The sequence below is a fragment of the Sinohyriopsis cumingii genome, chromosome 1 (genome assembly GCF_028554795.1).
Source record: "Sinohyriopsis cumingii isolate HCF-2022 chromosome 1, ASM2855479v2, whole genome shotgun sequence".
NCBI lineage: Eukaryota > Metazoa > Mollusca > Bivalvia > Unionida > Unionidae > Sinohyriopsis > Sinohyriopsis cumingii.
The window spans coordinates 131,436,460-131,580,638 of record NC_142961.1 but is presented as its reverse complement, the minus strand read 5'-3'; the positions used below and the strand labels follow the sequence as shown (position 1 = coordinate 131,580,638).

At 36.3% G+C, this 144,179-nt stretch overlaps 1 protein-coding gene across 4 annotated transcripts; it reads right to left on the bottom strand.

Moving 5' to 3' along the window:
* Positions 1–68,445: 68,445 nt before the first annotated feature.
* LOC149807873 (choline transporter-like protein 1) lies at positions 68,446–130,713 on the bottom strand. 4 transcript variants are annotated; one of them, XM_089971440.1, is made up of 19 exons: positions 130,431–130,713; positions 118,963–119,105; positions 117,181–117,426; positions 115,539–115,647; positions 114,703–114,766; positions 113,726–113,834; positions 111,858–111,978; positions 110,795–110,842; positions 107,737–107,808; positions 107,007–107,073; positions 105,826–105,887; positions 104,381–104,487; positions 101,560–101,613; positions 98,720–98,806; positions 98,248–98,363; positions 97,630–97,796; positions 97,110–97,202; positions 88,755–88,847; positions 68,446–69,224 (listed from the first exon to the last, which is right to left on the bottom strand). In XM_089971440.1, the coding sequence occupies exons 1-19, from the start codon at positions 130,560–130,562 to the stop codon at positions 69,147–69,149; spliced, it is 1,968 nt and encodes a 655-aa protein (XP_089827566.1). In that variant the 5' UTR covers positions 130,563–130,713; the 3' UTR covers positions 68,446–69,146. The 4 variants fall into 4 exon arrangements, with proteins under 4 accessions (XP_089827566.1, XP_089827576.1, XP_089827571.1 ...); XM_089971450.1 differs by lacking the exon at positions 97,110–97,202; XM_089971445.1 differs by lacking the exon at positions 101,560–101,613.
* Positions 130,714–144,179: the final 13,466 nt, after the last annotated feature.

The following is a 144,179-nucleotide window of genomic DNA, read 5'->3' as shown; positions in this document are numbered from 1 at the left end:
CACGTTATACTTATATACAAGAATACTATCACACGGAGGTAGTAGTATCAATACTTACATCCATACAAACATACTATCACACAAAGGTTGGAGTGTTACAGACTTATTACACTTCCACTCACATGGTGGGGACATTATAGAAGTCTATGGAAAATGTAATGTTAAAATGTTTAGACATACAGTCCAACACACACCGTAATATCAAGCGCCCACTTTCTGATTACAATCAATCACGCATCCCTACTATCCAGCATCCGTTTTTTGTTTTATACAATCTAACATATACCCCTACTATCCCCCAAAAGGGAGGAGTTTTTATACACAAGCTAGATTTACAGACCTACAAACATTATCACACAAAGGCAGGAGTAATTATAAGCAAATAATACCCACACAAACATAATGGGGACTTTATAAGAATCTACAGAAAATGTAAGGTTAAATATTTTTTTTAATGTCAATTAAACACGCATCCCTACTATCTAACTAGAAAGGTAGGACTGTTTGTACATACATTATAGTCATTAACACACAAAGATAATATCACACAATGTGGGTAAGATTTAAAAGAAGGGGTCATTATTATTTTTGGGATCACTATCCAACATCTCGCATCATATTGTCACCACGCCATGCGTAGTGACCAATACCCCACATATACTATAGAACACGCCGTGTGTAGTGATCAATAACCAAAGCATACTATACTGGTCTTGAATGAAATAAAATCTCCACAAACAATATCCTAATGCATAGTCGGCAGAAATAATGGTGTTTTTGATGTTGGTACATAACTGTAATGTGCTTTCAAACAGTTCCAAGCAAGAGATCACGTAATTGTTCTGGGCAAAGCTAAATTTAAAATGTCTGGTGCACAATCTCTGGCAATCTCGAATGACTTTTATCTTGGACACATTGAGGTGTTGGTCCTAGAAAGGAAGTTAATCGATGGCTCAATGGAGGGCTCCATTGCTGACAATGCTAGCGAGCAATTATGTGGGTAGCTGGATGTGGAAATATGACCCTCGATCTTCGGTTAGAATCCAGAGGCAATGGCGGAAGTTTCAACTTCCACTCATCTTAGTGGATACTTAGCTGCCATTCTGTTTATTCTTTTATGTCGTTTCCCACTTTAGGTAAGAGTTCTACAGTGCATGCCTAAATGGTTGTGTACTCGTCAGCATTAATAAATCAAACGGTACACGATACTACTTCGACTTAGACTCAGGCGTACATTCTTGTCTTGCAACCACATTTCCAAATGTTCAAATGCAACCAATCCATTATTTCTATACTGTGCCTTTCTTTTTATTTTCTTTCTACGGTCGCTAAATCGAACATTGTGAGAATCGTCACCTTCTGCCAAATCTGTGTTGTTGAAGACATCAAGTGTGTCTGGTGTTCATGCCATGAAAACATCCAGATGTGCGTTCTTGGCTTCTTTTTCGTAAGTCAGCATATTTTCCAGATATATTCGGTAAGGATAAATACCCATTGTTCTGGTTTCCAGTTTGTAATTCAAGTACAAGTTCACTTCGTTGAACAACCTACGGATGCAATTGTTTACGGGAGCTTACTCTGTCATTTTTCTCTGGATTGCCATTGTCCACATTTGAGAACTTTGACTTTCAGGTACAAGTGAATATTAATCAGATAGATCTAACCTTCGGTTTGTCCTTTGTGATTTTAAATTCAAAATGGGCAGAAATTGTCAAAGACAACACAAGATGAAATTCTTCCCATCAGGATTAGTCATGAAAAACAGATCGATTTATGACCGAAAACATTTTAAAAAATCTCAGTGCATCCATTTATTTCTACTTTTTAGCTATTAATCAAACGCGTGCAATTCTCCGACAGATGTTCTATTTTGTTATTCTTTTTCTGAACGTTTCTATGTGTTCTGAAGGAGTTTTGATGTTTCTTCCTGTCTTGTCCTTTCTGTGGCATAGAAGCGGAATTAAAGGCTTCGCCAGAGGCGGATTTATATGGGTGTCTTGGTGACCCGAAAGGGCTTTTTCTGTTTGAAGCAAGACATTTATTTCCTACGTTTATGAAGGCTTCTTTAGAATTTTGGTGATTAATGAGTAGGTTTTGGAGAATTCATTTTTCTTGCGTCAAAGCTACATTTTTTACAGCATGCAATCCTCGATTGACCATAGGTTTCAACGTGAATTTTACCGTAAGAAAGTGAAAAACGTGTAAAATATAGTGTGGTTGGTAACGTCTTTTGAATGCAACGCTATATTTGTGTGTTTCCACCCAGAACAGCAAAACAGGCTGGAAGAAAATGATATCATTTTGCCGTCGAGAAACTATATTTTGAGTCGTTGAGCAATTTTATGGTATTCTAGACTTAGTCGAGTTTTCTCCAGTTCTTTGCCAAAATAACTGCAATCGTTTCGACGAGACATTGAGCATTAAAATAAAATCCTGCTTGAATAAATCATGGAATACAATATTCAGTTGGGATCTGATGATTATAGTGTTTTGGAATCTAAATAACCAGAATCATTTCGGCCAAGTGGCTTAGAATTTGTTCGTTGGATATTTCGACGAGGAAACTAGTTTGATCTCCAGCCACATTCTGAGTAGGATAACCGACTTCAATCAAAGCTACTTCACATTGAGCTAAATGATCTAGCTGAATGGCTTGAGTTGTTACTAGGTAATGTTATATAAAGCTGGTTATTGCGAGTCGATAGTTCCAATCTCCGAAGAGTCACTCGTTGTCATAGTAGTATGATTTTCAAAATGTTCCAAAAGAAGACTACTACTGTGATTGGAAGACTTATGTGATTGGCGTTTGCAACACGACTACCTATGTTGTTGCTATTACTGTCGGTATATTTCAACGAAGGACTGGGAAGAAGATGACAAATACAACCGCTGAGTAAAATAGGCCGCATTTGTTTATCTTCTTCTTGTAAACTCCTATATCTGCTCCAATGACAAAATACGCCACAAAGATTCAGTAGAACAAGACGATATTAGTTTTAGGGACAGTCTCCGCACCGCCGCTACAGGGTTTGTTTTGCTAGTTCTTGAAGAGATTAGCTCTGAGAAGACGCCGGTATTGTGTTTACTACTTCGTTTTATCGTCGATGATTTGTGAAGTTGCAATGCAAAGATCGAAGCTAGGTGGAAATATTTTCTAACGAACTTTCACTTATTGAAGTTGTGGTTTTCCAACTTTACGTGTTTTTTGATTGAAAATGATTTCAATAACGTACACGTCGTTCTCTTTCTTAGTCACTCATTGTAACTGAGGCAAGGAAAATGCTCTTTTTACACTTTGCCATTCATATCTTCCAATTTAAAGTTATATTTTACCAATGTAAGCGAAATATACTATTTTTTCTTCGATGATGCCGCTAACATTTAAACAATCGCGTTGCTAACACACACTACACCCACAAAATATGTTTATACACTACCAAACAAGATAAGTAGTAATAATGAAGGGATATTTTTTTCTGTTTCATTTAGCAATCTTTTCACTCTTATCTCTTCTCCAAGTGATCTAAGCGGCTGTGCATATGACTATATATGTCTATGTCTTTCATACAATACTTAATTGTAAAACATAAGTATGGTTGTAGGTATTGTATTTGTAGACGCTTAGACACTTCGTATTTGTATGGATATATATAAACGTATTTCTTGATAAGTATAAACACTCCATGTACTATGCATTACATCATCTTTCTTGTCTACAGAAGACTAATATACTTAATTGTTACCGTCATCAACAGAAACATTTACTTTCTCTCTGTCAGAAGAAATTTCTGTAAATTGACAATTCTTTTTGAGAAGCACATTTAGAAACGTCCTCAACATTGGTGAGAACGTATTTACAATGACTTTCTACACATACAAATTGAAATGACGCGTACAATTTGCAATTCAAACGGCATACACTTATTAATCATTCGAATAAGAAGACTGATTATTTTGAAAATTGTTAAATGTTCAGATATTGATCGACTGCGAAGACATTATAAGGCTTTGCATACCAGGACTTCTGTTTGTAATCTTACACCAAAGTCCACGGACGAAAGTCAATGACACTGTAAAGGACTTATGGGATTTTCAAGTACTTTTATAAGAACTGATTCCACAAGATGAGAAGATTCCTTTAAATTTTGAGTACCATGTTGTGTGTGTTAGTTTTCGTTTATCAACGGGTTCATTGAAGGAAATTTATGAACACTACATGCAAAAATATACCAACCCCCGGGACTTGGACTGTTTAAATTTAACAACGTAAATGTAAACCATCGTTCCAAATGTCCTGGAATGTATGATTGTTTGGGTAGCTACAACGTAAATATAAATTTCCAGTAACTAACAAATTTCTTTATTGGTCCCTTTCTCTCTCTCTCTCTCTCTCTCTCTCAGTACGTAGATGGCTCTCTCTCTCGGTACGTAGATGGTGCTGGATATGGGCCTATCATGTCTTCTTCAAAATCACTGGCGTGAACTCCTGTCGACACTTCTTGGAGAGTGATGGGTGACACACAGAACGTTGTCGTCGCCTTGCATCTAGAAATGTGTTTTAGTTTCTTGACAACAGATGGTTCAAATATATTGTGACTAGGCTGCGTCGTTCTCCCTATATAATGAGCACATCGAGACCTAAGATAATACAGTCCTTCAGTGAAGAGGAAAGAGTCAAAACATATAACAATTCTGGTTAGATATTTTCAGAGAATCATTCAAATGTATACTTCCAGCAAAACTTCGACTACTCCTCTCAAGATAAATGTCAGGATACCTGCTATAGATGCCTCATCCTCAAAGACAGGAGAAAAGAGAGACAAAAGTAAAGATAACTATTAGCAATGATAGGTTGATAAACACTAACCTACAGAGTGCCCCAAGAAGAAGAAAACAAAATGAAGTACTAAGAAGAAGCAGAAAAACAATACCAACACAAAGAAGAACCTGTTACGACTCTACGGTCATAAACTAAGTACCAGAAAAGAGCGAATACCAACATGTTGTGTAATATTCAACAAATAATTTATTTCCTTGGACTGCAATCTGAAAATTTATAAAGAACATACATTATTGTGAATTAAACCTCAAATAGTCCTACCCGTTCTATCACAAGTCCAACAAATAGAGTTATAAATGAATTCCTGTGGTGACCCAAATTAATTATAATATTAAATGTGTTGTAGCCTCGAATGTATTTATGTGCCCATGGCCTGGAATATGATGATGTGCTGACAGTCTTGTAGTAACTTAATAATATAATCCAAAAGATCTTTCAATGATTTCAATATAATTGCAAACTAATGATATAGTCCGAAAATATTATTGAGCACTTTGTAATTCTAAGGATTAATACTTTGAACAATTAAATCCACCCAACTTAGGAACTCAGCATAGTAATAAGGCTGACTCAGATTCGGATATTAAGGTAGTAATTAGTATGTATATTAATGTTTACTTGTTTACTTGAAGAATTCAAATAAACAAGTAAACACTAATATAAATATCTAAGACACAATAATAGAGCCAGGATGTATGTTAATTTCTTTCATGATACATTCAAATTAAGTAAAAACCTAATGTTCTAATCTCAGATACAACCAAACATGTTCACCTCCAATAATACTTGTCTGAATATTTGATTTGTTGTAATCATTGATAAATATTAACTGTGTATTTTCTTGTTTACATAATTAATGTCACTAGCAAAGTAGACCCTTAACGTTACTTTAGGCAAAGGTCAATTAGAAAATACAGATATATATAACATATAATGATGGCGAAAAGCCAACAAACAAATACAAGTTAAGTATACCTAACAATTTATACAATAAAGTTTTCATTTGCATGTCAGTCAAAATACACATTTATAATTAAAATTACATACATTACAAATATCCGCTAAGCAATATCGTTACGCCTCTATGGTCATAAACTAAGTAGCAGAAAGGAGGAAAACAACAGGTTTGTAAAACTTAAATAGTTTAATTATTATAAAATTGACATTTAAGAGTAACTTAAAATATTATGAATGGAAATAACAGAAAAAGGATGTATTCATGTCAAAAAGAATCAAATGTTTTTAATAAGATTGAAATTTTCGCATGTGCAGATCTGCCAACAATCCTGATGTATCAAAATGGCGTTCTCCAGCGCTCCTTTAAATAATTCGCAATATTCCCAAAATACTATTTTATTCCAATGAGCACTTTATAGTTTCAGTAAATAATATAAATGTAATCTAGATAATGCTGATCAAAATTGTTCAACTCCACGTACTTATATACAGCCAAAAGAGCTAGAAACGCAATTAGCTTCTATGTCTGCGTGATAAACTAAATATCTCACATCATAAAAGTACCAAACTGGCCAGACACATTCATCAGGAAGTAACTTACCTCTTCTAAGAATCCCATTGATTACTCCAGCCAACGAGAAATTCAATCAAATTTGTCAACACGTTTATTGCTAATATTAGTATCAGCAATTTGATCATGTATTTATAGAACCTACGCAATCTTGTCACTCTTAATATCTTAAAATAGAACCTTTACATGCATGCATAGTTTTGCCATGGATAATCTCTACAACTTACAGTCAGGAATAAAATGTGCAAGGAATATTGATATACAGAACACCTCCGCTCATAAGGAAAGGAAATTATTTATGCAATAAAGATTTCATTTTCCATATCAAACATATATGATAATAGCGATATAATTACACAGGAAAGGAGTGATACAAAAACATATACAAAGAAATATAGAGACCACTGCGGTGGCCTAGTGGTTAGAACGTCCGCCTCGGAAGCGGGAGGTCGCGGGTTAGAACCCCGTCCGAGTCGTACGAACGACTAATAAAGATTGTACTAAAGCAACGCGTTCAGCATTAAGAGGTTAATGTTATTACTGGTCATCCTGTTGTCAAGATAATGTGACCGGGTGGGACAGTGAGAGACATCACTATAAACTGCCACACTGCAAACATCGTAGTGTTATGACCGAAAAATTGTTAAAACGACTTTAAAAATTCAAATCACACACACACACACAGATGCACGCTACCTATCAAATAGTTGTTATTTAAACATAGCAAAGTCGACATGGGTTTAGCTATTTTCTTTTTGGTAAATCTGAAACGTCTGTCGATATTCCTCAGGTACCGACTCATGACCCTGGATGATATATTTCTTGACTAAATCACAACTAGCACACGTTTCTACTGACAGTGAAGTATAAACTTCACAAGCTTTGCCAATAATTACACTCTCTAGTAAGAAGTCCATCGTTCTTTAATAGGGATTATTAACTTAAAATTGTGTTAACATTTTTACAACTTTATGTTATTAGACTAACAATAGAAAAGAGCAAAAATCAGCAAATTTTGATAATATCCAACGACTAATTTATTTCCCTAAAATACAAAAGTAAAAATTTAAAAGGTACAGTATTGCTAATTAAATCCCAAAGAGTCCAAAACATTCTATCAGAGTCCTAAAGAATTAAGCTCTAATTAAATTCCATTGATGATCAAATACAAATCAAAAGCTGAAGGTTGTGATGTGCCTGTATGCATTGACTGTATTAATATACCAGTAGCCTGAAGTGCGATGATGTACTAACAGTCTTCCAATTAATCCCAATTATGTAATCCAAGATCTACTTCTCTATACACTATATTCACTGAATTCACAATAATTCCAAGCTAACGTTTCTGTCCAAAATATTGTTTAAGAGCACTTTGTATTTCTAGAGAATAATAATTTGAATAAATAATTTCACCCAACTCAAAATCTAAACAAAACAAAAGTTCTGCCTAAAGATGGCAAAGCAAGAATAAGTAATTTTTCAAGTCCACAAGATGATAAACTCCTTGGTTACAGTCAGCATTTTCTGAAACTACTGTTTCTTTAGTGGAAGTTTCCATTATAGAACAACCTGTGTTGTTTACAAGCTAGAATCTGCTACTAAAACTATAATTAAAAACATGGTAAGCATAGTTTCATTGATTTAGGCCAAGACAATGATCCTAATATTTATCTCACACTCCAAGAGAAATATTTACTATGTATTAATTGTTTACAAAATAAAAACAACGTCAGTGCCTCTAGTCAGGAACAACATGAACTTGATTTTGGACACGGTCACGTGAAAAAAAGTTATACATAATCAATGTAAAAAAACCTAACAAATACAAATTAAATATACATAACACCTCCCCTCATAAAAATGAAAGATTTAGACAGCAAAGCTTTCTTCTTTCTTTCTTCAAATATACATGTAATCAAAATTTACGATGAGCAATACCATGCTTCTATGCACATAAAAGTGCATCTGCAATTAGATTATCTTTTCCCGTGATGTGCCCGATGTCAATACTGTATTCCTGAAACACCAAACTCTACCTTAATAGTATCTTATTTTGTTTTTCATGTTGCCAATGAACTTCCGATGGTTGTGATCATTGAATACAATAATCAGAGTAGGAGCTGAAATTATACACACTTCAAAGTATTGCAAAGCCAGTATCAAATCCAAACTTTCCTTCTCGAATGTGGACTAGTTTCTGTGATGCTTATTTAATGTTTTAAGAACATTAACATTCTGGATGATCTACACCATTTTTGTAAAAAGAAAACGTTAACAAAGCTTTTACTATGGTTTTAGTTTCAATATTCCCTGAATGAATTTCCTCTGGGAATCTTGAGGACGCACACATTATGGTCAACAAGTATTGTTTGCATGAATTGGTCTTAGATAAAAGACCGACACAGTCTTCCATTATTATGCTAAATGGTTCGTCAAATGCAGGAATAGGCTGCAGATGCCTTAGAGACAAGAAATTGATAGCTCACTAACCACTCGTCATCAGCAGGTACCTCTGGTGGTCTCCATTTTCTCTTAAGGACCCATTTCTAAACAAAATAACAATATTTTACTTCTGTGGCTTCAGTTTAACTAATAGCCCTCTAAAATCTCGTGGTCTTGTTCCTGTTCGGCAACGAGTGATTGTATTTTTCACATGATTAGAATTAATATAATAAAAAGAAAAAGACGATAGTTGTGATCAATACTTCTTTATTGATCAATTGTATGAGCGAAATGACATCTTCAAAATGCCTGATCAACAAATGTGTAAGCTAAGTTACTATTTTCCGGATCAGCATCATTCTCAAAGGTTTTATATGTTCTAGTAACTGCCCATGCTGTTTATGAATCAGAGGTCTCTTTTTCAATCCAATCAAGTCTTGTCCGTTAGAAGTGGTTTAACCACAATCTTATTGCCCGCTAAGTCATTGCCTTGTAATAAATGGATACTCTCGATGGGTAAAGACTACCGTTCCTACTATCACGGACCCTAGAGACTAAATCTGAATTTACACAAGGGAGTGGACTGTTAAAAAAGTTGCACTCTTCTCCATGAATAAGAACACCCTCATTTGAAGAAGACTTCACAATTAAGAAAAAGAAGAAAAAACAAAGTACCTGATATTAAAATACTGTGATAGGCTCCAGTGTCCCGTAACATTTTAATAACGATAGGGTTGGCAGGATCATTAATAAATGATACGGAATATTTTGACATTAAAAGTTCCTAATTCTCCATAACAGAGTTGGGATATGGGGTTTCTTTTGGACCCAACAAATGTATTGTTTTCAATATATGACCGTGATTTTGACCTTTTAGAAATAAGAACAATTGGAATAGGTCTGTCTTGATTCTGTTGCCTTTTTTGAATCTGTATCAATCAGAATTAATGTTCCCATTCTTCTTGCAATAGGTCACGTGGGAGATAAGGACTACTGATCAGTATTATCAGAATCTTGATTCCCTAAATGTTGTTCAAGTTTGAGATTTGGAAGTGTTCGTATGCAACTGAAAAGACATTGTACCAATAAGCTGCTGTTGAAGACTTACTGAAAAAGGAAACTTTGTGAGTCAAGGAATAATCAACAACTGTTCACGCAGCTTCTTCCAAAGCTTCAACCTTTATCTCATCAAGATAGGTCTTAACATCATTGTAGACGCAGTTCTTGAACTCTCCAATTCATATGAGGTGTCTATGATCAACCCTCTTGGCTGATCAACACCTATGAAATAATCACTCTTTTTCCCTTGCAAATTCGACATGGATTTGTCCATTTTCTTTCAGAATTCATAAACTTTTGTCGATATGCCTCAGGCACGAACTAATGACCCTTCAAGATAGATTCCTTAACCATATCATAGTCAGCACTTTGTTGTACTAACAGTGAAGTATCAACTTTTGAACATTGCAAATAACACTCCAGTGCTTCCTTGGCCATTTCAAATTTTCAGCAATTGTTCTCAAAACGAGGAAAGTGCTTATCTACTTCTTTCTGCTTAGAAGGGGTTACAAACCTAATAGTTTTGATAACATCAAGAACTAAATGGGGGGGGGGGCTGCTTGCCGTTCTAATTATTTTAATATAAATTGAAATTACCTTTGTTCCTATCTCTCTGCATTTGCATTAGTCAATCTTCTCTTTCGCTTTCTTTTTTTTCTCTCTCTCCTTTTTTGCAACTGTATGTCCCTTTTCTCTTTCTCCAATTGCATTTATCTTTCTCTTTCTTTTCTCATTCTACAACTGCTTTGTTTTTCATCTTTTCAAAGTACAAGCCTTCCTAAATATATTTCCGTCTTGTGTTTTAATTTGAATTGCATTATTTTTGTCAGAGAAATGTACAGACTTACTTATCAAACCTAAAGCAATTTTATCACAAAAAATCTTTTCTGCCAAATATTTGACCAAATTCTTTTTTATAGAAGTGTTTGCCTCATGCAAATCATATTATCTGGCAACCTTGAGCAATTCGTCTTTTAGCAAGGAATCCAGCCTTTCCTGGGTAGGATTGAAAATAAAGATTTCACCTTAGATGACATTGTGAAAGCTTTCTGTTTTCAGTATTGATTTCACAAACATGTCAATTAATACCAGGGACTTAAAAATTCCGGAGTAAACTGAATTTAAATTTCAAAAACAAAACTTTCAGAAATATGCTAAAGAAATTCGTATCCCAGAAGGGCCCCATTGTTACGATTTTATGGTCTTAAACTAAGTAAAAGAAAACGGCGAAAAGCCAACCAGTTGTTTAAAATTCAACAAATAATTGATTTCCCTAGAATACAAAGTTAACATTTTAAAACAATGCCAGTTTATAAAACATTCAAAGTTCTCAGCAAGATCAGGTATGTACAAGTAAACTTTAAACTAATATCCTAAGCTGAGATACAAGTAAACACGTTTACCTCCAATAATAATAATAATAATAATAATTATTATTATTATTATTATTATTATTATTATTATTATTATTATTATTTGAATATCTAATATATAATCATAGAAAAATATCAGCTATGTATTATGTTCTTTAAAAAATGTTAGCAGAACTAAATCACACGTTATTTAAATTTGTATGGGGTGGAAAAGTAGAGAGAATAAAACATGATATACTAGTTTCCCCAGAAAACGTGGAAGGACTAAATATGATACATATATTTTCATTCATTAGATATATTAAGATAAGATGGGTTAAAAGATTGCTGGAAAAGGAAAATGGAACGTGGCAGAACTTAGTCAATACAACTATACTCAGAAATAAAAAGGATATTTGGAATTTAGGGAGAAAGAAATTAGAAGAATTTAGTAAGTTCATTAAAAACAGTTTTTGGAGAGATGTAATTTTGGCAGTATCTAATTGGAAAGAGGAACCACAAAGTCCTAACGAGTACCTATCCATGAGTATTTTAAATTTTGTCCACCCTAAAATGTTCTATTAATACAAATCCTGGACAGAAGCTAGGTTTGAAATTCTGAATGATCTAGTAGATGATCATGGTAATTTAATACCTTTTGAAATAATAAAACAAAAAACTAGAAGCGATGATTTCTTGAAATACTTCTCCTTAATATCCAAAATTCCAAAAGCATGGAAAGATGCCATAAAAAAACATTTAGTACATAATAATTTTGATAAGCAGGAGGATAAAAAGAACTTGCGAAAACAAGATTCACTCAAGTTTGTTTACAAAGGTCTTTTACAGGAAGCTAAAAGGCAACACACTGAGAAGCAAGGAACTTGGATGCAAGTATTTAATAAAAATTTAAGTAGTGAGGACAGGTCTGAGATTTATAGCCGGGCGAAATGCTGTACCAAGGATACCAAGTTGATCTCTTTTAACTTTAAATTAATTCATAGAATAATCGCAACTAATTATTTTCTAAAAAGAATTAACATATTAGATGACAACAAATGTACTTTATGTAAGAGTGAAAATGAAAGTATTGAGCATCTTTTTTATGACTGCAGTATTACTTCCCAGTTTTGGTACCGTTTAATTGAAGGTTTTGCACCTTTTTGCCCAAATATTGTACATCTGTCCAAAAAAGAAACATTCTTAGGAAGTGAACAACTGGACAGTTTGGGTAATTTCCTGCTTATTTTGGCAAAATGTTATATTTATACTTGCAGATTCAATATGAAAAATCCTTCTATTTTTGCTTTTAAGCAAATAGTTGCAATGCAAAGAACATTGAAAAATACACTGCCAAGGTAAATAAAAAAGAGGACCAATTTCTTCAAAAATGAATCTCAGTAATGAACATGTAACTTGTCTCTGACTTGATGGTAAACAGGAACAAAATACTGTAATATCACAAAGTCTATGTCACCTAGATTGTGTGCCATATGCATGTGTGTATGCGTGGATGTGTTTTTTCTTTCTCTGTAGATTATATTTATTATCCCTAGATTATCTGATAACCAGAAATGTTTGATTGTAAGGTGACCTTGGGATGGTTCCCCGACCCATTGGTCAACCTATTACGGGGTTAATAAAAAAAAATATATTGGTCAGTAATAAATTTTAAAATTTATATATATATATATATATATATATATATATATATATATATATATATATATATATATATATATATATATATATCGGTCAGGTAGACCCTAAACTTGATTTTGGACAAAGGTCAATTACAAAATACAAATATACAAATATCACATTATCATGCAGAAAGCCAAACAAACAATACAAATCAAGTAACTCAGCAAAACCATATCCATCAAGTCAACTAGACGAATCTGAGGAGGAAGAACTCACGCCAGTACGGAAATTCAAATGAGGAAGAATAACTCGCGCCAGTAAGGAAATTCAAAAGAGGAGGAACTCACGCCGGTAAGGAAATAAATCAAAAGAGGAGAAAGAACTCACGCCAGTAAGAATATTCAAAAGAGCAGGAAGAACTCAAGCCAGTATGGAAATTCAAAAGAGGAGGAAGAACTCACGCCAGTAAGGCAATTCAAAAAAGGAAGAAGAACTCACGCCAGTAAGGAAGTTCAAAAGAAGTGGAAGAACTCACGCCAGTATGGAAATTCAAAAGAGGTGGAATAACTCACGCCAGTAAGGAAATTCAAAAGAGGAGTAAGAACTGACGCCAGTAAGGAAATTCAAAAGAGGAGTAAGAACTGACGCCAGTAAGGAAATTCAAAAGAGGAGGAAGAACTCACGCCAGTATGGAAATTCAAAAGAGGAGAAAGAACTCGCGCCGGTAAGGAAATTCAAAAGAGGTGGAATAACTCACGCCAGTAAGGAAATTCAAAAGAAGAGGATTAACTCACGCCAGTAAGGAAGTTCAAAAGAGCATAAAGAACTCACGCCAGTAAGGAAATTCAAAAGAGGAGGAAGAACTTACGCCAGTAAGGAAATTCAAAAGAGGAGGAAGAACTAAGGCAGTCATGAAATTCAAAAGAGGAGGAAGAACTAAGGCAGTGAGGAAATTCAAAAGAGGGAGAAGAACTCACGCCAGTAAAGATAATCAAAAGAGGAAAAGAGTTCAAAGATAAACTTTTTTAAAAAAGAATTCATTGCCAATCTGATTTTACAGGAATATTGAATAAAAATGTAAATGTATGTTTATCCTGATATTTTTTCATTTAGCATGGATAAGATAATCGAACAATTTTGCCAACAAAATATGACTTGTTGGATGGTAAATGCGGTGTGTTGAATAGTGAATATAAGCTGTTCGATCGGTTTTATTCACTGCAAACAGCAAGAAATTTTAAATTTTTAAAAATTATTGTTATTTTTACAATATGTAAACAAAAATGCAATTTTAAATTTGTTGGATGTTTTTATTCTTCTCTAAATTATTTGTAGTTTTATTTATAAGAAATTGTAAATATGTCAATTCTAACTTTGACTGTTTTGACAATTTTGCCCCAGTTCTCCATACAATTGCATCTGCCTCATCTTTGTCATCATCATCATCATCATCATCATCATCATCATCATCATCATCAATAATAGTGTTCGTCTTCCCTTGCAGGCAACACATCTTGATTTCTGTACTTGGATGGAACCTAGCTGAAACATAATCAGAGTATAAATCAATACAATTTTATTTTCAACGGCATATCGTGCTTCTCTTTGTAAAGCTCTTGCACTTTCGTATTATACTTATTTCACATAAACTCTTGCATATAATTTCAAATAAGATGAAAAATATTTTCATTATTAAATTCATGACCCATGTGTGGCTTCCTCTATACCATATTATATTTATGTTAAACAGATTCATCTAAACAAAAGTGTGCATGTCAGATAAGCTAATGCGCAATAAGCACCAGAGCTGGTGCCACCGCCACTATCCACCCGTTGAGACGTGTAATGCTGTTATCGATTTTATAACTGTACTCCCTTCCACTGACCATTGTCAATATATTTGTGTTATTTATTTTGAACATATTCAAACTATTCAAATAGTGAATATATGACATACATTTTCCTTAATAAATAAAGTATTCACATTTATTTTCATGCTGCTCTCATATAAATGAGTTTACTAAAGTATGTGTAGAACGTGCGTGGCTTTCGCACACTTTTATACGTTTTTCGACGTGAACCCTCTGGCTGAAAGGCTGGTGTTTTTCTATGAAACAAATTTTGTCGTTAGAAAATAAAATTATATTCCGATTTAAAAAGAGACATGGCCGCCATTTGTTCATCTTAGCTGTACCAGAATCCAAATTTATGAAGCAGCGTGAATACAAGATCCAGGCAGAATCGATCATATAATAATCGTTGAGATAATCAATACATCACTTCAAGACTTTCACGTCAATTTAAAGATAGGTGTGTCAAATATGGTTTAAATATTGTTCTCGTACATCATAAAGTTAAAGACTCTAAGAAATTTAATTGTCAAAAGTGCCGAATTCCAAATAATTTAAGAATGAATATAGAATCAATTAATTTCCTTTTAGAACATTACAGTGAACAAAATGATTGAATTTTTGGAATTTCGTTTCTCGTTAAGTTGTGATATATTATTATGTGAAAGTCATTTTACCTTCGTTTCGTCTTCTTCTTATCAGTGTAATAAAAACACAGGTGTGCCACGTTATTTCCAATGGCAATAAAACGGCATTTGCCAACAAAAATCTCACACAGAGATTAGCCGTTTCAATGCCAATCCTTTTGATTCTGAGATTAAAATCTCATCTTTCAATTCAGTACACATCAACAGCAACAATATTCTAAAGAGAGTAGAATCATTTGAGATTTGTTTCCAAAACAGTTTCTGTAAATGATGATAATGAAAACGGCCATTACCTAGACGAGACAGTAGATCTCGCTTATTAAATTTTAATGATTTGGTCCAATTAATTAAGCAAAGAGGAAAAGCCTGTTTGCTATTTAAGAGTGATTTTACAAGAAAATCCTTATTTAACCAAGGGATTATAACTTAGTTTAAAGTAAGACAGTTGTGTTTTGACACGTAATGGTAAATGGGTCTGAGATATGCAGATCAAATTAGTGAAAGTTACAACTATCTTTCTTTTTTCCTTTTCGTCAGTTTGGAAAAGCACTTGTTTCCTATTGAGATGCTTTTTTGGCGTGAAAGTAAGGGATCAACCTATGATAGCAAACGAAGTTATTGGTAATATGTTTGAAGAATGTGGATTGAAGAAGTGACAGATAAAGGCCATCTACCTCCCTCTAGAAAGTCGTTTAAAGGGTTCTTATCTGATGCAATAAGTGTGACTTTTAGAAAATTCTCAAAGGTCTGGTATAATATTTGTTCAGAAAACAAAATGCAGCATAGAAAAAAAAGTGTAATCCATGCATGGAAAACAATCTTTTTTCGTCTTGTGTCAGACCAGAGCGAATTGTTATAGCTCGCATAACTTGGCGCCGACAATTTATTATTCCAATAATTAAAAATTTTACATTGATGATTGTGCCCGTAAAAATGACCCTAAAGGGTCTAATACATAACTTTCTGTCTAATACGGATTGTCAATAATAAACATTGACAGATGTATACATAATTAGTTTCACGGCACATCAGCACGATAGTGGGTAAATGGTATTAACTAAAAGAAAAGTTATAAAATATGTAAAACTGAAGAATCACACAAAACATTAGGAAAAAGAACACTTCCACATAAATGATAACATTAAGTCCTACAGAGAGCAAATAAAAGATAAAGATATTAAATTTAGGTAACGTGTAATAAAATAAATATAAAATGTTAATAAATCAATGATGTGATTGCGATGCAGTTTTTTTGCTCTGATGCTTGCTTGTATCTTTGTGGGGAGATTCTTTTACGCGGAATTTCCTGCATAGTTTTCCTAATCCAAGATTACACATCAATGCCTCAGAAACGTTAAACATTGCTGTTTGCCAAAAGCGATGGTCCCTCTTTTAAAGAGTCGATGAATTGTTGTTTCTTATGACAGCCAAGCATCATGGAGTGTAATCAACTCGGGAGTAACAAAGTACAGTTTTTTACAAACTTGTCTGAGAGAAATATGTTTTTACAGTGCCCCGTTTCAGTGTCATGTAAGATTAAGAATACTAGAGGCGTGCAGAACAAATTATTTCAATATGTTCTCTGGTTATATTGCCGATCCTGTTCACAGACAGGAATTTTCGAAATTATCATCTAAAATAGTCATTACAGAATGAGTCCAACTAATGGCTGCTAATTCTAATTTACTGTTGCCATTTTTTAACTATTGGAAAGGCGATATAAAACATTTCATTAAATAGATTTTGCAGCTGGTGCCAATAAATATTTACAAAATGCAAAATTGCAGTTTTGTTTTGTTCCTAAACTAGATTCAGTAAAAATATAATTTAGCAGGTTTTCAGACTTTGCACTAATGTTTAGATTTGGAATATTTCGATGTAAATCAATAAGAATTCAATTTATGTTAGAAAAGCAAGATTATATTTTCATTTTCCCACACATGCAGAACATATGAATAATTATTGCTCGAAATTACAAATGTTATTAAAATTAACCAAACAGGTTGATGCTACTTGTTGTCGACTGTTAATATTCGCTGCTTTCTTCTTGCCATAAAATCAAATTTGGTCCTAAACATCATTAACACTACTGATCTGAGTAAGATTTTATTGAGATAAAATATATTGCTATACGAGGACTACATGCCTATTCGGTCCAAACTGGCGAAAACAATACAGTTTGGAGACGTAAGCATTTTTAAGGAATTTTGTTATAAGTACATGGATAGACAATGCAAAATGTTCACCATATAACCTTAAAAAGAAGAGCAGCTGCTTTTTGGTCAACGTTCTGTCGGAATTAACAGAGGGTTCGTAAGACTAGAAAAACCATGATTACAACAAATATTTTTATTTGTCTTGGATGAAAGATGAAAATTGAAATTTCTCGCAAAGTATCTGAGTTGGTTTCTAAATTGCAACTTTGTCGTGCAAGAAGGATGTACACAATCATCTCTGAGTCGACAACCAAGCATGTCCATAATATAAGGAATAACACAACTCAAGCCTTTCCAGAGATTACAGTTGGAAGGGGGGCCCCGAGTGGCCGAGTGGTCTAAAGCGCTCTTCGTTACGGATCACTGCCATCTCACCTCTGTCTGCGGCGGTTCGAGTCTAGGATTCAGCTAATGTGGGTATGTGAGAAAGCTTGCTAGAAGCTTCTCGTGGGTCGGTGGTTCTTTCCGGGGTTTTCCCGGGTTCTTCCTCCACCATTAATACTGGCCGCCATGTATAGCCTATCGTGTACTGAAAAATGGCGTTAAAACCCCACCACCACCACAACAACAACAACAGTCGGAAGGTTTCTCACTAAATTGACTTCAAGCAACAGGGCAAGTGTTAGCTCATTTGGTAGAGCATACGACTTATAATCCGAGTGTCACGCGTTCGAAACCAACACAGGCTTTTATGCTTTTATGACAAATACAGATCTAAATACAAAACTCAAGACTCTTTTAGGATTTAACTGAGCACAAAATGTAAAGCAAACTGTTACCCTTGCTCGGCATCATATAACCAGCCATGTGCCATACATGCCGTTCAAACCAATCGAATACAGCATGTTTTTGTTTTTTTTGATTACGACACTGTCATTTTCAGGTAGGCACCAACAATTTACCAAATTTAATCAACTGGAGTGATAAAATCATAGGATGCAAATTTGGTAGCGATGTAAAGATCATTATCTCCATCAAGCGAAGAAATTGTAACATCCAGACTTTATCAAGACCCGTGCATGCTCATGTTATTGAATCTTGTTATTTTTTTTACATAGATAAATATATTCCTGCTGTCAATGCTATGTCCTTATCGCTATTCATTATCTCGTGTGAATCATTTTCCTATAAAGGTAAAATAAGTTCTTCACACTATAACATGTCGAACTTTATTTCAAATAGGAATTTGTATCAAGCTTAACATTTTTATGTTGGATTTTAAACTGTCTGCAGTATTGTACCAGGTGGCATCTTCAATTGAAACAGTAGGTAGTATTGTACCGAGTGGGATACGATACTTCCATCCTCACTTTTACAATTACTGATCATAGTACATTCAGATCTTTCTTTATATATAAATCTTAGTCAAACATACCCGTGCGGACCTTATTCTAGTACATTGCTTCTGACATTTAATTAATCTGGTGTCAGTAATAATGTGAGACTTTTGTTTCAAACCACTTCGTTCATTGAACTCAATGGACACAGCAAAGGAAACTGTAACTAGTTATTACATAATACGTTACTCTTTCCACGGACTTTCGGTCCACGTACTTTTGGTGTTCAGAGTTCATGTTATGTATACTCATGTGGTTTGTTTTGCATGTTTCTGTCATCTGCAAATCTGTTTATACTTTTCATCTCATCTATTATTATTATTATTTATCTATATAGGTATTGGATAAATGTGACATAATAGAAAATCTTGTAAAGGACTTTTGTATTTGTGCATTTTACCTATAAATGAATTCTCGTAAATGGAACACAATCTTGATTAACTAGGTACAATAAATGATTACTACAAAATACCTACCCATATGGATTCTTTTGTTTTGCATGTATTCTAATTTTATCATTCCAATATTTATGCTAGGATTTGTTCCCATTCATTTGAATAATTTCTTTAGTAACCTAGAGCTATATAATTCTCTGTACCTAATAATATAATAACATAATGTACAAATACAATGTACATCTGGCATAATTTATCGGGTTTATATGTCGGGATGGGTGGGAATAATGGAAAGAAAGACTACTCAGGAACACATTAGATCAAAGTCTCCGAATCAACTTTGTGTTATTCCTATCCATGATTTTAATGGTACAGATAAGACCCTGATCTGACAGATTATTATGCCTCGGCAAATTGGGGTCTATGCCTCTTGTATTTGGGTTCGCATAAAAAATGATACAGAGGATTGTGTTCAAGAGTTTTATAAACGAAGGCTTTTTATGTTTGGCGGGTTTTTCATGGACATAATAACTTAATGACCCTATTATAGGATACATAAGCACACTGTGTCTGAATCCTGGCTGACAATCTGTAATTTATTCCGCCAAATATAGATGCCAACCAATGTTTGTCCTGATATCTATGTAATCGGTCGCATGCTGTATAGAACTAAAATATTTTTTTTTAATGTTCTGATGAGAACATGTGGCATGTGTACAGAAATCAGACTCAAGAAAAAATTAAAGGAAAAAGTAATTAGCCCGTGTTAGCTATTACATTTCAGAGTATCATCACCAATTAAGAAAAACAAATGGTAATGAAAAGTAATTAGTAATATTTTGTAAATTTAGAAGATGTGGACGTTGAGTCCAAGTCTCATACAAACTAGATCTCACTGTATTCAACATCAAAAAACGTTTGCAAATAAAAAGAAAGAAAAAGATAAACGGTTAGAAGGAGCAAAGACAGTTGAACATGCGTAATCCGGCCATGAATTGAATCAGCCATTGAGATGATATTGAACGTTGATGTTAAATCCATCATTAGAAGGCCAGAGAATATTTCATTCTTTGGCAGACACTCTGATTAGCCAGGGGCCGTTTTAGATACCGTCTTCTGGTTTTGGTCATAGTTCGATGACAAACCTTTTTGTACATCGTTCGTACCGTCCCTGTCTATAATTCCGTATTTACTGATGATAATGGTGATGGTGATGGTAATTTATTTTTTTCTCCGTCGTCTTCTTTCTACATCTTCTTTTCTTTCTTTTTCCATATCTCTTTTTTAAATGTTTCTTTTTCTGTCTTTTGTCTTCTTCTTCCTCTATTTCTTCTTCTAAATGTGATTCCTGCATCATAGTACATGCACAAGTACTCAGGAATGTTGACACTGATTGTGCTCAGTGTCACCCTCAGATTTAGAAGTCTATAGAGTTTGGAGAAAAAAGTATTGCCACCTTGTCCTCAACACTCGTGTCTGCAAGATTAGAAAGGTGTTACACAGGTAAAAGTTACTATTAAGGACTGATGATTATGTGCCATAATAATATACTAAAAACAGAAAATAAACGGTGAAGTTCAACATGCAAAAATGCATGTTACGTGATATAGTCAGGCCGACAATACAGATGTACAAACAAAATTTATTCATGTATCCTCAATTACGAAATGATAATATGTATTTAGAACGGATCAGCAGGGAAACAGAAGACGTATCGAGGTCTCTGTCATTTTAAAGTATGTATCTGCAATGTATTTCTACAGCTTGAATCTTTCTCTGGAGACATTTTGGACAAGATAAATAAACAAATAGATACATGAATTGATTTGATCATGTGGTCCTCAATGTTTGAAATTGGTTATGTTAAAAGTAAAAACTGTCAACAAAAAATAGAAAAAAATCATACATATACTAATGTATCATTGCACGATCATTCACATATATTTAATATGAATGAATATGTGTGACTATACTGGGAAACAGATACAATAATGTTGTCAAAATGGATAGATAGTGTGAGTTTTTCATAAAGAAATCGTGACAGAAGTTTACGCTTTGAAAGAAATGGAACCGGATGTATTGGGTGCGTACCGTTAAAGATTTGTTTAATTTTCTACATGAGTATTTCGATCTTAATAGCTATTTATCAGTATATATATATATATATATATATATATATATATATATATATATATATATATATATATATATATATATATATATATATATATATATATATATATATATATATATATATATTGTATATATATGTGTGTGTGTGCACGCGTGTGTGTGTGTGTGTGTGTACGTGTGTGTGTGTTTGTGTTTTAGATATTATCGCATTAAGCTGTAGCTGTCACGGTGAAGACCATGTTGATCCTATCCCCATAAACAGCGACTTCATCCAATTTATTGCTATGGGAGAATGTACTTTAGTTGTGTGTGTGTGTGTGTGTGTGTGTGTGCCTGCGTACGTGCGCGCGTGTGTGTGTTTGAGTATCAATAAGGCTCAAACTTACAAATGTGGGTACTAGTGTTAGCACATGAGGATCCGAGCCCTTTATCTCCCTGTTCGAACGTGCATTTTTTCATCACACTAAAAGCTCAATTTCTAATTGCAGTTGAGTATTGTTGTATCAAAGTAAAATAAAATGTATACTGTATAATGTATCCAAATAACATACAATGTATACTGTATAATGTATCCAAATAACATACAATGTATACTGTATAATGTATCCAAATAACATACAATGTATACTGTATAATGTATTTAAAAAAGCATACAATATATACTGTATAATGTATCCAAATGACATACAATGTATACTGCATAATGTATCCAAGTGACATACAATGTATACTGTTTAATCTATCATAAGGTAGTGGCATGGCATTTGTAAAACTAAAACAATGGCGCTAAGTTTCTTTCTTAGATTGTTTTAATAATGTGAAAGAAAAGCTGAAGTTTAAACAAACTTGCGATTAAACACTTACACTTTTTTATCGCAGGCGAACATATATTTAGGGTATTGCCTTTTTGTTTCCCGATTTTTGTAGAAAAATGGAAATTATTAAATTGAGCATTTCCCTTCTACTTCCTTCGGTTTTCCCAGACTCCCTAAGTAGTAAAGAAGAACAGTATTATGTGTTGATTGGACACGTTCAGGAAGCTGGGTTCCTTTTCTGGATCACGTGATCTGCATAGTGACCTCAGAAGGGCGCATGATTAAATTCAAGTCGGAAGAAAGAAGGTCGAAAAAATGGGGGCTAATTTACTATGGGGACACGAGTTGGGCCACAAGGGGAAATTATTTGTGAAGTACTATGTGACTTAAGGATATTTTGCGTTATGGTTGTCATTATGGAGGTCTTATGGAAATTTAACATTACTTTTGGGTCACTATAGCCTCTAGCAGTATAGAGATAGTGAATTCTAGGATACCCCCCTCCCTTGTATTTTGATTAAGTCATTTAAATTTCAAAAGGTGGCCTAGTAAAAACAGAATGAATTCAAAACTTTTGAAAGATACTGGAAAGGATTCGCTCCACCGCAAGCAGCAAGTAAATTGACAAAATTCTCATTGCCCTTCTAGATTTTAAACGAAAAGTGATTGAAAATAAATGAGGTAGCTTTTAATCTACCATCTCTATAGTACAAAAATTCTCATTCCATATGTTTGACATGGTAAATTATAGAACACATGTATTAGTCGATCACATTCCAAATAAAAGGTGTGGTGTTATGATTAAGTGGTCTACAATACCAATGACATTTATTTTGTCAACATCATAATACACAGATAAGTATTTCTCTATGATTGTAAATTAAATATTAAGATCATTATTACTATAAGTAAACATATTTGTTTAAGTCTGAGTCTAGGACATCAGTTTTGCAATTGGAAATTCCTAAACCTTCTGACAACTTTGAATGTTTTATAGAGGAGACTAGCGTACATCTTGGTTCTATTACATCGTATTAGCTTTTTATATCAATGCTGTCTACTTGAAAAATTACCAGTTCTTACCTTAACATCCAAAGTTCAATAAGTCTTATTGTTGTGTTAAGTTTGTAATTTGGGTAGATTTATTTATTCAAATTATTTTTCACTAGAATTGCAAAGCGCTCAATAATATTCTCGGACTATAACATTAATTTGGAATTTTAGTGAATTCAGCCAATTAAATTATGGTGATACAGGAAAAAAAAACTATTAGTACATCGCCACATTATTCCAGGCCATTTGCACATTAGCACATTCGAGACAAAAGACACATCAGCACAGTCAATATTGAAATTTATCTGGAACACCGCTGGATTTAAATTGGAACTTCATACCTTTGGACTTATTATAGAACTTTTGATACTGTTTGGGATTTAATTCACAAATTATGTAAGTTATTTTCTTAAATTTTCACTTTGTATTCAAGGGAAATAAATTATTTGTTGAATTTTACAAAACGTGTTGGTTTTCGTACTTTTCTGTTACATAGTTTAAAGACAATAGAGCCGTAACAAGATATTCGATTCTTGAAATACAAAAATGTGAAAGCTAAAAATGAAGGTACAAAAACTAGAAGAAAATATTTCCCTACGATTTGTTATTAGAAAATGTAGTGCGAACAACGCTTTATGTAACTCGCTTTAACAAGATATTAATCTTTTTCGATTCTTCTGACTAATAACCGAACCATGTAAAAAAAATCATCCATCAAGATAGAATAATTTCAGATATTAACTATTCTATTTTGTTATAATTACGTACACACATTGCTTGGTGTATGACAAGATCCTTTTTCATTGTATTATTAGTCCTTTCCGTAGCTTTTTCTGTTGGTTTAAAAGTTTCTCCTGCTTTCTGAACAATATTTGGAAATGCAAAAGTGTATCATCATTGTTTCCTTAATACAAGAATTAACTGTTTGAACGCGTCACCTGACAATCCTATCCTGCGTGCAGAACTCATCATCATGTGTTAGATCATAGCATGTCCTACACTGAATGTTGTGAATTTCACTTTATGAATTTTCTTCTGTATCATTAAACCGCCCCGGTGGCCTAGTGGTTAGAGCGTCCGCCTCGGATGCGGGAGGTCGCTGGTTCGGGGCCTCGGCCGAGTCATGCCAAAGGCTTATAAAAATGGTGATGACAGCTGACTCGCTAGGCGCTCAACATTAAGAAGTTGATTAGTGTTAGGACTGGTCGGTCTGATGTCAAGATAATGTAACTGGGTGGGACATCATGCTACATGTCTACGGCATGATGCACCAGTGCTAGACATCACTATAAACTGCCACTCTGCAGACATCGTAGCAATATGACTGAAATTTTTTAAAGCTACGTTAAAAATCCAAAACGCACACACGTCCACATACACACACACTTTTGTATCAAAAGCATATGTCTGCTGAAGGACGTCCTTCATTGACTTCCCTGATAACATTGGGAGAGAAATACAAAACGGTATTATTATAGTTTCTTTGATATAATAATGGATACTTCACAACATCCTTTTTCATACTGAATTATGCATTTATTATGCTAGAAGTTCGAAAAATAATAATTGTTCCGATAATTTAATCTCTAATGACCTTAAATTTTAGATCGAAAAGATATAGTATTCTACAAAAATTTGATTGCATCATCGGAACCTTGAATCAATTAGTTTATTTAGATGAGATAAGAGATATTGAGTTTGTAGACGAGCTAGATGATGTTAAAGAGTTAGAAATATACCTAAAGTGAACAGGACATAAGAACATTTTAAATCGATTTCATGATCAACATATATCTACATAATCATAAGGATTTTCCTTGTCAATAAGACTGTTGCATCTAATGCTAAATCTTGTAATCGCTAAATATCTGAGATGTCGTGAGATGTTAAACAATTTAATGAGAAAAGTAAGTCAAATAAAGGACACCCTTAGCGACTTATATAAATCAGCAATCAATGTAGATTACATGGTGTCATGCTGCTAAACTAGTTGTGGTATTTGAAGACAGGACCATTCTGACAACTTACTTTGTTTATTAAGAGTTCATTAAGCCAACTGTACATGTATGTTTTGTTGAGTTAACCAAGAGTAAACTAATTAGTTCAAGTATGTTGCCAGACAAATTATTCCATAGTCTCATTCTGCGAAGCAGCATTCTTGTTGTAGAGACGATACGCAGTTTTATAATAATGCGGACAACGCTTACATGTCTACTTAAACTACAGTCTCTCCAGCTCCCCACACGATTTCTTCGGTTCGCCCGACAGTCTCTCCAGCTCCCCACACGATTTCTACGGTTCGCCCAACAGTCTATCCAGCTCCCCACACGATTTCTTCGATTCGCTCTACAGTCTCTCTAGCTCCCCACACGATTTCTTTGATTCGCTCTACGGTCTCTCCAGCTCACCACACGACCTCTTCGGTTCGTCCTACAGTCTCTCCAGCTCACCACACGACCTCTTCGGTTCTCCCTACAGTCTCTCCAGCTCACCACACGATTTCTTCGGTTCGCTCTACAATCTCTTCAGTTCACCACACGACCTCTTCAGCTCACCCTACAATCTCTCCATCTCACCCAAGAATCTCTCCAGCTCATTTATTTTGAACTATTTGGAGTGCCATAGATAAGTGATACTGTTTCGGTTGACACAAGAGTCTTTACGGTAGATTCGTACTCATTTATTGCAAGACTTCTTAGCGCGCTTTATACAGTACCGTCTGTAAAATAGTTAATCCTTGTTCAGAGAGCTAAAATAACAGTGGGGAAAAATTCAAACATTGACCTATTAGAATGTGTATTGGAAAGCGAGGAAGACAGAAAGTGAGCGATAGAAGAGATTTGGACAATTTTTGTTGATACTCTTTGTCGAACATTAGAAGAAAATATGACTATCAATTGAAAGAGTAAACAAGATGACGTAACTGAATAATTAAAAAAAACAACATTTGTATCTGTGAAGATTTAAAAGATGTACCATCGTGAAAAAATGAAATCCCATTTTCTGAAGTCATAGACTCTTAGGTTAAATTCCAGTGTAACATGCAAATAAAGTTATTACCACTCTCTGTCTTAAACCTCAGTAAAAGAAAAGAGGGAAAAGCAAAGAAGTTTTGAAAAATTCAACAAATACTTTATTTCCCTGGAATACAAAGTGACAATTTAGAAAGAATTTACAGTATTGTGAATAAAATCTAAATAGTCCCAAAAGTTCTATCACAAGTCCACATTTATGAAGTCCCAACTGAATTCTAGTGGTATTCAAATGAATTCCATCAATGAAGGTATTGATGTGCCTATATTCTCGAACGTGCGATGTGCCAATAGCCTGCAATGTGGTTATGTGTTAAGTATTTGCATTTATGACAATAATATAATCCAAAATGTTCTTGACTGAATTCACTATAATTCCACAATAATGTTTAAATCTAATTATATTGTTAGCACATTGTACTTGCAATGAATAATAATTTGAAAAGATAAATAAATAAATAATAAATAAATAAATAAATAAATAAATAAATAAGTCCAAATTAAAAACTAAACACAACAATAAAACTGTTTCTGCTTTGTATGTTAAGGCGAGAATGAATAATATTAATGTGAATAAGTTCATGTACCCCTCTACTTGACCTAGTTGCAATTATCATTTCCTGGAAATGCTCTGTCAACTGAATGGAAAATTTCCTTTCAGGAAGTTTCTAAGATCAGAATCAAGACTGTATATTTTGTATATTTAACTCGAACAGAAGTTAATATGTCTACATGAATAATGATAATGATCTAAATATTTAATCTATACTCATAGAGGAATGTTACCTTTGTAGTATGTTGTTTACTAAATAAATGTTAGTGGTCAGGTACACGATTAACTCGATTTTGGACAAAGGTCAAGTACAAAATACATATATTCATAACATATAATCGTGTAGAAAAGACAGCAAAAAATAGAAATGAAATATACATAAAGTAAACACGGTTTCCATGCAAACGTTTTAATGTTATATCGCTGTTTGCTTCTTCCGTTAACACCATTCCCAGATGGAAAAAACAAAACAGTTTCGAAGTACGAATATATTTTCTGCTTTGAAAACCTCAGAAGAAACCTTTTTTTTTTCTCAACCATTTGCTTGTTCTTTCCTTTGAAGGATTTTCTAAAGAGATTAGGGAATATGATACTGGACCCATTGTTCAGACTGACTTGGCAAAAGCAATATTGTTAAAATAAAGCATTATATTCCATCGGCAGCATGCACCTGTGCTCGGATTAGGTTAACGTCATAAATATGTAATCTTTTGAATGGAACCCACAGCACAGGCTGAATTGTTCATCTTTTTCTTGTCACGACGAGCTAGCATTTGTGTAGTCTAATGTTCTTTTCATTTCTGTTTTCTTTTGGCAGCTGTTAAAATATTGCTCAGTATTTGCTCAGATAATTGCTCATTACTCAAACAATATCAACGATTATATACATTTTATGTCCTAAAGTGTAGCAGAAAATGTAGGTTTCTTTGTTTGGCATCTTTGAAGAGCGTTTTCATTCTTGGGCAACCTGTGTAAAAATCAATCGTTCTCCAAAGAATCCCTTGGTGGAGATTTGCTTAAATTCTGTCACAAAGTGTTAAAATAACAACATTGAATAAAAAAAATATCCCCCTTTCAGTATTTATAAAAGAACGAGCAAGTGAGTCAATCATAGTAACCAGGAGAAAGACAAAAAAATAAGAGCTGCCATTTCATTGAAAAGCATTTATTTCAAGATTTACGATAAATTTCTACTGAAAATTCTCTTTTTTAAATAATATTTTCTTTGTGTCTCATTTGATGCCACAAATTCATCCTGGGTAGCACAGGCCTATGTTTATAATAATCGCATTCTGTTGTGTATTGCTTTTATAACTTTTCACTAATCATATCCTATAAACCTGCGACTTTGCATTCATCATATCCTATAAACCTGTGACTTTGCATTCATCATATCCTATAAACCTGTGACTTTGCATTCAGCATATCCTATAAACCTATAACTTTGCATTTAGCATATCCTATAAATCTATAACTTTGCACTCATCATATCCTATAAACCTGTAACATTGCTCTCATCATATCCTATAAACCTGTAACATTCTCTCATCATATCCTATAAACCTGTAACATTGCTCTCATCATATCCTATAAACCTGTAACATTGCTCTCATCATATTCGACAAACTTTAACTTTGCATTTAGCATATCCTATAAACCTATAATTTTACATTCATCATACCTATAAACCTGTAACATTGCTCTCATCATATTCGACAAACTTTAACTTTGCATTTAGCATATCCTATAAACCTATAATTTTGCATTCATTATATCCATTAAACCTGTAGTTTGTATTTAGAAAACATATAAACCTGTAACTTTGCATTCAGCATATCCTATAATCATGTCACGCTGTACACTAATTTAATACGTACTCATTATGTACGCATCTGCAAAGTCCTTCCGAATCCTTGTCTAAGTACATTTAAAATTTCCATGCATAAATTTGTATTTCCTAGTCGATAAATATGTATATGTTAACGCTCCATGTCATTTCGGACTAGAATCTATTTGTACAATTTGATTTATATGCACTGACTTTATAAATGTATTGGGGGGGGGGGGGTACGATTTATGTATCTTTAGCACAGAAACAATATTTTTTAAATAACTTGTTACATAATTAATATGCATTATGTGTGATTATTAAAGTTAATTATTATTATATTGCTTATGCTCAGTAAAATATATAAATGCAGACAGACTGTAAATAAAACATAATGCACCTTCAACCCTGCTCGGACTTCCTTTGGAGGCAATGGGTGACCGAGTGGTCAAAGGCTCTCGCCTTAACAGATCACTCACAGCTTTGCCGCGTAGCTTCGAGTCTAGGCTCAACCAACGTGAGTATTTATAAAGCTTGGAAGTGGTTCCCGGTGGTCGTTGGCTCTTCCCGGTGTCTTCCTTCACCAAGTATACCGGCAGCCTGCATAGCCTATCACATCGTTATTAATGAGCCAAGTATGTATGTATGTATGTATGTATGTATGTATGTATGTATGTATGTATTTATGAATGTATTATACATGTATGTATGCATGTATGTATGTATGTATGTATGTATGTATGTATGTATGTATGTATGTATGTATGTATGTATGTATATATGTATGAATTACACAACAATTTGGAATATAGAGCCACCCAAACAAATGTTGTGATAAGCTCACCAAGAAAAAATATAAAAGGTAAATGTGTAAAAATTCTCTAAAATGTATATTGCATAACAGATAAAGGTAACATTTTTAAAGTCTTTAAAATGTGAAGTTTATCTGAAAGCAATACAGTCCATGATATACCGGGTTAAAGGCTCGTCAAAACAATCATGGTTGCATAATATCAGTAAATTTAGATATAAAAATGAATACATGTCTGTCTGTCTGTCTGTCTGTATGGATGTATGGATGCATGTATGATATATGTATGGAAAAAATAATAAAACCGTAAAATACAAAGTCAGTTTTTCATAATATTACCTGAACTCTTAAAAATTCAAAAAACTTTCTTCATCTGGACATCGTCACGGGATGAATCGCTAAGCAAAAGGGTTGCATCCATTAGTGACCTCTTAAAATATGCGGAAGGGAGCATAGGACTATTACACATCCCCAAACTCGCAGTGGAATAAATAAGATAAAAAAGATTTTTCAGAAATTCGCTTAAATTTATGAAATTCAGCAGATTTGTGATTTCAATTAACTAAGGTAACTTTAAAATTAGAGCTAAATCAATAAACTAGTGTATTTTATTTTTTGTTTTAATATTATTTCAGCTCAGTGTAACTATATATTTCATATGTTGTAGTCCTTTTTGTAGGAAAAATGCCCATCGCTTGCCCCATATTATATACCATGTAGCAACTCTCATCAGACCTGAGCTAACAGCTATATGTAACGAGACAAGGGGATGCTGGATAATATTGATTGACTTGTCTATTACTTTTCACAGAATCAAATACTGAACATGTATAATAATAGCTAAACCTGGAAATAATTGTCTGAAACCTGCAATATATGCATAATTGATTCGATGATATAGGGAATAGGTGTCTGCATGTGTAGAGGCAGTACGAATCGACGAGACTTCACTACACTGCAAAAAAAGTCCACCCTTATTCCTGACATTCCTTGCAACATTTGCAAATGTATTAATGTTTTGACAGAACCAGTAAGTGTAATTATATATCTCTGTGTGTGTGTGTGTGTGTGTGTGTGTGTGTGTGTGTGTGTGTGCTAATCTATATTACCCCAAATTTCTGACAAGGTGGATTTGTTGAACGCTTACGATATGGTACATCATTAGCGTCATGCATATTTTAAAGAACACGAAAAATAAGAGCAAGAAGAACGAGTAAAATAAATACACGTGATCATCGAAATAAATGTTACTCCTCACCACTCAAAGGGATCGCCGCCTTACGAGTTGTATCAGCGTTTCCATGACAACTTATCAGACATATTTTGGTTTTACTCTAGCTTCATGCACATTATCAAGTCAAGTCTGTGCTTATTGTTCAAACTTGGAACATCGAAAGAGAAATATAAATTACTGCTACTGAATTTGTTTCTAATCGTAAATTCTATTTAATACACGTCTTTTTTCCCCACATACCGTCTTTATAGACTTTCAAATAACTTTCTATTTATGATTTTTACCCTTGAATAATGTTTCAAGACTGCCATTATTGAACTGCTCGCCGTTTTATTAAGGTTCTTGAAAGTTACCCCCTTTGTTCAGATTTAACATTATTTTGTTTACAGAACTTCTGACAATAATGAGATTTTGCAAGAGCAGTAACAGAATGTATTTCTTACAAAATCGTAATATGTTTAAAACGACACAACTGGAATCTTTTCATTTTAATTTTAGGGGCCCCGAGTGGCCGAGTGGTCTAAAGCGCTCTTCGTTACGGATCACTGCCATCTCACCTCTATCTGCGTAGGTTCGAGTCTCGGATTCGGCCAATGTGGGTCAGTGGTTCTTTCTGGGGATTTCCTGGGTTCTTCCTCCACCATTAATACTGGCCGCCATGTATAGCCTATCTTGTGCTGAAAAATGGCGTTAAACCCTACAACATCAACTTCATTTTAATTTTAAAAGAGCATTTCTGGCAGCTTTATCATACATAGCATATGCATTCAAGAGCTCAAAATCATGTTACTGGCTTTTAATGCCTGCTGCATGCTAAAATTTTCAGAGAAAAATTCGTCGTTAATGACAAAGAGTTAACAAAGATATTTACAAGCATCAATTCATAATTTTTTGTTTTAATGAACGTTAATGTTTATTGAAAATGTGGCATCAATGAAATAAATATTAGTACTTTGCTCTGTGATATTTAAATGGGGAAAGTGTGAGAAATTCTCATCTAGAAAATATATGTATCGTGAAAGAAGGTCATTCCTATTTAATGGTAACAACTTCATTGATCGGTCTTTGTCGATATTGATTAACTTTCTTTAAATTAACCTTAATACACTGTTCTTCCAAAAGAAAACGATGTCTGACAGTTATAAAAGCCTTTTAAGTTGATGCTTTGTCTAAAAATTGTGCTCAGCTAATAAGTTCGCTCCATGTTAAGGAGAATGGTGCAATTAAGACTGAATGACGCTTAATTGGGTAATATAAACATAGTGGAGCTCATGTGCAGTGAAACATCTCAAGAACAAATCCTCGTACGAAACAGACATTTTAGATTTCAAGTAGATCTTGGTTTATTGATGTTCTCCATTTTCATCTAAGAATGAAATGTGTCAAATCAGTGTTTTCCTTTCTGTGTATTGTTTGTCTTGTTTGGAGCTTTTTGGAGTTTCCCTCTGACAAAGTCTCAATGAATGCCGAAAACCGTTAGGCTAGTGAAAAAACAAACTAGCTTGCCTTGATTGTTATCCGTAGTTTTTACCTATTTTTAAAATGATCTTAGTCAATCCCCGACACACACAATCCCTTGCTGGATCCAGTGCATCTGGACAGACTACTATTCGCAATATGATATATATATATATATATATATATATATATATATATATATATATATATATATATATATATATATATATATATATATATCCATCTTGATGTTGTAAGCTTGTTGTATCTTTCGGACATGTAATCATAATTTATATACAATATTTTCATCAGTAAAAACTATAATATATATCTACATTGGCAAGTAATTTGAGTGTGACACAAACCTTGTTGGGTGATCGATACAGAAATACGGTATAATATCCTTTTTACCTCCACATGAAAGAAGTCATCACGTACTGCATGATACTATAAGCATCGAGTTGTTTAGAGTATAAACATACGCTGGAAGTTCTAATCGTCATTTAGCATTTCATGCTAAATCAAGCAGAACATCTTTTGGGTGCTATATAAATTTGACTTGATACCTGACCTAATGTTTAAAATCTTATCATTCTGCAGCTTTAAACACACTTTTTACACTCACAAAATCTGAACAAAGATGTCTGGTCAGGATTTCTTGGATCTGATTATTCTATTTGACCTTTGTTTCCGGGTCATGTTTAAGTCCTTTGCACACTTGTGATGCACAGATGAGAACGACATCGTTGTAACCTAACTTTCGTCAATAAAGCGATCGTCATAAACAAAATTCATATCATGTCAAACATTCTCCTCGACGGTTCACATGAATGCATTAAACATTGAAATGACGTGAACGACAAGCATTTGACATACGTGCCTTCTAATGATACCAATACCATAACGACTATATTGTCGAGGAAATATCGCCCATAAGCACGATCTATGACGATAACTGTCTGCAAAGGCAAAGACTCTTTACCCATAATTATTAGTAATTGTCAATTAAGCTATGACATGAATCATTAGAGACTCATGAACCTGAGAAGCAAAAGCACAGAGTTATTCATTCTAATGACGAGAAGGCATTGGATTCAGCTGATTTATTCAGGACACCTTTGTCCTAATTGACCCTAAATTACAAAATTAGAACAGATATAAGGACATAGGCTAGGTTTTCGGTCACAAAACACGAGTGGGATTATAATAATTACGCAGTTTTATATCATGATAATGATGCACTGGTGAGGAGCTTTTCGTGTGCGTTCGAATAGGTAATCCGTTGTGCGCTTGCGACATTTGTGACTAACGAACGCCGAGAACCAACACCCAAACTTGATACGAGTGTAGGACATACATTTTTTGCTAACCCAAGAGTATGAATGTTTCCAAATGGAGATCGCTGGGAAAAGTATGTCCACTCCCCTGAATGCTCGATGGCGTAGAATCGGTCTGAAATGCTCCCCAGCAATTCTTAAGAGGAGACTAATTGAACCTGAGAAGGTATTAGACTTTTGAAAAGTGTGGTTTATGTACAGAATAAAATGACTTTGTAGTTTTGAGAATTTTGCTTCTCTTTAACCTTTATATTTATTTTGTTTGCCTTTTTTGAGATACACAATCTTATATATTTATGTGAGTGTGTGTGTGTGTGTGTGTGTGTTGCTGTGCCATACATACATGCATACATACATGCATACATACCTAAACACACACACACACACACACACACACACATACATGCATGCATACATACATACATACATACATACATACATACATACATACATACATACATACATACATGCATACATACATGCATACAATTGTAACATGAAGAATCTTTATCTGTTCCTGTTAAGGCATACATTAGATGATTCGCTTAGATCAGGACAGAGATGGAATCAAATACAGACACTTAACAAAAATAGTTTACCGTTTGTTTGGAATGTATTAAAGTGAATGTAGAAAACGAATGCCATTAATTGCAACAAAGAAGTTGCGATGCAATTCTGAGAAAAAAATATTTATAATAAAAAAATGGGAAACGAGTCTGATTTCTCGCCCAATAAAAACAGGAACGAAAACCCAGTGTCCAAGACTTTGTCCGACTTGAAGTGTATACATATACGAGACGCATGGGAAAAGGGTTATAACCACATCCGAAAATACTTTAGTTACAAGATTCATTCATGCGAAACACGTGAAAGAAGGCTTTCAGAATATGGTTTGCGAGGTGGGTCAAGTGTACAGTGAATAATCATGCCACACGTCAGTCGATAACCGAATTATTCTCTCTATTATAGCGTCACAATTTATGCTAGTCTGAGTTTCCTCAAACCCAACTACCTCTTTTTAGATATTTTGACATTTATATTGGGAGGGGGATCAGAGCCATATGCCTGTCCAAACCTTGGAATTCGTAGCCACCGTGTGGTAGACAAGTGATGCTGGATAAAAACCTCATCTGCTCTATGCTTGATTAATTTGGCTTTCTTCAGGTTGCCGTGACAGAGAACGGTTTTTGGCAGTTGTTCTCGAAATAAATATGTTGATAACTATGTGTCTCTGTTTAAAAACTTTACGTGGCTTTCATTTAATATTTTTCGACCGCTCCGACGGCATAGTGGTTAGAGCGTCCGCCTCGGATGCGGGAGGTCGTGGATTCGATCCCCGGCCGAGTCATACCAAAGATTTACAAAAATGGTACTAACAGCTGCCTCGCTTTGCGCTCAGCATTAAGAGGTTAGTGTTAGGACTGGTCGGCCTGGTGTCAGGACAAAGTGACTGGGTGGGACATCGTGCTACATGTCTGCGGCATGATGCCCCAGTGCTAGACATCACTATAAACTGCCACACTGCAGACATCCTTGTGATATGACTGAAAAATTGTTAAAGCTACGTTAAACATCCAAATCACACACAAATTTTTTCCAATATTTATACATCAACACTAGGAAGGGGTTTATTGTTGATATCATCTGACTCGTTGACCTCTGATGGCATGGGAATGTAGCTTGCGAGATCTGTGTGGTCATGTGACTAGCAATGCAAATGGCGAGTACCTCATTCAGTTTTCTTCAGTGCCCTAGTTTCGTCTCGTCTGTCAGCGGATTAAAGACAGAACGAATATTATGCTCAGAATGTCTTCGAAAATAAATAATCTTCCTATCGATTTCATGCAGGTATGACTCGATTAAGGTTGTTTAAGTCTGCTAAAGTCGCTAGTGAGCGATTACGCTATGCCGCCATCACACGGTATCGGCGAATTCCAATTTCTTGATAGCCAAATGACTCTGAACCCACAACCCAACATAAAAATGTCAAATTATCTAAAATGGCGTAGGATGGGCAGGGGAAACTAAGATTCTATTTGTACAAGTCTTACCGTTAAGATCAATAATGTATGCGGAATCAACGTACCTGTATACAATCTGCTTTTACTGAACGAGAACCTGACAAAGATGAAAAGGCCACAGTATAAGCTATTAACGAAAAATCGTTGCTTATGAAAGCCGCCATAATATATTCCCATTTATTCTCCTTTTGCCGTTTGATGTGATCGCTAAAATTCAAAATACTAGTCATGCTAATCGCTTCACACTACCGTCACGAGAGTTGCACTTATTAGTCATCCTGTCGGTCCAGAAATCTGACTACAGTGAAAATAAGTAAAAGTCTTAGATTCTGATTACTAGTCAAAGAAGGCTTTACTTTTGTAAAGTTACTCTAAATGGTTTATAATGTTATTCAGTCGCAATTATAAGTTCAGAAATATATATCTCCAGATCACTCACAAACACACTCAGGCACAGACAGACTTATATTTTCCATATATATATATATATATATATATATATATATATATATATATATATATATATATATATAAAGGGTTACCATCTCATAAATCCCAACACACGCTTTAGTTTAAGCAGATTTATTCCCTGCAACTTAACGATTAAGGTCGAGGCCAGATTCGATCATTTTCATGATGTGTATGACAATGTTCAAACAAGTAATTAAAAAAAAATATTACCTTCTGTCAGGTTTTTATTCTGTCAAACATTTATTTCAAAGAATGGAAGTATGTATATAGGCCTAGAGCCAAGGTTAGAACAATCGAGAGGGGAAATGAAAAGTACCGCCCGAAGAATTTAGTCTCGGCTTTGCTAGATGTAGCAATGTTAAAATGTACATGGGAGAATTTGGAATGTTTCGGCCAGCGACATTTTATTCATAGTTCGAAGCAATGTCAGAAAAAGTGATGTCAACCGGTGGGGCTAAATTACTACTTATTTTTCGGTTCATGCAAGCAAAAACAAAAGGCATTCAAAAGGGCCTGGCTCATCAGCTGTCTCAAAAATGTACCAGTTAACACCAACGTATATTTTTTATATATGATTTAGACATGTAACGAATCGAGTGTGCTGTAAGAATAGGCTTATTTTAGTCAATTTTTAAACTGAAATAACCAAATGTTATATATTTATGATTATATTATGTATTATTAATGACACATAACCTTGATTTATTTGATTCATAAAAATCGAGCTAAAGCTTAATTGACTTGTTTAAAGTTTTAGCTGCGTTTATAGTCTAATGAATAATATTTTAGATTCTGGATCAAAGATTCATTAGAAGTTATGTTCGGGACCCGTCTTTTTCGTACAAAAGTGTTCTTCTTTTAATTCGTCGCTCTTATTCTCTATCGGCTAGTCTTTGGACTTGAATTGTAACAGAATTAAATTAGGTGTGTATCTAACTTCTGATGCACTGCAGTACCGATTGGCATGATTCGATTCACTATAGGTTATTGTAGGCGTTGCTAACCATTGTCTTACTTGGGTCATCAAAGGGGCTATGTCAATTGCTTAATTTACTATATATATATATATATATATATATATATATATATATATATATATATATATATATATATATATATATATATATATATATATATATATATATATATATATATATATGTGTGTGTGTGTGTGTGTGTGTGTGTGTGTGTGTGTGTGTGTGTACCAATGTTTACGAATCAGCAAGCAAGGTTATGAATCTCTACAGAATGGCAGAAACGGACAGTCACAGAATAACCTAATTGAATTTTGAAAACTAACATTACAGCAGGATTAATGATTTATCAAACTTGGCATCATCTCAAGCAAGGAGAAGATAAAACGCAACAAGATAAACTACAAGAAAAAAGAAAGGAAAAAAAAATACTTTTTCAAGGATCACCTATAATATTTTTTTTTAAATTTCAAATTAGAAGAAAAAAAAATGATTATGCAATGCATTAGATTAAACAAGATAATGATCGACAAGTGTTCTGTCGTTAAATTTACAAACTACCATCATCAAACAAAAGTTTATTTTATTCTATGCTGTACACCTCAATGAATTATGGAACCAATAACCAACTGTAACCCAATACAACGTGAACAATAACAAGAAAACAGAACAACACCTAATAAGAGTTTTCTTTGACCTTGAATCAATACACACGGATTTCAAGCGAACCAACCAATTTAACCGCAATATTTACAGAGCGGAAGACTGATTAAGTCAATGCTATGTGAATTTGGAGAACATATTCATGAAGAATTCATGGAAGGAACGTCTGCCAAAGAAGCTTTATAATTCCATAAACATATGTCATATTGTGAAAAGGAAATCACCACCAACGAAATAAAGGATGAGAGGGAGCTACCATCAATTGCTGCAAGGAGCTTACGATCAATTAATTGGAACGCACTGAGTGTAAATTAAAATACAAATGTCCTAAATATATACCTATATTTACTCATAGTTTATCTAGCTACGATTCTTATTATATTATTATGTGCACAGTAAAAAGTACTCTTAATGAAAACGTAGCAATAATACCGAAAATAGGATGACAATACGTTTTGTATAGTAAGAATTTTATAGTAGAGAGAGAGAGAGCTGAAAAGTCCGTAAAGACGTTTTCATGAAATCAAATTTCCGTACAGTGATAATGTTATTGGTAAATCTCTTGAACGACTTCCGGAAATTTTAAGCATTGGCAAATTCATGGAAACGCATGGAAATTTGGAATAGCTTGAAATAGAATATTTGAGAAAAGATATTTCTGCATACGAATACTTATATGTTAAAGATAGCACCAATTACATCGAAATGAATTCTCTTTGTGACATAAATGCCTACTACGTAAAGAAAGATTATTTAATGTTATGCAACACATTTCAAGAATGAGCAAACATTGGCATGAATAAGTAAAAACTAGATCCATTTCATTATTCTAGTACTGATGCTGCTAGTTTCAAAATGCCTAAGGTAAGTTTAATTGCTAACATATTATGTTATGTTCCGAATGATTAAGTCTGAAATTAGAAGAAGAAGAAGCTTGATACCGAATAGATATGCTAAAACATATTATGAGTATTACTACGAAGAAAGAGAATGCGATCGTCGAAAGTCAAGATCATTCATGATACTCCTTTAGTTCAACAAAATACAGGGTTGGGTGGTGTTCCAATTGACGCCTGCTAACAAACTGGATAAGCAGCCAAGAAACAGTTAAAACGATCGAAGAAAATTTAATTTCTTGGAGTAATCAAAAATATGTGGGTGACATTCCGGAGTAGATACAAAAGTACTAACACATTTGCACCTATTTCAAAGACTAAAACATAACTCTAGAAAAACTCATTCAAACGAAGTTTTGATTTGTTTCCATTAAGAAAGAAAAACTTCAGTACGGAAATATGTTCGTGCGTTCAAAATGGATATGTAATCCAATATAGCAATTTTAATGTTTACTAAGGATTAAACATACAAAAATGCACAGGGTAATTTTGCTCGATCAGAATCCGTGGTTAAAATATTATATTTAATTTAATAATATCTTACACGAAAATAATCCAATGACTTTGAATGGAATGTTTTAAAACAATAATGAAATTCTAACAAATAGTCTGACGCATAATGATGTGCTCGGTAAACAAATGGAAAATTTAAGGAAAATGAATGTGAAATGATATACTAACGAAAGGAAATAGTTTAAACTTCAAAAGAATTTTTCAATATTAGGACGAATTAACGCAATAAAACAATATTATATAGTCAGTTTAGAGAACAAAATCAAAATTATTGAACATATTATGAAGGTTTTACAGCGCTAATGTAATAAATTGATTGTGTATAAGGTATGCAAGAACAAGCTCAAAAGTCAACATAGGCATAGAACGTACTTTCAGTGACATATCAAGATTTATTAGGAATTCATTAGCACACAGATAACCTTTTCATTGACATACAATAAAAGTAGTAACATTTTTTGCCACTATTATAACTATGTGGTCTTAAAGTAAGCACTTGAAAAGGGTGAGAAGCAATAAGCTTTGTAAAATTCAATAAATGATATACTTCAATAAAATACACATTAAAAATGTAAAAATGAGGAATTTACATAATTGCAAATTAAATGCTAGCTAATCCAAGCATACTCAATATATAATGGTTAAGGTTTGGAATAAACTTTAATGGAAATCCAAATTAAGTCCAACGCTGGAGGAGTTGATGTGCCAGTGGTACCCCGTGTTGTGGCGATGTACCAACAGTCTTCTGTTGGATCACAATAATACAATCCAAAAATATATCCTTATCTGAAATTTCACTATAAATCTCTATTTCCAAGTTGTGCCAATTTTAAATTTGGAAGGACTCATATTAGGATAAAATAGTTTTGAAGAGTATTGAGTGGAAGACTTAGTGAAAAAAGGCATACTCGTCAGCAGTACGAGCAACATTTTTTAAAGTTTAGGACTTGTTCTGATGTAGGTAAGACTTGGCCTCACTATGGACGCAGTTCTTGAACTTTTCAAAGAATATCAGTTGCTTGAAAATTTTGTAATCTGGACTATCTTTCTTGGCCAAACACCACCTATCAAATAACTGCTATTTTTCTCTTGCAAATGCGACATTTTTTTCTTCTGTTTTTTATATTTTATAGTTTCTTGGCTTTTGTCGATAAACCTCAGTTACCAACTCATAACCCTCCAAGATACATTCCTTAACCAGATTGTAATCAGCACTTTGCTGTACTAACAGGGAAGTGTAGATCTCACGAGCGTTGCCAGAAAGTGTGCATTGTGATAACAGAGTCCAATGCTCTCTCTCTCTCTCTCTCTCTCTCTCTCTCGTCAATTCTCTTGAAGCTCAAGCTTACTTAGCTCTATTTCGCTCTTGTATTTTAATTTCGATTGCATAACTTGTAAGTTAGAGCCATAAAAAGAATCAATAATTAGTTCCAAAGCACTTTTATCCAAAACATTCTTTCCACCAAATAATGAACCAACATATTTTCTATTTCTGGCTTTGCCAAAGAAGCCTTTGCTTCAGGCAGATCATATTTTCTGGCAAGCTGGAGCCATTCATCCTTTTTCAAGGAGTCTAACCGTTCGTGGGTATGGTTTGAAATAAACTTCTCCACCTTAGATGTTATTGTTAAAGCATGTTGATTTCAACAAATATTCCTAAAATGTGAAATAATACCTGCGACAAAGACAATTCGAAAACAAAAAAGCTGATTTAAATCTCGAAAACAAAGTTTTCTGAATTTTTTTAGAAAAATTCGTATTCCAAGGACGACTCTATGGTCTTAAAATAAGTAATAGAAAAGAGTGAGAAGCAACAAGCTTTGTAAAAGTTTACAAATTATTAATTTATTTCCCTAGAATACAAAAGTGAAAATATAAAAACGGAACTTACTGCATTGGGAATGAAATCCCAAATAATCATAGAATTACATACACAAGCCATAATGATTAAGGTTCTGAATAAACTTTAATGAAAATCCAAATTAAATCCAACGCAAGAAGTGCTGATGAACTTGTGGTGGCCCGCGTAGTGGTTATGTACCAAACGAGATCACAATAATACAATCTAAGAATATGTCCTTATTTGAAAATGCACTATAAATTCAAGTCTATTTTCAAGAATGTTATTTTTGAGTACATTGTATTTTCAGAGAAGAATCACTTGAATTAAATAATTTTAATAAATAAATTCCAGGAAAAATAAATTTCTGGATACAACAATAATGTAGCTGATTCTGATATGATATTACAGCACAAACAATTGCTTGCTAGAAAAACAAGATTATATAGTCCTCTACCTGACCCCAGGTCACAATTAGCATTTTCTAAAAGCAACTACTGCCTATTGGGAAGTTTTCTTTTGGAAGGCTCCAAATGTTTACAAGATGATATTTCAGTTATAGCAGAGGTAGGGTGTCAACCGATCTAAGGGGCGCCAAACATGGGTGAAAAAAATGACGCAAAAATAATATATGGAATCGTCAAAAGACCAGCGAGCAGTAACACAAATTATATGAAGATTTGTATGTGCTATAAATAATGAATATTTTTAGTCACAATATGAGCAACATATCGGGGTGGGTGGGGGTAATAAACCAAATGGCGAGAAGACTAAAGTTTTATTTTCTGGATTGTCTGTTGTGAATTTTATTGATATTTAATTTACATATTTTGCAGTGGAATAAAATAATGAAAATTCTTTTATCTCTTTTATCTCTAAATTTATTGACATACCTGGTCGTAGTGCTTATTTTTGCATTTGTCGGTTTTTGACGTTTGCTATTCTCACTTTGTGCGACAGCTTGTAAGTTTTCTAACCTATTATCTTGTTTATCAGAATTTCTTCATTGCAGCTTCATCGTTTGATTGTGGTTCTCTCAAATTAGCAATGCTATTTCCGCTCATGTGGAAATTGCCAGTCATTACATCGCCGGTTTTAGCAACGTACTTACGATCTCAGTTCTTATCGTGGCGTTGTTGTTGTCCAGGAAATTTTTGTTGCAACGTCATTGTCTGATTTTGGTTCTCTCACATTGATAATTGTATTTCTGCTCATGTTGAGATCGCCATACATTATATCTCAAATCCGTCTAACCAATCTATGCCATGATTGTTAGAATTCATTCCTCCTAGTTTTTAATTTTACCGATTTTAGTAAATCCAATTAAGTTATCTTCGGTCGCCCACGAAACTCGCAGAATAATATTTGTCAACGGGATATTGCTCGTCTTTATCCGTCCTTGCTGATCTTGAAAAACAAAAACCTCATTTTGGTCAACATTAGCGAGACGCAAAGATCAGCAAGTTCATCTCGTGTTTCATATTTGAATAAGTCAATGTCGTTCTGGGTCTTGCCACGGACATATCTTCCGTAAATATCTACCATGATAAACTACTAACCTGTTTAAACGACGGGAGGTATATTCGTGCATGACTTTATGCAGCGGCACTGATGACCTTGACACGCTGGTAAGTACCGCAAGTACTTCTGGACGTCATATTGGTGAATCCGTTATTGGTTGTGTTGGTAATGTTGAATACCAGATCGACGGAATGCTATGCATTCTACTGCTATACTGTAAAAAGTCTTTTGGTGGTGCTAATCCCTACAAATCAAAATAAACAACTCCACGTGGCTCAACCGCCTGTGCTGCCCAATGAGTGCCTGGACCAGAACGTCCAACGAGATTAATGATACCGGTTCAGCGCGGTTTGGTTTTCCCGGTAATTGATCACGCATGAAAACACCTCTTAAGCTTTTATGTTTAATTGCAGAGCAGAATCAAAACAAGTAAATCAAAATTGGACATGGGAAGTTTTAATGAAGCGTCCCTGCCAGTCTCAGACCTTGACCGTACCGCTTTCCTGGTAATTTTAGACCGCGTCCCTTTTTTAGGTGTTTATGCCATGTCCTGCTGATTTTTTCAGTGCCATACCGGCAGCAGTTATAACGGCACCAAGTGCATATGCTTTTGCAAGAGCTCCAGCAACTGCTAAAATTAACGCTGGCAACGCCGCTAGAAACGGAAATATGCCGCCGGTTTTTGTTGTGTCGTTGATCGCATTCGCAGAAAGATCAAGTGGAACGCCAGTTCTTGATTTCTTGAGTAATTGTAGTATGTGAGCTGACGTTCAAGTCAACGATAAATTTTTGGGCCCTGAAATGCCACTGATTCCAGAGTTAGTTTTACCCCATAATTCCTCTTGATGCCGATAGCAGTTTTTTAATCGGACCCGGTGTCAGAGTAATATTCACGTGATGGTATGAAATTATAAAAACATCAATGTTCTAATTAACATCACATATTTTCTACGAGCGTATCAATCACTCCCATTCGTCCAGAGACACCTTCAAGCAACATTGTTTCATCTGACAATATAACAGCGATTGCTCTAGAATCAGTAACACTAGCTGGTAGTGAACTTACTCGAACTCGAAAATTTATGTCAAAGACAAATTGCCTAAATAAATTTAGGTATTTCAGCGAGATGTATTAGATCGGATATAGCGTTGATAAATCCGCCTGAGTTATCTGCAAACCAGAATCACCATTCTGATAGTGCCCCATAAATGTCATCAAACGATGATACGAACGTGCAACATGATCATTTTCGAAATCCAGCAGCACTTCGTCAGATGGTTCTTGATGTCCGTTTATCCTCAACGAAACCTCGTTAACCCCAAGCGGGTCGATTACCATAAGATTTCGTTTTTCAGATTTCTGTCCTCTGACATCCTGAAAAGCTACAAATACATGTCGTGTTGCTGAAACTCCCTGTTGTGATGCGATCTGCTATGCAAATGTACCAACAGTTGTGCATGTAATCGAGTCTGTGGTCATCGTTAACAATGAGAATGTTGATCTTCCGCCTCTGTCCATGAAGGAGAGCAGCCGTTATTCTTCAACGAGTGATTGTGTCATTGTCGGCATCCACATCGAAAGTTTTATCAGCGTCACACTTCCATGAAGCGCCGCAGTTGCAGCGTCCATGTCAAATGCTGGATCAGATACACGTTTGAACATTTGTATTATATTCGCTACTGTTTAAAAAGACGTTCTAACACTGATCAAGTAATGGTTGTTTAGCGACGACGACGGCCCAGACAACTACCCGTTAATAGGTTTGTGGTTGTATTTGTTCTATTTTGTTGGAGGCTTGTTTTGTCAGTGACGGCACTACAGCTAATTCTTTCAACCGCTCATTTGCACTAGATTTATTATCTGGCTGATACTTGCTGGCATCACTTCGGCGCTGGGCAGTTTTAACGGAATTTTTACTTCATTGCTGGGCAGTTTTACTTGCTGTTGTTTTTGTCGTACTAATCGTGCGAATCTGTCTTTAACAACCGAGAATTTTTAACCAGCAAGATTACCAACAGTGCCAATAGTCTTATCACGAACAACTTCGATGGCTTTTATACATAACTTTTTTGCAATCGGGATAGCTTCTGGGGCAATCTTTCTGAATAAACATTGAACACAATCGTCGAGTCCGTCTCCGAAGACCATTTTATTAACCAGTAATCGTGAATTAATCACCCTGACGCTTTCCGGTCTACCTTAGGCATTTTGTATAATCATGTTATTTTGTTCTCGCCGATTTAATTGATCACTCACTTTAGTATTCGCCGGTAATTTCACTGATCAAAGCCCGATGGACGCCACTGTGCATGACGCCACCAGTAAACAAACGCTCACAAATAGCAGCTGCTTCATTGGTGATTTCGTAGGTTGCCGGATCGTCTTCCACCAATCTGCATCGGCTAGGAAAAATTGGAACAAAGTTTATCACGGGCGATTCATCGATCATATTACCGTCTTGTTTCCTACAACGTCTGGTTCTCGTTCTAGAGACCGCTACAAGGACGCCTTTTACGCGGCTTTTATCTTTTCCCCCTCTGCTTCAGATTTAGTTTTTGCACTTAATTTTTCTCTTTTTCCAATTTTTCAAGTTTAAGCCTTATTTCTTCTTCTGTTTTATCCTACCTTCTTTATCTTGCTCAATATATCTCTCTACTATCTGCCTAAAATCTTTAAAATCTTCATCATCTCTGACCGTAGAGAGCGCGGCTGACTAGCCTCAATTCTTTTTTCAAAAAAGCTAATAAAAGCATTAAATTATTAAAGAAATTATGATAATTAAAGCATTAAAGCAAAACTGATAATTAAAATAGTTAAGCAAAAAATGCATTTTAAAGCAGTAAAGCAAAACTCATTAAACCAAAAATGGTAATAAAAGCACTAAATCAAAAAGTGCTAATAGAAGCATTAAAGTATAAAAACATTAAAGCAAAAATGCTAATAAATTGCGTCATTTTTTCGCTTGGTCTGGACACCATATTCCTCTATGCCCTCCCCCCACCCCACCCCTGCTATGTTGCTGGTGTTCTGACTAAAAAAATCCATACTTTGCACATATAGTTTATGTTACTGTTCATTGGTCATTCCAACGTTTTCATATATTTTTGGCGTCATTTTGTTTTACCAATGTCTGGCGCTCTTAGTCGGTTGACACCCTCCTGCTGCTGTTATAATTAGAAATCTAATATAATAATATAAAATCTAGTAACCTTCAGCAAGACACGGCAAATTCAAACTGAATTTACAATGTTCTAGACTCAGATTGAGATAAACATGTTGTTTACGAAACCAAAAACAATGCAAATATTAAATATACCTAACACAACATTAAAAGATTAATTTAATTAAATCCTACCAACGTTGATATAAAGTATTAAGTTAAATAATGCTACATTAAGTTGGTATGGTGACAAAAGATATTTAAAATAGTGAATTAGATTAACAAACTTCCGTAAAGTTATGCTTGACCTCAGAGTATGTGTTTATTCTACAAAGGCGTAATAAATGATATAATTCACTATGATTCAACGTTTATTTCTGATGTTTTCTTTGTTTCGACCATTTCGTCCATTAATAAAACATGTCCCACATTATTTTCACCCAGAATTTTTTCCTTCGAAAACATTTATAAAATCTAACAGTTTCGCTATGTATTTTACGAGATATATTTGTTTATTTGCGCTATAACGCACACATATCTTTCATCATAATGAATGCTGAAGTTGTTAGGTTGGCTTCATGCTTATTTGCAATCTCAAAATTAACACAATCAAAACAAAGTATTAGTTCCCTTGCAAATTGGATCCATTTATCTGATTTCTCCAATAAATTATTTGACCAATAAATTATCGTCTCCAATAAGACAATTTCTTTTTGTAAGTCTTCCGAAACATAAACTCGTGACAAATACTGACAGCAAAATAAACCGCATACGGTTCTTCCGTTTCAATCAATAGTGGAAACGTTATCTCTCCACAATTTGTAATACCACATAGGATCGTAGTATGGGGTTATTTTGATATATATTAGTTCGTTTAATGTTTATGGTAGTGTTCTAAAACTGTATTGTGTTTATCTCTTTCCGAATATTTACCTGAGCATCAAACCATATAGTGTATGTGCATTTTCGTTTTCGTTTCTCTTCTTCGGCAGGTGTATAAATCGTTGAACCACGGGTCTGCTCCATGAAATGTATTATTATTTGTGCTTCTCAAATCAAGCCAAATTCAGTTTTGGTCAATGTAAAAATTATTAGAACGAACATGACTAATTCCCGTTTGTTTTTGCAAAGCACAATTTAAAATCAATACAGAGGTTTATAGTCTCGTATAATCCCGTAGGTTGGTCGTTAAAGAAACAGATTGGTGCTTATGTAAAATGTTGCTTATGAATAAAACATAATAGGTAATACTTGCGGAGTAATCATTATATTTTTATTGCTAAATTTCAACACATTTTAGTTTCAGTTTGTTTGTATTTTTACAGTATAAACACTCATTTTATACCCATTACTGACACATCAGATTTACTATTTGTCAGAGATGTATTGGATTTCCCATAAATAATTCTCTCTCATGTGATGTAGGCATATAAGAAAGCAATTCTATTCCTGTACTTTGCGTTCACAGACTTAACCATTATATCAAAAGTTATTGTATTATACCATAGACAAATATTCTCCAATCACGTCCAATCCAGATTCCTAGTTTGCACCTTGCATAACTTCAAACGCTTTCCCAAATATAGTTGTAAATTTCAAATAATGAAGAAGCGAAAACATGACAAAAGGACAATGAACTGCTGTTATCCTGAAATCAATTAGTATTTAAAGTTACTTCTGTATACAATCGACTAAACAACCTGTATGTCATTGACTGAGCAGTCTGTATACAATCAACTAACCAGCCTGTTTACAATCAACTCAACAGCTTTTATACAATCAACTCAACAGCCTACATACAATGAGCTCAACACTCTGAATAATCCCAGCTAAACAGCCTGTCTACAACAAACTGAACAGCCTGTTTACAATCAACTCAACAGCTTTTATACAATCAACTCAACAGTCTACATACAATGAACTCAACACTCTGAATAATCCCAGCTAAACAGCCTGTCTACAACAAACTGAACAGCCTGTCTACTATCAACTCAACAGCCTACATACAATGAGTTCAACATTCTGAATAATCCCAGCTAAACAGCCTGTCTACAACGAACTGAACAGCCTGTATGCAATCAATGAACAACCCATATACAAGTTATTGACATCTTCTGATATTGCATGTCTAAGATTTTCGTCAGTTATACCTTGTGCTATTATATTTCTTCCCATATACACTAGCAGCCACGACACTTTGAACGGCATGAAAAGGTTGTAATTATAGAACTTACAAATATCATCACTACCATAAGACATGTTTATGTCTCTAAGTAGTATTCTTACAACTGCATAATTAACATCTCCTAATAGCAACACTGAAAAAAACTACCATGTGCTTTCACGAGGTCAGGTCCCATTGAATTTAAATGTTTGACGCCCTGTGGTGTTTCTTCTTATTTGTTCTGAGATATATTATTTTCCTATGCTGATAATTACAAGAACAGAGAGCAAAGCATCATCCAAATAATAACAGCTGAGTAACCAAACCTCTGAATGTTTCATTGAGGTGATCTAGTGACTTTGCTCTGTTATCTTTTAACCCTGAAGTTTTTCTTCTGCATTTCTTCGCTGAATTTATCATGGTTTTTTCTGTCATTATTTGCACCGCTTGGATGAAATAACTGAAAAAGGTAATTACTTTCGGCAAATGTTCAACCATTAACAATTGCTCTTCCTAGCATTACGGCTGCTATTGCCATTTTCTGCTGACTTTTATTAATGGTAAAAAATGTTGATGCTGCCACAGGCTCATATTGTGCATGATTTGAGATTCGGGTTTGCTAGGGCGCCACTGTGGTAGATGTGGGGTGGGGTACTTCCAATATTTTATTTAAATCATTATAGAAGTCCCACCCAGGCTTGATTTGGGTTGGAAGTTAAATTAGTGAAAGACACATGTAAAGCCCCGAACTCACAGTCAGCAATGCCGACAGTTAAATGACTGAATATACAAAAACGTAAAATTCAACTGATAACAATTTAATGACAATTTAATAATCAAATGATTAACATTTCCCAGGTACTCTCCTCCGATCGACCTTGTGATAGCATATTGCATCATTTGATTTGTAGTGTGAGATAGCTTTCCAACTGTCCTTGTTTTCTACTCATTTGTGTATTCTTCTCTCCTATTCATCCTCTTCTTCCTCCCGACTTTCTCCAAATTCCTTATTTCACCGACTCCTCGATACTCCTCCTCCTCCTTCTCCACTTTCTCCTGATCGACTCCATTTCCTCCTCCTCAACTCTATACCAACTAGACTTGTCGACTCCAACTTCTCTGCTAGTCTCACTTCCGTCTCCCCTCTTTGAGACTTTGGACTCACTGAATCGGAAGTTCTGTCCTCCAAAAAGCTTCTTTTATGAAGCTTTGTCTTTCCCTATAATCTGTTTCAAAGTTTTTCTGCCAAATTACGAGTAGCTTTCTCTAAGTAATGATATTTGCTCAGCAATCTTTCCAGGAGAACTAAATTTTCGCTTGCTAGTAAGAAATTTTAATTGGGATCAAAATTGTTACCACACCGTCCGTCTCAATTTCGACTGGATGTCTTTTTCATTCCACATAATCAAACTTAGCGGACAATGTCCTTCTCGCTGTCTGTCCACGTGGGGACGGATTTAGAACACGCCTCGTTCCTCGTGGGTTTTTTATCTTTGGACAAAGCTGTAACCCGTAGGTGGGAAGTCGCTCGATCTAACGCCTATGCCGATTCAAGATGCCGGGTCGTCTCTCTGGTCACGGTGACTTTGCTTAAGATATTAACTATAGCCTGCGGCATGTTCAGACATTAAAAATGGCTTGTAATAATAATACCTTAGTTTATACACGACTTACGAATTGAGGTTGAGTAAACGTGACACCATGGGCTTTTAACTTTAATTTCAAAAGTTAGTCTATTTTTGAGAATAGTAAATCCTGATCCTTTATAAGTTTTATTTTGCCAAATAACTCATTCATCGATAAGTCGTTCGTTCACATATATCCATAGTTTTATTCTCTGTTCATTCAGTTGTACGTATTACTAATTTTTATACTTCTTCTGGTATTTTTTTTTTATAGTTTGCAAGGCTTGCATTATACAGGGTATTAAATCTCTGCTTAAACAAGTCTTATACGTGTTTCCTCTTGTCGTCCATTTGATTTGTAACACTATTATTTTAGTTCTCTTTATGATACTCTGATACACAACCGGTAATTTGTTATCAACGAGTTCTATCCATTTTTCTGTGTCTTTTAAATTAGTGCTCTCCAAATTCTTACATATCTTTGTACAAACGGCCGTGTATCTGGATCAGGTAATTTTGCTGGATTATCAAAATGGATAATACTAATTTCATTCAAGTTCAAGACATTGTATATTAATTGGTCTCTTGACATGCTTTCAACCTTTTTTTGCCGGATTAAAAAATTCAATAAAACCTTGTTAAGTGTTATTGCTCTAGTTGAACAAATGTATGAAACGTTAGGTTTTTAAAACCAACAAACTCCATGTGATTTAGCTGAAATCTGTATATATCTCTGGCTGTTGAATCCTAGAATTTTAGAGCTGGTTTTGTTTACATGCACTGTGCAATTATTACTATGAGTTACTAGAACCTTTGAATGACGCTTCAAACGCTTCATATCAATAATTTCTTCTACGTCGTTAATAGCAGTCATTCCCTCCTTGACATTTTTCATATACATTTTATGGTTAAATATTCTGTTTTTAATTGCAGTTTCGTAATTTGCATAGGGTTAGATTTTTTAAAGAAAAGAATTCCCGAGATTTCCTCGCTGGTTAGACTGGTTACTTAAACACAACCTTGTATATCTTAGGTATTGTTAAAATAACTTTCAATTCCCTTTATTTTCCTGTATGATTGAAGAGTGCAATTTAGATTGTAGAGGACACTCCTTGGCCTTACTTCAGATGTTCACCTATCCAAAACTGCTAGCTCTGCACGATTATTTTCACTTCTTGAACTTCCGACGTAAATTTAAAAGAAGTCGCCGATAACTTGTTTTACTCTTTTGTATTTTTTAATTCATTAGTTAAACTTTCGGAAGCTGTATTGTCTAATTTGGCAATGTTTGTTTTCCCTATTTTAATAAATTTTAAATATATTATGCTTAAGACAAATTCAGGCTGATTTTTCGATCACACTGCGGCAGCCATTTTGGTTAGCTGTATTTAGATTACCATAGGATCTGTTACCATTTGGACAGAGTGTAGAGTTCATTAATGAAAAATAAATGTACGGACAAAATAAAAAACAAAACTGATCTGATTCTTGTCAGTGCCATATCATAAAAGTTTAAATTAGTATCCTACTTTATCACTGAGGCTAGATACGTGACATTTCGATATGTTGTGTATATTGATTTTCAAAAAAGAACTAAGTTAAAAATTAAAAAACAAAAATTGATTTTTTTTTAAATTAAAATTTTAAAAGGTATGTAAAATTAAATGTAAATGTATAGAATCTCTAAGGTTGATACTCATTATTCGCATCATTTAAATATTCCTATGCACATAAAAGTTACAGTGCTGTTTATTTTTCAAAATCTTTAAGAAGAATATCTTTCCAAGCTAGGATGGGGCCTTTATTCAAAACACATAAACACATCTTTCTAGTTTATACTGTGTCCTTGGGATCTATTATACTATTTATTATGGATCCAAGCAGTACATTTATGTGTTTATGATGGGGTAGTTTTTATATGGTACTTAAAAAGAGCATGGAAATGAAAACTCTTCACTCAGAAGAGCACGATTAGCCTGTCTAATGCGTTAACATAGACTGTCAGATAATGAAACATGTCAAAAGAAATTTAGGTCAAAGGAAAAAGATGTACTTTCCCAAATATATTTACCTCGGGTGCAGTAAAACAGCACAATGAAGTATAACACACAATGCTTTCCTTTTTATTGTTACTTTTGGTTAAGAAATTGATTGTCCAAATGGGACATTGTGACATCGGCTGATATCCAGTTTTAATTAACCATTGTACTGTATGAAGTATTAACTATTAGCAATAATTGCTAACTGACACTGTAAATATTACAACAGAAATGTTCAAACAGATCATTTGAATTAACTGTCTACAACTAAACATGTGGTAAGTCTTAAGCAACAAGATTATGTTAAACTGCATTCAAATTTTCCTAAATATAAATGTATTTTAATAAAACATAAAATCAAATAATGTAAAGGAATTCAAAGTAACTTGCAGTGTATGAATTTCTAGCAAGTAAGCCTAATAATCCTAATTCTACTATCGATTTCTCATGAATCCGGAAACTGTTCCTAGGTACTCCGAACGAAGCTTATGTAGTGATTATGTGTTACTTTGATAACACCACTGAATTTAACAGAAATATATATCCAAATGTTTTTTTTACTTCAATGTAATCTCGTGAACAAAGATAATCACCGAAGTTCTTGAACATTTCACATCATCCGATCTAATTAGTTAAATATACATGTCCTTGGATATAATCACGTAACCCATAGTACTGACTGTTTAAAATAATGAATATTCACTCTGCTATGTCCAACGAACATATTATTATTAATCACGTTTTTGTCTCATTGGCCCTTACGAACACCAGAATAACTGCACAATAATAAAATAAACGGTGTATTTGGTCCTTATATACTGTCCATTTCCGTTTAAAATGAACAATGTCTGATTAACAATAATTTCCAGAATAACGTATATCATATTATTCCCGTTCTCAATAACTTGGTCATAAACATACACAAACAGTCCTGTTCTGACCTTGAAATCTTATTGACCTAGTCAAATGCTAGAGAGCGCCATAGTGCAATTGCACTTTGAATCACACGCTTTGTTCACGCCACCCCCGTTCCTACTCGCATGTCATTTTTGACCTGCTTAGTTGTTGTTTTCACCTTACAAAGATCAGCCATGTCCTGAACGAAATTTAATGATGATGAATACATGTACTTTTACAAAAATATTAACCATTAGTTAAAGGATTTAAAATAATACATCCTTGTCTCAAACGACTAACAAATTTATATTATAAATTCAAAATATGATACATAATTCTATAATAAATGGTTGCAAGTCCCACATCAGCAAATGTCCATATATTTTAGAATGTTTGGGATCATGTTTTCACATTCAGTACATTATATATAATCTATAATTGATCTGTTGGGCACATATTTAGCTGTATGCACTTAAAATATCCAAAAATGTTATTTACATTTTGATGTTGCCTATCTACGGCAATATATCTTAATTTAGTTTTTTGACAGAGTGCGGTATTCTAGCATAATTTAATATCCCATTCCAGGGAAGCATTCTACTTAATAATTTACCGACACACTCAAAATTGGATTATAATGTTCAAACAGACCATAAGAATTAGGTTTGAACAGTTGATCTAAATAAGTACATGTCCCACATATGCAAATGTTCATCATTGTTTCCAATTTTGGGGTTCAAAAGTTTGCATTTAGTTGATGATATATGATCTAATTGGTACCTATAGTTGATTAGTGAGGCACATTATTGGCTTTATTCACTTGAAAAATCCCAAAATGTTATTTCTGTCATGGCTTGGCTTTCTTGTGGTATTATCGTTTAATTAAGTACGTCGTCACTTAACTTTCCATTATACTGGCATGTTGCATTAATAATCAGATCTCACCAACCCTAAATTGCCTTAAATTGTATGAGAACTGGTGTACCTTATTAGTCATTTAGCCCGAAAATGGTTAAGCATCATCTGATAAACATATTTCTAGAAACATCATATATGTTTTGGATGAACAGTCACTTTACATCCCTATTGCTTCACATTTCTGATTGTCGTTGTCTAAACTTGATGTTTTTCGCGTACTTGCAATCCTAATCTAATTTTGAAATCTCTATCTCTACCATATTTTAACTTTATTTACCAATATCTTACTGATCTATGAGCTTAAATGAAACATGTTATATCTGTGCAGGTCTAGCCTGGTATCTGGACCAGGGTGGAAGAGTTGGATTAGAATGGAAGCTCTCCAGTAGCCAGGTGGTGATAAAAAGGTTTCATTAAGACATGCCCAATGTACCTTTCATAAGATACCAGGATTAGTTCATACTACCACACTGATATATAGTATCTCCAAGACATGACATAGGTCTTCACTGTAGAGATTAGCATCCTTGTTCGTTAATGAAGAACCTCCCTGGAGTTGTATTTTCCTAATTCATTGTCGCCTTATGTGGTTATTGATACTGAAACGCAATGCATATGAGCTATAAAACATGGTACTGGTCCCAGCGAAATGGAAAACTTTAGTGTACTATTATTTATGTTAACAACTGTCTGAGTAAATTACACAATAAATATGGAACATAGCCTTGTCATTGTTTCTTTACTGTGTACATCTATATAAATTTAAACACGCATATTGCAACTTGCTACAAACATAAACAGTGAGCTATCTCGCTTTACTACTCCTGGACAAAATATTATGAGTTGTACAGAAATAATATAATAAATCTGCTCTATAAATTGGGTGATGCAAGATTTTGCATTTAAGCAAAAAATCTATATACTAAAAGTCAGGTCAAGATCACTTGTTGACAACCTGTTCGTACCAATTACAAAAAGTCACGTCTTTGTGCAATAGAGAAAGGATGGCTCTCGATCCGATTTTGCTAAGTAGACTTTAGACTCCACCGCCGTAACACAAAAATGGCGGCTTAATATTAATTTCCCACAGACCCCCAATTTCATCGGTTACATACACATATTATCATACACATATACATAACCTGAATAGAGTAATTGTTAAAAACATGTACCCTTTTTAACTTTGGGGATATTTTCACGAATGCCTTCTTTAAAACACGTACCTGTCGTTTCAACAATGGAAACTTTTGACAAGTACATTGTTAAAACATGTACCGTATTTTTAGCTTTAGGGAACTGTTGACGAATACTTTGTTTAAAGAATGTACTATTATTTTTAACTTTGGGGGCCGTTCTGACGAATATCTTGTCACAAATAAGCAAACATCACTTATGTTAGACAAACGAAATTTAAAAGGCTTATTTGCATTTATATAAAGATGACCATTTTACATTCTTAGGTAATTGCACTATTGTATCGATGTTTTTACATATTTTTGAAATTTAGGGAATTGTAATCTTGCAACGAAAATCTAGTTAGCAAGATCAAAAACAATGATGCCAACTATATAAAAAAACGACCAAACCAAACCTCGCTGAAATTCAAAAACCATTTTGAAGCAATGTCTTTTCGATGGCTGAAATACCAACCTGAACTGCTTAATATCATGTAAGTTATTGATTATTTCCATGAGCAAATCAATTCCGGAAACTATACCGTCAATTATGCAGTACATAAGTAATATATTCGGTCCACCTCACTCTGTATGAAGTTAAACCCTTTTACCGAAATGGGAGTGACTGAACGAGTCTTTGATAATGTCTTTCATTATGATGGCAAGTATGGAAAGTCCTTTGTGATGAGCAAGCGTCTTTGAACAAATCATTTTCTATAAGCTGCCATAAATTTATAATGATCGGATTAATTGTTGATACATGTGCTCATTTCGTCCATCTAAGTTGACTTTGTTTCTTTATCCCGCGGTTGCAGGTGAAACTGTAACTGAATATATTAGTTAGTGCACGCACTGTATCATGAGACAGTTATCACTTTCCGGGAAGATTCTATTTGAGAGATATCGGCTGATCTTTCATTCGACATATAGTATTGCTACTGTCGACAATCTAAATATTGATATTATGGTCATATCTATAGGCTTACAGCCAAAAAATGTAGAATCTGTTCGAACTGATATCAAAAGAATATTCTACCCCTAACGGTAATTAAATATAGTAGTAGCAGTAAAAATTAGTTTGACTTCACTTTCAACGTTTTTTCTATTCCACAGAAGTAATCCTGTTCCATAAGAGGAATTATATATTTATCATCTCAATTCCACAAATCGAATACACTCATAATCATTTTCAACACATCCCGACTATGCAGAACACACGTTAACGGCAAAAATAAGATTGGCTCAAAGGTAACCTCATGCGCCAGATGCATGGGTGTTATTTAAGTATTACCTACCTACCTACCTACCTACCTACCAATCTACCTACCCACCTACCCACCTACCTACCTACCTACATACATACATACATACATGCATGCATGCATGCACGCACGCATGCCTATATTCATGCACGCACGCACGCGCGTACATACACATAAAACGCTCATAAAAGCAATATTATCATATTTTTAGAGAAAAGAAAATCCTGGAAAAAAGCACGTTTGTGCTCGGAGATAAGGAGATTCCTATAGTTTTGTCAAGAAAATATGTTTGGGTTACTCTCTCCTCTGACCTTTCAATAATGCTACATTGAATAGTGCTGGTGATAAAGGAAGATCATTATTATGTTCCCTTGATGGAATTGGACTAGGAAAGGATGGTGTGAATGTAGCTAATAGTGCTAAAATCTCGTCAAAATTGCTTTGCTTGTTATGATGCATGTATGCGAATTGTGGTCAAGCTTGACTCAGCCCCAGATATATGATCTTGAAGTTTGTCAAACAGAAGCTGCAAGAAATAATATAGGTCAGGAACAGGACTCACCAAAATGGACAACATTGAGCAGTCTTGGATAGTGGTCAGTTGAGGGGTATGTTAATAAAATCAAATTAGGTTTCTTCAATACAATCTGCTGTGCTAAAGGTTCATTAGGATTTATAATCGTGTTCAACAGAAGAATTCTTGATTTCCTGATACACATATGTGAGAGTGTTGGTTTCGTTAAAGATAGATAATGTGTTCTTGTGAAATAACAGCTTCGAGACTTTCTCCACTTATACGTGAACACCATATAGTCCGCGCCGAAACCTGTTTAGAAAAGGAATATTGAAAGATTGTGGACACCAAAACTGGAATCAACACCTGAGCTTTTAAATAATAATAATGATAATAATAATAATAATAATAATAATAATAATAATAATAATAAGGACTATGTATAGCGCTTAATCTTTAGAAGCTCTATGCGCTTTACAACATTGGACAACACATAAGGAAATGATTGCAAAAAACAAACGCCACAAAATTAGAAAAGAGAAAACATGATGTAAAGATTTAAGGTAAAGAAACATTATTAGGTCTTCAAGTCTGTTCTTGCAATCGAAAAAGGCGAGTTTTAAGAGCGCTCTTGAATGAGATCACTGTGTCTTTGTGTCTAAGTTCAGTGGGCAATTTGTTCCACATTGCTGGGCCCTGGTATGCAAAATAACGTTGTCCATATGACTTCATTTTCATAGTGGGAATAATGAAGATACGAGTGTCAGAAGAGGAACGTAAGTATCTTGCTGGTGTGTACACATGAGTGAGGTCGGATAGGTATGTTGGACTGGAGCCCATCAGTGAAACATAGCATAGAGAGCGAATTTTGTGATTGATTTTTGGATCGAATGGATAACCAGTGTAGGGTACAGAGCAGGGGAGGTATGCTCTGATCGCGGTCCTCTAAAGGTGATTCGAGCAGCTGTGTTTTGAAGTTTCTGGAGTAGATATTGAGACGAACCGGACATAATTGAATTATCATAGTCCAGTCTTGAACGTACTAAGTAACACATAAGTATTTTAGGGTATTAACTGAAAGATAATTGCGAATGGAGCTGATACTTCTTAGCTCAAGATATGCAACCTTGCATATGTTCATGACATGTTGGTGCAATGCGAGTACTGTCGAGAGTAACATCTAGGTTTTGTACTGATTGTGTGAATTTAATGTTGGTATTGCTGATATTTATTGTTTGAGGTAAAGGATGTGAATGACAAAGCCTTTGTGTTGTAATCAGAATGACTGTAGTATCATCATTCATCTGCAGCTTGTTACATGTCATCCATGATTTCACATCAGAAATGCACCTCTCTACACCTTGGATGGTAGCATCAACTTCAGTTGGGTGGGTAGATTTGTATATTTGAGTGTCATAAAAGTACAGTTGGTGAGACACTGGATGATGATCGATGACACTTGAGATCGGCTGAGTGTATAGAATGAAGAGAGCATGTCCAAAACAGACCCCTGTGGAACGCCACGACATAGATCAACTGGGCTGGAATGTATTCCATTTACGGAAACAATTTGTGTCCTGTTGACCAAGTAGAACCACAGTAAAACTTTATCATGAATGCCAAATACACGCTTGAAACGGTGAAGTAATATATCATGGTCTATTGTGTTCAATGCTGCAAACAAGTCAAGGAGGGTGAGGATTGTAATCTTTTCGCTATCCATCCAAAGCAGAGAGAATGTTATTAACTACTTTCAGAAGAGTAGTTTTAGTACCTTGGCAAGGGAGATATGCAGACTGTATATTGCTGGAAAGACTGTTTGAATTCAGGTGATATACAAGTTGGGATAGAACAATTTTTTCTAAGATATTTTTACATGAATAGGAGATTAGAAACTGGCCGGTAGTTCTTTAAATCGTTATGGTCTAGTGTTGGTTTCTTCAGCAGAGGCTTTACAATGGCAATTTTGAAAAAATGATGGGAATTACTCGGATGAGAGAGAGTGAGAGAGAGAGTGTTGTTAATAACACCTGTTAGTGAAGGGAATATTTGAGCTAAGCACTCAAGCAGCAGTGATACTGGAACTGGATCAAGTTCACATGACTTTGGTCCACTCTTCATCACGACTGTACGTGCTAAATCCACATAGACAGGTTCAAATGCTGCTAACGGTTGCCACTGAAATTCTGTATTGCAACTGTAAGGTGGCGGAGAGCCAATTGAAATTGTGTTGTCAAGCTTATCCCTAATGGTTTGTACTTTGTCACGGAAGAAATTTGCAAACAGGTCCGGAAGGTCGACTGGAGAGAAGGTTGTTGGAAGTGGTGTAGATTTGTTCCTTGACGTCAGCGTGTTAGTAATCTCAAAGAGCTCTTTGCAGCTGAAACTTTCCGTGATCTTAGTAGTGTAGTGGGCTGATGTCGCTGCATGGACTATGTTTGTGACATTCCTCTTAGCGACTTCATAGATTTGCTTACAAATAGTGAGTCGGATGGAAAGCCAAAGCCTCTCAGCTTTAGCAATGCGAAGCTGGTTCCTATACCACCGAGAACACTTTTTAATTGATACCCTGCACTTGGTTGTTGGGGCATGTTTGTAAAGTCAATGAAGGCAGGCAGTTGTCAAGCTGTTCTGCTGTAGGAAGTAACCCTGTTGTTAGGTTTGCTTGGCTGTCATGCATTAGTTGGGTTCTTTTTATCATACAGAGGTTTCTCGCAGCAGCAGATAAAGGTGGTGGGTTAGGGACTGATATGTCAAGATGGCATATAATGCAGAGGTGATCTGATGCAAGTTCGTGGGACACCAGGGAGGACTGTAGAATATTATATTCAGGTCTATGAGGAATCCAGTCTAAAATGTGACCATGTTTATGAGTGGGATGGCTAAGCAACTGTTTGAAGTTGAAAACGTGAATGGATTCTATGAGTTTTGATGTGTATGGGTTTCCAGGGCAGTCAAAATGAAAGTTGAAATCTCCAAGAATAATCAGGTTGCCAACTATCGAATTTCCATACTCCAGTAAATTTGGAAACTGTTCCAAAAACAGAGATTCAGTCAGCTTGTTTTTTCTACTACTAGGAGGGCGGTAGAGGCAGAAGAAATGGACTGACCTTTGTTCCAGTGTGAGTGTGGTTTACACTAGTTCAAACGATGTGTGGTGGAATTCGAAGATTGTAGTTAAGACGGTTGACCATGGAGTTCTTTGCGATGAAGCAATACCTACACCTCGAGAGTGACGGAGGAACGACTTGATAGAGTAACCGGTGGGTGTTAGATCCGCGAACTTGGGCTTATCGCATGATGCTTTTAGCCATGTTTCTGCCAGGTAAAAGACGTCGATATTCTGATCGTTGATCAAATTAACTATTTCTGTGCTCTTTTCCGGCCGTCCAACTGATTGGGCATTGAATAATGCGATACGCAATGGTATCTCTTAGATAGTTGACACAAAGGTTGACGATTTAAAAGGGTTTTTAATTAGGTTATCTAAATTAACGGTCGAGCTTTTAAACTGCTGTGCCGGAAAGGGTGAAAGGGAGATAACTGGAATTCTGCTTCCTGTTCTACGCCGGCCAACTTTGGAACAACGTTTCTTTTTTTCGCTTCAATTTACATTTAATTAAGGGGCCCCGAGTGGCCGAGTGGTCTAAAGCGCTCTCCGTTACGGATCATTGCCATCTCACCTCTGTCTGCGTGGGTTCGAGTCTCGGATTCAGCCAATGTGGTTATGTGAGAAAGCTTGCCAGTAGCTTCTCGTGGGTCGATGGTTCTTTCTGGGGTTTTCCCGGGTTCTTCCTCCATGTATAGCCTATCGTGTGCTGAAAAATGGCGTTAAACCCTACAACAACAACAACAACAACAACAACATTTAATTAATGATGAATGCAGTCCCAGATCGTTTAGTCTAGTGCACATAGTAGTGTAGAAAGCCAAGGAGTGATCATTTAAAGCAATTAATGAGGGTCCATCATAGCATAAACGGGGGACTGGCAAGAAACACGTGATTGCGGTCTGTTCCACAACGCACGATGAACACAATAACGTAAACGAATAAAGACAACATGCACATATATCATAAGATCGTCACAAAAATCCAGAACAGCCGCCTCAAGCTAGTTAAGCGATAGCGGCCATCTTGAACAAATTATGCAAGTAGTCATACTGATCTTCTACCACCTGCTGTCTGGAAGCTCGAAAAATGTTTGTAAAAGATTGGTTGCATATAGAGCCTTGAATATGCTTCCTTACAGTCAAGCCCTAAACGATGAACTCAATAATATGTTTGAGGAAATAATAGACGCAATAGAATACTAGACTCACGTTGTCTTTTCTGTCAGGACCGTGACTCTCAACTTTACATCCTCTTGGGGAAGAGAGTATACAACTTCGAATTTAAGGATTATCTAACATGGCACAAATTCATGAGTTTGGTGGCAGGAGGAGTAACATCAAGGTACATAAGAACAAATGAACTTGAACACTATAGCTGGCATTATGTTTGTGCATTATATTAGGTAAATGAACCTATTTTATTTTTGACTAACATCAAAAATTATTTACAAATGTTATATATATATATTAGAACCGTACGTACGATCTGTCTAAGGAAGGTTTATTGATTAAAGGCAACAAGAACGTGTTTAATGAAAGCAAGAGAAGGAGAAAGTTGAAAAGATAAGCAACATAAGATTCCGTACTTGATATATGCATGGCAATGGTTCTATGAAGCTGATGTTGATTGCAGAAACATACATCTGAAATTACTTACGTTTATATGGATACGTGGTTTGCTTATTGAAACGATGCTAATCGAGAATTTTCAGACTTTGACCAGCTTTAATCATGATTGTGATAGCTGAAATTCATTGACAGAAGCTTCATACAGACCTTATAACAAAGGGATTTTACAGACAGAATCTACTTACAGAACATATGGCTTTGGGATTGTATAGACAGAAACTACTTACAGACCTTATGTCGATGGGATTCTAGAGACAGAAAGTACCTACAGACCTTATGTCGATGGGTTTGTACAGATAGAAACTACCTACATACCTTATGATGATGAGATTGTACAGACGTAAACTAATTACAGACCTTATGGCGATGGTATGGTACAGACATAAACTACTTACAGAACTTATGGTGATGGGATTGTACAGACATAAATTAATTACAGACCTTATGGCGATGGGATTGTATAGACAGAAACTACCTGAATACGTTATGGCGATGGTATTGTACACACAGAAACAACCTAAATACATTATGAAAATGGGATTGTACAGACATAAACTTATTACAGACCTTATGGCGATAGGATTGTCAAACAGAATCTACTTACAGACCTTATGGTGATGGTATTGTACAGACAGAAACTAATTACATATTACATATCTTATGTCGATGGAATTGTACAGACAGAAACTACCTACAGAACTTATGACGATGGGACTGTGCAGACAGAAACTACCTACAGACCCTATGTCGATGGGATTGTACAGACAGAAACTAGTTACAGACCTTATGGCAATGGGAGTTTACAGACAGAAACAAATTACAGACCTTATGGCGATGGGATTGTACAGACCGAAACTAATTACAGACCTTACGGCGATGGGATTGTACAGACATAAACTAATTACGGACCTTATGGCGATGGTATTGTACAAACAGAAACTACCTACATAATTTATGACGATGGGACTGTGCAGACAGAAACTACCTACAGACCTTATAACGATGGTATTGTACAGAGAAACTACCTGAAGACGTTATGGCGATGGGATTGTACAGAATGAAACTACCTACAGACCTTATGACGATGGGATTGTACAGAATGAAACTACCTACAGACCTTATGGCGATGGGATTGTATAGAGAAACTACCTACAGACCTTATGGCGATGGGATTGTACAGAGAAACTACCTACAAACCTTATGGCGATGGGATTGTACACACAGAAACAGCCTACAGACCTTATGACGATGGGATTGTACAGAGAAACTACCTACAGACCTTATGGCGATGGGATTGTACAGAGAAACTACCTACAGACGTTATGGCGATGGGATTGTACAGACATAAACAAATTACAGACCTTATGGCGATGGGATTGTACAGACCGAAACTAATTACAGACCTTATGGCGATGGGATTGTACAGACATAAACTAATTACGGACCTTATGGCGATGGTATTGTACAAACAGAAACTACCTATATAATTTATGACGATGGGACTGTGCAGACAGAAACTACCTACAGACCTTATGACGATGGTATTGTACAGAGAAACTACCTGAAGACGTTATGGCGATGGGATTGTACAGAATGAAACTACCTACAGACCTTATGACGATGGGATTGTACAGAATGAAACTACCTACAGGCCTTATGGCGATGGGATTGTATAGAGAAACTACCTACAGACCTTATGGCGATGGGATTGTACAGAGAAACTACCTACAAACCTTATGGCGATGGGATTGTACACACAGAAACAGCCTACAGACCTTATGACGATGGGATTGTACAGAGAAACTACCTACAGACCTTATGGCGATGGGATTGTACAGAGAAACTACCTACAGACCTTATGGCGATGGGATTGTACAGAGAAACTACCTACAGACCTTATGGCGATGGGATTGTACAGAGAAACTACGTGTATATGTAATAAAACAGTATATTCATGCTATTTTGAGACATTGTCTGGCATTTTTTGAGCGAATGTTTCTATGTGATGAAAATTATCAGCACGTATATAAAAGTACATTTATAGATGATAAATTTTAAACACTTTAGTACAGTGCGGATTATTTTAAAGTGCAGTACAAAACTATAATACTAATAAAATTATCTCCGCGAAATTCTGCAGCTTGTACTCCTATTTAGACTAAATAAAATGTCACAATATTGCTATGAACTGGACGCAGATGAATCAATTCTTTTAAATATTTTTTAAATGTCAAACATTCCATTTCTCAATGCCAAGACTGTCGTATCTATTTCTACATTAAGTGATAAACTTTCATAATGTTAATTCCATGTAGTTCTATTGGAACCCGACACACTTCTTCATGATCATGACAAGCTTCATCCAAATGCATTCGGGGATACTCGATGAGTCTACATTTGAGAAGGAGATGCATGAGACAGGAGAGACCCAATTTGCTGCATGCGACGCTAGTAGAACATTATGCAAGAGGACATTGGACACAATTAATTTTACTATATGTTATCTACATTGGTTTCTCAGTACTGACCTTTCCACTGTGTGACAATCAGTACAAATCATATGCTAATCTAAAATACCTTCAAAGATGACTTCACGGTGAAGTTCTCGTCAAAGGTTGACCTGCTCTTTTTTTAGATGCTGAACTGTCAACACATCACCATGTAAACAGAACACAGATTTCACTTCCGGAGCATCACCAAGGCTTTATTACTCACTGTGCACTGTCGCCGAAATACACACATACAACAACACCCTGAGCTCATATTATCAAGAATAAACAGTTACCTTTAAATCCCTACCCAAAATGCATAAATAAAACTCTTCTATCACCACCAAAATGAGAGAGGAAAAAATGTTCTAAAAATAGACTAGAACTACATTCGTGGGTACTGAACTGGAAGTATTAATTGTGAACCGATTCCAAGAGCTCATCACAAAATGACTCAGTCGTACAATAATAAAAGCTCATGAATAACATGGATCATCAACAGACGTCCAGGTCACCAGGATTTAGATAGGCGCTAGATTAACACACTCAGAGTGGAAACGGGAACAGAAGTATAGCCATTGTGATGCAGAAACTTAGTTTTAAAGTTTAAATATTTAAATGAGTCAAAAAATTTAATCAAGTATTTAACGTGCTTTTGTTTAATGAAATGAAGATAGTTGTACCAACTGTCAAATGTGAGGTCAAACAGTTTTGACGTTAGACCGTTTCGACAGATTATAATTTCATTTTAACCACTGCTCAACTTAGAATGTTATCTTTTTCATTTTATGTGCATAGGAAAACTATGTAAATTGAGCTACATGAAAAACGAAACAATGTTGCACGATTTTTTCCTAGCTTTTTATTTGAAGTATTTTTTATATGATAAAATAGATGGAATTCGGATAGACTAATTTAACAGGATAAGGCCTGTTGCAAGTTGCCTCCTTTACACTTTTATTAAAATTTCATGCCTCTTGCTTGACAATTACCACGAGGGATAGCTACTAATCGGGATAAGTGGTTCGTGAACGCAGGCATATATGACAACGGTAGTCCTTAAAGGAATCTGTTAATCGACCATGAACGTCATTTCCGGTATAAAATGTGGCAGAGAGGTTTTAAAACAGTGTTTTGCTGGGATATAACATTGACTATTTTAAGGACTGTTTAACGACAACTATTTCGTTTAATTATTTATTTTTTTAAGAACGTTTATAATGTATACGAATATACATTTGGGGAATGATCCAAAGTCATAACTGATCAAAAAAGAAGTTGAAATAGGGTTTGTTACATGAACGATAAATATAATACAGACCGTGTACGTGAACGTTGTTCATGAACGCTATTAGAGAAACATTAACCGATGTTTATCATGTATATTGACCATGAGAATGATTACCAAACAAGTCAGTTCCAAGAAGGAAGATATTTACTCTAAAGAAACGGCCCCGCAACGTCCATTGGTTATGCTGTAAATGACATAGGCAGATGGTGTGTGTGTGTGTGTGTGTGTGTGTGTGTGTGTGTGATTTGGATTTTTAACGTAGCTTTATTATATTTTAGTCTTACCGCTACTATGTATGCAAGGTGGCAGTTTACACTGATGTCTAGCAGACATAAAGCATCAGGTCCCACCCAGTCACATTATCCTTTCACCAGGCCGACTAGTCATAACACTAACCTCTTAATGCTGAGTGCCAAACGAGAAAGCTGCTAGCACCATTTTTATAAGTCTTTGGTATGACTCGGCCGCGATTTGAACCCGCGATCTCCATCCGAGGCGGACGCACTAACCACTTGGGCAACAGGAGCGGTTACCATAGGCAGATGGTGGTTGACGGTATAAAAAAAAACAAAAAAAAACTTTAAGACAGAATACTCGTCCGAACATGCCCTGAGAACACTCATTACATCAGGTGGAGATGGTCTTTTTCATCTGAAGGCTTTATGCCGTTACAAGAGAGTCTGGATTGACTCGTTGAAGTAAACTAGCAATGGATCCATGGCACCGCCCCCCCCCCATCCAACACCCCACCCACCTACCCAAAAATAAGCGCTAAATAACCAATAGGTCTCTTAGAGCAAGCTTTCTTAACAGTTATAAGAATCAAAATGTGTCCTGGAAACGTTTAAAATGCATGAGCTTCTGGCAATGGTTCCATCCAACATTACTTGCTTGTTTATGCTGACTCCTTCCCCTCAAAAATGGGATCAGCCATTGCAAGCGGCATTATTAGAAAACAAATGTAACTGCATGTAATTCTGTACAAGGCCTGCATAGACTTCCGTTTTTCGTACCAAATGTACTGGAAAACTTTCAAAAAGAGAAATTGTCAAAATACTTTCTAAACCTTACAGATCTGGTGGCTTCATGAAAATTTGATTTTAACATGTTAACAATTTATATATAAGTGCTGCAAAAAGAAATGTTTGGTACGTGGCCCATTTATTATTTAAAGGACTTTTGCATCGATTTCTGTCAGGTTAAACTGCACGTCAACTTGATCATGTACGCGCCTTTATTAATCTCAAATACATTATTGCCGTTGTAAATTCTAAATTTTAATACTAATACAGTTCTACCAAAGTCTGTTCATTCCTGGTTTTTGAGTGATCTGCACCATAGTTGTCATCACAGAGGACACGTATCGATCGTTATGGACTCTTATGAGTTGTGCTTAGTACCTAATTGAATCAAGATTAGATAACGTCGGGTCTACAGTTACGACTCTGTGGTCATATCCTGAATACAAGAAAGAAGCAAAGCCAAAAAAACTTCACAAATAATTTAACTGCTAAAGTTATAAATCAAAATATGGGAGGAGCTTACAGTACTATGAAGTGAATCCAAAATAATCCTGATAAAGTTGCATGAAAGTCCAAAAGAATGAAAAGTTCCATATAAATTTCAAGACCGAAAATGTCCTAGTCCGCCAAGAATCGCGATGTTGTCAAAATGGCGTCGTCCAGAACTCTTCTGAATTATTCACGATAGTTCCAGAATAATATTATAGTAAAAACATAAACACTTTCTATTTCTTCTGAAAAGTAAATACAAATGTTTATCCTCTCGAATAATATCTAAGTGGAAAAAAATCCTCTCTGCAGAATTACAACATGAACACAAGAAATAAGAATGACTCCAGGATATAATCTGATTGCTCAGTTCTCTCCTTCTAACATACCCCATATGACAGATCTTACTACTCAATTTATTTATAATTTCTATTCATGTGACCTAGCCCAACCAAGATCCATCCAAACCCCACCAGCCAATAAGAAATTAACCCCAACTCGTCAACAAGTCTTGCTATTAAGACTGTTATTAGTATTTGTCAACACATACTTAAGCATCTATGTAATCTTACACTCTTAATACTTCTGTAACAGACCCTAGTCACGTCGGTAAAATTTAACTAAAGGTAATGGGAAATTATTATAATTTACAGCAATTTATAAAAATTACAAAACTTAGATAAAGTCATATACCAGGAGCTACAAAAAATATAGATATACATAACACTAATAGCTAGTTCATACAATACAATGTTTTTGGCAAGTATGCGATGCATCCTTTTATTTTCTTCGATGTATATCCCTCGGGCGGTTATATAATGATCGACGAGCAAGCGAAATAAACTGAATAACAGCTATTTAATATTATGCGTAATCAAATTCTTAAAATATAGCACCTATAGGTAAAATAGTGGTACAAGATACCTGCATGCCCTGTATGGCTTGCATTTTACAGACATGCAGGTCAGATCCCAGCAGGTAGCTGTAACTACTTGTTAGGATTCCAAATGTAACTACTTGTTAGGATTCCAAATCAATTTTGCTCTCCATTCAAAAATATAATTTATCGCAAGCCGTTCTCCAAATCAATTTTGCCATCCATTCAGAAAAATAATTTCTCGCAAGCCGTTCTTCAAATCAAAGAAGTCACCACGGTGGATCTGTTTGCGGTCCTTGTGAACTTTATGTATTTTTCGAAACTATAGAAATTCTTATTAGACTTTGCGCAGAATGAATATGCTGTAATTACTATTATCCACCTCCCCTTCAAAAGGAAAACTTAAAAACAAATAAAATGATAAACATGTGTTCACTCGAAAGTACTGCTGTAACCTATTTGTTCACGGACTTAAATATGTAGAAATCGTTGATTTTAGAAGACAATACTTTATTGTTTCTAGATTTATTAGTGAATTTAAATGGTATTTATGATATATAATATATTACTATGCATATTATGCATGAAATGTACATAATTACTAAAAAACGAAAAACTTCAATGTCAACCGCACCCTTTCCTGAAAGCTACTTGTTTTTGGGTGCTCTAGCTTCTGGCCCAACAATATAAAATTGAAGCGTCATGATACATGTTTGAAAGATGTAATGAAATGATCGCTGAAATTACTTTGAAAATGTACGGAATATAAAGAATAAGAAATACTAGAGATGTTAAATATTAAAAACACGTGCCTTACCTCACATTCGAACCGGAAATGACGTTCATAATCACGTATCCTATTTGTTCACGGGCCTGTTTCTCGCTTTAACATGCGTTCACGAACCACTTACCCCGATAATCAGGTTTACCCCTGTGATTACAGTTATTGCCAAATTCTTCCAATGCAGATTCTGTGAATCTAATCGTATTACGAACTATGTTACAAAACACTTTTTAAATTTCAATTGCAACTCAGACCGAAGCACTTTTTTGCACTTACAAAAATCACGTAACTATTTGATTCTGCACCTGACTGCGATTGACATCTTCTTAACCAACTGCTATAAGAAGAATTATACATCCCCTAACTACATCGCCCGGAGACTATAATTTAGTGCAGCACCGGTATGTCCGTGTATCACTTTGACCAGTTAGTTATGTCGCTTTTCTTACATGGATTTCAGGTACGTAAGCCTCAAAAGGCTATACCTTCCGAACTTAATATAGATTCAGCCTTGACGCGAAGAAAAACCCAAACATTATTTGTTAGTCATTTAATATACTTTTTATATTCTAATCCCAGTCTGGCATGCTGTTTTATAAATTTCATCCAGATTCTAATATTTAACCGCACACAACTTATTGCTACATAAACAAGTTCGTGCTCTTTCCTCGAATGTACGTGAAATCAATCACCAAATGCGTGCTAATTTAGAAGCTATTTGCCTGATACACTCGCTGTATTTCACTCATCTATTTGTTAGGGATGGAAACTATTGTGAAGCACTATGAATTATGTACTCTGGTATTTAGTATAAAACAATTTATAAAATTCGCAAATCTCAAGGTACGTAAAGTAATCTGTTTTAGAATGGTGTCGATTTGAGCACCGAATACTTCGAATTAGCGTTGGTTTAAGAATGTTGTCGATTCGAGCGCTGAATACTTCGTGTTATTGTTCGTTTTAGAATGGTGTCGATTCGAGCACTAAATACTTTGAATTAGTGTTCGTTTCGCCGCAAAACTTTGGTATCTCTGTATTAACAATTTCAATGGGTATTTATGTTGAATCACAGTTCAGAGCGGTAGTAAGTCCTTTATCAGCATGTGATTCTTCTCTTGGACACTCTTCGGCGAAATCGCTGAGGACGGAAAGGTGCCGCCATGATAGATAATAACAGTTCAGTAAATGTTAACCTTCCAGAGTTTTTTATGTGAGCGTAACCCTGCGCAGCGCCCCTCACGATGTAGTTGGAACAGTGTTTTGAGGAACATCGCCGTTGCTATTTTGTCTTTTCAAACTGTTTTTGACAACATTCTGAAACAAAAGTAAAAGATACTAAACTGACTTATTGATGCGTGCGCCTTCTTTTGTTGACCTTTTCGGCAACACCCAAATCACGCGTGTGGCGAGACTATTCAAAACGAGACATGTAGAATATGATATGGTCGTAACTATGCTAAAATGTTTTCAGTCACGCGAAATGGGTGGGCCCGCGTTAATTCTTAGTGCAATTTTCCATGATCATTGATTTTTGTTGTTCGATAATTAGTAAACAAGACAAAACTTTATCAAACATGTTTAGGTTTTTATTTTAGATCGATCTATGTTGTATCACCTAAAGGCTTTGCTTAACAATTAAAATCACGAAAAAATAATTTAAAAATTACAGTTACGAAAAAGGATGGATTTTTTTAAAAATTATGCTATAGTTTGGGCAAATATTTAAAAAAAATTATAATAGAGGAAAGTTCTCAGAAAAATACGATTGCGTGTTGATGGTTAGTAATATTAGTGGTAGTAGTATTATTAGTGGTGGTAGTATACTGGTCAGATTGGATATCTGAATGCAAGCATGAGTAGTGACGTGGGGCGATATAGCGTCAATGGGAATTAGCATTACAGACTACCCGCCCCCCCCCCCCCCGGGCCTGTATAGCGTCTATGTAAATTTAACATGCGAAAAAATCGTGGGCCTGTATAGCGTCAAGGGAATTTAACATGGGAAAAAAATAATCTTGGACCTGTTGAGCGTCAAGGGAAATTGAACAGGGTGGGTCTGTTGAGCGTCAAGGGGAAATGGAACATGGGAATAAATCGCGGGCCTGTTTAGCGTCAAGGGAAATGGAACAGGGTCGGGACCCTATTTTAATATGATCCCGACCTTATGGGTCTATGAAAATGGAACAGGGGAGAGGGATAGAACACACACACACACACACACACACACTAGACAACAGACATTTTTTTCTTAAAATTCGATCCTGACGTTTTGCTTGAAAATGTCTGACAAGTAAAAGGCGTTTAGCTCCGACTTCTTACTCTGGTCAAAGACAGATTCGATGCGACGGCACTCCAGAGACGTTAATGGAGGAGAAGAATGTTTATCCAAGCCTTTATACCACTCATTCAACACGAATTCTATCTCGATGAGACCCCAAGCTTTGTCCAAATATTCGTCCAATTTTTCTTCTTGACTCAACATCAGACATTTATCGTGTTGAATTTGACTGGGATGATCGTTGTGACATCCATAGCACTCTTCCTTAATCAATTCTTTCATTTTATCTGCCAGGACTGTAGCAAAACAGGAGACTAAATGGGCTTCTTGTTCTGGCCATCTTGACTTCATCATGATAACTTCTTCGTCTTGGGATTCTTCTTCCACGGTCTCCTCACATTCCATGTCCAAAGTTTCTCCGCTAGGTAAAGAGGGATAACAGTCTTCCATAGCTTCTAATAATCTAGAATGACTTCTCTTAAACTGCTGATTTCTATGGTATTGTCAAATTCTGCATACAGGAGGACGTTCACTGTGTCAGGTAGAGGATTAGTAAACTGAAGTTCCACACGAATCTGGCATGATTTTATAGGGTTGAAATGTCCATCGTCGCTGCCTTGGTCTGGAGTGAAATCAAACGCCCACAAACCGTGGCCTCCTGTATAATCCTCGTACGATATGCCGTGACTGGTGTTGGTTCCTAACTGTCCGGTGGCTTCGTACAGAGACAAGTAGGACCTCAAGTAATTTCTGTCACCAAACGTAGGCTCAAAGGGTCGGGTACACAGTGTCTTGCCATCGCGACTGACTTCGATCTTGGCTACGTTGTAATGATGAAACAGGAAAGGATTTTCGTTGTGGACTCCGTTAAAGGCTGAACTCTTGACGATACCAATGATCAAACGCTTGGGTAACTGACCTTGGAACAAATGATCTTCGATCATGGATCTCTGTCCAGTAGGAATAGTGAACGTTTTTACTTCCACGCGTCGTATCGGATTTCTTGGCGGTCGTTCTGCTCAACGTTAGACTGATGTCGTTTCCCACTTTGGGTAAAACTTCCACGCGTCGCACATAGAGCCTGGCTTCTTGGATGATGGTTTTGTACTCGTTAGCATGGGCCATCAAATGGAAAACGGTACTGCTACGATTCAGTCTCAGGCGAATATCCACTCCGTTCAGCAAATACTTTTCTTGCAGCCACATGTCCAAATGCAAACGATCCATCAGTTCAAAACTACGTCCTTGCAGAATTTTATTTCTACGTGTATTAAACCCCACATTGTGAGGATCGTCATCTGCTGTCAGGGTTGTATCGTTAAATGTGTTATCACCCGCTGTGTCAGGTTTCCATACCACGCAAGCATCCAGATGAGTATTCTTGGCTTCTTTTACGTCAAGAGATTTTCCAGGTAGGCACGATAAGGGTAAGTATCCATGCTGCTGCTGACCAGTTTGTTATTCAAGTACAAGTCCACTTCAATGAACAAGGAATGCATGAAATTGTTGACAGGAGCTACTCTTGCATCGCCTCCTGGATTGGTGTTGTCCGTTTTGATCACTTTGACTTTCAAATACAGATAACTGCTATTCAGATCGATGTTATCTTCGGGGGGAGGGGGGACCCGAGTGGCCGAGTGGTCTAAAGCGCTGTCCGTCACGGATCACTGCCATCTCACCTCTGTCTGCGTGGGTTCGAGTCCAAGGCTCGGCAAATGTGGATATGTGAGAAAGCTTGCCGGTAGCTTCTCGTGGGTCGGTGGTTCTTTCCGGGGTTTTCCCGGTTCTTCCTCCACCATTAATACTGGCCGCCATGTATAGCCTATCTTGTGCTGAAAAATGGTGTTAAACCCTATAACAGCAACAAGTAATCTTCGGGCTGACCTTTGACATCAAACTCGATGGGAGCTGAATCCGTCAAAGGGGAGACAGGGTGAAATTCCACCCATTGGGTTCTTGCATCGTCATCATGGTGGGTGGCATTTCAAACAGATATAGTTCCGACTTGGAACAAGCACAAGACTCTCGATGCATCATTTTTATCTTTTTCTCAATAATCGAAAACGTCTAAGTCTTGAACGGTTCTTCTTTTCTTTGTCTTTCTAGCTTTAGAAGTGTGAAGTCTGGTAAAAGGGTGTTTTCTTCTTCGTCTATTTCTGCCTTGTCCTTGCTGTGGCGTCAGGGAAGTTGGAATGCCTGACTCAGTAGGGTTCAGAGCATTTATAGGAGTTTCTCGTCGACCCAAAAGGTCTTTGCCTGTTTGCAACAAGACATTTTTGCCTGCTCTCATGAAAGCTTCTTTCGGGGTTTGTTTGTCGATGATGACATTTTGGAGAAATTCTTTGCCGTGTGTCAATGCCGCATCTTTCAAGGCGTGCAATCCGCGTGTCACCATCGGTTTCAACACCGGAGCCACCGAACGAAAAGCCGATTTTAACATATCTCCTAAACCGTGTCCTCGCTGTCGAGCAACCCCTCGGTACACTGGATACATGACTTACAACTCGTTAGAGAACCGTTTTCGAAAATGGAGTTTCACTGTGACTTTTCCTTTGGTAAATGAAATATTTTGTCCCAGATCTCCTTTTATAGCAATGTTGACCGTGTCCAAATACGACTTGCTGACAGGCAAATAGTGAGGATGTACAAATTCGCGGTAGACGTGATAAGTGTTTCCACCTTCCTCGTCAGCGACCGTGGTAGAATCCACTTTGAAAGGAATGACACACAGTAATGGTACAGAGGTGTGTCCCACCACGTTGTACTACACCACATCGGAGTACACAAACATCAAATTCAGTCCTTGGTTTAGTTCTACCGGGGAACAAAATAGCTTGCTAAAAGAATCATTGTCGGAAATGATTGGTAATTCGTTTTTCTTGATCATGGCCATTCTCATGTCCATGTCCCCGCCCAACATGTCAAACAATTCAGGACAAAATAAAACAGACATGATTTTACCCCAGTCAAATTTCATCAACAAGCGACAAGCTGCTTTGTGATATTCCATGGTGACACTTTTTTTGACACTTTCCAAAGCTTTAAGAAACACGACATTAATTCTGGATGTAATGGTGCTGACCAAATGTTGACCACTAAAATAATAGCCTGGGGAAATGAACAAGTGGTAGGTCCACTTTTGAGTTTTGTCATCATAGGTTTTATTGTCATATTTTAAACTATTCAAGTACTTTTGCAATGGTTCGTCATGAACTTCTACTGAAAAATAATTTTGATTGGGAAGGACATTGAGGACTTGGGTCGGGTGAATGATTTCTACCAAAGCCACTTCCCAATGGGCTTCGTTGTCTAATTGGATGGTCTGAGGTAATTTGACCGTGTAACAGCACAGAGTCTTCTTGGGAAACACCTCCATGGAACTGTCACTGGGTAAGGTTAAGCAAAATTGGTTGTTCTTGTTCATAATTCCAGAGTTCTGTGGCTGTCCGAGGGGTTACTGGAAGTCAAAGGAGTGTCTCCGCCCAAAATGGGGTTGTTGTTGTTGGAGTGGTGACTGACACTGGCACTGGACACAAGGTTCCCGTTGTTGCCTTTCGAAGAGAATTTCTGGGAGGGATTGGGAAGCAGGTAATCGATGCAACTGCTCAATAAAATGGTCCACAATTGTTTGTCTCCTTGTTGCAAATTCAAATTGGCAATGGCTGCACCGATGACACAATACACCACAAAGATTTGGCAGAAAAAGACGATTTGCGTTTTAGGCACACGTTCTCCACACCACACCCACAAGGGTTGTTTCTGTAAATCTTGCAGTGAAGAACTGGGTGAAGGAGTGGTCGCCGTAGCTGCGTCTGTGTGAACGGGCATGATGGTCACTTCTTTTTATAGTCGATGACTTGCGAAGCGTCGATCCAAGAATCAAAACTCGGTGGATATCCTTTCCAACGTACTTTGACTTCTTTGACACGTCGTTTGCCTACTTTACGGGTTCTGCGTTCGAGAATGCTTTCGATGTCGTACACGTCGTCTTCTTTTTTGGTGACACGTTGTAACTCGGGCAAATAAAACGTTCCTTTGAGCACTTCTCCGTTCATGTCATCCAATTTATAGACGGCAGGATGACGGCCATGCACTCGTCCAGTGACACGAAACAATTCGGTAGTCCAGTTAGGTAAGTAACCTTTGTCGAAAGTGCGTTTGGTTTTGCCAATGCGTACCCAATCTCCTACGGCCAACACTCCACTTTTCTTGGGGACAGCCCTCGTTGGGGACGTACCAAACGGGCGATCAGACACCAGCACTTCGTTCTCGGGAGTCACCTCTTGCGGGGCACGTCCAATGCTTCGATGGTAAGATTGGTTGTACGCTTGCACCAAGGTGCGGTAAGATGTCGATGTACTTCAGAGTGTGGTGATGCGTAAAATATTTCTACATGCGTTCTTTCAAAGTGCGTTGAAAACGTTCCACGATGCTGGCTTTGGTTTCAGGATTCTCGGTGGTGAAAAAATGAATGTCACTTTCCTTTAATTCTTTTTGGAAAGCTTGATTCAGAAATTCGGTGCCTTTGTCCGTTTGCCATCGAAAAGGGTGACGACCGCTTTGTTTCAACATTCGTTGAAGGGCTCGCACTAACTCACTACTCGATTTTGAAGTCAAGGGCACAAGCCAGGCAAATTTGGAAAAGACGTCGATGACACAAGACAAATATCTGTAGCCACGACTGTAGCTGGCCAAATGAGAGACATCGGCTAAATCGGCTTGCCATTGATGATCGATGCCTTCCACTCGGGTGCGACTTCTGGAAAACTTGCGTCGAATGGGTGTGTGTAAAGTGTAGGTAGCTTGTTCTTGTAACCATCGTTGCACTTGAGGTAAACAGAGACTTTTCAGTCGAGTTTTGGCAGCACGATACAATTTTTGAACTCCTGCGCAACCTGCAGGATGGGAGGGATCGTAGTAAATGCTGGCTAACACTTTTTCCATTTTTTGTTTCTTAATAAGGCACCTACTCTTGGAAGATTCTACTCTTTTTCTCTTGGGGTATTTTCTTGGATTGCAATGCTTTACGTGTGCGACCAGCGATAGGTGTCGAAGAGGAGGATGTCTGAGCGGGGGATATCGGTTCTTGTTTCACTTCTGTCTTCACCTTCTTTTTCTATTCTGATGAGGAAGGGGTGGTCATCATCTTTTTAATCCATCCAATTCTGGAGGTAGGTCGTGTTGTTAACTTGCGTACATTTTCTGTTGGAGTTTGAAACACTTCTTCTTCTTCTCCTTTTTTCTGTCTTGGTCACTGGTAGTGGTACTGGACTTTTCATCAAGGTCTTAAAATCTTTCAGAGTGGGAAGAGTTGTTTCGTCTGAAGCTTTCTGGTGAAAGAGTTGCAGTCGTTGCAAGACTTGACCGTACTTTTGCGATTTTTCTGTTTCTGACAAATCTTGGCGATCCATTAAGGACTGCAATTCGTATTGTAACTGGGACATCTCGCTCAAATTGGGATTGGGAGGTAAATGCGGGGTGCGTTGTTCTTGCCAACGATGGTATTCCATCCATCGTTTGTAAGGCACTAAAGCTAGTTTTCGTCCTTCCTTGGGATGTCAGGGGTCAATTCTGAGATCTTGGAACTTCAGAGGGTCTTTTTATCTTGCTCCCACCAGTCCTCCCAACATGGTTTCCAAGACTCCTTTCAGCAATGGGCCTAACAAGAGGGGTAAAATTCCTCCACGTTGGACCAACATCTTCTTTTTTGACGAATGGGGATTTTCTTTTGAACCATTTGGCGAAGAACGTGACGATGTTTGCCTAAGCATTGTTTCTGGTGTTTGGACAAAGGGATCGTGCCTTTCAACACGTTCAAACAACATTCGCACACGGTATCGATGACCTCTTTGGAGGCTGTTTGAATGAGTTTTTTTCGTAGGGGTGGAGAAGCTTTGGACAAGACAGATAACATGTCCCCATGTTTGACTAAACGAGGAGGCAGTCTTTTCCTTTTCTTTCCTTGGATTTTAGAAGAGGGATGTTTTCTGGAGGGTGACATCTTTGAGTCTTCAGGAGCACCAAAAACACTGATACCCCTTCTTGGTCACAGACCTTTTTTATACTGGAACGCGTCGCCACTGATTTTCTTTACGTCGTATCAACTTCAGGACAGGCATGACACGTCGTGCAGGGGTATGCAACGGACTAAATCGAGCCAGTTCTTTCTTGGAAAAATCCAGTAAACTTTGTAACATGCCCGATCTTTCTTGAACTTTGATTTTGGGAGCAGGTACTTTGTGAGCAGCGCCCACTGCCGCTAAATTGGAGGGTCCTGCCACTGGGGAAGTTCTTGGAGTCATCAACGGAGAAGTTCTTGGTGTGATCAACGTCTCCAAGTACTTTTCAGTTCTTGGTGTCATCAACGGAGAAGTGAATGAACCTGAGGCTACCGGAGACGCGGTCACCGCCGTTGCAGGTCGTGGTTTGCGAGTGTAAGGTCGCGTCCTGGCCGAAGTGCCTCTCTTGCGACTAGTTTTTTGTGGGCTTTTCTTTTTCTGGGGACTTTTTCTCTGCTTCTTATTCTGGGGGCTTTTCTTTTTCCGGGGTGGTGACTGGTAAGAGGAGGGTCCCGCCACTGGAGACGTTCTTGGAGACACGGGTCTCCTTGGGGACCTGGTCTTGACACCGTGGCTCTTTTTCTTCTTCTTGGAGTTTCGTTTGGCTTCTTTTTTCTTGGGGGAGAAGTTTGGGAGCATTAGGATCCCATCTTAAGAGAGAGCAAATGATGACCCATCCTACAGTACCGCTCCCTCCAGGTTTCAAAATGATTTGTTTTTTGGTTTGAGTGTCGATGCGGGGATCGGCCAGTTGGGTCAAAGCGACTTTGTTTCGATCAAAAAAAAGTTTGGTTTGATGAGGAATCTGAACGATCCCTTGTAGTAATTGACGTGCTGTCACCGTGAACCATCGTAAGACTTCTCTGAGGCTAGCTTCTAAGACACGAGCCCGTATTTGTGGATTTTTTTCTCGACTGATGTCATACAAGGTACGAATCAATTTGACGGGAAGATGCGACTGAAGGGACGTCATGTTCAAACTGTGTGAGACAGACGAAAAGTGTCAGGTTTTTATAGATTTTTTTCGAGTGAAATTATGTCGAGGACGGAGACGTGTACAGGACAGGCCCTCCGTCTTGGCACCAGTGGTGAAACAATTGGGTACGAAATCGCAAATCATCGAGGTCGTAGGTTTCAAATCGACGAGTAAATAAGCGTGTGGAGTTTGAGTGGCATCGTCGTACGCCTGAGTCAGCCAAGGCGTTCCTAACTGTTTGGCTAAGACTTGCTCTTGCGATTTATCTCGAGGGCTTTAAACAAGACCACGTAATGTGCATTGAGACTGATGGTGCGATGGGCTTTACTTTGTTGAAACAAATTTTGGGTGATGTAAACGACACTGGCATTACGATGATGCCCTTTGCGCGTGAACCACAGTTTAATTTCTTGGGTGACGGGTTCTTCTGGCACTGTCACTAACACAGGTTGAAAAGTAACATTTTTCCTTGAACAACTCTCGTGCATACTGGGCCACTTCTTGGGTCCAAGCCTCAAAACTCCTTTTTTCCAGTCATGTACGACCGCTCCGGTGGCCTAGTGGTTAGAGCGGCCGCCTCGGATGCGGGAGGTCGTGGGTTCGATCCCCGGCCGAGTCATACCAAAGACTAACAAAAATGGTACTAACAGCTGCCTCGCTTGGCGCTCAGCATTAAGAGGTTAGTGTTAGGACTGGTCGGCCCGGTGTCAGGATAATGTGACTGGGTGGGACATCATGCTACATGTCTGCGGCATGATGCCCCAGTGCTAGACATCACTATAAACTGCCACATTGCAGACATCGTAGTAATATGACTGAAAAATTGTTAAAGCTACGTTAAAAATCAAAATCACATCACACACCAGTCACGTACATCTGTCCAATGGGGGTGTAAGTCACAAGCTACACACACATCGTCATACACGTCTTCGGTAGCTAAAAGTTGACGAATCTTTTTTTCCCGTAGAGGTCGAGAAGTATCCAGATGAAAACGCAAGGCTTTGAGCAAAATGAGTCTTTCGTGACCATTTAAGGCCATTTGGGTGGTAAGTACTGTTCGTAAAGAGTCCACAAGGAATCGGTTGGTAAACGAAATCCCAGAAAATAACTCACTAAGACACACACCAATTGTCGGCCCAAATTGAACGGATACAGTTCTTGCAATAATTGATGGTAATGATCCACGGTTTGAATATGGTCAGTGAGTTCCTTCCACGGAATCTGTTCAATCACATGTGATAAAAACCTTGGCATGACAGCCTGTTTTTATATTCTCTTTTTTTTGGATGCAATACACGTACTTTCTCCCCAGAGATCTTCGTTCTCCAGTTGGAAATTTAAATGCTCCAAACTGTAACCTACAGTTCAGAGTTCGTTTAGAAGTTTCCTCTTCCACTAAGCAGATTCCACGTAATAGACTTTTGTAATCCTTTAACACGTCTTCCTCAATGCGTTGCACTAGGTGAATCTCGAAGTAACCAAAATTATGAACATGTCGATCATTGGCGACCTCAAAGTGTTGAACAATGTCTGACCACTGAAACAATTTCTGACGAATCACTTCTCTTTTAGCATTCAGGTACCAGTGGTTCAAACACCCATGACGTAACGGATGCAACTGTTCTTTACGTTTGACTTGCATTTTGACCAGTTCTCGGCGTTCTCTCAACTCCACAGGCAAAGCACGAATGTTCTTTTGTAAAGTATCCATGAATAGGTCATTCTAAATCCTCTTTTGTCTGACACAAGAAATGTACCGTTTGCACAGACATGGTTTTAATTCATTGTCGAATCTAAATCGTTTAATCACTAATTTACACATTACAATTCGTTCAGAAGTTTCCTCTTTCATTAAGTTGACATTGTGTAAAAGATGTTGGTAATTCGTTAACTCTTCCTCTGGAATTCGATGCAGTAAGTTTACAGTGTAGTACATAGAATCAGCAATAGCAAACCAATCCTTTTTAAAACCCGGGGGTCGTTGATCAATGTCTATCCAATGGAACACTTTCAACTGAATCAGTCCTTGTATAGCATTCAGGTACCAGTGGTTCAAACACCGGTGATGTAACGGATGCAACTGTTCTTTACGTTTCACTTGTATTTTGACCAGTTCACGGTAAATGCGTTCTCTCAACTCCACAGGCAAGCCCAAAATGTTCTCTTGTAAAGTATCCATAAGTATATACACTGTTTTTGGAATCACTGGGTGGTGGCCAATACCCTCGTTTACCTTTGTGACTGATGTAATATCCACTCATAATCAGTCTTCTTATACTTTGGAAAAGAGCATAATTTAAAAACGGATGAATAACTTTGCGTTTGTGTTTCACTTGAATTTTGACCAGTTCTCGGTAAATCCTTTCTCTCAACTCCACAGGCAAAGCACGAATGTTCTCTAGCAAAGCATCCATGAATAGGTCAGTCAGTACAATTCACAATCTTCTCCTAGAGCAAATGTAATCCACATAGTAAATAATTTCTGACCACTGCCACTCAGGGTAACGTCCAAGAATCTCACTGAACTCTTTTGATGTAAACGATCTAAAGTAATGCAATAGGATAAATGCACCCTTGACCCAGAGAAATCTAAGACATTGGTTGACTTTTTTCACTTTCCTCTTATGAATTTCTCGGCACAAAAGTTCTACAGTTACCCATTGAGATTTCACTCTGGCAAGTCCCTGCCAAACTTCCTTGTCAATCTTCTTTTGCAGTTCTTTAGGTAATGATTCAATATCGTTTTTGAAATGAAGTTTAAATACTGGTCTCGGTGATGTCCAACATTTGACTCCTAACCAATCTGGTTTCTTCTTCTTCAACGACATGGTAAGTTATTTCAATGTCTCGGTCCCACTAAGGGTAAGTAATGACAATTCGGTGACCAACGAGCATGTTCTAGGTAGGCCGAATAGTGTGGTTCCCAGTAGTGAAGTGACACACAACAACTGAAGCACTTGACTTTATCCCCTTCGCCCAAGTAGAAAAATCCGGCTCTGGCTAATTCTTCGGGGGTGGGTCCTCTCAGATACTTAGGCCATTTTCCTTTGAACGATTGAAGACGATTTTCAAAGTCGCAGTATTCCGACAAACGCACAGGGAACGAATATTCGTCTTTCACAGGTACGTTTCGATGAAAGTTGGGTGACATGGACAGGAGTTTGCTCAGGGCTGGATGACATCCGTAGGGCGTGGGGTAGACGTGAAGGTTGATATCCACATTTAAAACGAAACCCAGTAAAGTGTCCAAGAGGACGAGCGGCATCGCTTTCGCATCCCTCAGGTTTGACACGCACAGCATCACTTTCCATGATAGGGGCAGTGAGAACAAAGTTCCCATGATGCTTTACGGCATCGCTAAGGTCACAGCGTACAGCATCGTTCCCATCGCAAAGCTCACAATCGCATTCCACTTCAGAAGCCCCAAACTTGAATTGTGCCTGTCTGAACTTGTTTTGTGTTTCTCTGAAAGTATTCATCTTGTTCGCTTGGTCTTGGTAGTCACAATGAACTATCGATCTTGACCATAGCCCCTTTTTATACTAGTCGCAATGCAGTCTCAAGCTTGTACATCGTTCCTTTTTTATGTCTAGTTTTGGAAGGTACCGTAATTGTACCGTAGTGTAATGGGTGGAAAGGCCATAGAAAGGTAAGGGCAGTGCGGAGACCATCGAGTATGTTCCAGAATAGCTGAATCTTTATAGATACATAGATCCATTCGTAACTTCAGTCCGCAAGCGAAACACTGTACCTCGTATCCCAATCCTGACTCAGGTCCCAAGTAGACAAATCCTGTTCTAGTTAAAACATGCGAAGAAGGTAATCCTTCCCTCTCCGTAGGCCATTTTTGAAACGTGTCCAATCGACGGGCACAATCACAATAGTCAGGTAAGAAGACCGGAAAATGGTAGGGTTTGAACTTGGAGTTCTCATCGGGTTTCTCACTCGATTCTTGTTGTGGCGAAGTCATGCTTCTGGACAGTGGCTATCCACTTACAACCAATATTTTATACCGACATGTCCATACGGTAAAGTGAAGTGATTGAGAAGTCGCACTCACTTCTGGTACACGATTTGATAGACTTTTTCCAAGGGTCGACTGACGATGTGGTGAGTGGGTAAACGTACAATCTTGTTCGGTTGATAGGTGGTCACTTTAAAGTGGTCATCTTTTCCAGAGTGTAAGGCTTCTTTCAATACGCCAAAGTTCACCACTCGACTGGTACGATAATTCAGAGTCAGTCCTTTCACTTTACACTTCGTGTGCACTTCTCCTTGTTTGTCCCGGTATTCGTAGCCGTAATTTTTAGGACCTCCACTGGCGAAACTTAGAATCTTGTCGTCGGGGTGCTCGTCTGTCCAGGCTCCTAAACGGTCTCCATCGATGTCAGGGTGATGTTGACTTGGGTGATCGATGTAAATGCAACTGTCCGTGTCAAAGTACAGGACGCGTTCCCCTAACAGTTATAAAGCTTCGTACAATTTTAAGCGAGCATTAGCTGTCACGTAAGCCGCAATGATGACATTTCCAAAGGGGTCGTCTTGTACAAAGTCCAGATCTTCTTCGTAATTCACTAAGATCAAATCCTCGCGAACGACGTCCACGTGTTTCATAAATTTGGTTTTGTCGTGAATCATCTGAAAGTAGCGGGAAGGTTCTGTCAAATACTCCGTCTTGGGTAAACACGGTCGTTGTGCCATTTTACCCCACAAGCATATTAACATCACTTTGGCAAACGATCGCCTGCCTCCGTTTTTCTCGATGTGATCTAAAGTAATGCCTTCTTGTGCCCAGTATTTCTCCTTGAATGTCTTTTGGTCTTCGGGAGTGTGACACCAGGACGTATAGCCACTGGCTTCTTGCTTTAGTTTCAAAAAGGCATCCACGTAGTCTGCGAAAATGCCTTTCTGCGTGGGGTCACCCTTGTGGTATTGTTGTGTCTTGGGAAAGTGGCAAATTTCGTATACATCTAACAATTGGCATCCCATGTCCAGAGCTTTGAACAATTCTACGCTGACCCAGGTTCCCGTCAAGGCACGTTCTTCCTGGGTGTGCTGACAAGGTTGGTCTTGGTTGCACGTTTCAGCACAAGTACGGCACAAAGGAAACATCAGTTTGTCTTGGCAATGGTGAGGTAAGACGGGATGGTACAAGTCGGTGGGAGGCAAGACTTTGCACTTGATCAAGCCTTCGTATTGTCGAATGTTTTTTGGGTCGATGTGTTCCGTTAACAATTGTGGGTGCCCTGCAGGAAAGCGACAATATTTGCACACGTAGGGATACAGCGAATACACGTCCAAGTATTTGATTTCTTCTCCTTTCTCTTCGTCGGCTTGGTATAGCAAACAGGTGGCACTGGTCCTTCCTCCGTACAAACTATCCCTCTGGTTCAGGGGTTCCATGAACTGGTAACTTTCCACGATGCGTTTAAACTCGGGATCGGTTTTCAAACGAAAATCGTACTCGTGTTCCCACATTTCCACCACTTGGTATCCTTCCTGTTCTAACTTTAGGCGTCGCTGCCAAGTAGCCTGGTACAAGTCTTCCATGGTTCGTTGTAAAAACTGATTTTTAGTGCCGCGATCAGGGTAACAGATGGGGCATCCGTGAAATAAGCAACCGTTAAACTCATACACGATCTTGGGGTTTTCTAAGTCCCAGCCATCGACCGAATGCGTTCCAATGGTCTTTTCGCCGCTCCGTTGCGGGCATGCTGAATCCATTTGTCTTCCTTGTCGCACAAGTAATGTAACCAGCGTAGGGCTTTGACAGAGTATTGACGTTTGACATAGTTAGTCGTTTGAGGACTGATGACATCCACGGTGTTTTCAGGCATGAATCATTGCCGGTACACTAAGGAACACGCTTTGGCAATGGTGCAAGCTTCTTTCAAAGGATCTTCAAAGGGGTCCTCCGTGTTCCATGAACAGTTCTCGAAATTTTCCACAGCATCGCCGTAAAATGTCCACGTTGGAACGACAATACTTTAACATTTCTTCCTGAAAGTCGAAAGGGTCGGAGGCATGGACCTGGTACCAAGCGTAGAAAGCTTCTCGTACGCATGTTGTCGGGGTCGTAATAGTGAGCCTCAGGCAAATGGGGTAGAACGGCCTGTTGATTGGCTTCCGTATTGAAAAAGTGTGGAAAGTACCCTTTAGCCATTTCTGTCATTCCAAACGTTTTAAGCATTCGACTCAAAGGCATGGCCAAGTAACTCATCGAATCTTTAAACTGCACTTGTCCCACTTGCATGAAAATAATTTTGGCTCCGTTCAAAGTGACTTTAGGACGTTCGGTGCCATGTTCTGTATAGTATCTGAGAAGAAACTGTCCATCGTATCCGGAGAAATTGTGAGCCATCACCGTGGCATGACGATGACAATTACCATAACTTTCGATGTCCTCTTGGCTCCACGTCTTGTCGATGGGGTCTAAGACCCATTGAGCGAAATCGGCTAGCGTGTTCGGTCCTCGAAAGATTTTTTCACGTCCTCCAGGAATTTTACTGCAGTGAGGGCAATGACTGAAAATAGGTTCTCGAATGCACGTCTCGCACGCTTGATGAGCCACGCAGAAATTAGGAATGTGAGTGCCGGTCTCTTCCATGCATTCGAAATCGAAAAAGATGAAATTGCCTTTCTTCTTGTGACCGTCCTCTTTCTCTGGTTGGGGTTGGTATTTTTGCACGTAGCATTGGTGTTCCAAGTCCACAATGTGGTGACAAATGTGACATTTTTTCTTTCCTCGACATACGTGTGCCTTGACATTATTGGTACATAGACCTTGTCCACACGTAGGGCACAATCTCAGGAGTTGACAAGCACATTTCTTCTGTGAACCTTGCGTCTTCAGATGTTGTTGGTAACAGGCAGGGCTGACAAACGTGCGCAGACAAGCAGGACAATGCACTCGTTCTTGCCCTTCGTTCAGACAGGGCTGAAAGGCCAAACATCCTGAGCATTTCGATCCGCAATACTTGTGTTGCTCTCGATTGTTATAGCCATAGTCACATTTCTCACAGTAATAACTGTATCCCAGGAATGTGGTGATACTGGTAATGGTATCGAATTGTTCATCGTGATGATAGAGGTGAATGTATTTCCCATCCTTAAAGTTTTCCCCTCGAAACAACAGAGGCCCGCGCACTTCTTGAGGGTGCACTTTCAAGGTGTAGAGTGGACCTAGGACATCTTGCAATTTTTGCATTTCAGGAATGCCACAGGGTTTGTCTTTGGGCAAGCCGGCTTGTTGTAACAGGAGTTCTGCTTCGTTTCGTTGTTTGGCTCGGTCCGATTGTTGAATAGTTTTCCAGGCTTTTTTCCATTCTGCCGTGTCCTTTTCGTCGGCATAGGTTAGTCCCACCATGATGGCCCTGGCTAAACACATCTGGTCTTGAGAATTGTGAATTTGGACGAGGCTACGCTTAATGCTGCGAAGGTCGTTCACCAATAACACCTTTTTGCGTTGTCCGGTCCCTTGAGGAGGAGAGACGTGGGTCATGGACAGTGTGGCTTTTCCATCGGTGATGTCAAACTGGTCATTGGATTGTTGCACGTGTTGAATCTTGTCCATGACTTTGGAAGCGGTCAATTCTGCAGGTCTGCTAAACTCGATTCAAACAGGGGATTTCAAACCGTCGTGTTGTATGGAAAGTCTCAAGCGATCGTCTTCTTTGGGTTGACATTGTCGCTTGAGTGAGGTGAGCAAAGAATCCCACACCTCGGTGATGAACCCTTCTGCTTTCTCTAACGGTATGTCGGACTTGAAATCTTTAAACTTCACCGTGTATTTGTAAGCTGTGCATCTAAATTTTTTAGAGGGACGCTTTCCCGTCTCTCGAATGGAATAGTATTTTTCAGGGTTGACTAAGGGTGGTGAACTTTGTTTGGATTCTGGTTCACTCATGTCCTCTTCAAAATCACTGGCATGAATTTGTGCCAAGACTTCAGCCCTGATACGAGGTGATAGATCACGTTTCTGCCTCTTATTTTCTTCTTTCTTCTTGAATGAATTGGATCGTTTCATCTTGATAGCAAAACGTCAAATAACTAAAATTTAAACACCATGGGCTACTTTATAGTCATGGCAGACCAACGTATATAAAGGGTATGTGTCTTGTCCTTTCACTATTCATTTCACTCTCAAACCGAGCACAACGATGGACGAGACTACACAAATCGAACATTTCATCAGAGCTTTGCGAGGGGTCATCCGAAAATTTTCTTCAGACCAGTCGAGGGACTACTCTCCTTCCTTTCGAGATAAAAGTCAAGATACTTGCTATATCTGTCAGAAGAAAGGGCATTGGTCTTCAGAGTGTCCAGACCGTCAAAAGAGCAAAACAGGGGCTAAAAGAGACAAAAGACAAGATACCTGTTATCATTGTCAAGAAAAAGAACATTGGTCTCCAGATTGCCCTAAGAAGCAACAGGAGCAAGAAGAGGGGAGTGATGGAGAGGAAGAAGAGGAGGAAGAAAGCAGACAGGTGAAGAAAAAGAAACAGGAGAAGAAAAGAAGAAGGGAAGAAAGTGAGGAGGAAGAGGAAGAAAAGACTGTGACGTTGAAGAAATTGAAAAAACAGAGAGAGTGAATAATGAGACAGAAGAAGTCTATGAACTTTTTAAAGTGTTATGTTGTGAATTGTGAATTGGATTGTAAATATTTATAAAAGCATAAATTAGGTATAAAAGGTAAGTGTCTTTGGGTTTTGATTTTAAAATAAGAACCTACACTCACGCACTCATACACAGACACGTACTATTGGGGTAAAATGGGGCTTTTTTGAGTCTGAATGGATGTTGGCAATCGAAAGACTATCTCTTTTCGAGATATAGGAGTGGCCCTGAAAAGGGCCTTTTTTGGTGTAGGGGTGAGTTTAAACAATCAACTTTAACTGCCTTAAGCCTTTGCCACGGCCAAGGCCTACTTCTGGACTGCGTACTGTTGATGATGATGATGATTTGGTTGAAATCACTAAGGGTGGTACGGTAGGCTTAGTCACAGAATTGGAGTGTTTAGCTCGGGAAGGTCGTATTCTCTTCGGTCGTAATAAGGAAGTCTGATACATTTGTTTCAGACTTCTTAAGTCCGCTAAAATGTCTAACAGTACCGTGACCGTTTGATTTTGACACCCTTGTTTCTTTGCTGCTGCTTCTTCTTGTTGTTGTTTTTTTTCTTACCTCTTCTTCTTGCTGCTGTTGCTGTAGAAGAAAAGCTTGTTCTGCTTCCTTTTGCTGTTGCATAAATTTCTCCAATTCTTCTTTCTGTCTCTGTCTAAAATTCTCCACGTGCTGAAATGAAGGAGAAGGTGACGAAGGTTCCGGAACAAATTCTTGCGAGGTAAGAAAATCCACAAAATCCCAATTCACCTCTTCTGAAAGTAAGTCCGGGTTCCCTTGGGTAGTCTCCACGGCTGGTGCACCCCAATTTATCATTTTCTGAGTTTCCGTCATGTTGAAAAACTGTCGCATGGATTGACTGCGCACAGGCGCTAGCGAATCTATATAGAACATGTGACGTCACAGACTGCTCTCTTCGGATTCGAGGTGGGCTGACTGAATTTTGTAACGCGTGTTTGGATTGGTCAATGAACTCAATCCGTTTCGATCCTTCCTCTCCCTGTAAATAAGCGCAGTTCACTGCATTCCTTCACCTGTTCTCGGCACTATCAACATGTGGACCGACGTGCAATCATCAACTCTTGTATCTTCCATGATGTTCCGGACGGACATACCGATGTATGTCCGATCCAAGTGGACAGTTGTCCACAGGACAGACACCAGCCTGTGGATAAGAAGGATATATGTGGAGAGGCAAGGATGCCTAAAGAGAGTACTAGTATATGGCCCTGCAGTCAGGCGCAGCTTGAGAAGAAGAAGAAGATCTCGCAGATGCCCTTTATGTTAATATTAAGGGTATAATAACATAAAACCAAAGGCCACTCCTATGGGCCACTCCTATATCTCGAAAAGACCTTGACTTTCATTGCCTACCCCTTTTTAAGAAAAAAATGTCTGTTGTCTATTGTGTGTGTGTGTGTGTGTGTGTGTGTGTGTTCTATCCCTCTCCCCTGTTCCATTTTCATGGACCCATAACGTCGGGACCGTATTAAAATAGGGTCCCGACCCTGTTCCATTTCCCCTCGACGTTAAACTGGCCCACGATTTATTCCCATGTTCCATTTCCCCTTGACGCTCAAAAGACCCACCCTGTTCAATTTCCCTTGACGCTCAGCAGGTCCAAGAGTATTTTTTTCCCCATGTTAAATTCCCTTGACGCTATACAGGCCCACGATTTTTTCCCATGTTAAATTTACATAGACGCTATACAGGCCCGGGGGGAGGGGTCTGTAATGCTAATTCCCATTGACGCTATATCGCCCCACTTCACTACTATCATGACTAGTTCGTTTGGCAGATAATTGATATCGGGGCTATAAGGCCAATGATTACATCAACCTTATTATTATTATTATTATTATTACTAGTAGTAGTAGTAGTAGTAGTAGTAGTAGTAGTATCATCATCGTCGTCGTCGTCATTGTCGTCGGTCGAAGTCGTCGTCGTCGTTGTTGTTGATGATGAAGATAACGCTGATATTGTCTTTCTTTTTGTTTTTGCAGTGGTAGTAGTTTTTTCTGTTATTGGCCTTGTTTTCATCGTTGGCATAATACTAACAGTCTGCAAATTCCATAAAAGATTGTAATTGTGTAATATTTCCCGACTCTAGTTGTAATATTCACAAACGCGCATGTCTAGAAAAAAAGGATGGTTTGTAGCTTGTTTCCACCACCACTCTCTCATTCTAATGTCGATATATTTCCAATACATTCGTTATTCACCCCACTCAGTCTATTTTCTACACATTTCCAAGAAATGTGTGACTCACCCCGTAGTCTATTTTCTATATATTTCCAAGAAATTCGTGACAGACGATATATTACTTATTCTTCTTATTCAAATAATACATTCAAGCACTATTTCGATTCCTGTAAAATTCATCGAGTTATTTTTACTTTCATTTTCTTCATATTTCCTAATGAAGCAAGGAATACGCAATTTATTTTTGCACACTTAAAAGCTAAAAATAGTCAATAACCATAGTCTGCTATTAGCAGTGCTTGTAGCAATTCCTCGAGCTTCATTCTTGATAGTCTCACGAGACACGTGATTTTGGGTTATTACAGATGAGAGGCTAGGGAACATAACAGGATGGCCATGCCGTGGTAATGAAACGTCCATCATGTGACCTCTGTAGACTTACATTTGCTTTGTATAATTTGAACAAATTTCCAAGACACCCAACCGTCACGGTCTTGCAAGTCTGAAAAATGTTATTGAGCCTAAATCAAGCAAGGACTTTTACTACAAGAAGATGAATAACTTCTCTAAAACCGCGTGGCAAACCTTTAGTTTGACAGAAAATGGTCTGGCATCCTAGACTTTCAGCTTTGAACATTTACCTTGCAGCTTTCAAAAATATGACCACTTTCAATAAAACGGTTATTATCTGAAGTTAGCAAAATATTTACCATAAGACCAACGCTCATGTAGTACCTATGCTGCAGACCATCATTCATCGCACAGTCCTCGCAGAAACAGATGAAAATAGTATCAATCACCATCTGTAAAACAAATCGCAATTGGGAATTGTCAGTTAAATAAAGTTATTGCCTCGGCTGTTTACAGGATGTTACGTTACTATATGCCACGGGCTGCTTAAAGTAAGTTATTTATTTCATGTTATTATATGCCAATGGCTGCTTGCAGAGAGTTGTACATTACATGTTATTATATGCCACGATTGCTTACAGCAAGCTGCCTGTTACATATTATTATCCACGTGCTGCTTGCCGTCAATTACATATTGCATATCATTATTGCCGTGCACAGCGTACAGCAAGTTGTCTATTACATATTATTAAAATATACGGGTTGACGGAAACAAGTTACATGTTACATATCATTATATGCCACGAGCTGCTTGCGGCCCGTTAAAAATTACATATGTCTGAATACGGGGGGCACGTTACATATTACATTTTATTATGTGCCACGAGCTGCTTGCAGCATGTTATTTAGCACATATTACTTGCCACTGGCTGTTTAGGGCAAATTACATATTACATTATTCAACGAGTTTCATACTTGGCATGTCTAATAAACACGAGTCTAATATTCTTTCATCGTATTAAGGGACGCTGCTAAGTATCATTTCGCAGCTAGATATCACTCGGAGTGCCCTTTGACTTTTCCGTTACAGACAAATAAAAATCAGCTTAAATAAATAGTGTTTTTGAAATGCTCTCAAGCTCATTGTTTTATTACGTCATCATTCAAACTGTTATGAAATACCAGAGTCTGCTGCAATGTTATTGGATATAAACGGTCACGTGATACTTATTTTGAAAAGTTTTACGGACAATGTCATCGGTAAGTTCTGGGAAGTATTTTGGATTATCAATAATTTTCAAGTCCCTTTAAGTCAAGCTTCGTCTATACCAGTATTATAGTGGGGATGTTTAAGGTCAATGAAAAACTCTGTCAAAAAGGTCGTTGGCACGTTTAGGGTCAACACTTTTTAAATAACCCTGGACACGTTTACGGTCAATAATAAAATACGTTACAGACATTACAGACTCCCCTTGGGCACGTTTAGGGTCAAGATTTTTTTAGCAAAGCCAAGGCACGTTTAGCGTTAAGGAAAATTGAACATGAGGAATATTGGGTCTGTATAGCGACAAAAGAACATTGGGTTGTTGTATAGGGTAGCGGATAGCGGGTAACTTCAGCTAGTTCAGCAGGTAGCGGATGGCGGGTAAGTACAGCTAGTTTATAAACTATGCCAATAAAACAGGGTTTGGCGGGACGGGACATATAACCTCTTTATAGACAGAGACATAGATATACGACACATACATAGATTGGTGAACTTCAATCTATCACACAAACAACTATACAACCGATTTTAAAAAATTATACAAGAAAGCAAATCTTTTTGAGGCATATGAGTGGCCCTGAAAAGTGCACTCGGGTTTTTTTCCCAACATTCCGTTAACATAGAGGGCATCGCATAGGTCTTCTTCTTTTCCTCAAATTTCTTCTGACTTCTGGACCGTAGATGAGGACTCTCTTCAGACAGCCTTGTCTCTCAACATAGATTCTTCTTTTCCAAACTCTCGTATCGCTGATCAGGATGATTGTCCATAATGATCTGACATACATGAGTAACTCCTTAGCAGCAGCATACGAGGATAGATGATTCAACGTTAGTCCACATCTTGTGACAATAACAGGTGGAGGGAATGAAGTGAACGGTGTTATTTATAGTGGGAAAGCGGACCAAACGGATTGAGTGTTTTCACCAATCCTAGCACGCGTTACGAAATTAAGTTACAGTGTGGAGTCTGTCTTCCAATCCCAAGAGAGCTGCCTGTGACGTCACATTCCCTATATAGGTGTGGAAGCATCTGTGCGCAGAGAATCAATGCGACAGATTTTTCAAACATGATGGAAACTAAAAAGACGATCAATTGGGTGCACCGGCCGTAGAGACGAGAATCGAGTATATATCAGCGGCTACCAAGGTCAACAGAGTCTAAATTCCAGAAGAGACCGATTTTAATTGGGATTTAGTCGATTTTCCCTCTTTTTCACAAGAATTTGTTTCGGTACCAGTACCTTTGCCACTCTCTCCTTCTTTACCAAACGTCGAGGATTTTAAACTGAGACAGAAAGAAGAATTGTCGAAATATTTACAGCAGCAGAAAGAAACAGAACACGCTTTTCTCCTTCAACAACAACGTCAACAGCAAGAAGAAGAGACAAGAATAAGGAATCGACAGGAAGAAGAATCAGCAGAGAAGAAACAAGGTCTAAGAGAGAGGGCAGACAGTGAAAGTCAAACAGTGACGGTTCTCTTAGACATTTTGGCAGAGTCAAGGAGTCTGTAACAAATGTATCAGACTTCTTTAATACGACCCAAGAGAAAAAGACCTTCCCGAGCCAAACAACCCAACCCTGTTACTACGCCTGCGATACCACCCCTAGTGATTTCTATCAAATCATTGACTGGAGCAAGTCCAGAAGTAGGCCTTGGCCGTGGAAAAGACTTCGGACAGTTAAAGCTGATTACGTCCCGTTTCTGAGTTTTTAAAATTAAAAAAATAAAAAATTAAAAAACATCCAACAGTCCTTTTCAGGGCCACACACTTCTCTAAAAAAGAAATGGTATTATTTTGCCAAAATCAATTAAAACTCAAAATCCCTTTTTTGACCCTTGATGTACGTGTGTGTGAGTGAGTGCGTGAATGCAGGTTCTTATTCTGATAAAAAAAAATTCAAAACCAAGAGACGCTTACGTATTCTGTTACCAATTTTACAATTCAGTTCACAACACAACACTTTAAAAAGTTCATTGACTTCTTCTGTATCTTTTTTTTCACTCCCTCTGTTGTTTTCTTTAATTTTAATTTCTTCACTTTCACGGGGTTTTCCTCCTCTTCTTCCTCACTTTCTCCTCGTTTTCTTTTCTTCTCTTTTTTTCTCTTTCTGGACGTGCCTGGGTTCTTTCTTTTGGGAGGGTACCCCTTCTTCCTATTTTGAACCCCTCTCGTCCTATTGTTCCTGTTGTTTTTAGGGCATTCTGAAGACCAATGACCTCTCTCATGAAAATGATAATAGGTATATTACCCTTTGTCTCTTCTGACACCTGTCTTATCTTTTTGACGGTCTGGACACTGTAACCCAATGCCCTTTCTTCTTACAGATATAGCAAGCATCTGACTTTCATCTCGAAAGGAGGGTGGGCAGTTCGTCGGCTTGTCTGAAGAAAACTTTCGTATGACACCTCGCAATCCATCGTTCTGGCCGATATAAGAGTGAAATGAATACTGGAAGGAAAGACCATTTATATAGGGAAGACGCTGTTTTGACATCGATATAGGGACCCATGGCGTTTAAAATGTAATCTTTTGACATTTTGCAGTCAAGATGAAACGATCGCATCATTTCGTGGAGAAAGGAGAAGACAGTAAGAGGCAAACACATCAGTTATCACCTCGCACAGTAGCTGAAGTCTTAGCTCAAATTCATGCCAGCGATTTTAAAGATGACATGAGTGAGCCAGAATCCAGACCCAGAGAGTCTACACCTAACCAAAGGCCACCACTAACTCCTCAAAAGTACTACCACTTTCGTGAGACGGAAAAGCGTTCCTCTATAAAAATTTAGAACTACGGCTTACACGTACTGGGTGAAGTTTAAAGATTTCAAGTCCAACGTACTGGTGGAGAAAGCAGAGGGGTTCATCACCGAGGCGTGGGATTCTTTGTTAATCTCACTGAAACTGCAATGTGAAGCCAAAGAAGACAACCGCTTGAAACTTTCCATTCATCACGACAGTTTGAAGTCCCCCGTTTGGATCGAGTTTAACATCGCAGCAGAATTAACATCTTCCAAAGTCATCGAGAAGATTCCACACGTGCAACAATCCAACGACAAGTTTCACATCACTAATGGAAAAGCAACACTTTGAATGACCCACGTGTCTCTTCCCCGAGGGACAGGACGCAAAATTGTGTTATTGGTGGACGAACTTCAAATATCAAAACAAGCCTCGTTCAAATTAACAATCATCAAGACAAGATGTGTGTAGCCCGTGCCATCTTGGTGAGACGAACGTATGCCGACAAGAACGACACGACAGAATGAAAAAGAGACAGACTGGGAGAACATTCGACAATAGGGCCAAACTAAATAATTTCCTGTGGGGAAACCCTGCCGCCAGACGGGAACGTAATCTTAGACGATAAAAAATTGCCGTAACTCCCCGTCGACAAAAAACAGCCTTTTTCAGGGCTACCCCCAATACTCTAGAAAAGAGATACTAGTTCAATTGCCAAATGTATATTAGTAAGTTAAAATCAATAGACGTGTGTCTATAAGCACTTCGTTTCTTTGTTTTATGTCCAAAATAAATAGAAGTGTGACTCTAAGCACTTCGTTCCCGTGGCTTATCATAACATGGTTTGTATGTGTTTGTGTTTGTAAATTGCGTCTGTAAGTAAAAAGTGAGTGAGTGTTTATTTTAGGTCGGCGCGTTCCATGTTGTTTGGGGTGATCATATGAAGCTTGTGAATTTTGGTGGGGGCGGATGTTTTCCTTCATTTCCGCGTTTCACGCATATAAGGCGAAAGCGTTCGTCAGTCTGGCTAACCATAGTTGATTCATCAACTGAAAGAAGATGAGCAAACTCACCAAGCTTCTGGAACTACTGATGGACCTGGTGTATGCCAGGCACGTCCTGGACGAGCAGACCATGGAGGCGATTGCAGAAAGTGCAAGAACTGAAGAGGAGGAGGAGAGGAAAAAGGAGAAAGAGAAGGAAGAACGAATCCTGTCTCACCTCATGCTAAGGCCTCTGTGTGAAGTCAAGCCTGAGGTGAGGACACCTCCACAGATATAAGCACCACAGCCACTACCATCACAGAGATCCATGGTCCAACATGTAGAGAATTGGGACCAAGAATTGGAGAGGCAAAAGCGGGAGCCTCAGCGTTCACAGGAGGTAAGGAGGCAGCATCCACGGCTGGAGAATAGGATAAGGAGGGAATTCTTCAGGGTCCCGCAAACTGAAGCTTGGGATGATGAGACCAATCATGCTGCCTCCGCACTCTCAGCAGCTACAGTCAATTGGGACAATGACTAGAGCCGTCGTTGTGTATGTGGTGCCAAGCCTGGGAGATGTCACCATTAACCACGTGCATCTGAAGTTCAAAACAACAGCCCTTCTCAGGGCTACCCCAATAGTCTAGAAAAAAGGCTATCCATGTTGCCAACTTCCGTGAGTGTGGAGTAGTGTGATTATAAACACTCACTCCTTTCCTAATATATATATATATATGTGTGTGTGTGTGTGTGTGCGTATGTGTGTCTGTGTGTGTGTGTCTGTGTGTGTTGGTATGAGTGCGCGTACGTTTGTGTGGATGGTAGATATTTTGTTTGATAGAATTAGCGTACGTTTGTGTGATAGTATAGTGTGTAGTGTTTTCCCTTCCCTACTGTGTGGATAGTAGAGTGTGTGTTTGTAGGAGTTAGCGTATGTTGTGCGGATAGTATATTTTGGGTTTGTATGGATTAGTGTACGTTTGTGTGGATGGTAGATATTGCATTTTTTTTCTTCCCGTGGTGTTGTGTGTGTGTGTAAGTGTGTGTGTGTCTTTGTTTGTGTCTGTGCCTGTGTGATAGTATATTTATGATTGGGTTTTTTCCCTCTTCCCCTGCATGGATAGGAGATTTTGGGATTTATGGATAGTATATAATAATTGTTCTTTTTCCCATGTGTGGATAATATATTTTGGTGTTTGTGGATAGTACATAATAGTTTTTTCTTCTTCCCCTATGCGGATAGTAGATTTTGGGGTTTGTGGATAGTATATAATAGTTTTTCTTCTTCCCGTGTGTGGATAATATATTTTGGGGTTTGTATGATTTACGTACGTTTGTGTTGACAGTAGATAATATGTGAAGTGAGTGTAAGGGATATTTTCCTTCACGTCCGTGCTTGACAAATATGAAGTCAAATGTCCGTCATTCGCGCCGTTCTACATGAAATACTGAAAGAAGATGGCTTCCAACCGCCTTGACAAGATGAAGAAATTGCAAGACATCCTCGACAATTTGGGGATGATAGAGGAAATGTTGGTTAAAGTGGATGAAGATTTCTATTCTTATAACCCCCATCGAGTGAAGATGGAAATAAACAACTTAAGTCAAAGAAAATGATAAGAGATCTACTTAAAAGGGAAAGGAGGAGAAGGAGGATGAAGAGGAGAAAAAGAAGATGAAAGAATGTAATGAAAAATTAGAAAAGAAAGAAGAAAATGAAAAGAGGAAGAAAGAGGAAGAAAAGGAGAAAATGAGGAGGTAAAAAATAAAAGGAAGAAGACAAAGAGTGTAGGGCAGAAAATAAGAAGCTGGTGGAAGAATAGAAGAAATTAGAAGAATAAACCTAAAGGCCTTTTTCAGGGCCACTCATATGCCTCAGAAAGATTTGCTTTCTTGCCTAAAATGTTTTTAGTTGGTTGTATAGTTGTTTGTGTGATAGATTGGTGTTCATCATTCTATGTTTGTGTCGTATGTCTTTGTCACTGTCTATAAAAAAAAGTTTTATTTCTCGCCCCGCCAAGCGCCGTTTTATTGGTATAGTATATAAACTAACTGAACTTACTCGCCATCCGCTACCCGATGAACTAGTTGAACTTACCCTTCACCCACTACCCTATACAACAACCCAACTTTCCCTTGTCGCTATACAAACCCAATATTCCCCATGTTCAATTTCCCTTGACGCTTAACGTGCCCATGCTGTGCTAAAAATAATCTTGACCATAAACGTGCCCAAGGGGGTGGGGGGGTCTGTAATGTCCGTAATTTATTTTATTATTGACCATAAACGTGCCCAGAGTTATTTAAAAAGTGTTGACCCTAATCGTGCCCACGACCTGTTTCACTAGGTTTTCCATTGACCCTAAACAGCCCCACTATAATATTTATGCCAACTCTTTATGCCATAATAACTACAACAAGCACCCACCACCTCGTGACTTCAGATAAAAATTTGCAAGAACAGATAAAATCTCCAATAAAGGTTCAAACAATGTAAGGAGGAAAATTGGAAATACGAGGATTATATGATCATAGCTGAGTATTTATATAAGTGCACATTTATCTAATCACCCACGACGTTCACATAAAGACATTCGGAGTTTATTTACTTTGTGAGTGCTTAGGTACAATTTACACATCGTTTAATACCAAATACGATTGTTTCACCCTATAATCACTTCATTTTAGTGAAATTAACTCAACCAAGTATCATCTCTTATACAATGGCTTAAAACTAACGACACCGAATTATTTCTTCAATTATTTCATTAAAATGCTGAAAGAATACTGAACAACACACAAAATTTAATGTTCGGGCATTTCATTCATCGTTGAAACATCATCAAATACTACTATTCAACACCAATCAATTTATAAAAATATGTTCCTCGCACATCGAACCAGATTTACGACCGTCAAAAACTTATCTATTTGGAAAGTATCACTACAGTCAACACCGGATCTCTTGAGATTCGAAGTTAGTCAACACTCATCGGAAAGAGACGATTCTGTTCCAAATGAGTGGGATATGTGACTTTGATGACATAAAGTTATAATGGTAATACACAGTAACGTTACGTGATACGCCAAAATAACGTTACGTGATACGCCAAAATAGAGGTGACATGTTGAAAATTGAAGTGCCTGATTGGATAATGGGTGTACTGTTATGATTTAATGTTTTCATCAGTACCATTTATACTAAGGTTTAAGTATAATCTCATAATCTCCAAGTTAATGAATGCCTTTATTTCTAATTTCCAGATTAATTATTGCCTCTTTTTCTAGTCTCCAAAATAATTATTGCCTTTTCTTCTAATCTCCAAGTTAACGATTGTCTTTTCTTCTAATCTCCAAGTTAATGACTGCCTTTTCTTATAATCTCTATGTTAATGATTGCCATTATTTCTAATCTCAAAATTAATGATTGCTTTTAGTTTTAATCTCCAGGTTAATGATTGCCTTTTCTTCTAGTCACCAAGTGAATGACTGCCTTTTCTCCAAATGCCCAAGTCTTCTAATCTCCCAGTTAATTATTGGCTTTTCTTCTAATTTTCAAGTTAATGATTGCTTTTTTCTAATCTCAAAGTTAATGATTGCCTTTTCTTTTAATCTCCAAGTTAATGACTGTTTTTTCTTCTAATATTCAGGTCAATGACCGCCTTTTCTTTTACTCTGAAAGTTAGTGGTTGCTTTTCTCATTCTATATTTCGACTCACCTCGTAAACAGAAAGAAAACAACTTGAGATAAAATACGCAAAGATACATGCTAACGTGGTCGGCACCCATGGATAATATACATCTGCTTTTTTCTGTTGTTAAAGAAACATGAAAAAAAATAGCATCAGATTAAAGTAATTAAAGTTAATTCATCAAGATTAACCCATATACATACACATTCATACATATTGATAGTGGCATTTCAAAGGGAAAATTTCAGTGTGTAATAAAAAAAATAGTCACTTAATAAAACGGATAGCATTTTCCATAAGATAACCAGTCATATAGAAGAGTTAAAACCTATTTGATCCTTACTAATCAATTTAATAACTTAGAAACTAAATATGAACGAGACTGGTGTATAACAAGTTGACAAACATATATGGCTGTGTAGGTAATTATCAACAAGAAAAAACGTGAATCGAGAGAAAAGAAGAAAACAGAGAAAGTACAAAAATAAGGCGGGTAGGAATTTAAAATGATAGATTTCTAACAATGATTAATGTATGGGTTATTTACCGCTATAATCTCCATTCCTATAATTCCTACAACGGCAACGGTAGCAATTTTTCCAAGAAATAGCACGAAGTCCCCTGCATAGTTGATAGTGGTAAGACGGAGGGCATTATTTACTAAAACTAAAAAAGCTGCCTTGGCGGATTTGCAGAAGTTCTGGCCAAATAAGGCTGTAATTAGAAAGGGTAATGCTGGGAGGTAAATCAGGTCGTTCACACATTTGTGAGCCGAGAGATCTGTTCACAATCGTAAGTACATATTTAGCAACGAATTATATAAGTCCAGAAAGAACGACTAGAAAACAAAAATATATTCTATTGATTACTGCAGTTTTGTTCAGCATTTCTAAAATATTGATAAAAACAACAGGAGCTACAACGTAACATAAAACAGCCTATCAAGTTTTCTGGTTTTCCAAACCAAGTCATAATCTCTGTAACGTTCATTGAAAGAACTTTATCTTTCCGAGAGATGAATTTCTGCAGTAAAGTTCATCTTGTGCGATCGCTTTTCAGCAGTCGTATGATGTAGGTAGGTATGTGTAGGTATATGCATTTATGTACCTATATATGCATGAAGGTATTATGATATTCTCAAAGAACTTAAAGTCATGAGACTCACCAATTTCAATATAAGCATTGGTGTTGATAAACTTGAGGAATTTTTCAAAACACCACAGACAACAAGAAAAGCACTTCAGTAGGAAAGATGCAACTGAGTGTGTTCGTCCCTTCAATCTTAAGGAAAAAAGAAAACATAAAACAAAGTTTCACTTTCAAAACAAATGCACACATACATACATACATACATACATACATACATACATACATACATACATACGTTTTCTTTAAATGGCATACTATATTTGAGTACATACTTCGTAATATATTTATATTTTTGATATTATAATACTATTATGAACAAAGCAAAAATGTCAACCATTTTCATCTTTTCTATGAAATTTTTATCTAGCAAAAGTACGTTATTTATTGTTACTTTCCAATGTCAACAGAAAGAGAATGGCAGATCTTGACATAGTGTGGGTTATCATCAACCTGACAAGTTTGTTTACAATACGCATGATATATCGTACCTTCTTTCCACTAACTGCAACACAAGCCGAATGAATATAACACAGGTGACCAACAAAGATCCGAATGCGGCTGACCCTAGATGATATCTGAAATGAACGTAACAAAGGTGACCAGCAAAGATCCGAATGCGGCTAAGCTTAAATGATATGAGAATGCGTCTGGAATTTAAATGATATGTGAAATGACTATAACAAAGTTAAACAGCAAAGATCCGAATGCGTATTGTGTAATGAGTTTTTGTCCCTTTTGATTTTCACAGCTTGATTTTGCGTTTTAGAAATCGATTGGGATACCAGAATTGAACGCAAAAGAATGATACACACTGGAAAGATACAAATATGACAGATACAAGTTGATCCACATTTAGCCATAATCAATTACCTGATACACATGGTCCTAAAAAATTTTTTTAAAATACTCAGAAACATCTTGTTTTACGGTTTCTTTGACTCACCATTTTAATCAAACTTTATTTCTATTCTATTTTGGAATACTGTAAAAGTTAAACGATTGATCTCTATCTGACATCTGTTTCTTCTTGTCTAAATAGTTCAAGTTATATACTTCTTGTTAAAATACTTCAAGTTACATACTTCTTGTTTAAATAGTTCAAGTTTCATACTTGGTTAAATAGTTCAAGTTACATACTTCTTGTTTAAATAGTTCGTGTCAAATATTTCTTGTTTAAATAATTCAAGTTATATACTGCTTGTTTAAATAATTCAAGATACATACCTCTAGCTTAAATAGTTCAAGTTCTATACTTCTTTACGTAGCTCAAGTTACACACTTCTTGTTTAAATAGTTCAAGTTATATACGTCTTATTTAAATAGTTCAAGTTACATACTTCTTGTTTGAATCGTTCTAGTCACAGACTTCTTGATTAATGAGTTCAATTTATATACTTCTTGTTTAAATATTTCAAGTTAAATAAGTCTTATTTAAATAGTTCGAGTTACATACGTTGTGTTTAAATAGTTCAAGCTATATACTTATTGTTGAAATGGTTCAAGTTACATACTTCTTGTTTAAATAGCTCAAGTTACATACTTCTTGTTTAAATAGTTCAAGTTATATACTTCTTGTTTAAATAGTTCAAGTTACATACTTCTTGTTTAACGAGTTTAAGTTACATATTTCTTGCTTAGATAGTTCACGTTATATACTTCTTGTTTAAATAGTTCACGTTATATATTTCTTGTTTAAATAGTTCAAGTTACATACTTTTTGTTTAAATAGTTCAAGTTACATACTTCTTGTTTAAATAGTTCAGGTTACATACTTCTTGTTTAAATTGTTCAAGTTATATAATTCTTGGACCGCTCCGGTAGCCTAGTTGTTAGAGCGTCCGACTCGGAAGCGGGAGGCCGTTGGTTTGAACCCCAGCCGAGTCATACCAAAAACTTATAAAAATGGTACTAACAGCTGCCTGGCTTGGCGCTCAGCATTAAGAGGTTTTTGTTATGACTGGTCAGCCTGGTGTCAGGATAATGTGACATCGTAGCGATATAACTGAATTTTTTTTAAAGCTACGTTAAAAATCCTAATCACACACACATATACCTCTTGTTTAAATAGTTCAAGTTACATACTTCTTGTTAAAAAGTTCAAGTTGTATACTGTTGATTTTAAAGTCGAGCGTGCAAGATACGAATTGACTGAAAGAGATGTTTATCATATTCTTTCCATTTTATAGATTATGCGATTACAGAGTAAAAGAGACGATCGGATATTTCGTAACGGTCATTTATATACATCGCGCTCGTCGTAGATAATTTAATGGCAGAGTAAAATATCCAACAATTTACAAGAGAACATTTAGTGTATCAATATTTCTTAAAGTGTCTTGTCTGAGATATTCCCGAGTGTACATAAATTTTAAAAATATGTGAATTTTATACCCACACCTTAAGAGAAGCGCGGGAATATTTGATACAGTTTTTAATTAAGCAAGTGTCTAATATGATACATTTCATATGTAGGTAAGTGTCTAATATGATACATTCCATATGTAGGTAAGTGTCTAATATGATACATTCCATACGTAGGTAAGTGTGTAATTTGATTAGTTCTTTACGTAGGTAAGTGTGTAATTTGATACAGTGCGTACGTATGTAAGAGCGTAATGTCTTTGAAATTCTGCCAACACTTTGGAAATTTTGATCGCGCCTCTAGTGATGGGGCTTTGGAATAGGCATTATTTTTACATACATTTCAAATACGTTCTGAGTTATAGGTGTCACATGCCAGCAAATAGTCATATGTGATCAATAACCTATTTATCAATGTATGTCAAACTGAGACCCTGTGTGATTTCGCTGCGTCCTTCACCACACCCAGGATCTTAACCACTGCGTCATTGCAAAGGGACCACTCAGATCCCCACCCTATTAAAATAAGATACACTTATTCGGCATGAATGTGTGTGCAACTTAAATGACTCAAGGGTCCGTTCAAACCCCAGGGACTTAGTATTCAATGATAAGACAGTAACTATTGAGATCTCTCTCTCTCTCTCTCTCTCTCTCTCTCTCTCTATATATATATATATATATATATATATATATATATATATATATATATACAGACATATACAGATAGATAGATAGGCAGACAGACAGATATACAGACATATAGATAGATAGACAGACAGACAGATAGACATACAGACAGACAGATAGATAGATAGACAGACAGACAGATATACAGACAGATAGATAGACGGACAGACAGATATACAGACATATAGATAGACAGATAGATAGATAGACAGACAGACAGACAGATATACAGATAGATAGATAGATAGTAATGCATACTGATAAAATCAAAATTTACCTGATGAGGCGCTTAATTGACTGAAGCATTGGCAAGGAGAGCTTTGATTTGTCTCTGTCAAATTAAATCAGTCGGTTTACATTTTTAAGCGAAACAAAGTGAAACGTTTTATTCATATGCTGTCTGCGTATAAGGTCGACAGTGTCGTATGTTATACATAATTGCCGACATTAAAAGTACAGATACATCAATAAATCAAATACTAACATGTAACGAAACAGATATTGATTTTGCTTGTTCTCGTGGAAACCGCAATCACACCTTTCTATTACGTTTATATTAAACCAGATATCTAGGATTTTAATTTATCACCGTATACAATCAATGTCCTTTTGTAACGCTTCCTTATTTTTTAGAAACTGTATAAGATGATATAGTTCAGCGGAAAAAAGGTTACTTGAAATTCTCATTACTTGAAATGAAAAGAGTGAAACACTAAATACTTGTTACGGAATTAGTTTTTAGATGCTTTTTATATTAACCCTTCATTTTAATACAATTAAAAACTTCAGAATATTTCGCTTTAATTAAATGAGATAACAAGGAGACAAATCAAAGACAAAATACAAACGGGCATGACATAATAAGTTTCTCTGAGCACAAGCACGGTGATCAACTGGAAATGTACATGGTGGGCGCGGTTTCATGACGTCAATAAGAAAAGTCGGCCAACAATAACCATCCTGCATCATTTGATGCTGAACTATTTACCAACAGGAACTCGCATTCTCTACTACAATTCTTATATTCTTCCAACAGAGGAAATTTGTTCAACTTCATGGCAGACTGTGCCAAATCTCAGATTAACAAGATTTATAAACTTAAGCAACAGGCAGCACGCATTATTTTAGATGTATCAATTGATTATTCATCAAAAGCATTGTTTATGGAACTAAAATGGTTTACATGTTACGAAATAATTGATTTTCACAAGGTAGTTTTTGCATATACATGTCTACATGGAGCTGTTCAACGCAATACCAGCTGATATCGACGTGACATTGAAACCTACATCCACCAAAAACAAAGAGAATAGAAGAATGAAGAAAAAGAACTTCCAATACCCAAAAACAGTTCTGTGGAACAAGCTTCTACTAGAAGATAATCTAAAGAAATATTACTGTATTTTAAAGATATATCATGCGTATGTATGTATTACTATATTATGATAGAATTTAGTATCTATATACTAAACACATATCAAAATAAACAGTTATTATATTATCTTTTCAATGATGCAAATTGCTATACTTTTCTCAAGACGGCCTCAAAAGAAATTTTTCCATGACTCACTGAGTCACCCTCTATAAATTTATCATTATCATCATCATCCCCCGGCCGAGTCATATAAAAAGACTTACAAAAATGGTACTAACAGCTGCCTCGCTTGGCGATCAGCATTAAGAGGTTAGTGTTAGGACTGGTCGGACTGGTGTCAGGATAATGTGACTGGGTGGGACATCATGCTACATGTCTGCGACATGATGTCCCAGTGCTAGACATCACTATAAACTGCCACATTGCAGACATCGTAGCAATATGACTGAAAAATTGTTAAAGCTACGTTAAAAATCCAAATCATATCACACACATCATCATCATCATCATTATTACAATGTTTCAATGCTTTGACTAACAAAAAATGAACACTTTGCTTGGATTTTGGATTGCGCAGGCATTTCTTTTCAAAAGCAGAAGCCATTCTTGCAACTTTTTGCTACTTTGTGTGCAATGTTACTTGCTAAATCCATGAATACAATGCCAACAATGCTGAACATTTTGTGGACTCATGCAAAAACAGTGTCAGAAATGATGACAATGTTAATGCAACAAGAAATGGCACATTTTCTGAATAAATTATAACAGCATTTAGAAATATATCAAAGTAGCACTGAGTACTTGGTTCTTCTAAATAACATAATTGACACTATTTTACTTTTTTATACTATAATACATTATTGATAAAAAAAATTTTTTTATCAACATTGGTCAAAGGCTTATTCCAAATAAAGTTATTTTCAAGTATTTATCAAAACGGACATGTTTCAAGTATTTTTGAAAAATGGACATGTTTCAAGTATTTGTCAAAAAGGGCGTGTTTCAAGCATTTGTCAAAAAGGGCGTGTTTCAAGCATTTGTCAAACAGAGGCGTGTTTCAAGCATTTGTCAAAAAGGGCGTGTTTCAAGTATTTGTCAAAAAGGGCGTGTTTCAAGTATTTGTCAAAACGGAAATGTTTCAAGTATTTGTCAAAACGAACATGTTTCAAGTCTTTATCAGAACGGACATGTTTCAAGTATATGTCAAAACAAACATGTTTCAAGTACTTATCAACATGGACATGTTTCAAGTACTTATCAACATGGACATGTTTCAAGTACTTATCAACATGGACATGTTTCAAATATTTCTAAATAAAAGGCGTATTTCAAGTATTTGTGAAGACGGACATGTTTTCAGTATTTGTCAAAGTGAACATGTTTCAAGAATTTCTCAAAACGGATATGTTTCAAGTATTTCTCAAAAATGGACATGTTTCAAGTATTGCTCAAAACGGACAAGTTTCAAGTATTTGTCGTAAAAGACATGCGTTCTCCTTTTTCCAAAAGTTTACGAAATAGAACCATTTGAAGCGAAGACAAACTTTTTCTTGCAACTATATCGTGTACAGTTATGAACACGCGAAACGAATCGAACAGCTTTATTTTATTCCTACATTTTGATTTTGAACACAGTAAGATTGTGTGTAAATCAGGTCTTTAAAAAATGGTATCGAGGTCAACATTCCAAGTCAAGCCATATCGTTAAAACAAAACTACGTACCTTGTGAAATACCAGCTTCCCACAGCGCCAGCCACCGTAATTTTGTGACAGGCAATAGTAAACTGAATGAACCAAATGAATCCAAGGATGTGATACCATCTCAAGCCCTGCATACGGAGATACAGAGATCGATGATAGCCTGGTCAGCAAAATGTGTGAAAGAGACAGACAGACAGACAGACAGAGACTGAGAGTAAGAATACTATTTAGCATATCTACTGCAACCACTAAGAAATATAAATACCACCTACGCCCAACGACTTATAAAGTAATAATGACAGCGATTATAGTGAATCTGACCAAGGGACAGAATATTTTGTATTTTTTATATATCATGATTTCCCCCTAAAGCTAAACACGTGACTTTGGCATTATACCAATGAAGTATGAAAATGTCAATACATGAGAAAAACAGAAAATAGTCCATTGCACCCTTAGTGTTTGAATTCTAAATGTTTAAATTTATTGCTGGAAGTAAAATGAAAAAGTTTTTATATTTGTTTTTATCTGTTGTTGTTTCCTTAGTCGTATGTAAACATCAAATGGAGACTATTCTGCAACATAAAGATATGCGACCTTGACGTTCGTTCTGGCTTCTGTGAGGTTGGATTCAAAATAGTTTGTTATGTATTGCACAACTACCGTCCTTACAACCGCGTTACCATCGCGAACGAATGAGTACCTTTCATTCTTTTAGGCAATGTATGATTTGTAAAATTATTGTAAACGGTTTCGATAAATTTGACGAATATTTATATTCCATCCCCACATACCAAAATATCGGCCATTTATATTTGTCAAGACGGGCATGTTTATATACAAAAATGTGTGTGTGTGTGTGTGTGTGTGTGTGTGTGTCTTTCTAAAGTCCTGTGAACTAAATATACTAAACTGCCCCTAAACAGTTTTAAATAATATGATTTGATCATCAAGCCTCAGCGACTATCCTGCCGATTTCATGCAGTAGATTTGTTAGAAGATATGAGATGTCTTCAAGTGTTTATTAGCGCAGATACTACAATTGTCATATATTTCATGCTTCAGGTGTGTGTGTGTGAGAGACAGACAGACAGACAGAGACTGAGATAGAGCATACTGATGAAAGGGAAATAACTCCAACAAGGTTTTATCTACATCACTATTATATTTAATGGAAAATAATCCCGTTCATAAAACACATTTACGCTTTGGAAAGATTTATATTTATTTTCTCTTTCATTATTGCAAATACTTTCTCGTGGTCAATCGTAAAGTTACATAACTTATGATTGGTTTTACTTTGGTATAAATTGTGCGACCATTTCCAATGGATTATTAAGATGATGCTTAGTAAGGTAGGAACGAAAGTTTTCTTTTGCATTATGATCTCAAAGAAGCAATGAAATTTTCTTTCCTGTATCACTGTCATTAGGCCTGACAGAACTGTCCTTAGAAAGTTGCATTACCTTAAAATAGTCATCCAAAACCAATATCACATATCCTGAACTTTGTTCAATAACTGAATGCCCTGAAACAAAATAACCTTGACATGACCATGTGTCCTTCAATCTACATTCCATTTATTTCGAAATAAGAATTGGTACCGACAAGTATACTGTCGGTACATTTTATACGCGAATCGTATTTAATGTCTTTACAGTTTGCAAAATTCGAAAAGCATCATATACACTTATTACTAGAGTTTCTCCAATAGAAAGCAAAGAGCAATTGAATACTAAGTATGTGTAATAATAATCTGCGACATTGCATTTCTCTCCTCTCTTTACCCGTAACACTAAAAGATGTCCGTATTTAACTTAGCAGCAAACGTATTTAAATGCATTAATTATACCACATGACATTGTTTTCAAAATTATTATTCTAGGCAAATGTGCTTTAAATCAACAAGACGAATAATTAGAAATTGAAATATATCATTCAAACCATCTTCGCTAGCCAAGGTTCCGACAACCGTGTCTACAACTTGGCGGATCGAACAGCAGCTATACAGGTGTTTTGTCCTAGAGACATTTATTGGATTTCATGTGTTGCCTCCCTTAGTATGTAATTCCGGCTAACCAATAGCGTGGTGCAGCATACATCGGAGGAACACGGTGGTGGCAACTGACCTAAAAAGGATACTTTTTAAGTTTAACATCGAAAGTATGACTATGTACTAGACGGAAGCCATTACATGTCTATTTGGGTGAAAGGTATTTGTGCAAACATGGACCGGCACTGGAAAAGTGCTTATTTATCAGTCCATTCAAGTTTTGTGCTCCCCTTGTCTCGATCACGTAGGAACGGTGTTCAAATTGGAACAACTTAATTCTGATTGGATGCGGTGGCGTGCCGCCGCATCCTATGAAATTCACAGACCCGAAGCTCAGATATATCTGCTCGAAATGACAAGGTGTAGAGAGGGTTATCGGAACCTTGGCTAGCGAAGATGCTTTCAAACTAAATTTTCTAAAATGGTTCTCAGTGCAATATTCAAAATTTCAAGTGTGTTCATGAAAATACTTTGAATTTACGGTTTAAAAAAATATTCCTGCTTCGAATGCCCTCACAAGTAGGAATAGATTACAGAAAATCATAAAATGTCATATTATATAGTATGGCATATTGTATACTATGGAGTACCAACCTGCAGTTTCAATATAAAGTGTTATCCATCCGAGAGCGAGGACGAACCCGGCTAAAATTATTAAAGTCTGCAATAATAATAATAATAATAATAATAATAATCATCATCATCATCATCATCATCATCATCATCATCATTATTATACAATTATGGAAACAAACCAAAAACAGGGTGAAGCAGGCTGGTTAGGAAAGCTCAAACACGAGTTTATAAAACTGGAACATGATGTTATTAAAGAAAGCTGTACTCGTAAAGTTGCGAAACTGCTTTAATTGATTGCCAGATAATTGCCTTATTTGATTGCTAGATAATTAACTTATCTGAGTTGCCAGATAATTTCTATCTATTCTGGTTTAACAGTTTCTATTCTATCCGTCTTTGATTAGCTACTAAACTACAAAGTTCTATCAATGTAACCAGTGTAAGGAGAAAAGGCGAGATGCTACTGTAGACGAGTCGTTTACGTGATTTACGAGAAGGGTTCTAGAGTATTCTAGATCAACAATGTGCGTCTTTCAAATTGTCCATGCGAACAATCGCTGGCACTTATAAGCAGGGACAAACTTTTCTGGCCAATCATAAATCGGATGAATAATTTAGGACATTTTCACTTGAATACAGGCTTTGTTTCAATTCTTAAACTTTCTTCATGATTTCTGATTCTTCCCCAGTGATTCAAGGATTTAAATTTTAGATAGAAGAATATTTGAATTACTACTAGTCTACTTACGATAAATGGCTGAATTAGGAGAGTATGTATGTCTGCGATGGCCTTCCCAGCCTCTTTGAAGAGTTGTATAACCTAGACAAATAAAGAGGCCTTTTAGATAAAACACCATGCATTGATAAATGTTCAATTACTTCAATAACGCATGAAAACACCATCATTTATTATTTTTTCAAAGCAGATTGAATCATCTCGTAAGTGTATTGTATGGCCCCTTGATATGCCAGAGATTGACCAGATGAATGTAGAATCATCAGCGAAAAGAGCTGTGTTAGAGTGCACTAGGTACAAGGCTAAGTAATTGAGACATAATAGAGAAAGAAGAGGCCATAATATATAACCTTGAGGAACACCCCTTAAAATATTAATTGAACTGGAGGTACATTTACCCGTACAAACATCATGGGGTGTATCAGTGAGATACAGCATTAACCAAGTAAGTGAGGCTGAACACAACTTGCAAGCTGGAAAATTTTAATGATCGAATGTTTTTGTTTTTAAATCAATGAAGATAGCGCCAGCACGATCCCCTGATTTGATCTCTAGTGTCCACTTGTCTAATGGTTCTGTCAATGCAATTTGACATTATTGTTTTTGTCTTAAACCTGATTGACCTGGTTGTGGTTTAAGAAAGGTTGATATTTGTTAAGATATCTCAAAAGATGCTTGCAGACATGTTTTTCAATAGTTTCTGAAAGTACAGATAGACCAGAGATGGGTCGATAGCTGGATGGGTCTTTCCTTTCAATTCCCTTACGAATTGTGAATACTTTTGCTAATTTTAATGACTGATAATTTACAGGAAGCGATACAATTAATTATTTTTTTCAATGACTCAGAGATTGATACAGCCGACATTTTCAGAGTTTTGAGGTGAATTCCGTCTACATTCGCAGATCTATAGATAATTTACATTCCAGAAAAAAGGTTTTGTTCAACACATATCTCCGTGTTCCCTTGATTTGTCCCATCACAACCCCATAATACATATACATATATATACGGCCAAGTCCCAGAAGGATAAGAATACACCCTGGGACCAATTTGTGTTGCATACTAAATTCGTCTTTTTATACTGAGTACATCTAGTTATGCGGTGGGGATCTCAGTACTTTGCAATTTATTACCCTGAGGATAAGTCTCTGTGGATAATACTATACCCAGGGGTCGTCAGTTGCATATTTTAATTAGTCTTTACACCCCAAAAGTGTAATATAAGCAAGTGAATAACGGATATTATTCATCGAGTGGTTGAAAAATTTGGTATTTAATTAGTGACGAAGCCACGAGAGAAAAATACTTAAGTTTTCACCCACGAGATGAAACCAAATTTTCTTTTTATTGTTTCCTCAAACGTATTGGCAAGCAAAGATGTACTGTATAACAGACTGAACTGGCAGATTTCTTACTGGATCCCGCGCGATGTGCGTGATTTACTGTTCATGTACTGCTGTGTTTTGTGATTATTTACACAGAAAATATAAACAGTTACATGGTTCTTCTTCCCAATTCAAATTAAAGTAGCATATTAAGAAAACAAATCGCGCCTTGTTGGATTTGAACTCGAATTATCTGTAACAAGAAGCTCTTAACTTAACCATTTTGCCCTTTGTGCATTTAAGAATAACTTCGAATGTCACGGTTAACTCGTTATCGACAAGGCAGTGAAATTATTTCTCGTAATTCACTCCAGTGAGATATCATTTTCATTTTGCTTGGAAAATCCAGCAATTCACGTCCTAGCTTAATAATTGGAAATCATTGTTTCCAAGACCAACACCTGCAACCAGACGTTCATAAAATTCCCTGGTAAACCAACATGTAGTTAATATCGTTGTGTAAATTAATTGTTGCGTATTATTTATTTATCTGATTATATTTTTTTAGAGATTTAAGAATAACTTTTTGTTATTCAATAAAACATTTGCAATATTAATGAAGCAGATACTCGAATTTGTGGCTGCATAGTTCATAAATATATAATTCTAAAATTTTGCATGCAAATGTGTGTTATTGGTTATTAACAAAAGTGAACATAGGCTGGCGACATACACTGTCTCCTTATTTAAAAATAAAGTTCTCATACATCTTTGCTTTATCACATGTTTACTAGCCTTTTTTAAGCCTCTTTAAAAAATGAATAAGAACAAGTCTATATTTGAGATACTATGCGGTGCAAGATACGTTGTGTTTTTCAGGCAATATATCCATTATCAAAAGTAATACTGTAGCTGATTGACATATTTCTACCAAATTAAGACATGCAAGTCCAAAATGCACTTTCTTTCGATTCGTTTAAGCTTTCAGATGCATATTAAGTATTTTCTGTCATAATCGATCATAATTGTTTGAGTATCGGAAAAAAATGGCGGTATAACGATCAACGTAATATCGTCAGATTTGCTCAACTGCTACGCGAGGGTGTGCCTCTAGTTTTTTTATTTTTTTTGGGGGGGGGGGATCCACGTCTGATCTTTGTTGACCATTCGAGTCGGCCCCATCTTTTTTGTAATGTTTACCCGAAGGCTTATAAGGTCACTAGTTATGTGCCACCAGATGGCGTTGGATAACGTACTATATTAGCAAACATTCATGTACTCAAATACTAATGCAGTAAAAAAATTCAAAATTGCAGGGAAAATTGCACAATTCTTGTGCATAACTACTGGAATAATCCGATATGTCTGCCATTTGGATCTGTGATCAGGCACCTATTCTCAGGCATGTTGGTCTCATAATTTTGGAGTTATTTTAAATTCATCCAAAATCTATCCCCACCCCAATCCAGGGACTGTATTAAAATTATAAGTCCGTTCTGCACATCATTAGACTTCCCACCAATTATATCTCAAAATTTATAATTTTATCTTGAACGTCTATGGGGAGTTGTGTGACATTACAAACGCACGCACGCACGCACGAACATACAGATTATATGAGCTCCACTTTTCTCCAAGAAGCGCGGGAATAACTATCTATTTTTGTTTTCCAATCGTGTTAACAACCATGTTTTATTTTAAGATTGATTATACATTATCAGAAAACTAAAGGACCAACTCACCAGCCTGATGTGTTTCCTCATTACAAGAAAAATAAGTATGAATATCACCTGCAATAGAAAAATGTACACTGATATACTGCAAGAGGTACTTTCATGTTATGATTTAATTTTCCAACAAATTTGCAGTACTTATACACAAGTTGATTTATAACTGTACACAAGTTCTGCTTACGTAGATTTCCAATATGTACACAAGTTCTGCTTACTTTGACTTCCAAGATGTACACAAGTCCTGCTTACTTTGACTTCCAAGATGTACACAAGTCCTACTTACTTTGACTTCAAAGATGTACACAAGTCCTGCTTACTTAGACTTCCGAGATGTGCACAAGTCCTGCTTACTTAGACTTCAAAGATGTACACAAGTCCTGCTTACTTAGACTTCAAAGATGTACACTAGTCCTGCTTACTTAGACTTCCAAGATGTTCAAAACATTAGATGCATTAACATATTTTCCATTACTTCTTACTTAGCAGAGGTTTGTATTATCTAAACGTTAACTGGTTTAGATTGCCAGTTTCTTTTCTTTTAGTTTAAAGTCTAGCGAAACTTACATTTGCAAATATGGTTTAAAGACAAAATATTTTCTCTTCAGCATTTCCTCTATATTGTGTAATATTTAGTATAAACTGTTATAAAAACCTTAAATATTATATTTTAACTAATTTTCAATTTTAAACGTCTTTGAAGCTGTGTCCTTTTCGTTCACCACTTTTCATTTTCTACAATGTAGAGTCCATTTGAATGGAACGGTTTACCATCGTTATATTTAGTATACATATAGCCAAAGAGCGGAACAATGAAGAATTACAAATTATGTTTCCTATCATATGTCTAAAAACACACAACGGCGTGTTATTAATTTTTTTACCATATTTCTCACTAGACATTAAATTACTGAGTTGGCAGATAACATTATGTTGACCTAAACGGGCAAATGCCTATTCACTAAATGAAACATCAAGGAAGAGGGAATGATATCTATGTTATTCTAAAGATGATAAGCAACAATAATGTGATAGGTAATATGTTGTCCTTAAATAAAGAAAGACGACAACGTACCGTTACTATAGTAATACATATCGATCCAATCAACCAGTTTCGTATTCTATTGGCATCCAGTATGGGTCTTTTTGATTCTACAACATCTTCGTACTCAGTTTTTAAGCGATAGTAATTATACCTGATATAGAAATGATAAAAGCACGGTTACTACAACAAATAACATGTCACGGTTATTATAACAAATAGCATGCCACGGTTATTTCAAAAAATAACATGGCACGGTTATTACAACAAATAACGTCACGGCTGTTATAACAAATAACAGGACATGGTTATTACAACGAATAACATGGCACGGTTATTGCAACAAATAACATGGCACGGTTATTACAACAAACTACATGTCACGGTTATTACAACAAATAACATGACACGGTTATTACAGCAAATAACACGGAACAGTCATTGCAACAAATAACATGGCACGGTTATTACAACGAATACCATGGCACGGTTATTACAACAAATAACATGGCACGGTTATTACAACAAACTACATGTCACGGTTATTACAAATAACATGGCACGGTTATTGCAACGAATAACATGGCACGGTTGTTGCAACAAATAACATGGCACAGTTATTACAACGAATACCATTGCACGATTATTACAACGAATATCATGGCACCGTTATTGCAACGAATACCATGGCATGGTTATTACAACAAATAACATGGCACGGCTATTATAACAAACTACATGTCACGGTTATTATAACAAATAACATGGCACGGTTATTGCAACGAATAACATGGCACGGTTATTGCAACAAATAATATGGCACAGGTATTGCAACGAATACCATGACACGGTTATTACAACGAATATTATGACATGGTTATTACAACGAATACCATGGCATAGTTATTACAACAAAGAGCATGAGGATGCTGCTGTTGTTTCAAAACTTTTTTCAGACGAACATATGCATCACTGCACTGTAAATCCAGAAAATTATTTGGCATTCGAAAGATATGGAAACTGGGATACTCAATCCTTGATCACTACAGATACGCTTTGTTTCCTAAAGAATTGATGTACAAAGGTATAATTATAACATCTCATGTTACAAAAGGGAAAAAGATCAGTTTCAGAGACAAAGCAGTAACAAAATAAGATAGAGAACAATAATTATAATTAAAAAAACGTAAGACGAACAATATTGCTGCCGTCTTGCTTTGTACATTTATGACTGTTGAGACAGTTAAGAAGGCTGAACTCTAAATCATGAGCGTATCTTATGAAGAACCAGCGGACGACAGATAAAAAAAAACCTGGTTTTCTAAGAGACTTAACTAATTAATATTTGCTACTGGATTGTTTCCTGTAAAAAATAAAACTCATCTCTGTCTAACGTTTAAAGTTTTTTTTTTTTTTTTAAATACAGTCACATTACTATCTTAATGAATATCAGCTTTAGCGACATTGCATTCGTTGTTGTAATCATAACCATCACCATCACCATCAGCCTTAGCAACATCAACATATATCACTACCTTATGTTCGCCAATCAAAAATATTACTTGCAGATAAAATAAAAGCTTAAGATGCTTTATGTAGTTTTACAAGGTCACCCAGTACTCACACATCGGATTTACACGTGCTTTTCGTGCTTTTAGAAGTAATTGTTCTGACGATTTAACATAACATGTATCCACTTAGAAATTATAAGAAATACGATCATGTACACTCGGGAGAAGGAAAAAAATCTTTCAATCCCGCGGTCTCAAACTCTTCCCTCCTATTTGGTAAATGTTTACACAGCGCAAAAATCTTGCTTGATCCCTGTCGACTTTAAAGTCGCGTTACCTCCTACAGCCTACAGGTTAATGTTGGAAAAACCCATGTGTTATATTACTTACCAAGAAAAGCCTGTTGCGACAAGAGTTCCCAGTGTCATTGCTACGCAAACAACCCAGATGATGATGCCAGCGAAAAATCGCAGAAACAAGACAATAAAAGAAGCAACAACTGAAAATATAAGAAGTAACTGAGTAATTTCAAGCCGATTCCTATGCTTCAAAATTTTATCAAATCTGAGTGCTTTATTGACACATTACAAAATACAATTGTGTACACCAAAAAAACTGAAAGTGACAAAAATAGACGGATGATACTGTTACTAATATTTTCTTCGGAACTCCTTATACTACAACTACTACCCAACTACTAATATTACTGCTACTAACAATACTACTACTACTAGGACTGTTGCTCCTGCTACTACTACTACTACTAACCAACTACTATCATTAATATTACTGCCACTGCTACTGCTACTACCACAACTACTATTTCCCAATTACTACTACCACCCAACTACTACTATTACTACTGCTGCTGCTACTACTGCTACTACTCCCGCTACCAGTATTACTACTCTACTACTAGTACCCAACTACTACTAACACTGCTGCTACTACCAATACTATTGCTGCTGCTACTGCTACTACCCAACTCGAACTATTACTACTATTATTGTTGATACTGCTGCTGCTACTACTTCTACTACCCAAATGCTGCTGCTGCTGTTACTACTACTACTACTACTATTACTACTACTACTGCAACTATTAATACTAACGAACCTGAAATAAATGAACCTTAGAGAAGGATAAAAGTGTTAATGCAAATGTCAGAAGAAAAATTTTGTGTTGGTAATGATCTACTGTAAAGCAGTTTGAACCCAAGATAGTTGTTCGGATCAACACGATAACATTAAACGTATAAATGCGAATCCAGCGGCTGCCAACTAGCAAACGCATTTAACTAGGCAAAGGAAGGCATACAATTTTTTTTAAATCCAAGAGGACAAAAAAGAAGAAAAAAAAATACGTACCAACTGAAATTCCACATAGGTAACCTATTTCTTTCCAGGATATTGTCACGTCATTCACGCACTTCTAAGATTACAAATAAACTGAGCTTAGTCATGATGGTAAGGGCCATGGACAGGATTTGTGGGCCCTAGGAAATATTCCCCAGTAGGCCCTTACAAATATATATATATATATATATATATATATATATATATATATATATATATATATATATATATATATATATATATATATATAATCATACAAATCTGACCCATAAATAAATGAGTGTGACAACATTTGAGATCTTTATGTACTTCTATAACTGGCGCACGTGATCCTCCTAGAATTGGCAGATTTGCTAAGTAAATATGAACTAATTTAATGTACGTAATAGTGATAAAAGTATTTAAGATAAATCAGCCCGTGTATGTCTGTTTTAAAAATGTATCTGGAAACGTGATCAAATAGCCATCAAAAGTTATCGTTATTATCAAAATCACATGACGGGTGTCCCTCAAGAACTATGAATTTAATGCAAAGTCCAGTGTTAACACGGTTTGTCTTTCTGGATGTTCCTTTAAACACTAGATTTGAAGTCTATTTCCGGTTTGTAAATTCATTCGGTTTACTCAGACTTTATCCTTGTCACATGATTTATTTGTCAACCAAGGTATGTTTTTTGTGACACTAATTCTGCAGAAAAGGCAGTGTTACTTGAGCATTATATCTAGTATCAACCTTAGATGAGAAACTTGGATAAAACCAGGCAAATTACCACTTCACTTGAAAGAAATAATTTTTATGATAGGTTAATTCCAAAGACGACAAAGATTTTAAAATCGAGTTCACTCACCTCAATAAAATTGTCACCAATAAGGTTAAAAATACTATTAAAGGCAGAAGTAATGCTGTCAATGCGCCTCATCAAAGCCTTTGGAGTACAGCGGAAGATAAATGCTTGTCTAAAGAAAGACAACCAAAAATACAAAACAATTAGTTCCCGATTTAACCATTTCCTTTCGATCATACAGTGCACTAGGAAACGATTGAAATTTTGATTACTATAATAAATCTCATCAAACGGTGCTTTTGTTGTCTAGCAATAAATATCCATTTTCTTCTCGTGTTACCTTTATCAACAGTAGCAATAACGTAGATGGGGCCAAAATAGAAAAAGTGATTACCAAAATTAATGAAGTAAATAAACTAGATTAATGAATTAACCGTTTCCATAGCACCATCTGGGAGTCTGTCCACGTTTCTAATCAACCTTTTCTTTTGTTTCAACGTTACTTATTACTATCTATAACGTTAAATTTAATGAGTCAATTTTTTTCTGTTGCTACTATGTCCAACACCAACATCTCAACAATCGCTTCTGTGCAAATTGCTACCCACATAACGAAATTTTACAATACTCCGTTATCTCCTTCAAGTGTTTGCACATAATATGGAATATTTTAAAGGTTTGAGATCATGTTAATTGGAGGACTGGATTGTTTTTCCCCTACAGCACTGTCAGTTAATGTAACAGTAATATCGTTCTAGAGTAATCTCAATCACAACTTAATTTCCACGTGTCAGTACGGTGTACTTGAAAAAGGGAGATAATCGCTTCTGCACTAAACGTTTCTAATAAAATTGAGTAAAAATATTATTGACACGTATTTCCCGCAAGTGTTTGTTGTTCTTAATTTGTCACTGGTTTTTGGAGCATGGTTGTTCTTGGGTTCATGAGTGGCCGAGTGATCTATAGCGCTCGTCTTTACCGATCACTGCCATCTCGCCCCTGTCAACGTGGATTCTATTCTCGGGTTCGGCCAATGTGGGTATGTAAGAAAACTTGCCAATAGCTTCCCGTGGGTCGGTGCACAAAGCTGAAGTTTGTGTCGTATGTATTTTTCGAAATAAAAAAAATATATATAGCGGTACATATGCAATATAATTAGCTTATAGTAACAGTTCATCTTCGCTAGCCAAGGTTCCGATATGATAAACCTATCTATACCTTGGTTCTTTCCGGATTTTCCCGAGTTCTTCCTCCACCATTAATACTGGCCGCCATGTATAGCCTATCGTGTGCTGAAAACTAGCGTTAAACCCTACAACAACAACAACCATTTTTGATCAATGTTCAATGCACCGCGCTATTGGTTAGTTGGCATTACATACTAAGGGAAGCAACTCATTAAATCCTATTGATGTCGGTAGGATAATTGGCCGATATACCTGTTCGATCCACAAAGTTGTATTTAACGGTTATCACATCGGAATCCTGGCTATCGAAGATGAGTAACAATTATGAAACTGGAGAAACCCGATAATATTTTCTCATTTGTAAATAAAGGAAATTAGAACCGATATAAATCTTGCTCTTCATCATACGGTTTTTGTATAATGAGGTGTCTATAACGGTTCTACCGAATTTTCAAACACTAAAGTTTTGCAACAAATTTGATTAATAATGTCAATCTAAATAAATGAATTTTTGTTACTGTTCTTGTATGGGTAGAGGTGGACATCTGCCATGGCCGTCTTCGCTGCCGGAGTGGTATTCATCCACTGGGACGTCATATCTACAGAGCTTTGTTTTATATATGACACTGAAATTCTTCAATTCGAGAACCGATTCTATAGTCTGAGGGGGACACGTGCTGACACATATCTTTACACTCTGCACGGATAATACGGAAGCATCCAGAATAGAAGCGAAAACATCTTCAGAAAAGTAGAACAGGTAACTGAAAATATAATATTTAATTTGCAATAATAACCCATGGATACTAGCATCTGGAAAATTTGATCTACCGAAAGCATTAACTGAAAGAATTCTACCATATGATTCAATGTATGCTTCAATGTATGCTTCAGTGTATGCTTAAATGCATGCTTCAATGTATGCTTAAATGCATGCTTCAGTGTATGATTCAATGTATGCTTCAGTGTATGCTTCAATGTATGCTTCAGTGTATTATTCAATGTATGTTTCAGTGTATGCTTCAATGTATGCTTCAGTGTATGCTTAAATGCATGCTTCAGTGTATGATTCAATGTATGTTTCAGTGTATGCTTCAATGTATGCTTCAGTGTATGCTTAAATGCATGCTTCAATGTATGATTCAGTGTATGCTTCAATGTATGCTTCAGTGTATGCTTAAATGCATGCTTCAGTGTATGATTCAATGTATGTTTCAGTGTATGCTTCAATGTATGCTTCAGTGTATGCTTAAATGCATGCTTCAATGCATGATTCAGTGTATGCTTCAATGTATGCTTCAATGTATGCTTCAATGTATGCTTCAGTGTATGCTTAAATGTATGATTCAATGTATGTTTCAGTGTATGCTTCAATGTATGCTTCAGTGTATGATTCAATGTATGATTCAATGTATGCTCCAGTGTATGCTTCAATGTATGCTTCAATGTATGAATCAATGTATGCTTCAATGTATGCTTCAGTGTATGCTTCAATGTATGCTTCAATGTATGCGCCTTTGTCTTGTTGAACAGAAGAGACTATTATGCAAGAGCAAGGTTACAACAGTCAGTCAACCAGCATAGTCTCAAATAATAAGTCAACGGTTCAAATGTCCCTAATTGTTTGAATACAAAAATGATTTTTAAAAAATATATCAAGCCAAATATTTTGGATAAATCAAATGAAATTTACTTCAACAATTGTAACATGAGACAAAAACAGAAACAGGGGCCCGATTAAAAGCAAACTAAATGACCTTAATTTCCAAAGGAATACGTGATTTCTTTAAGAAAGCATTCAAGTAAATAATATATTTTTAATATTAATCCCAATGCTTCAGCTTGATAGAAATAAAAAGGCACTGCCCTACACTTTACATCCTCTCTTTAACCCTTCCTCAGCCTTCCCTTATGCGCCACTCAGTACCTCATTTAACATTATTAAATTGCAAATAAATGTCTTATTTATTATGTTTATTTATTGTTTGATTCAAGTAAAAGTGTGCTTTGTCAGTTTTATCTACATATAGGATAATAGTCAATGAGACTTTATTTTATGTTGTTTTTTTATTAGCTCGCATAAAATGTCCCTGGATAAAAATAGTGCTATCTGTGAGTAAAACCTTTCCCTTTTATTTAGCTATAATACTATTCCTGGCATGATGATTGATTATATTATTTCATGTAAAGCTTTCTCCTGATCATCTCACGTCTGACTCACGTTTGTTCATAATAAATAGCAAGTGCTAAATCTCTGGAAACCTTGACATTAAATATTGTATGGCATTCTGTTTACTTACGGTTTATCTGAATGGTCCAATCCTGAAAGACTGATATTCTGTATCCTTTTGTTGCCTTGGTTACAGACATTCCCCCAACTATCTACCCCATATATAAGTCGGTTGGGATTCCCAAGCTGCAGAGCTCTATACGTTATGAATCCCTAAAAAGATTGAAAATATATAATTACCTAAGCTGCTTTTAAAAGTGTAAAGCTTTCAACGCTTTTTTTGTGTGTTTTCTATTCCCCCCCCCCCCGAAAATGAACTTCTTGTCTACAGTAACTAACATACACTTACATCAAAGTTCATTCACGTCAATAGTGTATATGAACACAATATAGACTACTGAAGTGTTTTCGCAAAAATATATTTTATTGCTACGCTTACCTGTTTCACCGCCAGAGTGCAGATTCTTTGGGGAATCATTTTACACATTATTAATTTAAAATTAAATAAAATAGCCCCTGTTTCAAAATAATTTTACTAACCAATTGCTGTCCTAAAAAAAAGAGTGATGCTATCTGCATCTGTAGGAATAAGTCGCAGTTTCATTCATTTTTGGTTGTTTGGAATCCATTAACAAGTATAAGACTCTATACGAAAACTGTGACCAAAACTTATTTAAATCACGTAGTTTAGACTCACTGCATATTTAGAGGTCTGAGAAGGTGAAGGAGACATTGATCTGACATTAGTAATTATATTCCTGACATAATTAGTGTCGTATTTTTGTTTTAGAAAACGATGACTATAATTAACAAGAAAGGAAACGGACTTTTAGCTCATGACCAAATCCCAATCTCTCACCCTATCACCACCCAAAAAGTATAAAACTTCTTTTAAGCCAGGTTGAAAGAAAAAATGAACAAAGAGTTTTGCTAAAGGTACAATATACAGATTTCTGTTTAAACTTAATTTTGAATCTTCCAAACCTGAAGACCCCATATATGTTGTTGTCATAACTTCTAATGCTTTGTTTAAAAGTATGACCCTCGCATAAATGGCGCGGATATTACTTGCCCCTGGTATGTATGCGAAAGGGAAAAATCGCTAAAATAAAGAACTCTCTAAAACGTGATCTTAGTACATGCAATTTGCGATTGACCACTGCTACATCAACAGTCAGTATGGTCATCATAAATGCTATGCCTACAGTCAGTATTGTCATGATTAATGCTACACCTGTAATCAGTATGATCATGATTAATGCTACACCTGTAATCAGTATGGTCATGATTAATGCTACACCTGTAATCAGTATGATCATGATTAATGCTACTCCTGTAATCAGTATGGTCATGATTAATGCTACACCTGTAATCAGTATTGGCATACACCTGTAATCAGTATGGTCATGATTAATGCTACACCTGCAATCAGTATGGTCATGACTAATGCTACATCTTTAATCAGTATCGGCATGATTAATGCTACACCTGTAATCCGTATGGTCATGACTAATGCTACACCTGTACTCAGTATTGACATGACTAATGCTACACCTGTAATCGGTATATTCATAATTAATGCTACACCTTTAATCAGTATGGTCATGACTAACGCTACACCTGTAATCAGTATGGTCAGGAATAACGCAACACCTGTAATCAGTATGGTCATGACTAACGCTACACCTGTAATCAGTATGGTCATGATTAATGCTACGCCTGTAATCCGTATGGGCATGACTGATGCTACACCTGTAATCAGTATTGGCATGACTAACGCTACACCTGTAATCAATATGGTCAGGAATAATGCTACACCTACAATCAATATGGTCATCGATAGATTAAGAGAAGAAAAAGAAAAATTATAACAATTAGGAGTTACGAATATACTACCCATTCAAACGCTGAAGCGCTCCTAGCTATTTTCTTTAATATTACATGCGTCAGATTAAGTTATTAAGACATTTGAGCCAAATATTTCCTCAAATTTATAGAAAGAAAATCTTCGAAAATAAACTGCAGTTCCTTGAAATGGTGCATGAGGGACGCCAACCTGATTATTTGTAACTCCCATCTCCAAACATAATACTTCGTCATGTTCTGACTGATATTTGCTGCTCTTAGTTCTCCATATATAAAGCCCATATTTAATGAAGATGCGTTGAAATTTCGGTACTATATGGAAACAGACGACTAATTTCTCAACTTATTTCTTCTTAGTACAATCTCTCTCTCTCTCTCTCTATTTTGCATTCTCTGCGATCTTTTCTCGACAATGGATTTAGTGAAGAATATTACGATTTATCTAATAAAGAGGGTGAAAGTCAGGAATTCATTAATTGCAGAAATGGGACAGAGGGCTGACCACGTTACAAATTACACATCATACGTCACAAAGGCGCAGCTGAACCGCCATGCATAGTTTGGCGGTTTGTTTTAAACCACTTTTAAATAAATTTTATTTTGCTTTGCTTTATTATGTTGGGATTTACGCCATTTTTCAGCATGACAGGTTACACATTGTGGCCCTGTACATTTGGTGGAGGAAGAACCTGGAAAGAACCAGCGACGTACAGGAACCTACTGGCAACTCGAACTAACGTAAACAGATGTGAAATGTGTAAGAATGTTTAGATGATCCATGGGTCAAAACCGCATTATGGAAATGATGTAGTCTGATTCTGGGGTTAAGATATCCTTGTGGAATATGTTCTTTGAGTCCGACATATTATGAGAGTGGTCGCATATAACAGCAGACCAGTTCTTAGTAAAGGTAGGTAATCCAGTTGACATTTTTGGACAATCTATCACTTCATTGATTGCAACGGTAAATTTTGCGAACGTGGTTGGAATACATTTTACTGGAAAATTATCAAATGACTAGTGTTGAATCAATGTGTTTTTTATATCTTGTAAAATCTCTATATCGACACGCGAACATTACAAATGGAACTAAACAAATTTACTAGACCAATGATATTATTTGTTACACTGTCTTTTAACATGGTGTACTGGATTTTACTAGTCTCCTGACATTCGTATTACCTGAAAGTTAGAAGGATGTCAAAAACCAGTACACCATGTCAAAATACTGTCTAATAAATTCATTATTCCTTACAGCTTTTGCTCACCTTCCCAAAAGAAGAAGTAAATAAAAATTTAACTGCAACAAAACCTTTCTCCAGAATGTCTTCTTATGGATGGGAGGTAAATCGGCTGGCAATATTGACAAAGCAGAAGCTATTTTCTGGAGTTATTTCCCGTTTGCATAATATCGTCGTGAGTAGTGTGGTAATACCAATTTGAGATTTCGGTTCACTGATCTTAGTCAAAGCCTTTAAAACCCTCGTGATTTTCCCCACCCCAACCCCCACATTACACGCGAGTGAATCGCGAGACCCCACCAGCGAAGTTAACACGCGGTGCCTTAATACACAACTACAACAGCGTTATGAGAGGGGAAAGACATTTGTGTATACAAAGCTTTCGCCTAGAACTGACTGCCATTATCATACTACTCCGCGCACTGAGGACTAGTGTCCATTAGTGTAATACTCTGACAAGAATAAAGCAGGTAGATCAATATTCACAGCTAACTGTTTATTCGATTTTCACTGCATGTAAATAGGATACCTGTTTTGGGTCGCTAACGCACCGGTTCCATATTTGTACCCGGAGTCGCCTGTGGTTTTCCAATTAGAACAGTACCATTTCGACCTGAGCAATGCTATTTGTTTTATCTTCAATAGCCTTTGAGACGTTTCGAATAGACATGCATTCGCAAATGCAGCCGTAACGAAATTATTTATCATCGCCGCCTGTGACACCAGTTAGTACCGATATAGCCCCGACAGCAAATCCGACTGGAGTCCCTATGACAGTCGTGCTTGTTACAATTGCAGCAACACCAATGGAAACGATGGTCGTGGCGGTTATTCCGCAAAAAGCATCTACAACCACACCACGCGTGCGTTTGAATTTAACAACTAAAATGTTTTCTTAGCCTTTTCATCTCGCAGTTTTTGTTACACTTCGATTATTTTCTCACAACAGTAACTTTGAAGGTCTAACAAAGGTCTTTCATTAATAATTATTTCGCCAAGCTTGAATTCTTCAGGTACGCCATATAAACACACTTCTAACCAATTCATTTTTGAATGGTGTAACTTCCACACCATCAGAGAAACTATCTGACTGGTTGAAATATATGTCTCCGACTACTGTACGTTCTAGGAGGAACATAGTAACACGTAATCTTAGACCTGTATTGATTGCGCATTGAATGATGTCAAAAACGATCGTTCTCGTTTTCTACCAAGAATTGTTATGCGGACAAGTGCATCCTTGATGAATAACAGTCGAGATTTTTCTATTCTAGTTGAGTCAATGTTGGTACAACATAAACGATGGAGAATACAACCGGGGTGGAATTGCTGCTGAACTCCACTTCATCGTTTTAAAAACAAATGTTTTCATGCTTAGTTGTGCAGACAGCGACCGGGTTGTTTCGCGTGCTAATGAGATCTGTCCAAACTAGCATCGAGTTGGTATTGCCACACTAGAGTGGTCCCAACTGTTGATTTTAATTTGAATCTTTCCGAAGTTATATTTGAGTCTATATGAGGGTCTTGTAATATCTGGCTTAACGAAGTTATTACATGTGACGCTGAGGGCACATCGCCGACGTTTGCTAAAAATATTTTTTCGTTGCAGCATCATCAGTCACGGATATCTGTTTGGTAAGATATGTATGCATTATATATGAACAAACAGTATTCGGCTTTCGTTGCCTCGTACAACATTCCTCGAGGGTAGATTATACCTAGCCGTTATTTCAAAATACTCAGTTCGCTTTACCCATCGCTGCGCGTTCAAAGTGCCTGCAATGAGAAACCAGATTACCTCGAGTTTTCGGTTGTAGGATTTCACCATAATCAAAGTACTTATAGAGTATATTCTCTCTATTTTAACACACTACAGTGAGACTTGGAAGGAAGCTGTCCATGTGCTTTCAGTCTAAGGTTATCACTGATGATAATACTTCTTAAATTTTTACAACAGACATCATATGCTTGTTGGTAATCGTTATTTGGACATGTTTGAATGTTAAAGTGACTAGTACAACTTGTCTGTTGGTTGTATGGCTTCTTCATGAACTTCAAAGTTGTATCTGTATTCGTATCGGATATTGATTTTCCTCAAATATTTAGACTATATTTGTAATTTGTTTCACTGTTTCTATGAATTTATCATAACCTAAAATTTAGCCTGCAGTTCCGTACATTATACCACGAATCTATAATTAACTACAAACCAAATTATCCGTTCAACTGCTATTTCTTTTTCCTTTTCGTGAACATATTAACAATTAATTTCTTCCTGAATAAAATATATTTATGTTTGTTATCCAGTGATACGTTTACGTCTCCATCAGGATCAATTTATCGAGGTCTTGAAGAACAGATGACTATCATAGCAGGTTATGAATCAACAATGGTATATATTTTGATCATATGAATATTTAAATTGCATATTTTTACACGAGACCGATGTGCTTTTCTTGTAAGTCATCGTGCACTCTTACTTTGCTAGTTTGTTTTTGTAACGTCGCCCTCTTAGTAAGAAGAGTTGTTAACTGGATTTGGCTGGCGTTATCTAGAGGACGACCTTCTTCGATTTTATACTCCGGTGGGAGTGGACAGATAGAATATCAACAGAGAACTGAGCAAGACTATTGGGAAAAAATAATGCAATACGAGCCCCCTTAGACTACAAAAATAGCAAATTTTAATCAACAACAATTAATAGCGGCAACTCCAATTCAATCTAAGTTATGTCAACAGAATTTAATAGCAGTGTCTAATTTGGATTTATTTCATCATATTAACGAATGGTGAAAAGAGCACAATGTCCACGACTGGTTGCATCACCATCCTCTCGTGACCCGTGCATCAGGGCTTCCTATTCTCTAGTCTTCCTATTCTAGACGCTTCAACTCTTCATGGACGTCCTAATCCTTTATCCTGAACACGTCATCTATTTCCGGACTTCCGACTTTCGTCTTCGGACTGTCTTGTCTCTTCCAGAAAGATGTTCCTTAAATGACAAAAATAGCCATAAATCTCTATACGTATCACCTTCTAAACGTACATAATATTCCCTGACGTACGTTACTCAGAAGCATAAATAACTAGCTATCCAAACACTGCATTAATTCTAACCTAATTCGATAGATCATCACTCTCGCTTCACGGCCACCGATCATAAATTAACACGTGAGCGGTATATCTAACATTACCGTATCTCTTTACCTTAGCTAACACATGCTCAATCACTATTGCATAAAATTAACAAAATTCTAACTCACAGTGATCCTTAACTCACAAGTTTTATTTAAACATTACAAAAATAGATATAAATATGCGACTATCGTTAACTCACGATAATTAGTATCGTCCTAACAGACAAAGAAAATTATTTCATATAACCCTAAGGAATCCTACACATACGAAAAATTGGATAGCATGCAATCCGTCAAGTCTATCAATGAACTAGTAACTATAAAATTAACGAGATAAATTGCATAACAACTCTAGCATCAACATATTTCCATGAAATTGAATAAAGGAAACATAATATGGATCCTAGTCATATCAAACACATTAGCACAAAACAAACAAGCAAAAATAGAAAAATACGTGAAAAATTAAAATTGCGTACCTTAATGTTATTCTCTTTCCGAAATTGTTCGTCCTTGCATTAAACCCTGTCTTTTCTTACAAGACAGCCACCTGGTCCCCTTTTCTTTTTTAACGCGGAAAGCACGATTCTTTTTAGACTTCCTCGGGGTCGAACTTCTCCTCTATCAGGAATTCGGACTAAAACATTTCGAACAATTTTGTCACTTTAAATTTACGTTTTTTCCAAAGAGTACGCCTTAATTTACTCTGACTAATCGTAAGCAGCGGTTCCTAAATTTTTCCCCAAGACACTCATTTCTTTCGTCAGATTTTGGATAGCCTAGAATCTCTGAACTACATTGTATGTAAGTTTTTCCTTTGAAAATAATAATTTGACATGGGTTCCTATCAAGCGGTTATGGTTGGTAGCTCAAATCTTTATTTTCAAAAGACAGAGTTGCAATGCCCCAGTCAAATCTCAATGAGTCATAGATGCTCGCCTCTCAAGTTTAACACTGACATTGGGGTAGAAAACAAGGAAGGTCGAAGTGATCCTTCACAAAGTCTTTTCTGGCTTAAGTGTGATAAAATTGTAATGCTCAATGCATTCAACTTTAAGGTTCACTACTTGTTCAAATTTCGACAATTTACAGTTTTCAATTATCTTTTCTAACAGATGTAACATATATATGTTGAATTAAATTATTTTTCATCTTTGTCCGCGAACAGTATAGGTTTTGCACTTTTGAGATCTAAATTCTTCGTGCACATGTTTTTCAATTTTAATCAAAGAATCGCGAAAGACTTGAATACAATCGGTTCCTCTGAAAGCTATTGGTTTCTATCTCGTGTGGACTGACCTAACGTACAAACAGAACCCTGATGGAATGTGTTCGGCTTTTTTATTGTACAGGATTTTGTAACACACATTGTACGTTCTTCGCACCTTCGGCACACGGTGCCTCTTTTACGATAATATCTTGAATTCAGCGTCAACGCTGAGGAGCCATTGCATCTAAGTTGCACTATTCCTCTGATGCTATTCCACGTCAGCATTCAGCACAGTTATCTCGTTGTGTTTTAGTTTAGCTTTAGCTTTTGCACGATGAATATGGCCGTTGTATACATTTAAAATCACAAGAAATAATATAAGCTATATATAGTCGTACGTGTTCTGATAATTTGTTATCGTGTGTTCAAAGTGTTTTATCCATAGCTGTATATCGTCGTACATGTTCTTATACTTTGTAATGGTGTACTGAAAGTGTTATATCAATAGCCATACATCGTCATACGTGTTCTTATAATTTGTTATAGTGTATTGAAAGTGTTATATCAATAGCCATATATCGTCATACGTGTTCTTGTGATTTGTTATGGTGTACTGAAAGTATTATATCAATAGCCATATATCGTCGTACATCTTCTTATAATTTGTTATAGTGTATTGAAAGTGTTATATCAATAGCCATATATCGTCGTACATCTTCTTATAATTTGTTATGGTGTACTGAAAGTATTATATCAATAGCCATATATCGTCGTACATCTTCTTATAATTTGTTATAGTGTATTGAAAGTGTTATATCAATAGCCATATATCGTCATACGTGTTCTTGTGATTTGTTATGGTGTACTGAAAGTGTTATATCAGTAGCCATATATCGTCGTACATCTTCTTTTAATTTGTTATGGTGTATTGAAAGTGTTGAAGCAATTTAAGCCAAGGTATTTTCTCTTGTCTTGTATGCTTATTTGTACTGAGGAGTCGCTGTCACTCAGTCGGTAGTGTTAGACTTGTCGGCCTAGGTTCGCAGGTTCGATACCCGCCTAGGGCAGCCTGGGTCTACTATCTCAGTGTGTCCTTGGGAACGGCACTAAGCTCCCATTTCCTGATCATGCTATATCCAATAATGTGTTAAAAGCACCGTTAAAAACCAACCGTTCAATGTATTTATGATGCCACCAACTTTTAAAATTCTTTTATTTCAACATAATGGTACTTTCATTCTTTGTAGCAATTTTAAGTTGCGTACTGAAATATAATTTCAATGTCAAAACACCTGTGTGTGTGTGTGTTTGTGTGTGTTTAGTTTTTCGATTATAATTAATGTTCTTTCCATCAATACCTGCCAGTAATTCATACAAATTTACAGCTATAGAAATTCATGTTCATGTTTTAATATCCTTATTTTTACCCGACATAGTTTGAACTAATAACTAACTGTATCTATATAAATTGTACTTTGATGGTCTATCATTTGGTGCGTTTAACACGGATTCTAGAACATTAAAGAAATACAAACAAGGTTGTTTGTTTTAACATATACAGGGAAATCTATGTATGAGCGTGCGCACATGATATACATGCAATGTAGAATGTTCAATCCTGTCAAACATCCAGTTTATACTTTCCCTTATTAATGTCGCAATTTGGCATGCAAAATATGCGATGAGTACTCTACCACAGTACTCATTTCACCACTGTTCAACAGATTTAGAATCTTGTCTTATAGCCAAATAGTCTATAATCTACTCTTCCAAAGTTAATCGGTAAGTCTATCTAAGCTTTCACATGTTCAGTTTGTAAAAATTCTAATCTGAGCATGTTCTTTAAATATGTTTAATTTTCATAGAAAATTTCATACAAATCCTGATTGTTACCACTGTAAACTCTATACTCCTTACCACTGTAAACTCTATACTCCTTACCATTGTAAGCTCTATACTCCTTACCACTGTAAACTCTATGCTCCTTACCACTGTAAACTCTATACTCCTTACCACTGTAAACTCTATACTCCTTTTAGTTAGTTTTACATCAATCTTTAAGTCATTAAGTGATAATTCTATTTTAAATTTGTTTATTTACACAATTCAGTTCTTTATCAGCTCAAAATGTTTTTGAAGGGGCTCGTAATATGTATCTAACTTGTATCGGTAGTGGTTAGCAAAATTCCATATGCACTCTCCAAATTGTCATTATCTGGGGGTGGGGGCAGTTATCGATGGAGGTCAGCTGCATCAGACCGTCCCCAAGGTCGACATTCGTCGCTCATCCTAGAGTGAAATCAGAAGAGCGATCTTGGTTCTTAAGTCAAAACAACAATAATGTCACTAAATCACTTCAATTACAAGACTGAATTAAAGTGTCAGAGCCCCTATCTCGAAACGAAAGGCTCGGAGCTCCGGAAGTAATTGAACCCGTAGGCATAGTGAAATGTTGTACACCGATTGAAGGCATACCGCAGCTTTCACGTGTTCTGCAATCCCAGGCTATCACAGCTCATACCAGAGGCATCGACTTGGCGTCATAAATTCTGGACTCTGACCTATCAACCCAATTTACCGTCATAATTAAACGAACGAAAGGACTAAAGAGTGCAAGCATGCTCAATCACTGAGATGCTATTAGGTTCCATATATACATGTACTGCTCAGTTCATTTTTAGTTTTTCAATCTGTTATTTATGACATTTATGAATGCGATTTACCGCCCGCTAGCACAGCGGTGCGCCAAAACCAAATCTCAGCAGACGACACTGTATATAATTGTACTTCTGTCTAAGAGGACTTGGAACCTTTTTTGTCATGTACCTCCTACATAAACAGGTAATACCAAACATAAGGAGTGATCCAGAAATGCCGTATCCTTCCTACACGAGATGGAACACTAAAATATATGAGTGATCCAGAAATGTCATGTCTCTGCAATAACGTAAAATACGAATAGTCAATAAATGTTGGTTTATCCCAGCAATACCAGATGATAACACAAGGATGTGTGTGGTCGAGTTATTTTTTAATGTTTTCGTATACAGGCCATTAGAAGGTTTGTTTTAGATGTCTGGCCAAATAGCGGCAATTTGCTGAAGAAAATGCCCGGTGTTGTATCCTTGTTTACATCTGGAATTGGTTTTAGGTTAAAACCTAATATTGCTCACAATTTACCTGTACTTAAGTATCTTTTGGGGGAAAATACGTTGATTTTATTCAGATAATTATTTATATTAAATCTGTGATCTTCGGAGGGGGGGGGGGGCGGTTAATACGGTACCCATAGTCTGGTTCCATAGTTCATGAAATGAATAGTTGTATGTGACTAATACGCAGCACGTGCAATTTTGAGATCAGTTAGAACTGTTTGAATACAATGCACACAATCTGTATGTTATCTTCACTGTCGACTATGAAAATGTATATGATGATTGTGTTTCGTGCATCTGCGATTCACTATCCACATAAATTAGGTCTATTCTAGGTAATAAAAGTATTCATCTGCATCCAGTTAAAGTTAAACAATATAATGCTTGCCCGTGCAGGTTTGTTTATTTTTTTCCGACCGCAAGCACGAACCCAATAATCACAATCTACTTAGGTCGGGACAAAAACAGGATACATTTTCATAACATATTATCATCGAAGCTTGGCTAGGGTGAACTAAGCTCTACAAGTGCCTAATTAACACTAAGCCGATAACTTTCAAGCCCACAACTGTAAATAAAGTATAGAAGAATAGATCGTTTTCTGTGAAGTTCATTTTCAAAATTTAATAAAATGCGTAAACTATCACATTAAATTTGTAGCAAAAGAAGGAACTGATCCTAGCTTTCTGCTGCATTATGGAATCATGTCCGAATAACGATATATAAGTTAAATGCAAATACGTGATCTTACTCAAATGGTACAGTGTAGCGCTGTAAACCTTTTTCTATCGCAGATGGAACATAGTAACGCTGTAAACCTATTTGTCTCGCAGATGGGACATAGTAACGCTATAAACCTATTTGTCTCGCAGATAGATATGCAAATTATATTCATTCATACAAAGAAACAAAACATCAGCAGTACTTACCATCCCTCCTGTGAATGCGAGGAAAACGACCAAAACGATCACATCACGACATTCACGATGATTAACAGGTCCTTCAAAAGTTGAATTATTTAAAGGTGGAGCTTGGGGTTCTTCTGGCATTACCTGAATCATAAATTCTTTCCTCTGATGACGTCAATTTCATAACATAAAAACTCACATTATGTTCATAGGAAGTAGAACAGCAAACCGTTCTTGGTAGAGATTTGTCACCTGTACTTTGTTTATTTCAGTCGTAGCTGTCTCCTTTTTCCGTGAAGCATGTTAACATATGCCGTCTGGACAGTCTATCTGTCTTCGTATTTAAATAGATCTGGCAGACCTTCATGCACGTGACCTGTCGTGCGTTAGAAAACACGTGATGCAGGCCTAATACAAAAAGGCTTAAATGCAAAGAACTCAAAGACTAAGAACCGTCCAATTTCCTACAATGATTAAAAATGACGTGTACATGTTTTACAGGAGATTCCTGATGTACACAATTTTAGATGATCAAATAAATGAACCAGAATGTAATAAACAATTATATGGCTGACTTCTACTAGGTTCACTTCTACTTGGCTTTTAGTTGTCTCCAGTAGCCAATGTAAACATTAATTATCATGCAGAAAAAAATTCATACTAAAGGGATGTTGACATCGATATATTGATCCATTTTCTGAACTTTATATTTTAAAAACATAACATTTAGTGGCCACTATGTACCAGTAGTGTTCTAACTCCATTAAACCACATACATATGCACATACATACAATCATACATACATACATACACACACACAGATACACAGACATACATACATACCGACAAACAGACAGACAGACATACAAACATACCTACATACATACACACATACATACATACATACATACACACAGACATACATACAGACAGACAGACATACATGCAGACCTGCCGACAGACAGACAAGACATACAGACCTACCGACAGACAGACAAGACATACAGACAGACAGACAGACATACTGTTATGTATATTTTTTTTTTTTATTTCATTGCATATTATTCTAAAGTAGCATTTTTGCTGGACTTGACCTTCTGCAAAATTGAGTTCATTTCTGCTTGACCTGAGTGATATTTTTTTATTTCATTATATAAACAACTAAAATTAGCTTCATTATACTCTATGTGTATGAGCTTATTAACCAACTTATTACTCAGGTAAACAGGAAGTGGTAAATATGTTGATCAGGGTCAGGGTTTTGGAATTTTATTGGTTATCGTGTTGTAAATAAACAAGGCTCATTAGACCATTCTATAAGGTTATTTCCCACTAGGTAATGGTTGTTTTTAGAAAATGCTAATGTGACCTGAGGTCAAGCAGATAACTATATTATCTTGTGATTGTAAAGATTTTACCTGCCGTGATTTAACATCTAGCCCTTTAAGTTGTATTATGCTGTGACCAGTTTGGGCTGAATTTTGTTTTCTTCAAGTTATTGAATTCAAGTGATTATTTTCTTTGGAAATACAAAAGTGCTCTGAAAAAAATTCTTGGATAAAGACATTAATTGGAATTTATACCGAATTCAAACCTGGAATAATATTTCTATGATTCAACAAAAGACCGTTGGCACATCAGTACTTCGTAAGCTATAAAAGACACGTCATCACCTTCAATTTTGGATCTCATAGGGACTTGAACTCAGTTTCATTCGGGACAGTTTATTACTAGGACTTGTGTTCTTAATTCTTGAATTACAATTTGGATTTAATTCGCAATACCGTTAGTTCTTTTTTCTCATTTTTCATTTTGTATTCAAAGGAAATATACTATTTGTTAAATTTTACAAAGCTTGTTGTCTTCACATTTTCTGTTACTTATTTTAAGAGCATAGACTCGTAACAATACATACATACATACATACATACATACATACATACATACATACATACAGGAGCCCCGAGTGGTCGAGTGGTCTAAAGCGCTCTCCGTTACGGATCACTGCCATCTCACCTCTGTCTGCGTAGGTTCGAGTCTCGAATTCGGCCAATGTGGGTATGTGAGAAAGCTTGCAAGTAGCTTCTCGAGGGTCGGTGGTTCTTTCTGGGGATTTCCCGGTTTCTTCCTCCACCATTAATACTGGCCGCCATGTGTAGCCTATCGTGTGCTGAAAAATGGCGTTAAACCCAACCATACATACATACATACATACATACATACATACATACATACATACATACATACATACATATGTACATTAGCAGTGACTGAGTGATATTTTTCTGTATTTCTGATATATAGTCATTTCCGTTATATTCATCGAACACTGGGTGAATTAGTTTTTGTTGTTGTACAGTTTATTTGCAAATACATCAGGCGCTTTAGAATCCCGATAAAAGGAGGCAGCTTAATGTGGCAAGTGGTCTGCATAAAGGGGAAATATTTTACCAAAGTCTTACATATTGTACGTTTTGCCTTGATCCCATTACTAGGATACCAAGAAAGTGGTTAGAGATTTAAACTCATTAATTAATAAAGTATAGAAAACTGAATCACCAATTGTGGCATAATAGAGAGACAAATATATGTTTAGCATGTACAGATAAACATGTGAGCAGAGAATATGAATCTATTTCATACTGTACAGTTTGGGGATCATCATCATCATCATCATCATCATTATTAAGAGAGAGAATTTTAGTAGAGCGTCAGCTGTCTACTTTAGGCAACGCGTTGTTTCCCAATACCAACTATAAATAAAGTTTAGTCACAGGGCACGAAAGTAGTATAGAGGTAACAAAGGTATGACAACATTTTCTCGTATTGTCCATGTTGCAAATGCAGACAATTTCACCTTACACCAGTCCTACTTTTACAAGTAATTAATACCTATAGAGAAGTATCGATGCGAAAGCGATTACTTTTCACGGCGAAATTTCGTTTAAACCAAAGCACAAATTCGTGATAGATCGAAACGGTTCACGTGTACCTCAGTTGGATATATTCCGTGGTTGAAAGACATCAGCTTTGCCTTATCAGCGTTCTTGTTGTCATGACTACATTCTGTGCCCCTGAAAAATAAAGATAAACATTTCAAATGAATTCAAAATCATCACATTCATCTTGAAAGGTATCACATACATTTCACGATTTGTACCCTTGAGTCTTAGGAAATAATGTTGTATACAGGATACAATTCATGTTTTCCTTTGTATTGCCTAAAATATCCTCACTTCGAGAATTAGGTACATAGGATTCAATCTTATGATTTGTCTATCCGAACCTGCTTCCATCCGTCCGTCCGTCCGTCCATTCATTCTGTTCAGACCGTAACTTTGATATAAAATATGCAATCTAAAAACAGCAGGCACATATACTAAAACCAAAGTTGTAAGTAATGAAAATTTAAGGATATATTTCACAAATGTACCTAATATCACCCCAAACAACGGGCGAGCTGCGGTGGCTGACTTGCCACAGCGTAGGCCTCGTCATCGAAGGGTCACGTCCATACCCGCGGGGCCAGACCGATTAGGTTGCCCATGTGTCTGCTTTGGAAAGGCAGTTAACTCCCTCTTCCTTGATATGACGAAATGTACTCCCATTCTCTTTGACATGACAAAACGTTAAATACATTAAGTTAATGAACTACATGTATATTCACAAATAATGTTAAATAATGTTTGACACAAACCAAACACCCCCAGCATGTTTACAATGAACCCTGACATCAAGAGTCTCGAATTTGCTTCAAGGAATAGCAATAACACCCATCCACACCATACTGTTTGTCTTCAAGACCAAAATCTCAGTTTCATTTTCATGGTGTAAAATGGATCATTTGGGGGAAGGGGATAAATAAAATTAAACAATTTCGTTCATTGGTTCTTAGTCTATAGCTGACTCATGTTTTATCACACAAATAACTGTTGAAAATGTTATTATAAGAAAAGCAATAATGTTAACCATGAGAAAAATTATACAAATGACAACGTGTACATTACACTAAAACCATAAGAAATAAATACCCAGGTATTATATATATATATATATATATATATATATATATATATATATATATATATATATATATATATATATATATATATATATATATCTATAAGAGCAAGTCTCTCTCTCTCTCCTCCCATCCAAAATTTACACATCTACCATTCGACGCATACCGACCTTCATACAAGAAAACCTATTTATTAAACTACTAACCTGTACACATATAATCATATTTGCAACTAAGCATCTATCCATCCATCGATATATCCATCCATAAATACATACAAACATACATATATATACAGACGTACACCAATGGATAAAAGGAGAGATACAACAATAGAAAGATGTATATGATGGAAAAAGACATACAGAGAGAGAGAGAGAGAGAGAGAGAGAGTTATATATAAGCAGGGATCACGAAGACAGTTATATGGAGGGAGGAAACTAGATATATATTATCTGAACATTGAATATATATATATATATATATATATATATATATATATATATATATATATATATATATATATATATATATATATATGTATATGTATGTATGTATATATGTTCTTATATATCATTACCTACTTAGATTTAATTTATGATGAGTATAGGAATCAGATGTTTGTATATGCAATTATTTGTCAGAGAACGAGTTTTTGGGTTCGAAGTTTATCCAGAGTACTCCGGGAACGTTTCTTCTCTGATCATTTACAAAACTGGGGGGGGGGGGTTAACGAATAAAATACAAAAAGTAAAAAATAAATTTAAAAAATTAGAAAAGATTCCAGTGGAATGCGATTATGATGTTTTTGAGTACAGCTGACGTCACAAAATTGCACGTGCTATACCAGCTGTGACTGGCTTTGGCCTTATATAATAGGTAGAAATAACACTTTTACTGTCGAAATATAACAATTAAGAACACTGAGAATTTAAGTAGACATCCGCTTTTACATGACATTTGCAATATATTAAGTTAATATTCCATGAGATTTGTTGTACGTTTGGTACATGGTTTTTTGACTCTATTTTGATTACTTGAATTCGTCATAGAGGTGTCAACAGCATAACAACTATGACTGTATCTCGATACTTTTTTAAATATCACTGTTTATCCCATTACTATATCTATACTACGTTCGTAAACCCCTATAACAATAGACTCTCATCAATAGAAGGAATCTGTAATGAATTCTTTATAATCTCGTAAGCCACACTGCATCATTATCTTTGTCAATAATACAGTAGGAAGACATATACAGTATAATACGCGTATGTATTTGTATAGTACAATCCGAATTTGATAAAACCAGGGGTTTTGTTTCCATTGGCTAGAAGATGGAATGCTGGTCTAGTGAAGTCTCATTTGCGACAGTTCAGAGATTATCCAAAACATTCACTCCAAGATTTCTGAGCCAGGTAACACAGAACATCACACGATATTACTTCGATAAATGGTTTCCCTAAACAACATTCTTACGTATCTGTGTTGTCCTTGAAACACCTAGAAAATCGACAAATTATGGAACCGCTGATGCCCCATTATTGATATTTAACAAGCAACAGATAGGTGTTTAATGATCTAACAGGTGTGTCCAGAGTATAGTATATACTACTGCGCCGTAGAACAATGAATACACACTTACTGACTGGAATTTATGCACATTATTATTTGTCTGTGCGCGTGTTTTGTAGTTCCAAATGATCGTTATGCCAATGAGTGTACACGTGCACTTCATGTTCTAATAAGTTATTGACAGAGCGTGCATTCTAAAACCTAAAATTTTATCAATTGACCATAACCAGCTTTCAATTCTACAAAAGAGCTGCTACCTTACTAAAAATTACAAAGATTAATGAATTAATTAAAATGACAGCGCATGCATACATGTATCTGACAACTTCATTACATCTTGTTATATCGTTTAAACCTAAACCAGAGAAACACAGTAACAGCACTATTGATTTATCAGGCAGTAATGGTTTCCAGCCACAATATATATGAATCACTTTGCCGGTAGGTGCATCCACAATCTGGGATCGGTTTGTTTCAGATAGATTAAAACTTTCTATAAAAGAACAATATTGTCTGAGCACTGTCTTCCTATCTCCGTCAGTTCGTCATTCGATCAGCCTCTTTGTCTCTCGGTCAGTTCGTCTATCGGTCAGTTCGTCATTCGGTCAGCCTCTTTGTCTGTCGGTCAGTTCGTCGTTCGGTCATCCTCTCTGTCTGTCGGTCAGTTCGTCATTCGGTCAGCCTCTATGGTCCGTACTCTCTTATAAGGAGAATCCAACTCACTATAGACGAGTCCAAGTCTGGGTCTGTACAGTTTGTTAGTAATAATCAGTAGAACAAGCAACATAGACCTTGATATGCAGGCTTATTATGCTACGTAGATCAAGAGCTTGGTTGCTTGCAGTTTGACTTGACCTATAAGCTAGTAAGGACGGTAACTCGACTAAAACTTCTTTCCTATTTAAATATGTAAAGGGAAACGAATTCATAATTAGACGCATGTCTTTTCATGAAGTTTAGTCCTTTTCACGATAAGACGGTTTTGCCAGACAAGGACTATTTCATGAGCTCTGCAGAGACCTTTCCTGTGGACAGTTATTACATAGTTATCTCCTCCTAGCCGATAGGTGTCAGCAATAGCGTCGGCTATTAAGGTGCTGACGAAGCCTGGTTACAGAGCATGCCAATTTTGTACTTTTTACTAGTTATGATAAATATCTGTTAACCTTACAGTTATTTCAAATTACTTTATAATTCATCTCATGTAACTAACTCATCAAAAAGATCCGATTGTCATTTAAAAGTAGATTCGTAATGCACGAATTGATCAATCTCATGTATTACTCTTTGTCCACTTTTGAAAGACGAACTCTCTGGAGATTCTGTAATTGTAATAACTTAGTGCTATAAAGAGTTTCACTTCATCCTGTGTGCATCTAAAAGGAATAAATTAATTTAAATATTTATGGTGTGATACTGTTAACACATATCTCAAAACAAATAACAAAAACTGTGATGGATAATCAATAGAATATAACATTATTTTATTACACGTGTTTACTGGATTTATCTACATGTAATATCTGCACTATACAAAATTTACTTTTATCTTTTTCATTCTTTCTTCCATTCATTTTTTTCCTCAGTGATAATAATTACACAGATGTAATGATACGCGCTCGATATTCTAACTGATACAAATATTACACACTGAAATATCAATTAAATAATCAAGTATGACACAATGCAGTGGTTTTGACAATAATTTAGCAATCGATAGTTTTGATTTGCTTCTTAGAAAAGGTGTGTTTTACAGGAAGGGATGACCTTGATCAAAAATTTTCAATTGGCGGCATGGTTGTTTCTTTAATTACTGAGTAAATATGGTTACGTTATAGGCATGATAGAAACAAATATCTTGTCTCTCGGTATCGCATTATATTGTACGCAATAAGTGGTGATTCTGGACAAGAATTTAGCAGGTAAAAAGGTATTATTGACAATTGAATATCTGACTTTTTATCCTACACTTGTTTCATAAATCAGAACTGTGACTTAATTGTCCTTTGACCTTCAGTCCTACAATCGGGTATCAGAGTCACTATCTCCTCTCTCCCACTCATTGCACCAAGAAGTTAGTAGTGCAGTAATTCGGGGGAAGGGGGCATTTTAAAATACTTTAAAATGTTATCTTTTCAGTTCAGCTAAAACTGCACCATTCTCAGGTTTAAGGTGTTATGTGCGTTTTATATGAAAGACCATAACTGATTGATGATTGTAATATCTGGACCTTGTGTCAACTATTCGGCATTTCGCATTCGCAAACATAACGTGTCATCATTTTTTTATTTTTTATTTTTATCCAAAAACAGCTTTTATGATCGTTCAGTGATTCTATTGTTTTTATAAAGGAATTGATCATGTCTGACATTTAAGGACCGGACTCGATCTGGTTCACTAAAATGTGAATAACTGCGAAGAAGAATTAATTGTCATTGCCCAGAGATTGTATTTTATTAACTTTCTGATCATGCTATTTGTTTGTAATTTTTTTAATACTTTTATCCGTTTCACTATAAAACATCACTTATCTAAACATATAAACTTTTCTGTTGACATGAATGCTTGAGATAATCGCTGGTATTCAGAACCAACACATAGAAAATAATCGTCTCTAAGGCAAATCACAGAGGATAATCAGTACCTCAATGGTAGACGGTCACGTGATACGAATATGGCCGCGCTCTTGGAAACAAAAATAGAAAGGTCTATACCAATGCCAAGGAAGGTGTGCGCCATAAACTATTGTGGCAGCTACCTAAAACTACTTAAGTAATGGTGAATATTGGCTAATAACCAGACATCCGGGCATTTTAGTAATTATATGTCCTCATAAGGTTCAGTTTCTGTGAAGAAAGAAAAAAAAGCAATAGCTCACGACTGGTTACGTTTACATAGGAAGCTGCAGGTATTGATTGTATTTGTGTATTTATTAATTAGCTGTTGTATTTCGGAATGTTTGATCTAATCAAGTATTTGTGACCATTCTTCATAAAAGCTATAGATAAAAACAATACTTTATTAAAAAGCATGCATCTGTTTCATCGCTTTGCTCTTGCTCATGTACAAATCTGCAAAGATCCTAGACTTATTTCTTTTTCTGTCGAAAACAGGGAAAGGGTATTAATTAGAGTGGAAAGGAAGTACCGTAAACTTTCTAGTGACTGTCAAATTTCTAGTGTTGGAAATCAGATAAAATTTCATGATCATAATTTTCTGCTAACAACTCGATGATGGATTAGTAATCGATTAATTTGTCCACAAAATATCAGTTTTAACAAAAATTGAGACCATTTTTCCAATACCTGGAAGTCTGAAACAAAAGGAATGGCACATAATTGATATTCGCCCCGTTATCGTGATCGAATAGTTGGTCATTTCAATGCTCAATCAAAAACCAATGAATCAGTTATACATTCTTCAATTCCTGGCAATGTAACCCATGAGGGGCTTAGAAATGCACAGCAGCATTACTCTCCAATTCCTGACAATTGTTGGTGCATAGCAAAGCCATCTAATCATCAAGTTAGCATCGCACGATATGAAAGATTTTAAATTTCATATGATATATTTTGTAACTGCGAATGAATTGATGATAGTGATGAATTGTCGAATGTGAGTTTCGTTTGTTTTCTGTCTGAACAGTTGGTTCGGAGTTGAGCCGCCATCACCACCGTCTCTCTCTCTCTCTCTCTCTCTCTCTCTCTCTCTCTTCCCTGAAGAGAGAGAAGAAAAGGGTTGATATTCCTATTTTGAAAATCATAAAACTATATCAACGTAGAAAAGTTCTTCCTATTTCATTTGAAAGCAATAGGCCAAACTCCTCAGGTGGCCTTGGTGGTTATAGTTTCCGGGTCCGATGCGACAGGTCCCGGCTTCTAACCCCAGCCTAGTCATAACTAAGATTTATTTAAATGGTACTAGCAGCGGCCTCGCTTATCGCTCAGCATTGTATTAGTGTTTGGATCGGTCGGCTTGGTGTCAGGATAATGTGACTTGGTAGGACATGATGCGACACGGCTGCGGCATGATGCCCCAAGGCTGGACATTATCATAAACTGCTACAGTGCATACATGGTTGCGATATGACTGAAAAGTTGTAATAGCTACGTTCAAAATCCAGTCACACACGCACGCACCCACGTAATATACCAGCTGTCTTGTTTGAATACACTTGAGGTCATTTACCTGTCCTACAAGCTAGACACATGGATATCGTGAACACTATGGTTATATCGCTATTTTTGTATAAAACAATTAAGTCAGATAATTATTTAGGTACTTTTGCCTATTGATATAAGAGTTTGACATTAAGCACGAGTAACATCTATTTAGCAGATATTGTTCCAGGTTAACGTTGAAGGACAAATTAATTGCATTCGACGATAATTTGAATCCTGTGTTCAGTAACTTAGACGGTCACGCTTCCGACATTAACGTGCGATGGCCAAAAATTTTCTAGTGGGTTTCATGTCGATGAATGTCGTAAGTGTTCATGACATATGCTCGAACGTCGTTAGAGTTTCGACGAGGAAGCTCATCTTCAGCACAGGCCACCAAATTCTTCAAGACTAAAACTTTGTATCAGTAAGACTGGTCTTTACCAGTAGCTTTTATCTTGTCTTTACCAGTAGCTTCTGTCTTGACTTTACCAGTAGCTTTTGTTATCATCATTAAAATAAAATGTAAATATTAAAGTTAGGTTGATTAACATTTATGGGAAACTAGATAAAAAGGATTAATAAAAGGTACTAGTTTAGTTTGACATTAACTTTTAAAACTTCACTCATATGGTACACTTGTATATAAAATGCTTTCATATTATCAGTAACTTACACGGTCACGCTTCCGACATTAACGTGCGATGGACTAAATGGTTCTAAACTTCTTTATATTAATTAAAATTAATCCTTTTATTGCCTTTTAAAAAATATTATGATACCCTCCATCTGCTCGTCCAACATGCAGAAAGATAGTTCGTTCCTCTGTCAGTTACATCATTTCAAAACTAATGGATTTGAGACTACATTGTCCTCGTGGTAACCATTTGCAAGAGTAGTGTTTATTTGGCCCCCACCCATCGGGTCCCTGGGAGAAGGTTTAGAAGTGAGATGTAATTAAAAAAAATTAAATGGCTATGACGTTTTCAAATGTGTTCAAAACAAACTTGATAAAGAAGTCGTAGCATGAAGCTGCACATTTATGGACTATGTATTTTACAACGAGGCCACTGTATGGGGATGAAATTTAGAATTTGGGGAAAGGATGTGGAGGGAGGTTTGGAACATGCTGGAAAAGTGTTAGGGATTTACGATATTGATCTATTGGAGTTAGTCTTATTATTACAGTAAAACTAATAATAAGAGGAGTAGTCTGGGAGTATTTTGAAGCCATTTCTTGTTGGGATTGATTAGTATATATTTTTATGTTACGACTCTTTTGGTCTTACAATAAGTAACAAGAAAGAGCAAACTCATTAAGATTTGTATTATTTAAAAACGTAATTTATTTCCCCCATATTGTAAAAGTGTAAGAACTTTAAAAAAAAAAACAAAAAAAAAAACATCATGGTGAATAAATTCCTTATGTCCTAAATGTTCTATCAATTCCACAAGTTTCCAGTCATTCGAATGATTTCCAAAGGTATTCCAAACGATAGCTTTTATTGTGAATATGTCTCAACAATGCAGAAGAATCACTATGTTATAACCGCAAAATGTCTTTGAATGAATTCACAGTAATTCCATGCCGCTATCATTCCAATTAATCTTTAAATTTTGAGCGCTCTAATTCCAACGAATGAACATTAAATAAATGAATCTCTCTCTCAATATAACACCTCAAGACTGTTAGTACTACTAATAATGCCTAATTCTAGGAAATATTATATTATATAGATTACCAATACGCAAAAGAGAGAATGCAATACGACGCTTTGAATAAATTACCTTGGCATTTCAAAATCTCTTTACAAGTAAATATGGTCACGTGGATTACAGTAGCCAATCAAGAATTAGGTCAGCTTTGGCTCTCACCAAAACGAATGTTCTTGTATGACAACGTGATATTTACTTGGGCTTATAGAAGCACTTAACCTTGGTACTTCATGAATGAACCAACGCACTTCATACGACTCCTCTTTAAAATGCAAACCACGATCATACGATTAAATTATTAAAAATGTCATTAACTAAACGACCCGTATAAGAACTATTATATATATATATATATATATATAGAGAGAGAGAGAGAGAGAGAGAGAGAGAGAGAGAGAACATTAAGATGAATGCTTGTGAATGTCGAAGTATTGATCTTTTTAAAACCTCTATATTTATACATACTTAAAGGTCCAGCAATCATAAAGCACTTAAAATGGTTAGGTCTGTGTGGATTTTCTTGCGCTACTCATAGCAGGACAAATATCCATAAGTAAGGGTCGTTAGATAAAAAGACTAAGGGACACAGTGCCCTGTCAATAATCGTCCATAGAATAACAGCTGGAGCAGCATTGAAAGATTCATTACATTTATACATATGCAAGATTACAGACTTCTCTTATCAAATATGCAAGCAAATGTGTATGTTGGTGAGAGTAGGAAGCAGCTAATAGAGGTCATAGAAACCGAAATAAATAGCCATAATGGCCGACTTTCGGTACGTCGTACATCGCTAAAACTTTCCCAAAGTTTCGTTTACTTTTCGCTGACTTTATAATTTTATTTGCCTGACTGTTACTTTGAATTTTTAGAGTTGCATTGGAATTATTTTTTTCTTCTTTCCTTTTTTGATTTGAAATAATTGAAACTACGTTTCTAAACTAAAAAAAAAAGAGATAAGCATACTAATCAAGAAACCACATATCTATCTTTTAATGTATCTAATTTTAGGGAAACGGAATCCAAAAATGAGTCAGTAAATGTTCTAAAGTAAAGTTAAGATTTTGTTGATGAAGAAAATGTTCACAATATTGTCCTCGCATTATCGCGTCTCATCCTTGTCATCTCACATTACCTAATTCAAGTAACTTTGTTACATCATATTCAATGGAGGCTACTATCTACGAATTCAAGTATTCCACCATGTTTATTTTTGTAAAAAGACATCAATCTAGTCATCTAGTGGGTTCCATGTCGATGAATGTCGTCAGTGTTCATGGCATAGGCTCGAACGTCATTAGAGTTTCGACGAGGAAGCTCATCTTCGGCACAGGCCACCGGAGAGTCAAGGGAACTGTGTACGCACTCTGTGTCAGTCGGTAATGATGTTCACACGTATTCATTCTTGTAGACCCACAAATGTCACATGACAGGCTGAACTTTTAGACATGACCTTTTAGGTAGGCAGTGTTGTATGATTTTGTGTTCTGCTCAAAGAGAGATTCGAAGCGTTTCGTCTCAGTGCTAGTAAAAGTGATTTTCCAGTTGTGTAACAAGTGTGCGTTTCATTTCCTTGAATGACAGTCAAAGCTTCTTCCAGATAATTCTCCAACTATTGGTACATCATTATGCATTGTTCGTGTTGTTATTGACCATGATGACTGTCTTGATCACCGTAACAATATTATATCGTCAGGACAGTGATTCTTTATGCCATGTGGCTAGTAAAACATTTCACTAAAGCCTTTTCTTGTTCGTATGATTTGTTAACATTGTTTCTTCTTTTATTTATTCTCACCCACATTGATTTTGTTGTGACTGCTGTTGTTTATTTTCTTTATTGTATATGTCCATCACTTCGTGCAACGTTATCAGTCAAACGTCACTTCATTCTCTCAGACTGTTGATTTTATTGGTATTGTTAAATTCTGCACACAAAATTATATTCATCCGTTTCTTGAGGGTTAGTGCAAACTGAAGTTCCACACTGATCTTTCCCGACATTATCGATTGAAAATGTCCTTCGCTACTGCCTTGGTCAGAAGTTACAATCAAATACTAAGAGACTAATAACCTTCCTCGTTATCGTTGTACAACGTTTGTTGTTGGTACTGAGTTATCCAGATTTTTTCATGCAAGCCTAGATAAATCTAAAATACTTTTTATGGGCAAAATCAAGTTCAAAGGATCTAGTACTAAACGTTTATCAGTCCCGGGTAACTTCAACCTTTTAGAAGTAGTGCTGGATCTGGAAAGGGTTTTGATCAGTACTACGTTGAGGTCTGCATTGCTGTCTG

Excerpts from the sequence above, each read along its gene's own strand:
- LOC149807873 (XM_089971440.1), bottom strand. The coding sequence starts at position 130,562 with ATGATTCAGGTAATGCCAGAAGAACCCCAAGCTCCACCTTTAAATAAT. Across the intron at positions 110,843-111,857 it reads TATGTATTACTATAGTAACG|GTGATATTCATACTTATTTT; the intron begins GTACGTTGTCGT and ends TTTCTATTGCAG. Across the intron at positions 107,809-110,794 it reads TGAGGAAACACATCAGGCTG|GTTATACAACTCTTCAAAGA; the intron begins GTGAGTTGGTCC and ends TTATTTGTCTAG.